At 43.2% G+C, this 144,179-nt stretch overlaps 2 protein-coding genes, 3 long non-coding RNA genes and 2 pseudogenes across 12 annotated transcripts in view; 4 read left to right on the forward strand and 3 right to left on the reverse strand.

Moving 5' to 3' along the window:
- Positions 1–6,189: 6,189 nt before the first annotated feature.
- On the reverse strand, positions 6,190–31,314 carry Gm39732. 2 transcript variants are annotated; one of them, XR_865837.1, is made up of 4 exons: positions 31,241–31,314; positions 10,495–10,622; positions 7,753–7,937; positions 6,190–6,452 (listed from the first exon to the last, which is right to left on the reverse strand). It is a non-coding gene; the product is annotated as a predicted gene, 39732 (long non-coding RNA). The 2 variants fall into 2 exon arrangements; XR_865836.1 differs by lacking the exon at positions 6,190–6,452 and having other exon boundaries at positions 6,998–7,937.
- On the forward strand, positions 15,640–19,269 carry 1700023G09Rik. Of its 4 annotated transcripts, none has more exons than XR_373818.4 (5): positions 15,640–16,297; positions 18,018–18,093; positions 18,233–18,327; positions 18,445–18,578; positions 18,875–19,096. It is a non-coding gene; the product is annotated as an RIKEN cDNA 1700023G09 gene (long non-coding RNA). The 4 variants fall into 4 exon arrangements; XR_373819.4 differs by having other exon boundaries at positions 15,640–16,099; XR_373821.4 differs by having other exon boundaries at positions 15,640–16,059.
- Gm39731 lies at positions 30,380–34,998 on the forward strand. Its single transcript, XR_865833.2, has 3 exons — positions 30,380–30,550; positions 32,708–32,891; positions 34,966–34,998. It is a non-coding gene; the product is annotated as a predicted gene, 39731 (long non-coding RNA).
- On the forward strand, positions 49,513–50,733 carry Gm3809 (predicted gene 3809; annotated as a pseudogene).
- D1Pas1 (DNA segment, Chr 1, Pasteur Institute 1) lies at positions 56,438–59,649 on the forward strand. Its single transcript, NM_033077.3, has one exon. It carries the CDS (start codon positions 56,898–56,900, stop codon positions 58,878–58,880), a length of 1,983 nt encoding a protein of 660 aa, NP_149068.1. The 5' UTR covers positions 56,438–56,897; the 3' UTR covers positions 58,881–59,649.
- On the reverse strand, positions 95,032–95,599 carry Gm19058 (predicted gene, 19058; annotated as a pseudogene).
- Positions 98,636–144,179, reverse strand: part of Spata17 (spermatogenesis associated 17) — a 205,898-nt gene continuing 160,354 nt past the window's right edge. For 2 of the 4 annotated variants that reach the window (NM_028848.3, XM_030243227.1), the window contains one exon: positions 137,429–137,511. In NM_028848.3, coding sequence (NP_083124.1) covers positions 137,431–137,511 — 81 coding nt within the window. In that variant the 3' untranslated portion in view covers positions 137,429–137,430. Of the gene's footprint in view, positions 99,156–102,812; positions 102,958–107,961; positions 108,993–125,106; positions 125,573–126,368; positions 126,643–126,932; positions 127,376–131,443; positions 133,900–137,428; positions 137,512–144,179 lie in introns of those variants that run through there. The other 2 variants (XM_006497207.3, XM_030243223.1) reach the window with 2 other exon arrangements.

The raw sequence follows: 144,179 nt of genomic DNA on the forward strand, positions 1-144,179 counted from the left end.
ACATATCTACCTATCTATCTATCTATCTAATCTATCATCTATCTGTCACCTATCTATTGTCTACCTACCATCATCTATCTACCTATCATCTATTATCTACCTACCTACCATCTATTATCTAACTATCTATCTATCTATCTATCTATCTATCTATCTATCCATCTATCTATCTGCCTACCTACCTAGTTATCATCAGCACCTATCTATCTAGTATTTATTTCATCTAAAATTTCAGACTTTCTTGTTAAGTAACCTTTTATTATATTATTTATTGTGTATAAGTGTGTGTGCCCCATCATAGCCCAGGTGTGAAGGAGGGGTCAGTTCTCTCCCTCCAGCATGTGAACCCCAGGGATCAAACTCAAGTTATCAGGTTTGATAGCAAGCACCTTTACCCACTGAGCCATTAGATGGGCCCTTAGGTAACATTATCTTATAACAAACTCAATTTGAAACAGCTGTTCTGTTGCTGTGGTTCCTGTAGGAATTGGGCTCAGTCACCTTACTCTTCAGCAATCTGAATATTTAAATAAGTACCACCAGACACAAAAACAGCTGATCTCAATGGCTCTAACCTTCCTGAAGAATTTTCTCAAGTTTTATTGCAATATTGATTTTAGAATCCATAGTATAGAGTTTTATATATTGATGCTGTCTCTTAGCTATTTTTATTGACCCTTCATTAGTATTGAACTGTATTAAGAATAAACAAACAAAAATGTCAATCTTTTAACATTGGCTATTGGAGAAAAATTGGGGTGTGGTGGAGCTGGAGCCCTGACTTTGCAAATAACAAATACTGCTCCTTCAAAGAACCCAAATTTGGTTCCCAGCACCCATGTCAGGCAGCTCTCAAGGGTCTCTAACTCTAGCTCCACATGATCTGATGGCCTCTTCTGACCAGGGCGCCTGTACTCACCCACACGCAGTCACACACGCCTGCACATAATTAAGAATAAAATCTTCTTAGAATCTTATTTCTAAGTAGGTTTATCTCTTACTGATGTGAATGAAGGCACCCCAGTTTATTGGGGAGTTAATAAATCCCAGTTGATTAAGATAAGAGTTTAATGTTGCATGGGAAGACTAGAGCTGCTCAAAATCTAATGACAAAAATAAAATGAAGTCATTTCCCAATCAAAAGGGCAGTGGTAAAATAATCATTCGGTTTTCAGCCTTGAAAGTGTGTGTCCACACCATCAGCAATGCAGAGGATTACAGGAACTGAATTCAGTGCATAGCCTTCTAGTCACCAAAACAACAAAGGATAAAAAGATCGTTCTTGTCAAAAGTCATGGAAGATCACTCAGAAAGGGCTCTCTACTAGATACTGTAAGATACAAAAGACTTTCTCCCCATTTTATTGGGGTGAGGAGTGAAGCAAGCCCCCACGGAGGTGGGAGGACAATTTGCAGTCATCTATTCCTTCTTTCCACCTTGGGGGTAGTTCTTCAAGCTTACTAACCAAGTGGGCCTTTACCCTGGGAGCCATCTTGCTGGCTCTCAGGAAGCCTTTTAGATCGGAAACATAATGGACTCTGATGATCAGAACGATTTCCAAAATCTGTGAAGACGGTCTGTTCCCTTCAGCTTCCCGTTCTCTCGATCACGATTGAAATTTAGCACTGTTACAATCAAAGACCAGTCAGATCGAGTCTTAGGATCCTTCTAGAAAGTTCTCCTGGGGGCAGCAACATGTGCTGCCTGATTTCAACTTGACACAACCTAGAAACACTTGGGAAGAGAATATTAATAAAAGCTCGTCAGTTTGGCTTGTTGGCATGTCTATGGGCGATTATCTTGATTTTTAATCAATGGAGGAAAACCCAGCATACCATAGGCATCAGCACTACTAGGGCTGGATTGTTGATGAGTGGAGGAATCAAAAAGACAGGGGTTGCATGTCTATTTTCTCTTTACTCTTAGTTGTGGGTATATTGCCTCGGGCTCCGGTCCTGACTTCCCCTCAATGACAGACTGCAGAATGGAATGCCAATGAACCTTTCTCCTCCAGTTTGCTTGGTGTAAGGGCGTTTGAACAGAGCAACACAATGGAACCCAGAGTGCTCACCCTTTCTCCTGTCCCTGATGCACGGCGGCCTCCTTCACACACTACATGAGTCCTCCGCACCAGCGTTCATTTCCCTATGCAACTTGCTACTTACTGAGTGCAGAAGCCAATTCGTGACGTTTGCCTCTTATTTACATACTTAGATTTTACTGCCTTGGAATATATTTTCAATCACTCTCTAGACATATTTGCATTTTATCTCCCAGTCGTTGCAAGTTGCCTGTAGGAAGATCGAATGATAAAACATTTACTAAGTGTTCACTTACGTGTCATACAAACTGTTCTGTTTTCACAACTATCACATGGGTGTTATAGAGAAACTGAGGCCAAAAGGAGGCGGGGGGTTAACTTAGTTGTCCACAGTCCCAAAGACTTTTAGGGCAAGTCACTAGAATTTTTTCTGCCTCTCAAATCTGAATGTAAGAAAGCTATCCAGTTTTCAGAGCTGGGCTTCCTCTAGTATCCGGGCATCAAAGGAAAACTTCCTGAGTTCCCTTGTATTAAGACAGAGATACAGAGGGCTGGAGTTTGGACTTCCAGTCCCCGCTAAAACATCCGGTTAATGTGACTGCCTACCTGCAGTTCCACTTGCTCAGATTAACAGTGTCCGCACATCCATGCACACATGCATCGTCATAGCCACATGGATACACATGAGAGAAAGAAAGGAAAGGTGTTCATTGGGCATCCCATGCATCACAGGTCAAGTTCTTCTTCACCCAGAAGTTGTAGCAATAAACACCAGAGCCTTCTGGGAGCAGACAGACCTCCACTGTGGAGGACGCATGCCAAATACAACTGCCTGTAAAAGGCGTTCATTGATGCACCAACTCGCAGTGAGACAGTCCCCTGTTGTTTCTAAAGTGTCCTCGCTGCTCCATGTAGCTCCAGGACTTCCTTGTTTTTTAAAAACACATTCAACTGATATGAGTTATATGAAAAGCTCTAAAGAGATCTGAAAAACTAGTCTGGATTTAAGAGTAAAATCGGGTCTCAGCGTCACCAAAGAGAAGAAAGAAAACTTATGGTGAAATAGGAAACCCAAGAGGATGCTGGGAGTTTGCACACACCATCCTTAGCCGCTGAGTTAATGGTTGCATCAAATATTGCTTAAGTTTTCAGGCCAGGGATTCGATCAGAGAAGTCAGGGTCATCCTTCAAAGTGGTTATAGAGGCAACTTTCCTAACCAAGTACAGTTGCTTTAACAAACAGAAAGACTTCCCTCTCGGCTGCCCCCAGCCAAATGAAACAGCCTCTCTACTTGAGATATTCACTTATTTAGAAAAATAAAAAAGGAAGCAATTAGTTAAATGTGCAGGTTTTTCTTCCTAGGATTTGAGTTTAAGTTACTGGCAAGGAATGGAGTCTTCTTGCGATATATCTAGAAAAGAAAAGATTTAACAATTATATAAAGAATTTTTATTACTGAAGAATGGAGCTTTTCACTTGAAGTCACAGCCTCTTCTTGGACATGTTTAATCCTGTGGTATTCCAAGATTGCCTTGGGCACACTTTTCCTCTGTCCTGATTCCTTTATTTAACCTCTGAGTTTAGTAGAGAGTTGTCTCTGTCCTACCGTGGTTGTAAAGGCTGAAGCTGACCTTCACAGCTTGCTTTGTTAATTCAAAACTTGAATCCTTTTATTCTTTTTACTATGAGTTGGTTTTATAAAATTCATCCACCTTCAAATGATGTTGGAACTTGAGGGTCTCATTGAGGTCCCCATTAATTAATTATAAGCTGCATTAATTACTCATTAATGATAATTATCCTATCTCCTCAGCTTTTGCTGGATTTCTCATTGGCTTTCTGAAGATTACTTAAGCTAGAAACTGTTTGAAAGATAGTTTGGCCAATCAATTTTCCTAAATTCCTCAGAAGTTTGGAAAGTACATTATAAGTTGATAAATATTAAATTACAAAAGGTTATGAAGCAATAAGGTCATGATAGTGTTTGGGGTTTCTTAGACAAAAATACCATAAAACCAACGGCTTATAAACAACAGAAAAATTGTTCCAAATGGCCCTGGCTAGGAAGCACCAGGGTAATTATGCCACCAGAATTCATTCTCTCTTCCTTGTTGCAAGCACGGTGGTCAGCCCGCAAAGGATAGCTCTGAAATCTGCTTTATGAGGCCTAATTCCCATTCATGAGGGTCCCCTCTCATGATCTAGCTATCTATTTATGATTCAAAATGTTTTAAGTTACCATGAGTGTAGGTAGACCCCAAATTTACATTCCAGAGTCCTGACATTCCCAAGTCCTGACCTCTCCTCACACTCTGACACACCTGGGGAGCCGAGCAGTCACCCTCACTGTTTCACAGTCACCTGAACCTCTCCTTTCTCATGCTCTCATGTAGCCACAGGTGGGGTTTTTATTTTTCCCTTTCCTCATACTCTAGATCCAGCCAGTCTAGTATTCTCTTGCTTACTACTATCACAAAAGAACGAAGAGACAGAGGGGTACTCAACTCAGGGCGTTGAGTCTGTAAGTTCCAGCCTTGTATGGTGCTATTGTTTCTGGTGAGAGCAACCCTGGCTGGATCCGGCATGGTGGATAGCATCGAGGCTGGAGTATGTGCAGGAGGGACAGAGATCACAGTGAGCCGGAGAGACAGCTGTGCTTTCTTGCTCCCTTCCAGGTAGCATTCTAAAGGACCCAATTATTACCTGCAAGGCCCCACCTTTTGAAGATTCTATACCATGTAGACATAACATCATCACCCCAAGGACCAATGCTCTGATACATTAACCCTTCTCAGGATAAACAATACCCTTACATTTTGTCTAGAAAGTACTCCTTAATGCTTGTTTGGACTTGTAAGAGTGATTAACATATTTATTAGAAAACCCACATTTCTTCAATAGGGATTATAGTCCTGTTCTACCTTCAATTTCTTCCCAAGATACTTTTCCTACTGATGTCTATAGTACAGCTAAACATTGTAATTCACCTTTTCTTGAACTGTCTCAAGCTCTGTGTCTCTGCTTTTCCTTTTGTCTTTCATAATCTTGTTTGCTTCATTAACTTCCTGAAATCACATCCCTTTCCAGTTAAGTACCACCAACTCCAAAGAGGTACAGTTTCCCCTGTGAATTCTCACAAAACTTGCTCCTCCGTCTTCCTATGTTATACCCTGTGTGTGCACATTCATGTGGGTATGTCTGTGTGCATACGTGTGGAAGCCAGAGGATAACTATCTTGCTCTTTGATACAGTGTCAGTGGCCTGGAGCTTGCTGAGCAGGACAGTCTGACTGGCCAGTGAATCTAGGGATTAATCTCTATCAGCCTTTGCAACGCTATTGCCATGGTGACAAACATGCTTACTTTCTATGGATTCTCGGATCCAACTTATGCTTATGCAGCCAGAACTTAACCAGCTCCTCTCTCTCTCTCTCTCTCTCTCTCTCTCTCTCTCTCTCTCTCTCTCTCCATTTTTAAAGTTGTTTATTGCCCTTACCCCTTGAGGGCTGAGTCTTATGAATTCGTATGGAACTGTTTTGTGAATTCCAGGCAACGAGACAGGCTTGGATGAGTTACACTTTGTCACTAGCATTTGGAACTATTGGGAAGAGAAGGAATCTAACAGGCATTCAGATTGCTGGGAGGCAGGTCAACTGGGATGTGACTTCAGTGGAGACATTGGGACACTGGTCCCTACTCTCTGCTCTGCTACAGTCATGACAAGAGAAGACTTGCCACGGTATTCAGCAGCCCATAGGCCTCAAAACAACAGAACCAAGCAGTCACAGACAGAAACCTCAGAAACCCTGAGCCAAAATATCAAAGTTGATCATCTCACATCTTTATTCTAGGGCTTTGAAGCTTGGTATACTTGACCACATCACTGAGTCTTCATGTGGCTCATGTAAAGGTTGGCGAGCAAGCGAACTTCAGTGAGTCTTCACAGAGGGCTTTCTAGACGTTCTCTTCCTAAAGATGAAGGAGCAAACAGAACCCAGCTCGATATTTTTCTTAGATCAGACACATTGAAGAGAGAAAAAGGAACAGCTCACTGGGGAATTTTGAAATGCCCTTGAAGAGTGTGAAATTAATAAATGTATCTCCAGGCTTTTTAAAAGTGTCTTCTGATGTATGAAAAATGCCTGTGCGGATTACAAATCCATCATGCGGTGGGCGCTAATGGGAGCAAGACCTGGGAAGGTAAAGCCACTCAGACAGAACGATGTAAGGCAGCCAGAGCCTCTGTGGCACATGCTCAGCCACCTTAGGACCCGAAGCAAATAAACTTCAGCAAGAACACTTACCCACAGACACCGCTGCCCATTAGCTCTCCTCTCCACACAGACAAGAAATGCAGCTCAGGGTCTCTCTTTGAGCTCTGAGGTTGTACTTATCCTGAAGGGATCGCATACTTAGTTGTTAAACATTGCTCCGTTTTAGAATATTATTTCCGACTTTCAGAGGGATGCTGTAGTGGTATTGTACTACAGAAGAGAGTGGCTGTTGATTTAAGAATTTTAAAGGAAAGGTAGATCTGGGCTGAATTGTGGGAACTGGAGAAGACCACACGGGAAACCAAAGCTGACAAAGCCAACTTAGATAGGAAAGGGGACAGGGTTCTGACACTCAAGTGACAGCAACTCAGATTACTGGCATGCTAATCCTGTTGAGATTTTAGGGCTGAAGAGATCAGGTTACTCCTCCTGCTTGTGTGGGAGGAGCAAAGATTAAACTGACCTAGACTTTTTGCATAAAATAAACGTTGATTTCCCTATTTCTTCAAAGGTCTGCTGCCAACTGCTTTAACTCTTACTCCAGTTAGATTCTTAACTTTAATTCTGATGGTAATAAATTCTTTATATTGCATATTTATTATTGGGAATGGCTCCCTGTACCCAAAAGGTAGTTAGAGAGTTCTAGCGTGCATGTCATAAACTATGCACTGCGTGATACAATTCAAATATTATACAACTCACTTACCTAAAGTGTTCAAATCAATAGATCCTATTTATAGATGTGTACACTAGCACCATGACCAGTGTAAGGCAATTTCATTTTACCCCAAACCCATAAACTATATCATTCATATGAAACTGATGATGACATGTGTGTCTCTTCACAATTAGCTTGGTTTGCCTGGTATAGTTGGAGCTAGTGTTTTGTTTGTCTCTACTGCATCAACACTGTCTGTGTGTGTGTGTGTGTGTGTGTGTGTGTGTGTGTGTGTGTGTAACACTCTGTTGTGTGAAAATCCTGTGTTTTCTTTATTTGCCTGCTGGTCCTTTAGATGTTTCCTTTTGTTGGTTATTATAAATAATGCTAATATAAACAAACACTCATACATAAGCTTTTATGTGGAAGTATGTTTCCATTCTCACGGATAGAGTAGAATTAGAGGCTTATACAGAAACTCAAGGTTTAGTCATGAGAAAAGCTAGATTCTTTTCCAAGTGACTGAAGCAGCATTGGAGGGGTGTAAATCTTCCCAGCTTCTGCCAACCTTTGTAATGATCTGACTTGTCTTTAGTCTTCAATGTGATGCACTCTGCTGGGGATTTACCAACCATTTGCATGTCTTAGAGGAGGTAATTTGATTTAACAGCTGGGTTGATTGGCATTTACCTGTAATCCTGGCACATGGGAGGCTGAGCCTTAGAGGGAGGGTACTGTGGCCTGGGCTGCTTAGTGAGCTCTAGGCTAGTCAAGGATACATAGCAAGATGCTGGGGGCAGACAGGTCTTGTCAACTTGACACACAGTAGGGTTCTGTGGGAGAGGCGGTACTCTTGGGCTGTAGAGTAACGGGAACACAGAAAGCAGCTTCCTCATGGTCTCTGCTTCCTCGAGGTTCCTGCCTTGAGGTTTTGCCTTGATCCCCTTCGGAGATGAAATGTTACCTTGAAATATACGATGAAATAAATCTTTTCTCCACAAGTTACTTTGGGTCATTGTATTTATTACAGTAACAGAAAGCAAACAAATAGATACATACCATCTCAAAATGTAATAAGTACATTAAAACATAAAATTAAATCAATGTATTTAATAATAAGTTTATTTAAGTGGTAATTTAAGTCGTAAAAGTCTCTGACCATCACAAGGGTGTGTCTGAGGGAGTCTCTGTAGCCACTTAATCTGAATACATGTCTCAAGCTCATTCCACAGGATCTTGACTGTTGTGCTGTAACCAAGTGTCAGTGCTCTAAAACACTTTTATCTTTTTCCCAGATCATCTTATCTCCTTTGGGCCCTTTGCTCCATATAAACTTTAGAATCAAACTGTTAATATCTACCAAAACAAACAAACAAACAAACAAACAGACAAAAGCAGCCAACAGTGTCACAGCAGTTGCAGAGAGCGTCTGTACAGGGAGGTGTTCCCTTACTAATATTTTGTCTAGAAATCCGTGACCATGTGACTTGTTCTCCATCTAGGCACTAAGTCCCTTAGTGGCCTTTCATAGTACTTTTGTTTGTTTGTGTTTCAGAGTCTGAGCTTAGATTTTTCTCATTCAATTTCTTACTAAGCATTTCATTTTTTTTTTCAAAACTGTCATAGATGGAATTGTTCTCTTCGTTTTTTCAAATTGTTCATTTGAAAGTATAAGGAAGTGTGATTGGCTTTACTGCATCGATCTTGCATCCTGCAACCCTGTGATTTCATTATTTGTTCTGATAACTTTTTAGTGGATTATTTAGACTTTTCTATAAAGAAGGTCATGTCCTTTGTGGATGGAGTGGCACTACAGCTCTCATTTCAATATGGATTGCTTTACTCATTCTTTACTGCTTAATTACCCACAGGCCTCTGCTACAAATGCCCAATAGAAGCAGCAAGATTAGGTATCTTTTCTTATTCCTGAGACAAAGAGAAGCATTCTATTTCACTATTATTTCATTATTATGCTCTTTGTGGCAGGGCTGGTTTTGTTATATATTTTCAGTTTTATTTTTCTTTCTGGATGGATTTCCTTGGTTTATTTGCATTTTAAATCACAGGGCACTGAGTTTCATCAAAATGACTTTTCCTTCTATATCTATTGAGATGATCATGTGGTTTGTGAGTTTTGTTTTTCATTTGGTTAACATGACTTTATATATACATATATATTTATATGTATATATCCGTGTACAATAGATAGATAGATAGATAGATAGATAGATAGATAGATAGATAGATAGATAGGTCAGAGGATGTTAAATCGTCCTTTCATTGCTGGGATGACTCCCATTTGGCTATCATGTACAATTCTTTTCTATGTAACTATAGACGTTTCAAAATTGTGTGTACTTTATCCAGTTATCCAGGGTGACCATGTCCCTGGCAGTACAATGGACACAAGAGAACGGTGAGCACTACATTGATGAGTCAGCATCTTGTATTCATTGCTATGTGTTGACACTGTTGGCTTGAACGCTAAGCATTACTGACAACACTTGATTTCCTTTAGCTTACTCCATCAAATGATAGTTGATTGCATCCTCATCAATCCATATTGCCAAAGCAAAAAGTCCAGCCAGCTCCTTGCTGTTGCATACCAGGTACTCTGTATACACACACACACACACACACACACACATATTACTTAACTGAGTGAGCTGTGGCTTTAGAACTAGGCTGTGAGATTGGGAAGCAATTGATCTATCAATCATGCCTGATATTCTGAGCACATAGATGTTCCATAGAGGTAGCTCAGGCTGGCCACAGATTGGCCAGTTGGAAAAGCCATTTCCAGAAGCTAGAAGATGAACAAAGACAGCATAAAGTATTCTGGACCACCCAGCCTTTTGAGAAGGAGTGTTATTGTGAAGAGGCAAGAAGAATGATGGGCAAGTTTGAAAGACAGCTTTACTTCAGCTATCAAGTGTGTGGGAGAATAGCTTTTCTGAGTCCTACATTCCTTGGGTGGGTCTCAACTGCTACAGTGATGTCACCTCATGCTCAAGTGACTGCCTCGTCTGTATCTCCTGGATGTACATAGATAGAAAATGCTTGGCACACAAAGCACATGGCTTACTTGCTTTCCCCCTTCTTAGGACAGGGTTTCATGGATCTGAGCATGGTCTCGAACTCACTATGAAGCTGCAGAAAACCCTGAACTTACGCTTCTCCTGACTCTGCCTCCTGTGCACAGGGATTGCAGGCAGGCATCAACAGCCCAGAGGTTTTAAGTCAGCTGGCGACAGAACCCAGGACTTCTTGCATTGGGACAGGCTCTCTACAGACAGAGCCGCAGTCACAGCCCAATAACTGGTTCTCAAATAAATGGATATAGCAAGGTGACTGATCCATTTGATGGATGACAATCTGAATCGTGATGGTTCTGACCAGACGAATCAAAGCAACATCCATGAAAACAGGCAAAGATTCCCATAAAATGTTTTTTTATTACATAACTATAGCTATCATGATGCTATTTTGAAGTATGTAGATTTAACAGAGCTATGACTTACCCAATCAGAATTTTTGGTCAGCACTGGCAGTATCATTTTCTACTTGATAGGCCAAGCTTGTCTTTCTTGTCTTCCACTCACCTTCTCGTTTTTACTGCTGGAAAACAATAACCGATTCCTATCCAATCCTTTAAAAAAAAAAAAAAGACTAGGAAAAAAACATTTTTTTCAAGGTTAAAACACAACACACACACATCAAGATCAAAGAAAGGACTTTTTTTTTTTTATCTCCAACTAGTTCATTGTGTTTTCCCAGTTCTAAGACACCTTCAATGATAATAGAGTCCCCAGGATTGTTAAAGGGCTATGACGAATAAAGGCAAAATGACTGCAATTTGGATTATGATTTTCAAAACATTAAAACATACATTCTAGAAGCAGGAAGTAGGGGCTGCTTGGTTTTCAGGCTTCAGTCCCTATCCCACTAGGAAATCAAATCGCATTTAAACCATCTGTTTAATGTGCTATGTGTTTCTGTGATGTCATGTCAAGATGACAATGAGGTACTTTCATGATAATACTGATGACAGGGGTACCCTTTAAATCTCTCTTGGATACTTATCCAATGAGGTTTCACTTGTGGGTAAATAGATGCCTGACTGTAACACGCAAACCAATAGCAATCATTCTCAGCCTTCAGAAACAAGGCTTCTTAGCTTTGTGGGGTTTCAGAGGAAATCACTTTAGTCTTTTAAACACTATAACTAAAAGGTGGAGCAGCAGTATTTCAGTTCCTGAGGAAAGGCGTGTGTGTGTGTGTGTGTGTGTGTGTGTTGTCTGGAAAGCCAGGGAAAGGTTAGCCTGAGGTTCCACTATAGTTTTCTCTGGTCTAAGTTCTTCTTGCTATGCTCTTGGCTGCATAGGGAAATGAATAGATGGAAAGATGCTTCTATTCTGGATTAATCCATCAGTTTAGAGAGCAGAACGAATCCATATTGGGTGTGCAGATACACATGTACAGTTTAGCAGAACAAACTAATTTGGTCTCATACACACACACACACACACACACACACACCTACTTCCCAACATATAGGAATATAAGTTTCTTTGACTTATATTCCTATATGTGACTATATAGCCTACATACTTATATTCCTATTTGTGACTATATAGCCTGTGACTATATAGCCTACATACACCCCAGAGTAGCAGCCACTTTTTGAGTTTAAGGCATCTAAAGTCGGGTGACATTTTGGAATGTCTGCCCCTCCCCCACTACCCAGTGTCAGAGATGGTCTAGTTAATCTTCTTTAAGGTCCTATTCACTTAATGGAAATGCTTAGCTGCATAATTGCTTTGAGTCCAGTGCTGTTCCAAATGGAAAATATAATAATCTAATGGTATTGTCTCTATAAGCGAATGAGAATTTCAGGAGTGGCTGTTGGTGCCACCCATGTGATCCAGAGAGGTTAATGCAGTTACAGTTATTTCACAGTCCATTAAGGAGCTTACGGTGACCTCACGACCTTTGAGCCAACAACACGGAATCCATTATCATCACAATGGAGGAGCTGTGGGTTCGGCTGACTTGACAATGGGCCGGGGGAAATCCCAAGTTAGTACTTAGTTTAAAAAAATGCACTTTTCTTTCTGCTTCTTGGGTATGGCTATTAATATGCCCTCCTGTAATTTGTAACATTAACATTGCTGAAGGTACGGAAAAGGACATTGAAATAAAGACGTCAGAACTGCTGACTTAGTTCGGTGAGCGCTGATCTTGGCGGTGTGTGGAGGTGGTAGATATCTAACGGGAAAATCAAGACGAAGAAAGTCAAGGAACTCAGTTAAATTAATGATACATTATCTCGGGTTGTGAAATTCATTTAGGCGAGTAATAGCTTTCCTCCATCACCGTTAAGGTTAGAATCCATCCTGGGATTTAAGATATGATTTAGAGAGAAACAAACACTTAGGAATACAATCAATCAAAACTACAATACGTGTTACCAAACTCTAAATTTTAAACACTATTCAGCTGGTATTTCCCCGTCAAGATTCACCATTCCACGAATGTGCTACATTTCAGACAGCTACCGTTCACCTTTCCTCTGTCTCGAGATGGAGTGACAGCCATATTTAAAGATGCATGGAGTGCACACAGTTAAAAAAAAATAAAGATTTTTATACAACTACTGATTGATTCACAAGTATTAATTAGTATTTTTGTCCTCTAAGATGAACTTGAGTGCAGAAGCCCTCTCTGGAGAAATAGCAAGTGTGGAAATTAAAATGAGATCTTGCCGTACTTTGCATCAAGAGAAGAGAGGAAGAAAGAAAGAAAGAAAGGAAGAAAGAAAGAAAGGAAGGAAGGAAGGAAGGAAGGAAGGAAGGAAGGAAGGAAGGAAGGAAGGAAGAAAGAAAGAAAGAAAGAAAGAAAGAAAGAAAGAAAGAAAGAAAGAAAGGAAGGAAGGAAGGAAGGAAGGAAGAAAGAAAGAAAGGAAGGAAGGAAAGAAGGAAGGAAGAAACCAGGTAGTTCTTATGCTAAAAATAAAGAAGATTGTTTATAATGTTTAAACTGTAAACACAGGCTATGAGAGAGTCATTTTATTCCCCAAACCCAAACGGAATCATTTTCAAATAATTCAAGGAAACCATTTACAGGTAATTAAAGAATGTAGCCGTACATTTCAGAGATAGTTCTCGCTGGGGGTCATTAGCACACGTCAGCTCATTTCAACATGCTAAGGAGCCGGTGCTTATTATAACCCCAATACTGTGCTCAGAACAGAAGCTGGGCTGGTTTTCCTGGCACACTGTGACTGGCTGGCATCCTTTCAGGACGCTGAGAAAACAGTAAGGAAGTTTCCCCTCATTCCAACAACGCAAAAGGAACCTCGCTCAAATGAGCAAACCTGGGCGCCGGCTGAGGGAGACCTAGGCTCTCTGAGGAAGATGATTTAAACAGAATGCTCCGTTTCATGCTTGCAGCTAGTACTAAATCTACCCCGGGAGGATATTTTAAAGCCGAAAGAATAGTATCACACTCACCATTAAGCCTGATACATATGCCTCACAAATATTTGTTTAATAAATAGTTACTTAATCGTATTTACTATCAGTGCCACCACTAAGCACTTATCTATCAGAATGTAACTCTGAGAAAAAAAGTATTATTTGGCATTTGAAGTTTAACACTAAAATTTTTTCGACTATTAGAACGAAACAGGTGCATATTTTAGGAAGTTACTTAATTTATTTCTGTAATTTGTTATATAATTCACAAAACACAAATGACACACTAAACTTGAGTTACTTGTGACAATTCACTAAAACTCGAGATATTCCAAAGATCTCTCTCTCTCTTTCTCTCCCTCCCTCCCTCCCTTCTTCCCTCCCTCCCTCAAATAGTTGCTTTAATAATCCACATAATTTTCTCCCTTGTGAGCATACTTTTCCTGATCAGGCAAAATTCCAGGCAAGAGCAGTGACTACAAAGGGTGAGAAATTGTCCAGTAAGAAAAACTAGCACAGTAAATGAATTAACGGGCTATGTGTTTTAAAGGGGAAAACATACAAGTAGTGACCATGGTCAGAGTGCTGTGAACCATCTGTGTTAAATGTTGACAAGGACCTGAACCACAATATGTAACTCTGTTACTTCTCAACATACAATATTAAAAAATCATTTAAAAAGACATTTAGACACTTAGATGCCAGACAGCAAAAGCCATGCGCCTCAATAGGGCTGGCTTCTTAACAGCATAAATGATATTTTATCACTGTCGTTGCTATTAGCTGATGTCACAAATTCTTGATACAATTGTTGCTTTTAAAAAACTTTCCTCAAATAATATTGCTACCCACCATGGCTTTTTCTTAGATCTATGTTTGAAAGGAATCCCTTTTCCTTGATAAAAATCTCTCTTTGTAAAAGAATTAATAATAGAAGAGGAAAAACTCTCAGAACTCTTAAAATATAAAACATGACTTATGGAAGATGTCTGGTTCCAGACTGGCACACAGGGGGCGAATTTGCTTTGCAAAGAGACGCCTCTGTTTGACTAAAGAGAAAGTTCCCAAGAAGCTGGCAGAAAGCGAGAACCTGTGAATGAAGCTTCCAAAGTGGGTCTCAGACTGCACTAGCCAAAAATAAACCGGTTCCTGGCTGAACGACGTAAGTGCAATTGTGAAATTGATATCCCTCCTTGGCCCGGTCCCAGACAATATGTTGCCTTTCGGGGGCTGATCAACGTGATGGATGTGATCTGGGAAAGCCAGGGAGGGTGCTTCTCCTTAATCAAACCCACTGTCCTACACACACACACACACACACACACACACACACACACTCAGGGTGGGGGGGGTGGGGGGAGAGAGAGAGAGGGGAATCATTGTGGATGAACTCACAAGATATTCAAAGCTCTCTTCTGGGTCTCTAGAAATCTGAGAGGCACAAACCAGAGGCCATGCACGGAGAAGTCTGAGACATAAGATGGCAGTAACTGAACAGCTTAGTTCCTGTCAACATGAAATTCAAAAGTCACTCTAATGTCATAGCAAACTTAGTAAACATATGCAGCTTGGCCTTTTGTTTTCTTCCAAAAAAAAAAAAAAAAAAAAAGAGGTTTTCAATATTCTCTCTGTTTAACAGTCATGACCAAGGTCTATTTCCCCCTTTTATTTTTCCTCATTGCTAGTGATGTTTCTAACATAGATTTTAGTGTTTTGATAATCTGTCATCAAAATAACATCCAAAGTCACAGAGGAAAAAAAAAAAAGTCAACTAAAAATCTCTTGGAAACCAACATTCAGCTTGTAGACCCTGGCTTAAGGAGAGCTGGGAATTCTAAACAGCAGCTTTCTGGGTCTAAAATCACTCAATTCAGACTCTTTTTCCCACTGCTACAAGTGAGAAGAGAAGAGCAGCATTCTCATTTCCTGAGGTAAAAATTCCTGACTCACAACGAAGTGGCTGGCCTTGCTGCTTTCTCCTGCTGCTATTGTAATGACTCAGACTAATTGTGTCTTAAAATTCAAAAGATTTCCAGATTGGCTAAGCCTCTTACACACACACACACACACACACACACACACACACACATTGTTGTCCTGTTCACACAAAATATGCAGGAGCCTGACCATCAGCTAATTACATCACAAGCAATCAGTGAACAAAGACTCTTCTTGCCTGTAGAACGAGCCCTGTTTCAAAGCCACTCCAAGAGGGGAAAGAAATTAGGCCCTTTCAGAGAAGGGATCTGGAGTTTGGGTTTTATTTAACTGTACATTCCATTTCAGCGCTGCTGTTGCCTTGATGTTGTGGGATGTTGGTGGCTGTTATTCCTCCAGCAGCTGTGTGGAAGGAACCCTGGGGCTTGAGGGGGTCCCGGAGCTCATCACGCGCACACTGCTGTGGGAGGACCCACAGCTCTTTGGTGAACTATTGTGATGTCAGTTTTACTCAAACCAGTGGAGCGCTTTGCTCTCCAAGAGGCTTTGATGATCTTAAATTTCTTTGAAGAGCGGACAACCTTAACCTGGAGGACGGACAGCAAACTTCCAGTGCTTTCTGCGCATGGAGATGAGATTATTAGACAGATGCAGATCAAAAGAATTCCCAAGGTGTTCGGCTGTAGCACAGAGAGAGACTTTGGGATTGGAGGTGTGAAGGCTGTGAGGATGATGTGAGGTGGTCTGTGAAGTGATGGGTAAATGCAGGAAGCCCAGCCTGGTGCTGGCAGTGACTGCATCTACCTGGTATGGGAGCAAATCCAACATTAGAGTTTTAAGTGAGCTCGATTTGAGAGGAGGAGAGTTCAACGACCGTTTAGATAAAGCATTCACTAAGAAGAAATGACTGGTACTGAAATTACTTCTGCCCCTTTCTTTAGGTTTTAATGATATTCCTGTTTATTTAATATAATAGTCATAATTTTGTGAGGAACTCATCTTAAAATCTTATTGGGGGGTATTACATAGGGAAAAAAATAACAGGACTACACCATTCCAGGAAACAGAGGTGGTTTTTGCATAAGACCAGATGGACTCAGATCAGGAAAGCTTGTGACTGGCTTATACGGCTGCCAGGCTATTTCTCTGGGGCAGAAGCTGAGAAGAGCCCTGGAGTCATTAGATCCTGGCAAGAAAAGAATAATCTCTGGAATGGTGGCTATTTTCTATGACTATACCTGGTTAGTTCTAACCAGGAATGCTGGTTAGTTAGTCTATTACTTTACTCTGATAACTAGCTTTGAAATTTTAAACTCTGCAAACTGATTATGACATCACATGCCTGGAATCCCAGCACCTAAGAGGGAGGCTGGTACCTGAGGACCTGGGTTTAAGGTTGTCCATAGCTACGTGACTAGTTGGAAACCAGCCTGGGCTACACAAAGCACTGTCTCAGAATAAGGAAAAAAAGAAAACGTTCGTGAAATTTCAAATTCCGGTTAATTAAGACTACAATTAAATTGGAATTTTAAGTATGTGGCTTCTATTGTCCACAGGACTGAAGATATGTTCCCTGTCTCTCCAATGGGTCACTCCAGAATCTGTTTGCTATTCTCAGAGATGCATTTAATTGCACTGAGTTAGGGAGAAAAATCTATTACTCTTTCTTCTTCCCTCTCTCCCTTTTGTTCTGGGACAGGTTTTCAACCTAGTCCAGTCTAACTTGTAACCCACTGAATAGCCCAGACTGGGTTTGAACTTGCAATGATCTTCCTGTCTCAGACTTAGTAAAATTATATATAATTATAACTCATAATCTATCCCACTGGAGGTTGGAAATCCAGAAATAAAAAAATTTCTAAATTATAATATTAATAACAATAAGATTTGTAATTATAATTTTAAGCATGTAATTTTAGTACATGCTTAACTATAAAGAGGGTAATCTATGATATATATATATGTATATATATATACACACACATACATATACACATACATACACACACACACACATGCATCCTAAACATTTGTTAAATACCATATTTATATAAGCATGAGTGCTTGTTTTTACCCCATAGACAGTGCTTGGTACACAACCTGACACAATCACCCTCAGCACCCTCAAGGACCCCGTTTTCCTTGCTTAGGTATCAGACTTTTCAAGAAAGCCCTTGTCTTTTGGGGCATCTTTCCTTCTAAAATACAGCATTGTCAAGGGTGGAAAGGGAAGAGTGTTTTTAGGAGGAAATTTGAAAAGCAATGACTTGTTGTGTCTGATGACAACTTGAAACACAAAACAAAGTCATTAGCTCCTTACAGTGACCCGGCTGACAATTTCAGGGGAAGGGAATGTCTACTTTTCTTTGTTAAAATGTAATCTATAATTCTTTGGGAATTTCATATATGTATACAATGAATTTTAATAACACATTTGCCCACATACCACCCCCTAACTCCTCCCAGATCCACCCTCTAACACCCTACTCCTTTCCAACCTCAAGACCTGTTTTTTAAGTGAACTGAAAACCTGTATTGCCCGTATACTCTTATCTGTGTAGCCGTGTCCTGGGGTATGTCTGACCTACCAGGAATCATCATATCCTTAAAGAAAACTCTTTTTCCTTCAGAAGCCATCAACTGTCAATAGCTGCTTGGTTAGGGGCCAGCACTTCTGGACCTCTGGCTGCGGCCTGGGACACAGAGGTAAGTCATATGCTGATTATCATGACAAATTTCACAGATTTGAAGCTTCAAACTATTTTATTTATTTTGGAAGAATGTTTTCACGGTAGCCTCGAAGTTAAGAACTAAGGAAATCTTACTCTGGTTTGTTTCTTTCCAGGTGTCTTTTTTTAATCTCATTTTTTTTAAAGTGCGCATTTAGAGCTACATTTAGAGGGTCTTGCTTCAGCTACTGTCAAGGAGGCTTGTTAGGAAGTGAGTAAATGTAATAAAAATGCAACTGCACTAAGTGTGTGTCAGCTAATTTGCATGTCTGTGGGTCCAAGTGTGGTGCTTGTAGGGAAACAGCTGTCTGCTCTCTGTTCACATAAGTATGAAGATGAGGTGCTTAGAAAGGTGAATCTCCATCAAAAAGAGCAAACCAGCGCTGGAAGGAGTTTCAGCATCAGCCTATGACTGTGCCAGGCACACAGCATTTACGTCAACACAGAAAGAGAATCTGCTTAGTAAGTTCATTAGATAAAAAGGGGTGCACAACATAGGGGGCACGGTACCTTTACTTTGTGTCTTTCAATTTCATAGACAATTATTTTATTCTAGAAAGGTCACAAATTTCTAAAACTAAATACAAATTTATTGACAAGAAAATGAACTCTGCAAGTCAATTAGCCCCCGCCTCTGTTGTAATGATAATAAATATTTGCACTGTGTACAATGTAAACTATAACACAAAGGATGTCCTAAATATTGAGGACAGCACAAATGACTTAGTCTTCTGTGTCATTCTATCTGATCCCCACAGCTTATATGAGTTTCCAAAACCAGATCTGATGGACTAGAGAGATGGCTCAGCCACTAAGAGAGATGACTGCCCTAGCAGAAGACCAGAGATATCTCTGTTTTCAGCACCCATGTTGGACATCTTAGAACCATCTCTAAATCCGGCTCTAGGTGATCCAATGTCTTCTTCCCAGACTCCAAGGGCACCTGTACTCAAGTGCACAAACCCACATTTTAAAAAAAAATATGTATATTAAAATATAATAAAAATAATCTCAAAAATAACAGATTTGAACATCTAAATTTTTAAATGTATCATTGAGTTCTATCTATTTTCTTCTATCTCTAAAATTTATGACAAAATGAAATTTAACCAACAATCTTTTTCTTAACATAAATAAATAATATGTAAATTTACTTGCTTTGGTTTTGTTTTTCGTTTTGTTTTGGTTTTGAGCCAAATCTTATCGAGAGCAAGTGACCCTTGAGCTCGCCATCTGGCATGACCTCCAGTTGCTGATCCCCATCCCCCACCTCCTGAACGCTGAGATTCCAGTTGCTGATCACCACATGCAGTTAGTTCTTGTCTTGATTCCATCTTTCATATAAGACATGTATTTCATATAAGAAAGAATGATTTAGCAGCAGCTCAGAATCCCTGCGTGGTGGCGAAACGGATCTTCCTATGATGTGTGCTTGCGTAAATGTAGTTATACTGTCGAATGTAAAGAGCCATTGTGATCGTGTCCCTGAGTCAAGCGTGTAAATACTTGTATAATGACCAAGTATTAATAGGAATGTCTGCAAGAACTTTGTACCTATGAGAACTGCTTTCTTTGTGACTGTCCCTCTTTATAAAGTTCCCGAGTCACACTCTAAGATTCTGACTCTGCTGGGGGTGGGGCATCTCTGGGTGTTCCAGCCACTATCTGACTCACATAGCTGAGCATGGCAAAGGTTGCCAAATTCTTATTTGTCCTTCACACGGAGTCCATATTGACTGCTTCAAAAACTCTTTGTATGAGCTATTATTTTCAAATTGTTTCCCAACTTATACTGAAATTGAAAATTGGACAGCTTTTCAATTGCTCTCGCATTCCAATTGATTACCAATACAGTTTTTCAGAATTAGGAATATCAGTCTGTTCTCTTCCTTGGCATCGTGTTGACTGTGTGGCTTTCATTTAAATATTGCAGCATGGTTTGTGGTAGACTCAGTGTTAAGATAACACACAGGCAATCAATTAGATTTATTATCTCTTCTCTGGGCTCTAGGGTGTGTATCACTGTCGGGGGTGGGAGGGACCAGGACATAATGCGGCCGTCACTTCAAGGTCCCCTAGGATTAGTACCAGGACCCAGCGTCCACTGAATTGGATGAGTCTCAAGGTTTGCAGCATGTTCTGTAGGTGGAGGTGGTTGTAATGAAGACATAGTTAATGTATCTCAGGAATAAATGCATTTTGATCAGGTTGGGTTATCAGATCAAGTCAATAAATATTTATTAAGAGATTGCTATGAAGACAACAGTAGGCTCAACTTTGAAGGGTGGGAAAGAAATGTATAGCACACCACAACTTAAATGCCCAGAAACTCCCCAAGGAATACTCAAAAAATGTCTCAGTGGAAAAGGAAAAGAAAATCCTTGAATGCATGGAAGGCATTTGTGAGTTCTTTACAACCAATCTGTGCTGTCCTCTGAGGTCATATGAGCATCAGCAATAGTCTTCGTTTCCTGATGAGACAAGAGAAGGGCAGGCTAGAGCTTTTCTCAAGCTCACACAGTGAGGCAGAGCTGAAATCTTCATTCTGAGTGGAATCTCAGGGCTTTGGGGTTAAACTGCCTGGGACCTGTTGGTGACATGCTAAGAGGAGCACAGTGCTCTGACAGGGCTCATCCTTGTAGCACAAGTACAGTTGCGATGTAATTAATTGGTATAAAGTTGCTAAAGTTTAAGTTGTCATAACACCCTGTCCTTCCTCTATCAGTTTGGGTTCTGTTGTGTTAGAATCGCATCTCACATCTGGACAGACCACACCAGGCCAATACAGTTCCATGTTCGAGAGGTTTATTGTGGGGAAAGTGGGCAAAGAGGATGACAGATAAGGGAGAAAAAAGAGGGGAAGGGGCAGAGGTCAGGAAGGGTCTGCCTTTTATTTGGGCAGTGATGTAACCACTCACAGGTAAGGGTGGGAGGTGAGCCAGGTGGATGCTGGGAATGTGGGAATGTAGGAATGTATGGCAATTGTCATGGCAACAGATGCAAGAGTCCCTGTGGCCTACAGGTGACGTCACGTCATCACTCGATTTGGACGGAGGTAACCTGTGACCGTAAAGCTGGTTCCTGATACCAACAGGTTCTTCCTGTGTATATGGGTCTAGAGTTCTGCTTTTATGTAACTGAAAGGAAACTACATATTCCTCTTTTGTCTGACAGCTCAATTAAAACTTAGTCAGACTTAAAAATATTTTTATTTTTAATGTGAATAGTTTATTTTACTTTATGTTTATGAATGTTTTGGCTGTTGAATCCTCTGGAACTAGGGTTGCAGAGGGTCAGGTCACCACCACATGATGCTAAGAATTGAAAGTAGGTCTTTTCAAGAGCAGCCAGTGTTTTTAGCCACTGAGCAATCTATTCAGGCCCTCTTATCAGATTTTAAAAGTCTCTAGAAGGTTGGGTTTTACAGTGAACATCCATGCACACACTCAGCACCTCAAGATTGTCTTTATGGTTATTTATATTTAAACTTTTCTTGCTTTGTCATAGATTCTACCTTCTAATGCATAAAATATTTTAAAGTAAATCAGAAGTGTAAGTGCTTAGGAACTCTATATTCTATAATATAAGGAGACTTTTAGCCAGTGTGACAACACAAGAGGAAAGGATTATGACATCAAACAAATAAGTTCAAGATTGTCTTAGGCATCAGCTAGCCGACACTCATGTAAGGCTGCGTTCTTCAGTTAGTCTGATTATGACAACAATCCCATACAGCATAAACACAGATGAAAGTGGCCCAGCTGAACAAAGTGGAGAGCCTGGAACCAGACACATGGCTCAGTGAAAAAGCTGTCTCCTAGAAATCCCAAAGTGCAGCCTGACCTTTGGCTCCTTTATTGGTTTTTTTTTTCCTATCATCCTTATCCACCCTTCCAACTCCCAACATTAGGTAGGAGAGAAGGAAGGTCAGAGAGAAATGGGGGTGTTGACCTTGTTAGACTATTTCCTGATAAGTAAGTAGTGGCATTAAGTTCCTTGGGGTCAAGTTTGATCTTCCTTGTCAGAATATCTCCAATGAGGAACAAGCAACCCAACAACCAGTGAACAGCAAAAAGCAATAGCAGCAACAGCAGCAACAGCAGCAACAGCCTCCTTTCTCAGTGCTCTGGAATTTATATACCCTCTAAAAAGTCCCCAGAATTCCAAACATAAGCTACCTTCACACCCCTGACAGAGCATGAGACAAGTCATAGCTGCTGTGGACTGAAGTGGAAATTCCTGGTTTCTTTGGAGACTCAGTTGTGTCACGTGGTATTTTTCTGGAAACTGTCTTATGAAAGGATATTTTTGCTGAAGCAGACACATGGGAAGATGTTTTGCTAAGAACAGATACGTGTTGTTTTTCTGGAGGCAGCCTGGAAAGGGGGCATGTAATGTTTTGCTAGAGCAGATGCCTGAGAGCACACATGATATTTGGAAGGACATAAATATAATAGCCCAAATGACTGTGGACAATGCTGAATGGTATTGGTACACCTTACCATTCTTTGTTGGTCATTGTTTGTTGTGACTTTAGAAAGAGAAACACACCAAAAAAACTTCTGATGGTGTTCAGACAGCTTCTTGCTCCTTCCACAGATTGACAGAGCCTTGAGGTTTCTTCTGGATCCACCTGCCCCATTGCTGATTTGTGAATGGTGTTTGTGAGTGACTGGAGCTGCTGTTGATTTGTGTGACCTGAACTGCTAATATCCTGGCAATACAAATTGGATTTGCTCCAAAGAAATATTTCTAAACAGGTCCACATCCTCCTTTGCTCTATTAACCGTTCTTTTCCACTAGCTCTGGGTAGTGGGCTACAGGGACATTAAAGTGTTTAAGAACCCTTATTAAATGTATGTTTTGAGAAATCTAAGCCTACAATGGGCAATCAGAAGCAGCCCCATATCCCACACTAGAGATTAAAACAAAAACATATTCCTATAACATAACTGGGTTTTTTTAAGAAGTCAAAACTCTCACTATAATGAAGGTCAAATCCAAGGTCATTTACAGGGTCATTTACAAGATGACCTACATAAGAGAAAATTATTTCCCCTGTTTTAATGTGCTTGTATTTTAGTGTGCTGTTCCTTTCCACCCCCTACCCCCTTCTTATCTCAGGATAGCCTTGGACTCACTATATAGTCAAAGATGAACTTGAACTTCTAATTCCCCAGCCTCTGCCCTCTGAGTGCTGAGGTGATAGGAATACACCTTCATGTTTCATTTCTATGGCACTGGAGAGAATAGCTGGAGCCTTGTGCATGCTAGACAAGCATGCTACCAACTGAACTACACCCCCGGCCTTAGCACAGTCTTTGTAGGATATATTTATTGTGGTTCTTAGTCACATGAAGTCAGGTGTGAAATTTTCTACTGATGGTATCATGTTGGCATTCAAAAAATTTAATTTCCTATTTTTGGATTAAGGCTGTTCAACCTGCAGATAAATAGCTGGGACAGTGTGGTAAATGCCTCATTAGGGTGCCTGTGACCTCAGCATTCTACACTCTGATGAAAACTCCATTCTCTCCATCTGATATTCTATTGCTTTGCAAGTTGCTCTTTACACTTAGCAATCAGGCTATTTCATGGTCTGTAAAGACTTCATAGTCTCTCATTCAATGACAGGCCATGATTACTTAATCTCTTAAGATGGATGTGTCTCTCATTTCTGTCTTTCTATTAAAGTGCTAGGTAGGCATTTCTTGTCTCCTTATTTCCTCTCATATGTTTGATATTTATGGAGGACAACCTCAAAAGTATGGGCTGGACAGATGGAGAAGGTGATCAGAGACATAGACTGATATTTTCTGACATGAGCACTATGGAGCACAAATCATGATCGTGAGTATGCTTTAGGCAGATTGAATTTGAGAAGCCTCTATAGACATAACTGAGATGTTTTGATGCCAGGGCCTGCGGGGAGAAGGCAGGAGTGTGAGGCTGACCTGGGGTAGTATTAAGGGTGATAAGAGTCTTCCCACAGTATAAGATTAAATTAACCAAGGGACTAAATGAGTGAAGAATGGGACCAAATTCCTCAAAATTTTAGAACATTCTAGAGGTGTTCCAACGTTCATAGCCTTGGCCACCAGGAAGACTGAGAAAGACACTACTATGGTCTGGATTGCCTTCCAAAGGCATCTACAAGGTTTGGTCATCCCTTGGTGGCATCATTTGAACATGGTAGAGTCTTTAAAAAGTGGGGTCTCATGAGAGGAAGGCCAATGATTGGGAGTAAGGTTTGAGAGGGGATCTGGAGACCTTTGCTTTTTCTCTTTGCCTCCTGGTAATCATGAAGTGAGCAGATATCTTCTGAAAGCCAAGGATTCACGACAAGGGCTGAACTCTCTAAGATGGTGAACGAAAATCCTTGCTGTAAGCTGATTTTCCTCTGGCATTTCATCATGACAGCAATTGTAACTAACATAGACCTTAAGAAGAAGAAAGGTCCAGGAGACTCTGATGTCTGAGAAGAGTTTAGAAGAAGCGTCTTCAAAACAGAGTCTCTGGCCCAAGTGGCCAATATTGCTGAGCTGCAAACTCAGATAAAGAGGATCGTTCATTTTTGAATTTGATATCAAAATCTTTACAAAGCTAAAAATATTTATTACATGTAGAAGTATCTACCTTATTATTATTTCAACTAATGTAAAAATTTGACCATCCCATTACCACAGGTGAAAAAAAGAAACAAATGTTTAATAATCAATGAAGATGAGGAACTCATGCTTTCCTATTTTTAGGCAGGCAATCTGCCAATATGAAACAAAATCGCCGTGCATACGACCATCAACCCAGACTTTATTCTAACAGGAAGTGCAAGTATAACTGGAAAATTCTTTCCAGCCGAGTAGTGCAGATTTCTCCTTTTAGTCTCTCTGCTTCCACTCAAAACTCCTTAAAGTCACTCCTCTTTCGTGGACTGGGATTTTAGTTTTATTTATTTATATTTTGTGTGCATGTGTGTATGACCTGAATGTATGTATATGCACTTTGTGTGTGCCTCATGCCAAAGAAGAAGGCATGGGATCCCTAGGAAGTAGAGTTGTACGAGGTTGTGGGCCATCCTGTGGGTGTTCGGACCTAACTTGGGTCTTCTGCAAGAGCAGCAAGTGCTCTTAACCTCCCAGCCATCCCTCCAATGCTCTGAACTGCTTTTTAAAAATTACTTATTTTTAATTAAATTATTTTATTTATTTACATTCTAAATGTTGCCTCCCCTTCCTGGTCTCCCCTCCCAAAGTTCTTCACCTCACTCCCCCACCTACTCTTTGCATCTGAGAGGACGCTCCCCAAAACTCCACCTCACCCCTTTCCCTGGAGTATCAAGTCTCTACAGGATTAAGAGCATCCTTTCCCACTGAGGCCAGACAAGAGAGTCCTCCACTACATATATGCAGGGCACCACAGTCGAGCCCGTGTATGCTCTTTGGTTTGTGGCTTAGTCTCTGGGAGCTCTGAGAAGTCTGAGGTAGTTAATACTGTTGGTCTTCCTATGTTGCCATCCCCTTCAGCTTCTTTAATCCTCCCCTAACTCTTCCATTGGGGTCCCCAACCCCAGTCCAATGGTTGGCTGTAAGTATCTACACCTGTCTCAGTCAGCTGCTGATAGAGCCTCTCAGAGGACAGCCATGCTAGGCTCCTGTCTGCAAGCACAACATGGCATCAGTAATAGCGTTAGAGTTTGATGCCTGCCCATGAATGGAGCCCTCTATCCACTCATTCACAGCCATTTATCACACAGGAAGAAGCATATTGTGTGTACTGTGCTATTCTGTGTGGTTTAAATAGTCTTTTTCTAGGTAATATCAGGAGCTTTAACTGTTATGACCCCAGAGCCTATTTTGACGGCTGGAGTTCCTTATTCTATATATAGAATGCTCAACATACCTTATTCCAGATAAACTTTGTAACAAAGCTAGTTTGGGTTTGTCAAATTCTAAAAGTAGTTTCTTGAGGTCCTTCATGAGATATCCTAATTTTTATGTGACAGTAAGGTGGAACGGTAACTTAGAATATTGAGCCTTTTGGTCCTCAAACTGATACTCATCTCTGCATTTATCCCCGTGTGAGCAATGTTCTCCAGTAAAATTCACAGTTGCCATGTCATTCACATTAGGGCTTGCAAGCCCTCTACTGCAGGCTCCATCACCATCTCCTGCCCTTGCTGGTCTTGAGATGCCGTCTCCTGTTATTTTTCCCTTGGTTGTCTTTCCTCTACTCACTTTGACTTCCTTGGTAATTCAGGAACCTGCAGCTCTTGTCCTGAGTCCCTATGTTGACATTTCCTGTTGCCTTTTGGAGAGCCTGCCAACACACACCTCACTTCCTCAAGTCTCTGCTTCGATGTCAACTTCCCAGGAGGCTTTGCTTGGCACTCCGATTTAAACAAACAAACACCAACCCTCCTCTTTTACTTCTCTTTTTCTTGTGTCCTGAACCATGGCTTTTCCCTGAGCATCTATTCCTACCTTTGTTATTACATATCAGGTTGCAAATTTATTTGCTTGCTGTATATCATCTCCAGATAGGATAAACACTTCTGAAATGTAGTGTTTTATCCACTTTTGGCAGAGCTCATACCACTGCGTGGCACTTGATATATATCTATTGAATGCCAAATGAGTGATTTTCTTAATATAACTATCTAAGTCTTGTTAACTTTTTATTAATTTCCAGCATTTTAATTACTTTATTCCTATTTTAAGTAGAACTATATTTTAATGTTATCAGACTTGTCATCAATGATATAAAAATATGACCTAGTTTTTTAACAAGCATTTCTTAATCAAATTCTAATTATCATAATAGATTTTGAGTTATTTTCCTGGAGTTACATAGAGACAATTACTTATTTTCTTTGCCCACATTTGTGGACTGTGCATCCTTTTAAACTCTTATTCCATTGTCTGGAACTTTCTCAAGAAAGCTAATAGACTACTTCAGAGTCACATCTGGGTACTTACACAACACATTTCCCAACAAAGAACCACTCAATTCAATCTCTTCCCACTGCAGTGTTGACTGTCAATCACACATCATGGATAGCCTTTGTCAGGTGCCTGCACTAGGTTGTCTTCTTTAGACATCCATGCTGTTACTGTCTCAAACAGTCTCACCATGATCCCACTGGAGATGGAAGGCATGTGGTCAGATATTAAAGTTTCTCTTTACGATGGCCACCATTACGTGTTTTCACATAACCAAATCACGTGGTTGCTGCTGCTGCCAGTAAGGTGGCATCTGCAGCTCTCTGGGAAGGGACTGCAAGTCACATAACTGAGCCTGCCACTCAGATGATGATTTCTATATCACCTGATATCACTATAAACATGCCTTTAATAAGTTAAAGCTATGTGTGAAATGGCTCTTCTATAACTGGCCTATCTCTATATCCCAGAGACGAAGCTGTGTGGGTGACTTTGTGGCTGATGGGCACTCTTGCATTTGTATATTCATTCACTGCCTGTGTCAGAGTTTCTTTTCCTATTACTGTGATAAACACTGACAACAGCAATTTAACAAGGGCTCACAGTGCCAGGGTATATAGTACGTCATGGTGGAGAAGCTACAGAAGCAGGAGCTTGAGGAAGTCAGGCACATTGTGTCCAAGGGCCAGAAGCAGAGAGTTCCTCCTCAGTTCACCTTCTCCACTTACAATGCTTAGGATCCCAGCCTCAGAAATGGTGCTGCCCATCATTAAAGTGGGGCTTTCCACATCAAATAGTGTAATCAAGGTCCTCACCCACAAGCGTGCTGTGGGGCTCTTCTTCCAGGTGATTCCAATTTGGCAAGTTCTCACCTGACACTAACCACCATAGGCTGTACTGTACTAGGGACCAAGAATCCACAGTACCTGCCTTTGTAGAGTTTATGGCCTTGTGTGTGAACCAGTCGTTTGAAGTGAATTATTCAGTTGTAACTGAAATAAGAAATAAGGTATCAGCATAATTAGAGAAATGAAGAGAAGGGGTCTGGGCAGCAGTGAAGGGATGTAGGAAACTCTAAACAATGCCCTGAGTAGAGTGGGGGAACAGTGCATTTCATAAATTAGACTAGTGTGGGTATGCAGAAAACAGCAAATCAAAGAGTAGTTAGCGATAATGATGGGGGGTCAAACAGAGCTAGGTAACCATAGAGATTTTTGCAAAAGTTTGAACACTTGGTCTGTTTTTAGAATCATAGAAGACTTCACATAAATAATTTTAATTATATGATCAGGAAAGATTGGAGTAGAGAAAATCTTTATGATGATCAGTGATCGAATGGATAGATTCATTTATGTATGTCAGTGCAAGACTGGGGGTACTGGCAGTGAAGTGGACTGAGAGAGCTAGATTTGGTCATCAGAAAGACAGGGATGAGGGAAAATGTATCAAGGAGAAAATATCTGTAAAGCTGGGTATTTGATGAAGCAATGGGTTAAAAATAATAGAGAGGGGGATTATGGGGGAGGCCATGTGTCTAATTCCAAACTGTTTATCCATGAAGTGACTGTAAGATAATCAGGTCAAAGCATCACATGACACATGTATGTAGAGCTCAGAGCGGGGCAGCTAGAGGAACCAGTTTGAGAGTCTTCAGAACATATGAAACTTGTTAATTCCTTTCATCAACATTTCAACCTTCTTGAGTCTTTCTCTATTAAGAGACTAGGTTTTTGTGTGCACACTTGGCATCTATTTTCTTCATTCTTTGCCTTCCAGCCAAACTTCCTAGAAATAGAGATCCCTGAAGAATTTTCTTCCTGCTTTACATTTTTGCAAGAAACTTCACAGTCAACATTGAGAAAGACTCTGTTCACTACTCTAAGATTTTTCTTGCTGGTAAATATTTTTCAAGGCTGCTAGAGAAATTGTAAATGTATCTCTTTTATTAACTTCAATGATGCCCTCAAGCTTTTGCTCCCATCTGGGCCTTCCTTTATTGATGTAAAACAGCACAGGGCCCTAATGGGCTTCTTTTCTTCTCAGATGAATTCTCTACCGAGGACATCTTATTGTTACAGATAGATAGATAGATAGATAGATAAATATTATTGTTCATAAACAAGCAAAAGGATAGTGGCAAACCAATATGCCATTCCTGTAGCTGGGAAAACGGAAGTAGCATCATGTGAGGAACTCAGAGGACAAAGAATCCCAAGGTACACCAATGGATGTCTGCTTTCAATGACAACTCATTTGTTCTTACTTGAAAACAGCCACTTGTAGAACTTTCATTTACTCTGGTATCAAACCACTCTAGTCTGACTTCCAACTGCCCCCATGCCACTCCTGCTCCTGCATGTTCTAGTTAACAGTAGTATCTCGACTTTGCAGCATCCCTAGGATGCACATGCTCAGATGCCCTGGGTACTAGAAACGAGCATGGCGGTCCTCTGGATAATAAAATGTAAGCAAGATCCTTCTAGATTAATATAAAAGGATACATTTTTATCTTTTCTTCCTGTCATAAATAAATATTAGCCTAATATCTGGAGGTACGGAAGTATCATGGTCAGAAGGCAACAAGAGTAAAAATTTAAGAAAGTCGAAATATAAATTTAGTTTTTCCAGTAGCTAAATCTACAATCAGATAGTAGCAATCTTATTATTATTTGAGATAACTGTATTCCTATTTTTGTAGCCAATGATCAAATATACCTTACTTGTGGCTAAACACATGTTTTAGCCACAATAGATTTGATACCAATGAATAGAATTCATCACTTTACACTTGCGATATAACATAGTCAGTAAATTGCTGCGCAAGCATTAGAATTGGGTTCAGTTACCATGACCTATGTCAAAAGGCTGGGCATGGTGGTGTGTGCGTATAATCCCATCTCTAGGAATCAGAAAGAAACAGGGGTGTGGGGCTGGTTTATCAGCTAGCCTAGACTAAGAGATAAGCTCCAGCCTTGTGAGAGAGCCTGTCTCGGCAATCAAGATGGACATTGCCTAAGGGAAACCACTGTTCTCTGTGCCCCCTTTCTCTCTCTCCTTCTCTCCCTCCTTTCCCTCCCCCCATCCCTCCTCCTTACCTCCTTCTCTCTCTTCTACACACACACACACACACACACACACAGGCAAAGCATGCATGCACAAATATATACACCTCAATACAAATGAACAAACACATACAAAATGAAACTTTTTGAACAAATGAGACACTTTTGCATGTTCCTATGTGTTATAAATGACATGTATGTGCCACATTCTCAAAACTTCATTCTATAAGCCCTGTTACTGACCCCTGCCAGGTCTCCTCTCTGATTATTTATTACCTCATGCTTGGTCTAGGTAACATGTTCCTTCTATAACTGCTAGTGCAGTCTTTGTGCCATCTTGTGTCTGCCATGACTCCGCCTCTCCTGCCTCTCATTCCGGAGCCCCTTGCATAGCTCGAGTTACCCAGGACACGAGAAACAGCTAAAGTCTCAGGTACGCAATGCCCCCCCCCCTGTAATCGTCTATCATTTCACAATCTTTTCTCCCAAACGCTTCGTTTTAATCAAATTGTCCCCTTGACCTAAATATATCTACCACATACACTTGCTCAGTATTAAATTCAACCTTATCCTCTCCCAGTCCTCAAATCCTTCTCATTTCCCAAGATTCAGCTCAAATCCCAGTTCCTCTGCTGTGGCTTGCCCATGCACCATGGCCTGGCCTTGTCTTTCTTTCCTCTCAAATCCAGCTTTTAATATTAGTGTGATTTTCATCTTCCATTACACCTACAGAGTGGAGTCCAGCCACCTTGAACTAATCAGCCATTCTCCAAACAAACTTTTATCGTAGTCCAGGCTATTTTTGCGGGCTAAAGCACTGCTGTCCCTTTCCCCTTCCTAGAAATGTTTCACATCGATGGATACACATTTCAAAGTCTTCTTCATTTTGTCTGTCTTTAATTTGAGCCCATGGCAAGCGCTTCTCCCTGCACAGTTTGTTGACTATGCTATTTATTTTGTCAAATTTTTACACTATTTTTTTTTTAGAAAGACCTACCACGATTCCAACTTTAGAGTGTGTGTATGGCATCCTCAATCATAATTCATCAGCGCAGAACTTTCTGATCATCTCAGCTAAACCTCTCGTTAATCAAAGAAATAATAAGCCTTCAGACAGACTTACACAGAGTCACAGCGTTCAGTCAGGGCCCAGTCCTGTGTCAGTGCTCAGAATAGAAAGATGAATGAGAGACAGCCTCATCCTACAGTGAGCTAGGAATTTAGTCAAGATGTCAGATATATTTAATGAATAAATCACAGGTCTATATTTGGGGAAGAAAGTCATCATGACAAGCACACTGTACCGTATATTTTCTAACACTGCCACAATGCAGAAGATGAATTCCACTTAGAGAGACAACTATAGAGAACGTTTAAATGCTAGCAAGTAAATTAATTTCTTACGAATTTAAAATAAAAAAGAGATGACCCCTAAATATGAGACATCAAGCAAGCTAACTTAAATCAAACTGCATGTATATTGGTCTGCTGCTGTTGTTTGATATTATGTATTGACCTTGGGTTTCTGAGCTTCTGAAATTCACTTCCCGAAGCCTGGGGCCTCAGGCTCACACCACTTCATCCCACTTAAGCAACGTTGGAGATCAAATCCAGGGCTTCCTGAAACCTCGGCAAAGACTCTCCCAACCCATGTACTTCCTGGCCTCTACAACAAAGTTTTGATTGTTACAAACATCCTCATTTTTATGTAAACACAAATTTAAGCAGATTAAGCAACTACATAGTATTTTATTTAATGTGAATAAATTTACTGTTGGTGTTTTGAGACCAGTAAGGAAATATTCCTTCTTCATTCCCAGATTGCCAGGTTTCAGTTCCTGTTGCTTTATTTTGCAAGAGAGGTCATAACAAAAATGCGTATGGATCCTTGAGTTATTTGGTGGAGCCAGTGTCAGATTGTTTTCCAGACTAGATTGGTAGATTGGTAGGATTGTTAATAAAGACACAGTTCTGGGGGAGGACCACTTCTTTCCTATTCAGATATAGAGAGTGGGCCACAGACATTCAAATCAAATTTCTATTTCAAGGACTTCTTTCTTTGATACCTTCTACTTAAAGGTCCACTATATTTCTTTGTAACAAAGCATACTATGTATATACAATATGTTATTTTTTCTTTTATTGAAAACAGATTCTTTAGTCACATCATATATTCTGATGACAGTTTTTCCTCCCTCTATTCCTCCCAGTTCCTCTCCACCTTCCCTCCCTTCTGACTCCACTCCCTTTATGTCTCTAAAAGAACTGGCTTCTAAGGATAATAATAAAATAAAACAAAAGCTATCACATCGAAGTTGGACAAGACAGAAAAACAAAAAGAGCCCAAGAGAAGGCACAAGAATCAGAGATCCACTGGCTTGCACACACATGGGGAATCCCATAAAAACATTAGATTAAAAGGCATAATATCATAATATATATGCAGAGGATCTGGTGTAGACCTGTGCTGGCCCTGTGCATGCTGCCTCAGTCTTTGTCAGTTTATATGAGCCTTGCTCCATTAATTTAGACAGCCTTGGTTTTTTGGTGTTCACTATTTCCTCTGCTTTCTTTTTTCCCTCTTCCACAGGATTCCCTGGCCCTGAGGAGAGGGATTGATGAAGACATGCCATTTAGGGCTAAGACAGCTCATTATTGTTAATTAAATAAGTTCTCCCAATCATCTTCCATAAGTATCATCATAATTTCATACATTTTAGTCTCAACAAAGTACAACTTATGACCACCGACGGAACAGAGGACTTCGTGACCAGGTGAGACCAGCTTGCTTGCGGCAAGGTGCTGATGACCTAGTCCTTCAAGAACTTCAAGAATGAAGGGAGTGCAGCGAGCATGTGTTTGCTTAGTCTGGCTGCATCAATTACTACTGGTGTCCCCCCCCCCCCAACCCCCCATGAAGCTAAGTCTGCAACTACCCATAAGTTATTTTCTCCAAAGAACAGAATCCTGAATTAAATGTTTGGAGGGAGTAATAGTTTCCCTTTTCATAATTTGTAAAGAAGACTCCTACAAAAACTAAATGCCTGATTTCTTTTGTTTTGAACTATTTTCAAATGAGCTTCAAAAACAGATTGGTGGTAGGCGCTGGGAGCTGGATTCTAATGGCCAGGATCATGCTGAACATTTCTCAATAAAATAGAAGCCGAGTTAGTTATCAAGAGTGGTGGAAAGTGGTGGAGTGGGGAAGGCTTCTCAGAGCTAACAGCTCTAGACTGGCTTCAGACTCGCTTTTACATTTGGCAACAGGACATGGGGCTTCTCCAAAGCAAACCTTAAAAATACTTGTAACAAAATCCACCAGTCAGCTTTCTGCTCACATCTGGCATCTGATAAACAGAATAATGAATCCAGCTCTAAGTGAAGTGGCCAAGTAAGAGCAGAGTGGGTGGGGCTTAAACAATTTAGGAACAGGTGAATTTCATTTTCCTAGTGGGTCTAGACAGATCATACAGCTGTTAATAAACCCAAAGTCTGGGTGTTTGAAAGGACAAATGTTTATTTCTCATGGCTGAGGAGAAGCTGAAAGACCAGGATCAGGGTGTCAGCATGAGCATGCCCACATGCACTCTTTTCCCTCTGAACACTAGATAAAGATAGCTCTGGAGTCTTCCTCCCCTGTGAAGCCGATCTGAACCCCAATCCTAATGATATCACACAGAGGGTTTAGGGTTTAGCATAATCATTTATTTATTTATTTATTTCCTGAGGAGTCTGTACTCACAGCCACATACAGAAACAAAGTAACAACTCAACCCAAGTTTAGCTTGTGGGACCTGAGTTTTCTGTGGTGACTGAGCAGGAGCAGGGATAAGGAGCTAGTCACGTGTGTTTGCTTTTTGACACATGACCTATCTCATGTAGTTCACTCTGGCCTCAAACTCAGGGTAATCTTTCAAAGTGCGTGTGCCCACCATGCCCACCAAAGGACCCTTAGCTGGAAACCACCCTCATGCCCTCCATGATTGACATAAAGTCACAAAGGAACTGGACAGCATCCCAGTTTGCTGCCGAGAAGTTGGTATTTGACCTTAAGTCAAGATCAAGGGTTAGATGACTGTCTCCTTGTCTTTTTATCCACATCTCGCAAAGCACCTGCCATATTTTTGTGCCCACAGGTGATGCTTAGTGACTTCTAATAAAGTTCCCAAATGGGTGGTAGCACTTCCCAGGTCTCCTTTCCTCTTGCATAAGGTAAAGTTCCTTTCTCTTTCCCAAGTACATAAAGAGGGCAAACATTTCACATGTCCGCTGCCAGGTGAGCTACTCTCCTCTCTGTAGTGTGTTTCTCTGGGGTTTCTTTGTTGCCTTGTTTGTCTGACTCTAAGAGATCTCTCCAGCAATCTGTTTTGCCCCGTAGCGGCTGACAGTATCTCGGGGGACCTGGCTTAGCAAGATTGATGGGAACCTAAATCTTACCCATTTGCAAGATGGCTACTTCCCCGGCTCCTCCTCCCCTTTCTTTTATCTCTTCCGTTCTCTCTCTTTTTTTTTTCTACCTCCTAATGATGGTACATTTGTCTTGCTGAAGATGTAACGTTCGCCGCCAAGGATGAACACCAGGGCTCAGATCTCTCGTTTCTTGGCAAGCTCACACACTTCACACCAGCCCTCCTCGGCACTATTAATATTATATATAGATGCCCTTGTCACAGATTTACATTCCAAGATCCGAAATCAGCGCGGGAGGGTGAAGCTTGCATGACGAGGAGGTGGAGGGAAAAAGGTTGATTTATCATGGGGAATGTTAGAGAGTAAAAAGGAGGTGATCAAATTTATATTAATGTCTTGACCTATATTCTTTTTAAAACTGCTTTTTGTCCATTTCAGCTCAGGATCATTTGCTGCCTAAACCCAGAAAAGAAACAGAAAGAAGAAAACCCAAATGCATGTTTGTCATGCTATTTATTCTTCTTATTTACTATGAAAATGTTCATTAGAATGAACTGTGTGGTGGTTTGAATAGGAATGTTCCCCCATAGACCACATTTGAAGCTTGTCCATAAGGAGTGGCATTACTAGCAGGTATGGCCTTGTTGGAGTGGGTGTGGCCTTGTTGGAGTGGGTGTGGCCTTGTTGGAGAAAGTGTGTCTCTGTGGAGGCAGGCATGGAAGTCATATATATATGCTCAAGCTATGCCTACTGTGAGACAGTCTCCTGCTGCCTGCAGATCAAGATGTGGAACTCTCTTCGTCTCCAGCACCACGACTGCCTGCATGCTGCCATATTTCACGCCATGATGATAATGGATTGAATCTCTGAAACTGTAAACCAGCCCCATGAAATGTTTTCCTTTAGAAGAGTCGCTGTGGTCAAGGTGTCTCTTCAGAGCGATGAAACCCTAAGACAACCTGTTTCCCCTCCACCCACTTCATTGAGGCAAGCATGAGTTGAACATTCAACAAGCAATATTCTGAACCAGTGAGGTTGAAGAGGAGGCTCAGGAGTTAAGAGCACTTGCTGCTCTTGCAGGGGACCAGGTTCAGTTCCCAGAACCCACGTGGTGGCTCAAAACCATCTGTAACTCCAATACATGGGATCTAACAACTTCTGTAGTCACTGCATGCACACAGTGCACCCTCACACACACACAGACAAGCACTCACATAAAGAAAATGTAAATCTAAAAAAAGAAATAGGCTATCCTGGTCTGACCTAATTTAACAAAATGCCAGAATGCCCTGCCATGGCCTGGATCGGTTTGCTATTTGGAATCCTGCTTTTCAGGCAGTGAGGAAGAAGCGCAACTCAAGATTCAAAGTTAACGTTTATGTGGTCTACTAATCGAAAGTGTCACACCCACTCCAGTGAAATCTGTGTGACAAGCCCAAAAGCTTGGTTACAGGTCTGAGGTAAAAAGTTTCACAGAAACTAGTCTCCTGGAAGTTCTTTGGCATCCCATAACACAGATGTGTTTCAGATTTGTCCCTGAGAGTTTTTTGTGCCTTCCTTCAGTATTGTTTTGTTATAAGTGCCTCCAAGGAGTGATTTGACAAATAGCTAAGTTAGATTGACCTCCACCAGTGTTCCAATATCTTAGGAAATCGTTGAGCCAACCTTGGGCTTTGAATTTAGTAAGAATGCTACTCATTCAGATGAAATGTCTCCAGTGTAGATAGTGAAAGAAATCAGGTATTACAATTTACTGGATAAAAGCTAGAAATCTCAGGTCTAGTTCTACAAAGTAAACTTAGAATAACAGCCAAATCACTCCTATATGCAGGAATTTACAATGGCCTAGGAAGAAGGTAGGTTGTGATCTAAAAAGGAACTAGAGTAAATACTTAGAATAACAGCTGAGTCACTCCCATACACAGGCATTTACAATGGCCTAGGGAGAAGGTGGATTATACAATAGACTAGAATTGGAACTATGGCAAGGGCATAAAGCCCTTGCCCCTGGCTTCTAAGAATAAGCTGATCTTAGATAGGGCTGATTTTTTATCCCAGTAGTAAACACTGCCTGGTTCCTGGTAGCTTTTATGTATACATTTCTCTGTTTTGTGTAGAGTCATTTTGCATCGGGTAATCTCAATGTACCTTGGATAGCCTTAACTTCCTTGTTTTCTTCTGTAATATAGGTCTGATGCTTGCTTTGAGACATTGCATTCACATCCAACACTCTCTCTGGTGTTCCTGTCTGTTTTTCATTTTTTTGCTGACTCTTTGCCCACCTGAGCACTGGGACTCTGATTGTCCCACACGTTGAGGGACCGACTGATTCCAGTCCGTGGTATGAAAGAAAGCCTACGTTTTGAGGATGGTCTTGATTTTTCAAACAATAAAATAATCTGCCTTTGGCTTATTTTGACTGTATAGCAAACCAGTAAGCAAAGATCTACAATCTCTCTTTGCCTTGTGTGTCTATGTGCTTGCTGTTTGTTCTGAAAGTTGTTTGTCAACTGTGACTCCCACTAGTAAGTCAATACAGACTCATGGGCTTCCCTGTGCCGTGCCTGTTGGAGGAAAGCCTGTTTGAATCTCTCGAGTTTTCATTTGCTCTTCAGGACATCCTGGTTGTTGTGGGGTTTGGAGGAAATGATCCCCCACAGCCTCAGCATTTGAACAGTTGGTCCCCGGGTAGACACGTGTTGGGGGCGGGCTTAGGAGATGCATCCTTGCTGGAGGAGGTACATCACTGGGGGTGGGCTTGATTGTAAAGCCTCCTCTCATTCTCAGTGTGCCATTTTCTTAGCTCTGTACTTGTGGTTCAAGGTGTGAGCTCTTAGCTTGTTGCTGCAGCTGCCAAGCCTGTTGCTTCCCCACAACAGTGATGGCCCCTTGAACCTAAAGGCCACATAACCCTGTCCTAAGCCTGGGTCACAGGGTTTTGTCACAACATTGGGAAAGTAACTGCTACCATTGTTGAGTGCAAAGAAAATTACACTTGAGAACCATTTTCTCAAAACGTTGGGTGTGCTAAGTAGGATATCCATCACTGGGATATTGATAGAACCCTAGGGGCATATAAATATAAGTACCCCTAGCCTACATGGCAGCTTTTTAAAAGTGCTTCAGTCTGCGTTCACTCCTTGTGTGGCTGGAATGTGTGATGTCCCTCCATAGACCTGTCTGTTTTTGCTTGGTCCGAAGCTGGTAGTGGTATTGTGAGAAGTTGTGGGACCTTTAGGATTGTGGGTTACTTGGTGGAGGAGAGCCTGTGGTGTGGCCCTTCAAGGCTCTGTTCTTTTTGTCTCTTTTACATGAAGAACTCTGCCACATGGACCTGATACTATGGATAACTTCACCACGCCTTCTCCATCACATGTCATGTGACTGAACACACTGAAGACACAAGTCAAAATAAATCTCTCTTCCCTGCTTCCATGAGGTATATTATCAGAGGTCAGAAAAGGAGCTAATACATGCCCTTTCTAACTGGAACCTTGTTACAGCCATTAGTACACTGTAGCAGGACGCACTGATGACATTTTGACAGCCATGAAGCCTGACAAGGTCATTGATCTTGCAATGATAGCATAGTCTTGATTTCACACTCCGTTTCTTCTCTTTCCTTCTCTTCCTCCTCCCTTTCTTCCTCCTCCACCCTGCCCTGGTCATATGCTCTCACTATAGAGCACCCCCCAGGCTCCCCTTAATCTCTGGAGCTCTGGGGTTGTAAGAATGTAGCACCATGTCTGGCTTCATCCCTTCTCCAGTCCCCCTGTTTGACATTTGACTTTTAGCCTCCTCTGCTCCCTATGATAAAGCATTGCTTACATCCTGCTGATGCAGACTGGACAAGCAGACCTGGAGTACGCGCTCAGAAAGACTGAGAGCCAGGGACCCAGCAGCCTTCCACAGACACTCTTGGAAGGATGGAAAAGGCAGGTGTGGTATCTAAGGAAGGAACAGGGTCCCTTCACCTCTGGAATCAAGGAGCTTGTCTCAGGCCACCCTGACACTCGCTGGGAGCTTGGGTGCTAAGTGGTGATGCTAAGTTAAGGGCACTATTAGATTAAGCTGTCCTGGTTTGGTGGCCGCTCAGTGGGAGATCCAATGGTGATTGTAAAAGGCCTGAGTTAATGTTGCCTGCATATTAATCAACTTTTTTTTCCTGTAGGAACAAAAGTTGTTCCTCTAAACCTGTCACAGAGGCAGAAATCTACTTACTTCCCCAAATCATTGCAAATTAAGTCAATAGGTTTTCAGGCAAAATGAATTCAGAGTCAGTGGGGAGCCAGAACTATTTTTCTTGTTTACCACTTTTTCCTCCCTGAATATGATCAGATCTGTTGTCTCCTGGATGAGTATAGAATCTTAAACCAAATTTTCTCGGTCTATTAACAACATTTGAACAAGTTTAAAATTTGTAAGAGAGTCAAGCGCAGAATCTCTGTGTACAGACCGAGCGTTCTCTGACAGATCAGAACTGCAAAGCTCTCATCCAGTGTCCTAAGTCTCCAGGGGCTGCAGCTAAGACAAAACAGACCAGCTCATGGGTTGCTCACCAAAGAAAGGCCTTCCAAAAAAGAAGGCCTCTTCTCTTTCTCTCACCCTGCTTTCCTCCCTCCCTCTCCTGCCCACGCCCCCTCAGCGTGTATATATGTGTTCATGTGTGTTTGCATGTGTGTTCATGTGTGTTTGCATGTATGTTCATGTGTGTGTGTGCATATATGTATGGGTATGCATGCATGTGGAAATCAGAGGATACCATCAAGTATTGCTCCTCAGGGGCCATCCATTTTCTTTTTTGGGACAAGGTCTCTTACTGACTGGAATTAGCCATGCAGACGAGAGGGGCTGACTGGAATCGAAGACAACTTTGGAGCAGGGACTTTTCCTTCATCCTGTAGGGCCCAGGGATCACACTGACGTGGTCAAGCTTTGTGCCTGCAAGGTAAGTACTTGATTGACTGAGCCATCTCCTAGCCCCAAGGAAACTATCTCATGACCGTGGGGGAGCTTTGCCTTCCCCACGGGTGCATCATTCTGCCTTTTTGGTATCTGCTGCTCTGTGTGAAGTGTCCACTAGCCATTCTCGCTCACCTGGTGTTTACCACAATGGCATATTATTTCGGGGGAGGCAGGACTATTGTGGATAGATCTTGTTGTGTAACTCAGCTTCTTGTTCTCTAGATATGAGAATTTGGTCAAGCAACTGACCCTAGAGTCTCAGTTTCTTCATTTCTAAGCTTAAGAACTTTTGAAAACACAGAGGGGATTAAATGCTGTTCAGAACAGTGACTGGTACACTAAAGGCACTTTAGCTCACTAAAGTCAGGGAACCGTGAGGAACTGAACAGCACAGCAGCCCAAGGGTAACAAAGGTGTGCTCTACACCCCATTGCTGGGGCTGAAGTTTCTTCAGTTCGATTCAGCAGTGGGGCAACATCAGTATTCCACATTATGTGTAATTAAAGTAGACCTTACAAGTTGGCCATCCGGGGATCTTACTGAGACCATAGGAATACAGTACATGAGTGCTGTCTTTGTGAGCATGGCATGAACCCCTCAATCTCTTCTTAAGATTCAGCATACAGCACAGTATCAGGAACAGAAAAGAAAGCCTGTGGGTACTGGAACAAATCATAGAGAAAACATTATTAAAGTGGCAGAACAGATTACCAAAACAGGTCACCAAAGTGAGGGGTTTCCATGCTAGTATAATCCCCTTGGTTAAGACTCATGAGTACAGCTTGCTTAAAAAGGAATCTCACCAGAAACAAAAGCCAAGAGACAAAGAATGTATGAGCAAGCCCCTTTAAGACTAAAAAGAAGTGACTATGAATACATTTTAGGAGGGTGGTCCTCTTTATATCAATGTATTCTTGGTGTTTAATTTGTTAAACTTATCTCTTCAATAAATTAAGGAGATTTTTCATAATGTATAGGAAGCTTTAAATGCATGTTTCATCTTTCGAAGAGAATAAGGATGCTGGGGACACCTATCCGTGGTAGAGCGCTTGCTTAGCATGTATAACTTAGTTTAACTCCTAGCTCCACCAAAGATAAAATGTAAAGCAGACAGGGCAGGGGAGTCACCGCATTTCATTAATAGGACATGCATTTGGTTGTGCTTGGAACATCAAGTGATTATTGCTAATGTAATTACAGGTAAATTAATTTCCTTCAAGTTTTGTTCATAATTTTTATAAATGCCTTTTAATGTTTTAAATGTTAATTTTGTTAGGAAGTTGGTATGTTCAGGTTAGGGAATTAAACTGAATTACTTCCAGTGCCCAGGATTCTTAATTGCCAATCACAGAAGTCTCCTCTTGCCCACTCTATAATTTACCATAATTACATGTTTATTTAGTTACTCGATGCTTCTTGTGCCTTGAAAGAGGCAACAGTGCAAGCAGCATTGAAATGTGCAGCAAATGAAAAGGAGTTCCCCGGGACACAGACACAACTCAGAGAAATATCTACAACTCTGTTGAGCATCCAGCGAAAAATGGAGATGTTTTAAAGCAGTCCCTCAGACTAAAGGCTCTGTTAATACCAAAAGGTAAATGTTTACATTCTAGAAGAAGAATTTGACACCAAAGAAAATAATCACCCATTAACCTGCTTACCACTAATGGCTATGACTTTGTAGTAACTGTACTTTTGAAAAATGTAGGGCAACCCTCTCTTGGTTATTCCTCTGTATCCTACATGTTTGGGTTCAAGGTTCGGAAAGAAAAGGAGAACTGAGAGACAGGAAACTGGAATCCTTGGTAGGATCGCTTCCTAGGAGAGAGGTGGACGGAACACAAGAGAGGGCTCCTTTAAGGATCCAGCAGTTAGTTAGAGAACTTGAACTGCAGAGTGTGATTAATCTTGACATGAAGATGAGTAGACTGAGTCGGGTAACTCCATGTGCTGTCATCATAAAGCTAGAATCTGAAGTGCTGGGGAATGGAGGAGTTGAAATGGTGACTAATAACCACAGTAGGGCTAAAAATAAAGACTGGATAGAACTGGAGAAGGAAAAACCAGAGCATGCTCAATGGGAACCTGATAAGAGATCAGGCAAAGCAACCAAGGTTAAGTAAATATAGTGAAATTCAGACTTTGTGACCTTAGAGGTGGGAAGCCAACCTTGGTGGACAGTATTGAGGCATGAAAATCTTACTATCTGTTTCTTCACTGGGAAAAGATGGCTGGAGTAGGCAGGAAGTCAGGAACGTTAGACTTATCAGGTACCGTGTCCTCGCACAAGTTCAAGGATTTGACCTTACTAGGGAATGAAGGAAAGGCAAACAGCCACAAGGACACAGAGAAAGGCTGAGATCAAGTAAACTGGGCTCCCCGATGGAGAAACTGTAGCACCCTCTAAGCTCAGTGTAGCTGAGCAGACAGAAGGGGTCATTTCACACAGCTGGACAAGGAGCTGGGGCTTATGGTGCACAATGGATCAATGAATGAGACAGCCTTAACTAGTCTCTGTAGCGAAGCAATCATCAGGCTGTAAATATCCAAAGGAAGGAAGCTATGGTGGAACTTGCTGCACACAAACCCTGAGGAAGACATTGCCATCCCTCTGAGACCCATGGACCAGGGGATCAGGGCATTGCCATTTTCCCATGTGTCTGAGCTAGCATTCTTGACATGGTCACACTCACGAGAATAACACACATCACTCAGGATTTCACACTCCAGGGCTTCCACCACTCTACACAATTAGGCATGTATCGTTCCTACCTCTTGTTTAAAGCGTAACACAAATGTATAGTTGTATATAGAAAGAGCTATCATACCACAGGATGCTATGCATTGTGGTACTTTTTCCTGCTTGTATAACAGGATAAGATGATGAAATGCAACAGCATCATATGTTGACATATTATCCTCATATACCACTGTAATATGAGGTGCACATCATATGGTAGGCAGAGTGTCTGTCCATTCACAAACTAGCCACATCCCTGTGTTATCCACATCACCAACAACATAAGTATTCTTTGCTTTCTGAAAACAAAATCTTTGCCTTACCTTTGTACTCCAGTGTGTGTGTGTGTGTGTGTGTGTGTGTGTGTGTGTGTGTGTTTGTGTTTGTGTGTGTAGTGTATGCCAGGCATGTGTGGGAACCAGAGGAGAAGGAAATGCCATATTTTTGACTAGATGCAAGGTATGATTGTGTACCATGTCTCCTGAGTTACACTTGTGGAGGTCTCAGTGGAAAATGAGAACTGAGCCTTTTTCTTTGGAATGGCACGGGGTGAGGACATGAAGAGTCACTAGGAGAAGTGATGCAGGCTTTGCATCCTGGAATGTCGTCCAGAGTGCTACATCTCCTTCATGAAGAAGTAGCTCACCATCGCACGCACACACTCCTGTCCTCCTTGGTGCTTGGCAGAGCACACTTTACAGAGTGCACTTGAGAGTGGCTATGATCTTTCATGAAGTCTGGGAAAAGATTAATGCTTATTTGCTAAATATTTCTTATAGAATTAATTTTTCAATCTTGTTCTTTATATTGCCACAGTCTGCATAACATGATTTAAAATTCCGGTCTCATGTGGCTAGTTCCAAAGTACAGTTTTGATTAATCAGAGAATTGGTTTAATCATTTGTTGCGAGGAATAATAAATTAGCACAGCCGAGGACTCCCCAGCTCTCTGCAACTAGGTCTGTTTTGACCCGCTTCTAAATATTTGACATACCGTGCCATGTTAGCACGTTCAAATAGGGTTGAATTATGTATAAGGCCTGGAATGGAAACACAATGGTATGGAGATTAAGAAGCAGGGAAATATACAATCTGCATTAGGTTGCTATTGTTTTCCTTAATGAAAGAGTAGCCGAATGCAGCATAGTTATAACATGCCCAGAAGACTGCCTCCTGAATTCTCCTGCATTGTTATGCTGAAACTAAGTATCTCAAAGTGACTTGTATCAAGTTCATGAATCTTTGGGCTATGACCCCTGGGGTCAGTGTTTACTTACAAATATCTATCAAGGAGGACGAACCAAGGCAATATAAATATGACTGTGCCTTTAAAGTGTGTGTGTGTGTGTGTGTGTGTGTGTGTGTGTGTGTGTAGTGTAAGCATACTTCCAGGAAGCAGGTGTAAATGTACCCACTCATGCACACACCTGGCATCCAGAGAAAGATGGCAGCTCTTCCTTATTTTTCTGAGACGGTCTAGGCTAGCAGCCGTCAGGCCCTGTGGCCCCTCCTAACTTCACCCTTTACAGCAGCAGGGGTTATAGGGGTCATGCATCGTTGTCCCCAGCTTCTTTTAACATGAATGCTAGGGATTTGAATTCAGGTCTTTGTGCTTCTGGAACACACTTTTAACCACTGAACCATCTCTCCAGTCCCCAGATTACAGCTCATTGTCCTCAGAATTACCAAACTAAAGGCACAGGTGGCGTGCTTTATAAAGCAAGCCAAGACAAAGGAGCTGCAGTCCTACCTCATGAAGTATTTAGTAGATAGCTGATGTTCTAAATAACAACGCTGGCAGAAACAAACAAAAAAGTGGTTCATAATCCATCTCCCAATTGTGGGGGAATTAAGGCAAATAATTGGGGTTCCTTGGGAAGTGAGGACAAGAAACTTCTACGTCAAAAAATTTCAATGGCCAGACTCTGGTGGCTTGCAGCAAAAATGAATACCAATGTGGCATTAAAAATCATGGATCAAGCTTAGCATGGTGGTACATGCCTCTTTAATCCCAGCGCTTGGGAGGCAGAGGCAGGCAGATCTCTGAGTTCGAGGCCAGCCTGGTCTAAAGAATGAGTTCCATGACAGCCAGGGCTACACAGAGATACCCTGTCTCATAAGCCAAACCAAACAACAACAAAAATCATAGATCGTTTTGCAGAGACTTTTATTAGTTGTGACGGGTGGAGTTTGAAGGAAGAGAGAGCAGGAAATGGGTACCTAGCGTTAGGAATCCATAATCGCTAGTTATAGCCCAGTCCTGAAAGAGCATTCAAGCAATGCCTCTGACTCGCCTCTCCCTAGCACATTCCCAGAAAAATATAAAGCCCCGCTGAATGGGATCAAAAACAGAGCTGCTGGTTCTGAGCTGGCCTGGGTTCAGTTCTGCCCTTTGAAGGGTATTTGGGTTGAGTTTTTTGTTTTGCTTTTGTTGTTGACAATGAATATAGTCAAGGAAATAATTACCTTAGAAAACTTAAGAGGCTCTTGAGTCCTTCCTTTTAATTTGTCTTTTGTTGATTGCTAGACATCAGAATTTCTTCTACATCCCCAGACAGAAATATGTTCAGAACCTTCAAAGCCACTCGAGAGGAATCCTGTTTGGAAACTCATTCCCCGAGTGTGGTTGTGTCCTTTTAGACACCGCAGCTGTTCCCCAGCACGAGGCTAAATTAAGTTTAAGTGCTGGTAAATATAAGGTAACTATTAGAATTTTTTTTTAAATACGACTGGCATCCAATGTTTTAATCAGACAATTTGCCAATCACTCTTCATTGTGTAGCCAGCCATCTCAGGATGGCTGACTCTGTTGTCCTGACTGCTGTCTTCCCCTCCTCCCACCCCTCTCCTCCACCTATTCCTCCTCTCTAGTGACCCAGGCTCTTATTTCTCTTTGGACCCTTCCTCAGAGCCCAATAAGAAGAGCTTTAATCCAAGGAGATCTAGATGATCAAGAAAAATTAAGCTTCTGCTAACAGCAAAATCATAAGAAATGTGGACAAAATGACTCTTCGCATCACAGACTTTGTTTACTAGTGGGTAATTAATTCTGTACATATGCTGGGAACATCTGTCGCAGTGACCTGCCATCGGATCTGCGAAATGACTGCTGTGCAGTTTCCCCCCAGGTCATTAGAGGCGCTCAGAGAGGAAGGGAGGCTCCTTAGTTTTTTGTTTCTTGCTGCTTCTCCCAGCCTAGGTAACTCTCTTGAGCTCAGACTCCCTTGATGTGAGCTTCTTACTGTGAGATGCCCCTCCTGGCTGCTCACTGTGTCACTAGCAGGCCTGTCTGGCCACCTCCTGGTCTCTCCCAGTCAAGTGTGAATGCAGAATTCATAAGCAGCTACCAAGGTTTGAAGAAGCAAAAGTTCCCAGTGAATGTGAACGAGCTGAAGCCCAGCTAAATGGGATTTAATACAAACCTGAGGGTTTCCCACTCTGAGACACCCCATGTAACATGGGGCAGGGGAGCCGCCTCAGATGTGTGAGGTGTCACCCCCAAGAGAACTGGTCTTGACAGCAAGCAATGGCATAGAAGGCCAGGGAAGAGCTTTTGATGGCAACAAGAAGCTCCATTGTCTGGTACCTTGGAGGTTCAAGTGCAGGGATCGAGAGGTTTATGAAAAGGCCATCCCATCTCCTTGTCTCTGCCCCTTAAAGAAAAAATGACAGTGAGTGACCATTGGCTTAGCACCTCCAAAGAGTACCACACTCCTATGACCCTTCCTTCTGACTGCTGTGTCCCTAACCCCCCACCCAGTGGTTAATTTCCAGGGCTCATGAGCAAACAGAAACAAGACTGCAAGCTCGGGGGTGGGGGGTGTGTGGGGTGGGCAGGGAGAGCAGTGATTTGCCATGCACTGGGTTTTCTTTATAACTTTGACAATCTGACAAATTATTTCCATTTATTCGACTATGTCTCCACTCAGCACTCCCTGAGCTCTCACTGTGATCCGGCAAGTGCCTCTGTGATCTGTGGTCTCATCCCTGCCATTGGCAGGGTTGCATGGCACAGGAGGGACATGCTCAGGTGTTTCTTGGATGGGTGGAGTGGGAGCCTGGTGCTGTCACTGTGGTGACCCTGAGATAGTCCATAAGAACCGACACTTGAGTCTGGAGGAATGCATGTGACTTGGCTGAGAAACAATGTGATTGAGAGCATGGACTCACATTTCCTAGGTTTACGTTCATAGCTCTGAGATCTGCTCATAGCACCTGCCTCATAAGCTTGCCACAAGGCTTCCAAAAGTTTATGTTAGTCAAAATCTTAGAGTGTTTCCTAGTGTGTTGTCATGCTACACAGTTTTCAGGACAAATATAAAATAAATAAATAAATAGTTCTAACGTGAACCATGCCTTCCACCGCCTAGACCAATAGCCACTCTACACCCTGGGCATGGTTTGGGGGAAGCTTTGAATGACAGACTAGAGAACTATGAATGACTTTGTGTAAGAGGGTAAGGAGATCACTCAGAAAAATTAAAGATTAGAAAAATCAGGATGAGTAAGTAAAAAAGAAAAACGCAAAGGACAGAACAAGAATTGATAAGGCATCAAGGACAGATAAGGGGACATTTCAAGAATAAGAATGTGGTACCCAACACCAAAACTATTCTGAGATCATGCTTGAGGGTCCGAATTATGTGATAAGATGTTCTATGATGGCCGTCCTTTCAAAGAGCAGTGGAAGAGGGAGGCAACATCACAATGGCTAAGAAATGAGCAGCTGCTCAGGAGGAGGTGGAACTGAAGCTGCCGATCATTCTGGAAGCCCCAGAGTGACTGAAAGAGATGCTCACTACTGTGTGGCAGATCCGTGCCATCAGCCATTCAGGGATTTGAATTTCCATCAGAGAGATGGGCTGAGCAGGGACTTCCTTCAGAAAAGAACCAAGGAAGGAAGGAAGGAAGGAAGGAAGGAAGGAAGGAAGGAAGGAAGGAAGGAAAGGAAGAAAGAAGAGGCACAACCCAGGAGAAGAAAGGGTTGGGCTAGCTCTGCCACGATGGGAGGTCCTAAATTAAGCAAGTATTTTCAAGACCAAAATAGTGGTGTATCAAGAAGAAAGAGAAGGCTTTGGTCATTTACTGCTAAGTTAGTGTTTTGAATCCTCGGGGTACATCTACAAAGCAATATCAGAGAGATCTGTGGAGAACCTTTTACAATCCTGTCACTTTCTGCTGTATGTTTTGTGCTACTGTCTAAGATGGATACTCACATTCTTTGATGAAGGAGAAAACGTCACATCATTGTAATAAAGTGAAAATTGCAATAAGTGTTCTCTCTCCCTCTCCTCTGTGTCCATGTTCATGTTCAGTTTAGCATTAAACCTTAATTTAAAAACACTGCACTGATGCCCAGAAAAATATAAAGCATATAAAGGCCCCCCAAGCCTGCGGACTGGAGCTCCTTCCCTGGGATCCACGTGGTACAAGGGGAGAACTGATTCCAGTCATGTAGCAAAAATCTGTGACCTAAAGCGTGTGTGTGTGTGTGTGTGTGTGTGTGTGTGTGTGTGTGTTCTCAAGGAAACAAATAAGCAAATATAATGCAAAATTTAAGAATTAGCAGTACTTCACTAGCACGAGTGTGCTACCAATTGTGTGAGCCTTCAGGAACTGCCTCTGTTTGCTGGTGGAAGGCCAATGCCGAAATGGTAACAGTCACAGAAAGTTGTGGTGACTATGGAGATCTTGCTTAATTGGTTGCTGTATCAATGAACTCCCCCCACACCCTGAAAACATTTTCTGAGGTATATACTGTGATTTGATGGCACTTAAAGCTACTAACAACCATACCTGGGTTATGACAAACATCAGAAAACAATTTAGGTATGAGGTATTTGTGCATGCTAAAGAATCAGCTTGTGTTTAAAAGGTTCACTTCTGTATGAAATACATATTTAATCTTTACCTAAATCTGTATGTGGTAAACCATTCAATGGATAAGGAACCCAGGGCTAAGAGTTATGAAGTAACAGAATTGAAATCACAGGGCTGGGGTTATAAAATGATGAAAGCTGATTATGTGTAGACTTCCACATATTCTCCTCAGATTGTGGTAGGCAGCAATGGCTTGGGCTGTTCTGTTGCCTGTGCTGCGGACCACCTGCTGCGTGATCCTACTTGCCCTTGGGGATTGGAGGTGAGGTGGCCTGGAAACAATGATATAGACTCCAGGAGCAGGTAAGAAACACCACAAACTCGTCAGGATGCTGCTGCACGCTCTTTAATACCCTCCACCTGTGCCCCATTGGTCCCAAGAAAGCATCTCTTCTAAACAGCAGGTCCTGATTGGCTGGCATTGTCTGTGTCACCAATCCTTGGTCTCTCAGGCAGTCCTCATTCAGGTCCTCCAGCAGGAGATGCCTTTGCAGATGTGCCGCCCTCTGGTGTTTATGCAGAGGCAGGCAGCTGCTTAAAATCTTGAAGGATCAATCTGTTAAGCTATAGGACAGAGACAGTCTCCCTGCAGCCTTTCTCACTAGCTTGCTTACACAAGAAACTTTAGCAAGTCCTGCTGATCGTTAGAAAATTCTGAGTATACTGATTATGTTTTAAGCAATATACCCAGTAAGGCACCAGCAGCTACTACTTCCTGGATTAAAATTGCTATGACATATTTGTAGGCTTAGATTTTCTTTTTCACAAGCTAGTTTAATCTCTAGCCCACAACCCACCAGAGGTAGTAGAAAGGAAAGGTTAATAGGTCAAAGGAGGATGTGGGCCTGTTTAGAAATAGTTCTTTTGGGTGATTCCAATCTTTGTTATCAGGATATCTGCAGTCCAGGTCACATGAATCAGCAGTGGTAACTCGATCCAAATGGAAGACACAATTCATGAATCAACAACAGCAGTTCCATCTGGAAGAAGCAGGAGGCTCTGCCAATCAGTCCAAGAAGTTCTTTGGTGAGTTTCTATGTAGTCACTTCAAGCAATGGTGCAAAGAAGGCAAGGCAAACCAATGCCACAGCATCTTTAGTGAAGACCAGCATAGCAAAGCCCAATGAAGACCTGCAGAGTGGCAAGGCAAATCAATGCCGGAGTGTTGTCTACTGTTTGTTGGGTTAGACTTACACCCTCTCCAAACAGCATGTCTCCTCCTCTTAAGTGTCTGCTCCAGCAAAAAATCGCATGTCTTTTTTTCAGGCAGCTTCCAAAAAATACCACATGTCTGTTCTCAGCAAAACATCCTCTTATAAGACAGTTTCTAGAAAAATATCACGTGGCTCTCGTCTCCTCCCTGTTCCAGAGACAGCCGCATCTTCTTGTGCAGTGCCAGACTCGTCCTGTAGACAAAATGGTGAAGGTCGGTGTGGATGGATTTGGCCGTATTGGGTGCCTGGTCACCAGGGCTGCCATCTGCTCTCCACATGGCAAAGTGGAGGTTGTTGCCATCAACGACCCCTTCATTGACCTCAACTACATGGTCTACATGTTCCAGTATGACTCCACCCATGGCAAATTCAACGGCACAGTCAAGGCCAAGAATGGAAAGCTTGTCATCAATGGGAAGCCCATCACCATCTTCCAGGAGCGAGACCCCGCTAACATCAAATGGGGTGAGGCCAGTGCTGAGTATGTCGTGGAGTCTACTGGTATCTTCACCACCATGGAGAAGGCCAGGGCCCACTTGAAGGATGGAGCCAAAAGGGTCATCATCTCTGCCCCTTCTGCCGATGCCCCCATGTTTGTGATGGGTGTGAACCACGAGAAATATGACAACTCACTCAAGATTGTCAGCAATGCATCTTGCACCACCAACTACTTAGCCCCCTGGCCAAGGTCATCCATGACAACTTTGGCATCGTGGAAGGGCTCATGACTACGATCCATGCCATCATTGCCACTCAGAAGACTGTGGATGGCCCCTCTGGAAAGCTGTGGCATGATGGCTGTGGGGCTGCCCAGAACATCATCCCTGCATCCACTGGTGCTGCCAAGGCTGTGGGCAAGGTCATCCCAGAGCTGAATAGAAGCTCACTGGCATGGACTTTCGTGTTCCTACCCCCAATGTGTCCGTCGTGGATCTGACGTGCCACCTGGAGAAACCTGCCAAGTATGATGACATCAAGAAGGTGGTGAAGCAGGCATCTGAGGGCCCACTGAAGGGCATCTTGGGCTACACTGAGGACCAGGTTGTCTCCTGCGACTTCAACAGCAACTCCCACTCTTTCACCATCGATGCCGGGGCTGGCATTGCTCTCAATGACAACTTTGTTAAGCTCATTTCCTGGTATGACAATGAATACGGCTACAGCAACAGGGTGGTGGACCTTATGGCCTCCATGGCCTCCAAGGAGTAAGAAACCCTGGACCACCCACCCCAGCAAGGACACTGAGAGCAAGAGAGAGAGGCCCTCAGTTGCTGAGGAGTCCCTATCCCAACTCAGCCTCCAACACTGAGCATCTCCCTCACAATTTCCACCCCAGATCCCCATAACAGGAGGGGCCTAGGGAGCCCTCCCTACTCTCTTGAATACCATCAATAAAGTTCGATGCACACCCCCCCCCCAAAAAAAGCATCACGTGACATACCTGAGTCTTCAAAGAAACCAGAAATTTCCACTTCGCATATTCCTACTAAAATTTTCCCTTACATGATTCAGATGAGCATAGAATGTAATGTATGTATGTAATGAGTATTGCAAGCCCCATTAGCACACTTTGCTGTTGTTTCAGAGCAGGAGACAATGTTGTATGTGTCTGTCCCATTTCTATACTAACGTCTTAAGCAGTTCCTGGCATGCAGAGTGAGATGTTCATGGAATAAGTTATTATGGAGTCATGAGATGGCTTTATCTTTAAACAAGTCACTCATGTCCCTTTTATAAGATGAATCACAGAGACCAATAGTTCTTAATGTAAACTAAACTTGTATTATTTTACATAAACCCCACTTAGCAAATGACCTGATATATTGACCTATGCAACCCATACAATCAAGCTTTATCAGAGATTCAAGAATACAAATCATCAAAAACAACAGCAGCAACAACAATAGCAGCAACAACAATAAAAACCAGAGCTTGCCAAAGCCTGCGACTCACTGGACTCCCAACTACTCCCTTCCTGCACCAGACATATATTTCTGGTTGAGAATTCCCACTTAGGTCCTTGTCACTGAATCTCATGAACTACAGCACTATCTACTTGTGGGATTTTGTTTAGTTCTTTAGGTATTTGTACAGCACAGGCAATAGTCTTCAGGGACCTACATATTAAATGTCTTTATATTTTTTATATGTGTATAATCTATATATAATATAGAATTTTATATTATCTTATATATGATGAAATATCTTAATGTTATATGTATAACCTTATATACATTATCCTAATATTATGTGTATATACATACACACACACACACACACACACACACACATATATATATATATATATATATATATATAAAATCTAAATATAATCCTATATTACATTTAGGATTCTCTCTCTCTCTCTCTCTCTCTCTCTCTCTCTCTATATATATATATATATATATATATATATATATATATATATACTAAATCATCATGGACATCCACAAAGGACATTTCATATATAAGTGCTCTGCTGGCTGTGTGTGTGTACACAATACTCATATCAGGACATCTTACATATAATTAGTCTATCAAGAATTTGATCCATTAACAGAATAAAAGGGGATCATATGGGGCTACATAAATTCTTTATTGTTATTTATGCAAACTGTCAGTTGGCTCACCTAAGAACAATTTTTAATCTTCATTTATTTATTCTTTGTTGCTTTTTCTCTTAGATATGAAGTATTTTTAAAGATTCCCTTACTTTATATGTACATATGTGTGCCATGTGTGCCACCAGAAGACCTCAGAAACCCTCAACTGGAGTTACAGGAGGTTGTGAGCCCCCATGTGGGTGCTAAGAATTGTACCTAGGTCCTGTGCCAGAGAAGCTCTCAACCCTTGAGCTACCTCGCCAGCTCTTAGATCTAAATTTGTGACATGTTAATTTTCTCTTAAAGAATTCTTTCACAAGTTCCCTCAATTTTTGTCTGAATAGTCTCTTATTTTTCCTTTACATTTGAAGGATCACTTCATGTGGCTGCTTCTCTTAATATTTTAAGTCTCAGTTAAAGATGAAGGTTGGCACAGTTTTAGCATCTTTACCTAGCATGTTTAAAGCCCTTGGATTCACACCCCAGCATTGAAAAACAAAATATTTCCACTACATATTTAGTATTCCATTCTCTTCTCATTTGAATTATTTCTGAGAAGTCAGTTATTTAATAAAATAAAAATAAAAATTTCTGTTACTCTGTATGATAGATGTATTATTCCTCTGCTCTCTTCAGATATTTTTCTAGAGTATGAAAATGATACAGCTATAGACAGGGCTTTAAAAAGTTTTGTTTTTCCTTAATAGAAGCAGAATACATTATACAGCTTGACTTCCTCTAGGTTCTCATATCTTTCTAAATCTTTTAGTGGTGCTTTTTCACCCAGTGTGTGGTGTCCACTTCCAGCATGTCACACAGCAGACAGCAAGGCTCAGAAGAATGGAGTCCTAGGAAGACTATGTTGTTTTCCCTCCTGAAGGCAGCAGGGCATCCTAACAATAAACAGTTGCTGGATGCTACAATCATGACTTCCACAATTCTTTTCCTGTGTTTCATGGTCCTGAATTCAGTAAATATTGTGTTCTCCACTTTGTGTGGAAACAAGGGGAGAAAAGCTGGAGAGAACTGGACTACAAAGGGAGAGAATTGTTCTCAGAATCCTGCTGTGCTGTCCAAACTCTGGGTACAGTCACACACACACACACACACACACACACACACACACCCTCCCTATGCAGATGTAGTTCTCATGATAAATCACTTTTTAATCAGTCATAATTTTGCATTAAGTGCTGAATAAGTGCCCTTTGTTTCATACTTAAGCTGTCAGTGGTGAACATCAGGAGGGCAGACTAGTGCCTATCATTAAGCAGAGAAAAATCAATACCATTTTTAATTAAAGGAAGGCACAGCCGGGCTTGGAGACAAGCAAATCTCCTTGTGAGAGCATCTCCCCTTTAAACTTTTAGAAGTTCAGTTCAGAAGTTGAGAGACAGCCAAATGTAGGGAGTGGCTGAAGTTCTTCAGGGCTGGAGGTTGGGGTGGAGCCAGACAGAGAAGCAAATGAAGCAGAGGAGAAACACAGGCCAGGTGCTTGCTTTTTACTTTGTCCTAGAGAAGATCTTAAGGCATGGTCAAAGATAGGTCCTGGTTTACACTATATATGTAATTTGTTTTCATTTGTAGATTAAGAATGAGTTGAAGAAAAGCCAAATATATAGTCTTATCATTCACATTTTATTATGGTTTAGAATCCAGAACATGACATGTTTTTATGATTCCTTTCAGATTATATTTTACAGCTTGAGTTTTTCTTATTTATAGTGCAAGAGTCCAACAAGATGAACTCGGATGTTTTACAACCTAATGACAGAAATTCCACCCTATCACTTCTATAGTCAAAGGGAGGGGAATAGTAAAACATGGAACTGCTGAGAAAGAGAGCTATTCTGGAAAGCTACCGACCTGAAATTCAACACCAATAATTTATTTGGAGGAAGAATTTTTAAAACTTAAGAGTTGGAGCAATATAAAGCTAAACATTTAACCAACCCCCTGACCACGACATAATCATAAGCCTAGGAATATCAGAAAAGCTATCAAGGAAGCTCTTGAAGTATTGAAGGTTCATAGCACTAAACTTGGTAAAGACTCGACATTCAGAATAAAGTTACTCATCTCACCTAGTTACCTCAAAGACCCTCTCCCGCCTTTCCCTAATTTTCAAAGTTCTTTTAAGCAGCATTCCCGAGTTCTAGTTGATACTATTTCTTTCTTGTAACAGCTCTGCTCCAGCTGCCCAGAAAGGTTTCCCCAATGCAAGTGTAACATTTTTGCTCTGGCAGGAGCAGGTTTCCCAACCAAAACTAGGCTGGGGCAGAAGTGTTACATCTCTGCTGCCAGAGATATCCTGGCGATCAGAAATCAAGGAAGGAAGACCACAGTCACACCACAGAACAAACCTCAGAGATCTATTGGAAGTAAAACTAGATCTCAGGAGGGTGGATAGCTCTGCTTGGTAGAGCAGCACCAGGGACCTGAGCAGGGCAGTGGCGTCTCTTGGGGGAAGCGGGGAGCTTTCAAGAAGGATGGTTCCAAGGTGAGGATTGGTAGGATTTCAATTCTTTACTTTAAGAGAGCTCAGGGATTGGTGGGTTTTCCCATTCAGGGATGTGTGTGTGTGTGTGTGTGTGTGTGTGTGTGTGTGTGTGTGTGTGTATGTGTACTGTGAGTGCGTGCGCTCAAGGATTGGTGGGATTCTGTTTCTTGGCCCTGGTCTCCAGCTTGAGGTTAAGTCAGGGTCAGGGTGTTTTTCCCTTTGGTCCTTTATTCTATACTTCTTATGGTGAAAAAATTTGACTAATTATGGTTTAGTAGCCTATACTGGTGTCAGTTGGGGACTCTATGTTCTCAGTAACTTTAAAAATGCATTTTAAAGCCGGGCGTGGTGGTGCACGCCTTTAATCCCAGCACTCGGGAGGCAGAGGCAGTTGGATTTCTGAGTTAGAGGCCAGCCTGGTCTACAAAATGAGTTCTAGGACACAGAGAAACCCTGTCTTGAAAAAAAAAAAATCCATTTTAAAATGGCATAAAGATACAAAGGACCTAACAGTTCATATAATTCAGAGTTTCAAAGGTTAGACAGACCTCAGACTTAATGGGATCAAGGAATCACCTTTTTGTCTAAGTTTCTGATCTCTGCTCTCCTGGGTATACTGACTTCGTTTTTCAGCTGTCCATTGTGGGGTTAAAGATCCTAAAAGAACCCATGAAAACAAACATCCTTCATCCACTCTCTTCTGTACTCCATACATCATATTCAATATATAGTGTCATATTGGTCAGTCATTTTTGCCTAGATTCTAAAGCTTCTGAGAGAGAGAGAGAGACAAGCCCTATTTTCAATTAACATTTATATATGGCAGAAGCAGGATGTACAACATCTATTATGAAATAAACCAGTAAAGATCTTTTCTGTTGCAGTTATTAAACCCCTTTAAAATTTTATGTGTCTATGTATGTGCTTGCGGTTTTATATGTGACTGCTGGGGTGCCAGAAGGGGGCATCAAATTCCCCTGGAACTAACGTTAACAGCAGTTGTGAGCCACCAGATATGGGTGCTGGGAAACCAAGTCCCCTCCTCTGCAAGAGCAGCCAGTGCTCTTAAGTGCCGAGTCATCTTTCCAGATTACAAATATCTTGCACAAAAACGAGTAGCACACATTTCGCACCATCCCTTAGACTTCCAAGGGAACCCACGGTCAAAGCCACATCTTTAAACACTATTTGGCCCAAATCACCCAAGCCCTCTCTCCTTGCCCATACTAAGCAAGATGGCCAAGGTGTTTATGCAGAGCAGGAGCCCCTCCAGCAGCCCTCAACCTGCACACCAGGGAGAAGAAGAGCTGGCTACAGGAGCAGGGTCCATGTCAAGTCGCGGATCTGGGGTGAATTCCACTCAGGTTTGATCTGTGGAGTTAAGGGCTCTGAATACCCGGCACTAGGAGATGCAAGGCAGCTGGTTTCCGTGTGTCGTTTACTCTGTGAAACCAGTGCTACCACCAGTCATCAGTGCCCTTTCCATGGCCTCCAAGCGGGGTCTGGGCAATTGTGGGGTGGCCCCCTCCACCTGGTCAACAGGTTCGAGCTTTCTGTCCTTACTTGGTCTTAAGGGAAACACATTCTCCACTCCCCTTTACCTCCCCGACCCCACCCTGGCCACCAACCGCCCCTTCCCCCTACCCCGCCCCCCATTCCGAACACTGTATTCAAGCAACCGTTTCCTACTGCACAAAATGGCCACTCCACGGGACACCTGTGGCCACGTGACCCGCTGCCCTCTTGGTTTTGGGCCTCTTTCCGCCTAACTCCGGTTCCAGAAAGGCTGCCCTCGGAGAAAGCAAGAGCTAATTAAACCGGAGAACCCCCACAGCTTGGAAACGACAGGAAAAGGTGGAGCGCGGGAGAGGACAGAAGGACAAACCCCAAAACACAACAAAAAACAAACGCCATAGTGAGCAGCGGAGAGCCAAGAGGCCTGCAGGAACTTTCAAGGCCTCACTGCTAGAGGGCAGAGTTCTCGCGAGATCTTGAGGACTTCCAAGGCACGCACGGAGGAAATCGCGGATTAGAGGGAAGGTGAAGTTCAAGCCAAACAGGACAGCGGTCGGGTTGATCGACGTTCCGGGGGCTCCGGGCTGCCGTGTACATCTAACTCCATTATGAACTCAACCGAGTGCTGTTCCGCCGCTGTAAGTCTGACAGGGCGGCGGGCCCTGTGACCGCATCGCGGGCGATGGCGCGCTAGGCCTGACCAGGAAGTCTCGCGAGATTAGAAATCGGCGCGCAGGAGCTGCGGCGGGCAGAAGCCATAGCGTTAGCTTGGAGAGAGGCCGTGAGAGGGACGGGAGGCCCGCGGCGCTGGCAGAGCGGGCTTTGGGGGAATCAGGTCGGCCACTGGACGGACAGACGGACGGACGGACGCGCCGTTCACCCCACAGAGGACCTCTGAGGTGAAACCATAGCTCAGCAGAGGCAAGCCCCAGAGTTCTCCGTACTCTTCAGGGATGAGTCATGTGGCAGAGGAAGATGAGCTCGGGCTGGACCAGCAGTTGGCTGGCCTAGACCTGACGTCTCGGGACAGCCAGAGCGGGGGCAGCACAGCCAGCAAAGGGCGCTACATCCCCCCTCACCTGCGGAACCGGGAGGCCGCGAAGGCGTTCTACGACAAAGACGGCTCACGGTGGAGTAAAGACAAGGATGCCTACAGCAGCTTCGGGTCCCGCAGCGACACGAGAGCCAAGTCCAGTTTCTTCAGTGACCGCGGCGGAAGCGGCTCCAGGGGAAGGTTTGACGAGCGCGGGCGGAGTGACTACGAGAGTGTTGGCAGCCGGGGAGGTAGAAGTGGCTTTGGCAAATTTGAGCGGGGCGGGAACAGTCGCTGGTGTGACAAAGCAGACGAGGATGACTGGTCGAAACCGCTCCCACCAAGCGAACGCTTGGAACAGGAACTCTTTTCCGGAGGCAACACTGGGATTAACTTTGAGAAATATGATGACATCCCGGTTGAGGCGACAGGGAATAACTGCCCTCCACATATTGAAAGTTTCAGCGATGTCGAGATGGGAGAGATTATTATGGGAAACATCGAGCTCACTCGTTACACACGCCCAACTCCTGTGCAAAAGCATGCTATTCCTATTATCAAGGAGAAAAGAGACTTGATGGCTTGTGCCCAAACGGGGTCTGGAAAAACAGCAGCTTTTCTTCTACCTATCTTGAGTCAGATCTATACGGATGGTCCAGGTGAGGCTTTGAGGGCCATGAAGGAGAATGGAAAGTATGGGCGTCGCAAACAGTATCCAATCTCCTTGGTCTTGGCTCCGACCAGAGAATTGGCCGTGCAGATCTATGAGGAGGCCAGGAAATTCTCATACCGCTCTCGAGTTCGTCCTTGTGTGGTTTATGGTGGAGCTGATATTGGGCAGCAGATTCGAGACTTGGAACGTGGCTGTCACTTGTTAGTAGCTACTCCAGGACGGCTAGTAGATATGATGGAGAGAGGAAAGATTGGACTGGACTTCTGCAAATACTTGGTGTTAGATGAAGCAGATCGAATGTTGGACATGGGCTTTGAGCCTCAGATACGAAGAATAGTTGAGCAAGACACCATGCCTCCAAAAGGTGTCCGCCACACTATGATGTTTAGTGCTACCTTTCCTAAGGAAATACAGATGCTGGCTCGGGATTTCTTGGATGAATATATCTTTCTGGCCGTAGGAAGAGTTGGGTCTACTTCTGAGAACATCACACAGAAAGTCGTGTGGGTGGAAGAAGCAGACAAGCGGTCATTTCTGCTTGACCTCCTGAATGCAACGGGCAAGGATTCCCTGATATTGGTGTTTGTGGAAACCAAAAAGGGTGCAGATTCTCTGGAGGACTTCTTATACCACGAAGGATATGCTTGTACCAGTATCCATGGAGACCGATCTCAGCGAGATAGGGAAGAGGCCCTTCACCAATTCCGATCAGGAAAAAGCCCAATTCTCGTGGCTACAGCAGTAGCTGCAAGAGGACTGGATATTTCCAATGTGAAACATGTCATCAATTTCGACTTGCCTAGTGACATCGAAGAATATGTGCATCGCATTGGCCGTACAGGTCGTGTTGGAAACCTTGGCCTTGCCACCTCATTCTTCAACGAGAGGAACATAAATATTACCAAAGATTTATTGGATCTTCTTGTTGAAGCAAAACAAGAAGTGCCATCTTGGCTAGAAAACATGGCTTTTGAACACCATTACAAGGGTGGCAGTCGTGGACGGTCCAAGAGCAGATTTAGTGGAGGATTTGGTGCTAGAGACTATCGACAAAGTAGCGGTGCCAGCAGTTCCAGCTTCAGCAGTGGCCGTGCTAGCAACAGTCGCAGCGGTGGAGGCAGCCATGGCAGCAGCAGAGGGTTTGGTGGAGGTAGCTATGGAGGCTTTTACAACAGTGATGGATATGGAGGAAATTATAGCTCCCAGGGGGTTGACTGGTGGGGTAACTGAGCCTGCTTTGCCATAGGCCACTCTACCAAACAAATACAGAAAACACTACATGTAATGTAGCCAGACTATACCTGATATAGCTTCAAGAAACCACAGAACAGTGCCTCCTGTGATTCCCCATTGAATACTTTTTAAGGGAGCTTAAAGTGACAAGAAGAAAGGAACAATCCAGAAGACCCATTCAGAAGGTGGTTTAAAGACTTGATTGTTGTAGTTTGGATTAACTCTCCTCTTACCCCCATCCTACTCTGCATTTATAACTTCATGACTAAGGATCATTTGTTTGTTAATGTGCTGTACCTTTACTTTAGACAACTTTTATTCTGATGTCCCGTTGGCTCAGTAATGCTTAAGATATCAAATTGTTTTAGCAAAATAAATTTTCTGAACTTGGGCTAAGAAAACAAAGGGACAGGTATTTGTTATGGGAATGGGACTGTCCTTAAGTACACCTTAGGTACTCTAAGGAAGGCAGGGGTGAAGCCCAGGATGAAGGATGGCATTTGGGAATACATAAATAACAGCCCAGGGGTTCAAGAGTAGTTATGGTTGAAATATCTGTTTAAGTGTACAGTTCTAGTTGCTAAACTTAGCACGGCCAGGAAATGCAATGGCATTTTTATTTTCCTGTGTACTTTAAATAATCCTTTGTTAGTAGTCATCCTCAATGAAATGTAGTGGCAGCCTTGGGAGTCACTAGTCAGTATTCATGCTTAGTACTGTGATGTAGAGGATCTGAATGGCTCCAAATAAATGGTATCAGGAAACCATAGAAGAAATGGTCTATATTCTTTAATGCAAGCAGGTTTTGAAAAACCATGGATAGTGAGTAGAGAATTACTTTTTCTTATGATGGGGAGTGTGAAGATAGCCACGGATGTGATATTTGAAACTAAAGAGTACAGAGAAATAGTTCCTCAACGAGTAGGCATTGATGGAATTTCCATGTATAATGACGGAACAGTAAACTAATGTGTACTTGTTCTCATTCTCTACCCATTTGTTGTAGAATGTCATCAATAAACCACTACATCTCACACGGGATTATGGTTTTTTGTTTTGTTTGGTTTAAGACAGGTCCTCATGTTACCCAAGGGTAGTCTTTAACTAATTATGTATCTGAGACTGGCCCTGAAGTCCACCACACTTGATGAGATCATGAATTTTTAAAATCACATTGTTTATGTTTATATAGACAGCTCCCCCAGTATTTTTCTCAGGTCCTGTATGTCCTAGTGCTTCCTGTCTATCAAATTACTGTCTCTGGAATACTTAGATAATAATTAGTTGAATGTTATGGAATAGATTTCTACCATCATTGGCCAATGAGTGGGTTACGTAGTTTATATAAGGTCAAGACATGTATATGTATGCATATATGCATGTATATATAGGTTAAATTCAGATAGGTAGATACACTGTAGTTTGACTCTCAAAAGTTTGTCCTGTAAGAAAAATTACTGTCGCAGCCAATCCATTATTTTATTAGTGTTGCAGCCCAATGATTCTAAATAGATTGCCCATAAAATTAACAGAAATTCTCGGTGGCCTCCATCAGTACTAGCTCCAGCCCCTCATGTCCCCCTACGTTTGTTTACTCCTTTCCAGATATCTCTGCTATAAATTCCTGAGTTCTACTTTGTGACCCAATTCATACACCACTCTCTTAGTAAGACCTGGTCAGACTTCATTTTTCTCCATGAAACTAGCATTAAAAGTTGTAGTCCCAACAACCGAGATAAACAATGTGTTGTTTATGCTTGTTATTTTGAAATTAATCATGCAAATGTTGCAATTCTTATTTTGTTTTTAAGGTTTTGGTTTTTTAAAATTCTATATTCACTTTCCAAATGTCCTTTGCAACTGCATATAGTTCATGGTCAGTCTGTGTGGATTGGATGGCATTCCAGAGAGGCCTTTCTTCACACGTTTTATCCCTACAGTTATCTTGGAGAGTGTGGTAAAACACTTGGACCTAAAGTCTTGTATGTGTAAAACAAAGTGAGTGAGAGATGTGTAGGTGACCACAGGAGAAGAAAGATTGCACTCTACTGCTTTGCTGGGTGTTAGGAGTACTCAGTAATAACACATTTAAATACAACCTGCCTGTACATCAAATTGATTAGGCTTCATATACTAGTCATTTCAGATGATGCCAGTAATGTTTCCCTAATATTTTAAATCTTTAGGTTCATTTTGACAGTACTCTAGAAGCTTGAGAAGCACGGGAAAAGATCCAAAGACCTCTCTGACTCCTTTCTGACCTGATGGGAAGTTCTTTGAGACCAAGAGCCAGGCTATCTAGGGCAATTTGTGATGTATTGAAAACAAAAACCAAAAAGACAGTGTCCCGTCTATATTCTTTAAAGCAGGTTTTGAAAAAACCATGGATAGTGAGTAGAGAATTACTTTTTCTTATGATGAGGAGTGTGAAGATAGCCAAGGATGTGATATTTGAAACTAAAGAGTACAGAAAAATAGTTCCTCAACGAGTAGGCATTGATGGAATTTCCATGTATAATGACGGAACAGTAAACTAATGTGTACTTGTTCTCATTCTCTACCCATTTGTTGTAGAACATCATCAATAAGCCACTACATCTCACACGGGATGATGGATACCCAAGCATCCCTTTCCTTTCCCCATTATCAGTATATTACCATGATTTGCTAAGTTCATACATGAGCCACTGGTCATACTTTATTGTTAATGTCTACACTGGCTAATGTCCCATTGGCTTTATCTAGTGTCTTATTCTGGTCCAGTCTAGGACATTATATTTATTCATCAAACCACCTGAGGTTTCTCCTATGACAGTCTCTCAGACATTTCTCATTTCTGCTGACCTTGACAGGTTTTTTTTTTTTTTTTTTTTTTGAGTGCTGGTTAGGTACTTTGCCCTACAATTAAAAATAGTTGGATTTTTTTTTTCCCCTTTATAATTAGACTGGGGCTGTGGGTCTTTAGGAGCGTGTTCACAGAGGTAAAATGTCATTTTTATCATGCCAAGGACACACCAAAATTCTGAAGTATCAGAGTTGATAAGGACCTAGATCCACTGGCCGAGGTTGTAGGATCTGGCAGGTTTACCCACTCCACTGTGAGTGTACTTGAATTTATTTATTTATTTATTTATTTATTGAGGCCGGATCTTACCAGACTGATTTTGAACTCTGAGTCAGACTCCGAGAACTAGGAGTACTGGTGTGTTTCATCACATCTGCTTTCTTTTCATATTGCCTTTCTAGAAAGATGTCACCATGTGCAGCCCAGGTTTAAGGCATGGAGAGTTTATGCTTCGTTCCTAGTCTTCCTTTGCCACTTAAATTTCATCTAAGTATGGAACTATGGATGTGTAGGGGTTTCATGTATGTTCTAAGTTACAGCTTTCTTGCTCAAAAGTTGTAAGAAATCTATGAAAGGACTTTTTAAATGTTGAGAAGGGTCATTTTTAAATGTATAATTGTTAAATCTCTCTCCTGTGGCTGCCTGCATGCCTTTCTCTTACTCATTTTCTTTCCATACACAGAACTTCTTTTCTCCCATTTGTTTCACCCCCACTCTACCAAGATAACTGTGTTTGATTCAAGTTCCTGCTGGCCCCAAGGCCTATCTGGAATTCCATGCAAGCCGTTCACTTACAAATCAACCCATAGAAACCGCCATTTACTATGTGCAGTTGCTAAGGACAGCAAAAAGAGAACATAACTTTAAGCACTTAAAGATAGGAAGGCAAAGCTTTGGTCACTAGAACTGTTTTAGCTGGCTCCTATGTCCCTTTGTTTATATCTACATCCTGTTGCTTCCTGGGACTCAGATGAGTGCCTCTTCATTTTCTGCTGTGTGTTATTTCAACTTCAATTGTATTTTGTAGGCTTTTGGTTGCAGTGACAGATAACCAAGAGAAAGCATTTATAAAGAGGAAAAGTTGATTTTGGCTCATAGCTTGACTTTACTCTGATCACTTGAGAGTTTTGCTTTGGGTCTGTGGCAGTATACTACATTATGTCAGGAGCCTGTGAGGGAGGGGGAGGCCTGTTCACCTCAAGATGGCTAAGAAGTAAAGAGAGGAAGGGGGCTGTGTTCCCAATATCCCCTCTGTTCTAGTTTTGTTTCTATTGCTGTGACAAAATATCCAAAGCAACTGAGTAAAGAAAGGGTTCTTTCAGTTTACATCATGGTAGGGAAGTGAAGGCAGGACTTTGGCCAGTCACATCACATCCACAGTCAACCACACCACATCCACAGTCAGCCACATAACATCCAGTCAGCTACATCATCACATCCACAGTCTAGCAGACATAAATGAAAGCTCACTTGCTTGTTCTCAAGTCCATTTCTCCACAGAGACAGTTCAGAGTTCCTGCCAGGGAATGGTGTTAAAGTGGGCTGGGTACTTTCATATCAGTTAACTTAGAGCATTCCCACAGCAGACATGCCCTAGGACCAATTTAAAGGGGACAACCCCTCATTGACCATTTTCACATGATCTAGGTTGGGTCAAGATGCCAAAGCTAACCATCACACCCTTACTGGGCCCTATCACTTCCCAGTAGTGCAACAGGCTAAGTAGTGCAACCAACACATCAATAGACTCAAGATGGAAATAATAGCACCTAGTACCTCCCTCAGCTCTTGCTAGATACGGTGTGTGTCGAGTTCTATCACAGCTCATCTTGCTATCACGCTTTTCTGTAGTTTAATTCTCAGAACACATCACTTGTGATTGTAGTTTTCTTTTCTCATGTAAAAAAACAAAACAAACAAACAAACAAAAAAACCAAAAAACCCCCAAAACTTAGACCACTTATTTAATGTTTACATTTCCCCTTCTAAATGTTTGTTTCTGTCTATAAAAAGTATTGGCATGAAGTCCAGAATTCTTCCAGCAAAGTGTGTGTGTGTGTGCGTGTGTGTGTGTGTGTGTGTGTGTGTGTGTGTGTGTATTAGACAATTCTAAGGGCTTCGTGAATTTTAGACATTGTTAAGAAGCAAGGCTCTAAAAGTCAAGTGAGTCTCCATAGCCCGCTAGTGCTAGTGTTATTTTCCTTCCTCCCAGACCTGTGTGTACAGCTAACATAAAACAAGACATTGACCTGGGAGCTGAAAAGCAAAAGGCCTAACATGAATGTGGATAGATGTCATAAATTTATGCCTTGGGTCAACACAATTTACTCCTTCCTCCTCCTCTGGGACTCCCTTGCCCCCTAGTCTGGCTTTAGACAATGAATTTCCAGGGAGTTTTTGCCTTTTGATCGCCCCAGTGATCTAATGCAATTGTCCACTGGCAGAAGCGCTGCGAGGTGCAGAATAAAGTAATGAAGGTAATTTGATTTGCGCTCCTCACCCACCCTTAAGATCTGCATGTCTTTATTGTATTAGTTTTCTAATGAGATTCCACTGCCCGCTCTCCGTAGGGAGACTGGAGCACCCGGCCTGTGGGAGGGGTTCATCTCAGGAGGGTCCTCCCCATTTACACCCCATCTTTAATGGGAATGGACCTGCCTGCCCTTGACTCATAGAGTGATCATACTTCCCTTCCTAGCTGTGATGGACAGGAAGTCAGGGAGTAGCTTCAGCAGCAGGGAAGGGGAAGGAAGGCTTCTGCCACTTCCAGGGGAAGGAAAGTGGGTTCAAAGGTCAGTGCTTGGCTGAAAGGTTCACAGCACACCAAGCGGATTCCCCACTCTCTTCATCCTAGGATAATGGCAGCTTCCTGGGTAAGTGCCTCAATCTCAAGTCTGGGCTCACATATGCTCACGTTCACCAGAATGACCCATAGCATCGAGGCATCGAGAGGGAAGAGTCCACAGGGCTGTCCAAAACCCAAATACTCTGTCCCACTGATGTAGTGCTCTGGATTTGAAATACTCTGTCCCACTGATGTAGTGCTCTGGATTTGAAATACTCTGTCCCACTGATGTAGTGCTCTGGATTTGAAATACTCTGTCCCACTGATGTAGTGCTCTGGATTTGAAATACTCTGTCCCACTGATGTAGTGCTCTGGATTTGAAATACTCTGTCCCACTGATGTAGTGCTCTGGATTTGAAATACTCTGTCCCACTGATGTAGTGCTCTGGATTTGAAAAGCCTGGCTGGCCAGGTGCCACCTGAGCAGGGTGTAAGTGTGCTTTGTTTTGGAGAAGCCTACCTACCTCTTCTTGCCCAGTGTTCTTGACTTCCACCATACACCTACTCCCCATCTTGAGTCCTTTAAGCCTTTCCCCAAAGGTCCAGTCCTCTGTGCCCTGCCCCTGTGTGTGTCTATAAGGCTTTTTGCCACCTCACTTACTTTATGTCTTACCTATTTTTCACACTGAAATATTTATGTCTCCCAAATGACATTGTACACATAGAATGCAGTGTGAAGTTATTATTTTCACTTCGAAAGCTGCTTTTGCTTTCCAAGGTGTCTGTGGCAACACATGCCTTTGATCTAAGCACTTGGGAGGTAGAGGCAGGCAGATGTCTTTAAGTTCAAGGCCCTCCAGTGAGTTCCAGGACAGCCAGGGAGGGTTCTAGGGCTCTGTAGAGGGACCCTGTCTCAAAGCACAAACAAAACAAACAAAAGGCTGCTTTAAAAACTGGTCAAACATTGTTGCTAAAAACGAGTCAATACGATGCATTTATTTATGCAGTTGAAGAATTATCTTAAAATCTATGTTGATGGGCACAAGTGCAGGAACTTTAAATTAAATTAATTAATTAAAGGGGGCTTGGAAGTCTTTTGGGCAATGGAAGAAGAAGCCTGAGCACTGACTTGAGAACCTGTCTGTTTTCAGCAAAGCTCAAGTCCCCGAAATCACAGAGGCAGGGGTAGGCCAAGTGATTGGCATCCTTGACGACTTTTCTAGGGGGAAAAAGGTAGTTTATATCTAATCTAAGGTCTTTAAGAGGAATCTATCAGCTTTGGTTTGGCTCTCAGTGGACAGGTGTCTGCATCACGGAAGCACCATACATAATTCACCACCAGAGAGCCCCAGAACTTAGCAAGAAAGCTAAATTACCTGTCACTGGTAGAAAAGGTGCTCCCTGTAGGTCAAGGTTGAAAGCTCTGGAGGACCCCACTAAGGAAGAGCTCATCCATTCGTATTTAAATGGCAGGCCTGCTTCTGGGAAGCCTGGCAGGCCTGCTGTTTACACCTTGAATTTGCCTACCTATTTTGCAGGGGCCAATTAACACTCTCCCATTCTGACACTAGACTGGAAAGAGAGCAGAGTTGATTGAATAATCTGAGGCCATTTGGTGGATGTCACACCACTGAGGACTGGAAGAACAGGGATGTCTTCCTGGAGGGGTAGGCCAGGACTGCCTGTGAGGAGGGTGAGCCACCATAGCTTACACAGAATACAAAAGCATTCAATCACAATTAGGGCTAGAACCCTGAATCCAGTCCCTGGCAGACCCCGACTGAGGAGCACAGTTCATGAGAGGCAGGTGCCACCTGGATGTCAGCAAGCTATAGTTTGCCCTTCTACTTGAGAGACTAACTAACTGCTAATTGGCAGGTAGGAAGTGAAAGTGGCTGGAGTCGGGGTGGGGGGATGGGGGAGACACAAAGGAAGGGGGGGTAGAATTAGAATATTGCTTTCAAAAGTATTTTCTATTTTTTTTTAAAGCGTTGGCTATTTTGGTTTTGGTTTTCACTACTTTATAATAGCCTATATTTTGGAAGCAATTTTTTGCTAAAAAAATTGCATTGTATACATTTGCCATTTTTATGTATTTATTTTATTGATTTACTGGTTGATTGATCCACCACCACCACCTTGATATCCCCAGTGTTTAAGTTCAGATGACCTGACCTCTGCAAAGAGTTCAATCGCCTTGATTGAATCTTGATGTTCTCTGCTCTCTGGTGTACACACACACACACACACACACACACACACACACACACACACATACACACACACCACCACCACCACCACCACCTTGATGTTCTCCGATCTCTGCTGTACACACACACACAGGCCACCACCTTGATGTTCTCTAGTCACACAAGATAGTATGATTCTGTCAGTGACAGCAAGAGTGTCCTACTGCCCACTGCCTAAATGTTGACACCAAGGGTAGTTCTTACTATGAGCAGGATCCTCAGCAGACATCGCTGGTTCTTACCCCTCTTGGCTTCTCCTCTTCCTCAACCCCTTCACCCCACTTTCAGTGTCTGAGAGACTTTTATTAGGTTGCCACAAGCAGCCAGTGTCACCCTGTCTCATTCAATATTTTACTCAAATGGGAGTTTCTCTGGGAGGTCCTCCCTCCATTCTTCCTTTCTGCTCTCCTCTCTGCCAGGGCCTAATATGTCAGTCTCCTACCTTACTGACTCCACCCCCAACCCCCAGAATGCAAGATGACTGGCAGTGTGGTCAGGGAGGGGGCCGCCTGGGATACATAGAATTCCCATTCCATAGCTGCTGACAGAATAAATGCATATTCCTGAGACAATGTAAAGCTGAGACTTGATAACTCTTGAACTTATAGTAAATTAGAAATATACTTTACAATAGGTTAAATGTACATAAGATGTATTTTTTGGTGTGCAGTTTCATGGATTTTATAAATTCAACTTCTTCAATTGAGATAGACAAAATCCCAACACCAACAACCTTTAAGAAGTCCCTCCCCCAACTCCCTCATCAACCCCTTCGCTGACCTCTGACCACTAGTGGCCATTGATCTGTTCTTCACTCTGCAGGCTCGCCTTGTCCAGAACAAACCAGAGCCCCGTTCATTGTTTTCTGTGGCTTTTGCTATGTAGCAGAGCACATTTTAGATGCCTCTCTGTTGTTGTATATATTAAGATTCTGTTTTGCTCAGTGCTGGGTATTGTTACTTTAAGTGGCTATAGGAGTTTAAAATGTTGGTATTTCTAGGAAGTCATGAATAAAAGAAATATATCATCAGTTTGTGTATCACAAAACAAATATCCAGGCAAATGAGCACACATGCACATGCACACACACACATACACACACATAAACACAGCACATTTTCTTTTAAAGGACATACGTCTTTGTCCCTGTGTGAGTATGTGAACATATACAGGTACCTACAGAGACAAAACACTAGATTCCCTGGAGCTGGAGGTAAATACAGTTGTGAGGCTTCTGATATGAGTGTTGGGAATTGAACCCTGTTTCATGGTAAGAGTAATACATGCTCTTAACCACTGAACCATCAATCCAATCCAAACACCCGATTTGCAGGGCATTCAAAAGAGGGGGAGCATCTTAAAATTAAACTAAGCATACCAAAACACACACAAGAGAGATACCAAAAGAATTGAAACGTGACTGGTTTTGGATGAGAGATTTTTTTTTCCTCTACTGTAATTTGTTTTGTCTTTTAAAAACATAAGATGCCATGTACCTCATTAATAGACTTTATTTTAGAAAAGATGAAGAAGATGAAATTTCCAGAGGACATGGTTTTAGGAAGTATAAAGTGTATTTATTTACCTTTTAATTACAGTCAGAGCAATCTACCTTAGACCAGTCTACTCTGACGGGGAATCATGGCTGCACTGGGTTCAATAAGAAGCTTATGTAACTCAGTGGAAGAAAATAGATGCTAATCTTAAGATGATAATTGACAAGTTTTCTTTTTTGGCAACAATTTAATCCTTGCAATCAAGACGGCTGCTGCTTTAAGAAATGAGGGCCTTCATACAGCTTATGAAGTAATAGATCATATATAAATAGGCTGTTTGCTCTCTGTGCAGATGCCATCATTACTAACTACTTTCGGGCTCTTTGAGAGCTAAATAATTCTGTAATGCATCATTGAGCATTTAGTTGCTTCATAGCAGATGGTTTCAGGGGCCCATCTGCTCACAGCCATGTTTTCAACAAGCCCCTTCACCTTCAGCGAAGAGGTTTGGAAGCAGCAGGACATCCTTTCTCCACTCCAGGTGCTTAGTCTTCGCCCTGTGTCGAGGGAAGAAGACCGCAGTCTTTTTCTGGCCTTGGGAGGTAGATACCGCATTGTGGAGGAGCGCTGACATATAAGCAAACTCAGGAAATGAGCTCCTGGGTTCCAAGAAATTGTAAATATACCGGAAGGGTGTGTGTGTGTGTGTGTGTGTGTGTGTGTGTGTGTGTGTGTGTGTGAATCTCTCTGTGTGTATCTGTGTATGTGAAAGTCTTTGTGTGTGTATCTGTGTTTCTGTGTATGTATATGAGTATCTCTGTGTGTATCTGTGAGTGTGTGTATATGTGTTTGTGTGTGTGTGTGAATGTGTGTGTGTGTGAATATCTGTGTGCGTCTCTGTGTCTGCATGTATGTATGTAACTGACTGCTTTGCCTTCCTAAGCTGCATTTAAATATTAACTATATTCTACAGTCCACTCTATCAGTTATCCCTGCCCTGTTGTTTTCAGAAGCATAGCCCATTCCTAGCTGGTTTTCTGGGATAAAGAATATATTCTCCTTGCCTTTGAGGACACGGGGGAGTCCCTGAGGCAAGGTCAGAGTGAACACAGGACATACACGAAGGCATTTCAGCTAAAGCCATATGGATAAGAGCAGACTGAATGCAGCATCCGAATGCTGAGGGGCACTGGAGGAAGTGTTTTGAGAACAGGGCTAGTTCTCTTCCACAAATCCCAAATGCCCCATTACCTATGTGATCATGGAAATCTGCAGTCACTGCAGGGGAGCAGAACAGGGCTCCTGATGAATAAGACATGCTCGGCAGCTGCCTGGGAGATATGGAGAATTTTCTCTGCCACACAGGAAGACAGCACGAAAGACAAAGTTGGTGAAGAGGAAGCAGAGAACTGAGAAGAGGGCGCTCCCAAAGGATCGCAAGGAAACGGGCAATTTATCGGGATCAAGCCAACGGCCACCCTGAGCACAGATTCAGCACTGCACAGTGCAAATATCTTCCCAGTAAGCATTGCTCCTTAGGGAGCTGCTCACCTCGTGAGGGGAGGAAAGAATGAGGAGCCTGCTGGTCAGAGGCCACAGCTCCTCCCTCTGATGTGGTGCTTAAAGACGCATGGTCCCAGACTCAAATATTTTAATTTACTTTTCTAAAAGGCACGCATGGATTCAGACTAAGACACTGATGGCAAATTGTGATACTGTCACGTGTCAGAGAGTTGTGTTGAGGGATTTTTATATATGTATGTATGTGTGTATACATGTATGTTGGGGTGTGTGTGTTGAGTTCACAGGTCAATATCAAGAGCTTTCCTTAGTCTCCATGTTACTCTTTGAGAAAGGCTCTCTCTCTGAACCTTGAGACCACTGATTATTCCAGATGGGCCACCCAGCAAGCTCTGAGGCTCTGCCTGTCTCTGTCCTCTCATCTAGCCTCACGGGGCATTGACATAAGCGCTGGAGTATCCACTTCTCAGGTCCTCGTGCACGTACATCAAACTATCAATTGAGCCACTTCCCAGCCATCTCCCAAGTCCTCTTTAAAGAAGTTTAATCATCCATTATCTTCTTTTTATAAGATTACAAAAACGCAGTTCTGAGGCCCTGGCTGAATCAACTGTGCCACTCACACCGTGTGCTCAGCATTGGCATTCTTAGCATCTCTTACGACCTCATTTCTTTGTTGCAGGCATTTATGAAGTTCCTACCCATTACCCAGAACTGGTCAGGTTAGTGATAGTTATCCTTTCGTTAGGTTCTCCCTGGTGTTTAGCTGAATGTTCTTTGTTAAGTGAGTTATCTTCCATCAACCCCCAGTGTGAAGGATCGGCCTGCCTCAGAAGCCCCAGAGCACACCTTACTGCTGATGGCATCAATATCATCTTGACTCTCCTGTCAGGAACAGCCACTGGCATTGACCGAATCATCACCTCTGCTGCTGTCCAAGTAGAAATGCTATTTCTGTGTTCGCTCTGCTCTAGAACACTTTAGGATCCATGTAAGAGATTCTGACTTTCTCTCCTGGGAATGAACTGCATAGCTAAGTCCAGCCAGCAGCACCAGCTCTGTGAGGAACCCAAGTTAAACCCTGTTCTTGGTCTCCAGGTCTCTATTCTAACGAGGAAAGAGAGAGAATCATGGGACCCAAACTAGGAGTGTCAGCAAATGTAACACTCAGGACGGAGAACATTCCTGTCTAGGACCAGGTAACAGCGAAGGGGCTCAGAGAAGCAGTCATCTTCCTGTCAAGGACTCAACTCAAGGTTCTTTAAATCAGGGGGAAAACGGAGAGGCAGTGAGGATTGAGGATCGGAGTGACTTTAAGGGATTTGAGGTGAATTTTCTGTACCGGAATCACACTTGGGGACTTGCTCACACTAGCTGAGCTGTCTACCACAGAGCTCCAACTTATATCAGCAGCTAATGACAGATGTCCTCTTGAAAGATCTATCTATCTATCTATCTATCTATCTATCTATCTATCTATCTATCTATCTATCTATCTATTTATCTATCCATCCATCCACCCATCCATCTACCCATTTAGTTACTTGATGTCTATGGATGTTGGCCTGTATATATGTATGTTTCCCACATCAGTGCAGGTACACCTGGAGGCCAGAAGTGGGTGACAGATTTCGTTAGAGCTGAAGTCACATGCACTTGTGAGCCACACTACATGCCCAGCCTTGATGGATCCAATGCCATCTCCCTCCTCACAGCTGCCCAGCAGTCTGGGCCTCACACAGTTGCTTGCCAGTTTCCTCACCCCTGCTTTTTTTTTAAGTCTGTTTTCCTTTTCTTAACTTTAAATTTGTGTGTGTTCTTATGTGTGGTGTGGGTCTGGATTCATGGACACCAGTCATGCATATGGAGGCCTGACAGCAACCTTTTAGAATCCATGGAGGCTTCCAGGACACGAATTAAGGCCATCACGCCTGCATGGCAAACACTTCTACCTGCCAATCAATCTCGCTAGCTAGCCTCTTTTTTTATTTTGGATATCACATCAAAAAATATCTTATCTACAAAATTAATTTATTCTATACAATGTGTTTTAAATGTGTATGCAGCACGCACGGTTTAAAACCAAGCTACTTATTACATATTACTTCATATACCTTATATATTACTTCATATACTTTAAACATTTCTTTTTCTGTCTTTCTCTTTTCTTTTCTTTTCTTTCCTTTCCTTTTCTCTTCTTTCTTTCTTTCTTTCTTTCTTTCTTTCTTTCTTTCTTTTTTTCTTTTTTGAGACAATTTCTCTGTGTAGCCCTGGCTGTCCTAGAACTCACTCTGTAGACCAGGCTACTCTTGAACTCAGAATCTTCCTGCCTCTGCCTCTCGAGAGCTGGGATCAAATACATGCACCACCACCACCTTGCTTACTTTAAACATTTTAATATACTATTCTCTCTTTAACGTCCATACATATATCTCGTAGGCTGAGCACGCCCCTCTCTCCCCTCCAGCATATCCTCTCTATGCCACAGACATTGCATTTCTACAGCATATCATCTCTATGCCACAGACATTGCATTTCTACTTCCATTCTATGCACGTGGCATGAGTTAATTTAACTATGTCCATTCTAGGACACACGGATAAGAGAAAATGTGTATATTCCAAAACTGGATTAGTCTCCCAATATACACATCTTTGCGTGCATATAGCTTACCACAAGCAACATAATGTCACTCCTCTTTATGGCTAAAAATCTCACTTTGACATGTGTGTGTGTTTGTGATGAGAACACTTAAAATCTACTCTGTTAGCATTTCCTAATATATAACAGACTGTTAAGGCGTCATGCTGGATTCTAAACTCTTTCAAACTTTTTCCTCTTTGGTTGTTGTTTGTTATTTTGTTTGAGACAGGGCCTCTTTACATTGCTTGCCTGTCCTGGAACTCACTCTGTAGACCAGGCTGGCCTCAAACTCACAGAGAAACCTGCCTCTGCCTCCTGAGTGCTAGGATTAAAGGCAAGCTCTTTCAAGCTTACCCTTCCTGTTTGAGATTCTGTGACCTTCACCACCATCTCACCAATAAGCCCCATTTCTGCTTCACTGGAGTCACTACAGAGAGCTGAGGTCATATGTCACAAGGCATTTGTCTCTGTGCCACACTAAGTTATATTTCCTTGGTACCATACCTGGAACAAAATGGCATAGATGATGTCAAATTTTGGGAATGATCATGCTCTGTTTTTCTATGTCAGCTTTTATGTTTTATTTGTGTATACAATAAAAGACTTTGTCTTACAAGTATCTCCAACAGTCTGTCACGAGTTACCACTTTCACACAGTTAATTTGCATAACTTAAAAGATGTGTCAAAACCACTGTGAGCATGCTAAAACAAATACACTTTCTACCAAGTTTGTGCAAAATCATCTACATATTTGTATTTTCAGACTGTGGGTATCAAAAAAGGAGGCATGAGAAACATCCTTTTCCTTATAACTAGAAAGAAGCTAGTTAATAAAAGGCCATAGTCCCCAAACCTCAGTGTGAAGCAAGTGTGCTAGCCCCATGTGCTGCTTAAGTAACAAAAACAACAGAAATGCACTGTGTCCCGTTGTGAGGCTGGCTGTGGAAATCAGTTGTCTTCAGGTCGACTCCCCTGAGCACCAGGATGGAGGATCTACTCTGAGCCTCTCCATGCTTCCGATAAAGGGTTGTCTTCCTCTGACTCGTATGCTTAGGACAGGCAGGGTCTCTCCCTGAACCTGGAGATCAGCATTTGCGATAGACTGGGTGGCCAACAAGGTTTCTTCAGCCTGACCTCTTAAATCTTATATTCCAAAAATCTGTGAACTATGAAGACGGTAAACTCCACGGGAACTCTTTTAAATGACTCAGAACAGGATTGAGTTGCAAGGCAGAGCCCGCAGTCTCACTGCCAGTCACATTGTGACTGCTCTCTGACCCCAGGGGCAGACACATTTGAAAGACACCATAACCTCCAGCCCAGGAGAGGAGAGGGTCACTCACTGTCTTTGCAAAGCTTCGGACTACCTGTGGAGAGCTGTTCAAATATTCCATCCCCAAACCCTGGGTAAAGGACGCAGGAGAGGTGAGGGCTCCATTCCTGTCTGCGCCAAGAGGCATTGGTTTCAGGGTGTCTGGAAGTCTCCATGCACTTGTGGCTTTGAGTATCTCCCTTACAGACAGAGGAAATGAGCAGTTTTTAAAATAACCAGGTAGTTAACCCAACATAGATTTACTTGAATTGTTCAAATGATTCTCATACCCCACCCCTCGATCCTTTAGTTGGGTGAAGATAGATAACTTATTGTATGGTGGGAAGACAACATGGAACACGAATTATGGAGTAAAGAAAACCATTTTTCAAGGTCACTGCACATGATTTCTCTGTTAAAAACTGTCACTTTGTGGAGAGCGTCCTAAAAACACTCATGCTTCTAGAAAACCCAAGTTGGATTCCTTGCACGCATACTGGGTGAATCACAACCAGCTCTAACAGCAGCTCTCGGCAGATCGGCTCCCTTTTCTGGCTCTCAGGGGTGCCTGAATATACTTAGCATACACACATACCGACATGCATAAATAAAAATAAAACCTAAAACATAGAAACAAACCTGCGACGTGGGCCAGTGAGATGGCCCAGCAGGCAAGGGCATTTGTAACCAGACTTACGGTGATTTGATCTGAAGAACCCACATAGAGAGAGGGGTAGAGAAAGAACCGGCTCCTGCACGTTGTCCTCTGACCCACACACACACACACACACACACACACACACACACGCACATGCACTGGCACACAGACAGTATATTAATACATATATTTTGCAAAAAAAAAAAAACAAAAACAAAAAAAAACACTATCACTCCAGTCTCCAGTTACTAAAGTGAAAACGAGGCTTCGACAGCCCTTTACAGAGAGATTTCCCAGTGATCTACAGAAAGAAACCTAATTATATTTATGCCTCATTGATAATTATGTACTTTCTTAGAACACATCGACTAGATATTTGAAGGTTACTAGTGAGAAAATATGCCCTTTGAACGAAAAGCCGCGCTATCGGCAAATGACTGACTACATTCATAAAATGACTAAATTATAGTGATTTAATCGGCAGCAATTGAAGCGTCTGCTTACAGTATCCCGGAAACTGAGCTTTCTCTCGTGGATGGTTGGTGATACTAGCTGCTCATTTTAGCACCGGGCTCAGCATTTGACTGGCTAAAAATTAGCATCATGTTGTTGCCTTCCAATAACACTCGCGAAAAATACACACAGCTGGGTTAAAACAACATGTTCTTCATTGAAAACAGAATTTGACTGTCGCGTGCGTGAGCGTCCCAAGGCAGGAAAAGCCAGTTGCCCCGCAAGACAGCACTGCCAGATGGCAGTGGTAGCTGAGAGCTTGAATCCCTTCCGGGGAGATGTGAAGACACTTGCTTTGGTAGTCCAGCTGTTGGCTCACCCTGTCTCTTTGTTCAGAGGCACAGTCTGAGGAACCTAAAGGTAGAATCTCTCCCCGCACCTCCTGCCTCGTCCCTGTAGCATTCTCTTTATCCACACCACAGAGCCAACAAGCTCTGACATCGCCGCTTTCCTTCCTAACATACCCAGTCTCTCGACATTAGCGAGAAGGAGTCAGAGTCATTTTCAGTCTACAGTGCCCCTGGTCCAGAGCAGCTGGAGAGGGTGACACGATTGAGGAGCCTGCTAATCCTAATGGCCCTTGGGTCTTTCCTCTAAAAGATACAGCAAGCAAACATGCCAAGTGCTATCTATAGACAGGTAGTGTCATTGTCCTGAAAGAGCACTTAAAGCACACTGTGTCCACACTGTGAATTCTGAGCGCGCAAACAAGTTGAAAAAGCACCCGTGGCAAGAGCAGTTGCCACTCCGGATCACTGTCCATTCTGAGCTCCTTGCAGGGGAGGGGTGGCCCGGCTCATCCTCTGCAAATGTGTGCAGACAGGGTTTAAGATGGAACAATACAAGACACATCATCTCAATTATTGTGCACCGAGAGACATGAGACAGGCACAGGGCAGGAACAGAAGAGAGTCACTTTGCAGTTCTCTGCACCCCCTTCCAAATGCGGAGACAAAAACACCTTCCCAATGATAAATACAATCCTTAGGTGAGATATACAGAAAACTGCACTCCATAGCGCATAATTAAATGCACCAATAAAAAATTCTATTTCAATGAAATTATGTATTTTCATTATTAAAAGTATGAACTCTGTTCTTAAATGTTGATTAAATAGCTATTGTCGGAACTGTTGTATTTTTCAACACATGTCTCAAATAAAACATAAGACAGATGAATTCTGACTTCTTTGCCAAATGGAGTATGTGTGACTGACTCTCTAATTGCCACTTGACATCATTTAAAATCTTGCACTGATGTGGCCTCCTTAAAAAGTACAGTTTTCTTTTATTCCTTCCTAGTTTATTCACAAATTATTGAAAATGAAACACTTAAGATTAAAAATGTGCTGATTTGTAAAGATCATAAATTAAATGTGGTTTGGGAGTATAAGCCCTCAAGAGCTAATATACTAGTAAGATCTTGGTTTTATTTTTTTTAAAAAAATATAATTATCACCAAATATTTTAATTATTCAAAAATCACAATATTCCTTTCTTAGAAAATAGTTTTATCTTTACTGTATGGTAGTAGGAATTTTTATCATTGTTTTATAGTTATTAAAGTATATTGATCATTAAATGTGATTACAGGAGAGACTTACCAATGTCAAAAGCCATGTCTGTATCGAGGTAACATTATTTTTTTAGAACCCAGTTTGAAACATATTTTATCACTTGTTTTTTTTTTTCCTGTGCCTTGGAACCTTCTTTGTACAGAAAAGAAATTTGAAAGGGCTGGACTGTCACCCAACCCGTTATTTCAGTTGCTTAAACTAGCAACTGCATCTATTTGAGAGAACAAAAGTCTAGGATTGTGTAAGATTTTTAAAAATGAAAAGCGTGTGGTCACTCTTTTTCCTCAGAGGAAGGAATACATTTTACGTTTGGAGTCTTCGTAGAAGCAGGATTTCCCCCCTATGGCTTTGAGGGCTAGAGACCACCGCGTGGGCGGCGAGGGGAGTCGGCGGGCCTGCGAGCTCTTTCCACTTATTCTTGTTACCTGTGAAACGCTGCTCACCTCTGCTAACCATCACTCCGGAGCTTAAATAGGTTGGCCCTCAGCCCTGGAAACCCTATAACCTCAATTTTTAAACGGTGTGCTTCTTGGACCTGCTTGGGCTGTGACATTATTCCTTCTGCCTTCCAAGTTAAGAAAATTACTTTTAGCAGGTCATAGTAAAGGCGGGATTATTACATAATTGGAAGAAGCGCGTCCCATTTTTCAGGAGGCAGACAGCATCACGGAGGTGCACAGGATGTGTTTTTCTTTCTTCTCCCGGCATTTACACCAGGGCCCTGTGTTCCTTTTGGATAAAGACAAGACTTCTCGGCACCTATTTCGCCTCCAATTTAATGAAGTTGTTAAAGTAGCAAGACTGACAGGTTAATTATCCTTTATAAAAGGGGGACAAATTGAACTGTGTCTTTCCATCATTTTTTGATCTATCCGGAAGCTCCGGAGGTGCCCAGACGCGGCTCTGGTGAATAGCACGGCTAATCCACTCTGCAGTTCTTCCCTGACCCTGCTCTCCCCACCGGGGCCTTGCTATATTGCGGTTGGTTTTTGTTTCACATTCAACAGATCCCACTTTATTATAAATTCAGGAGGATTTTTTTTTCCCTCCCTCTCTCCATATGTTGGCTGACAGCTCTGCTGAAATAACTGATGGCTAAATTTAAACTCTGATGAAAATTAACCCAAGTGTTAAATGCAAACAGGAGCTGCCTGGAAGAGAAAAGAGTTATCATGGTAGACGCCAAACAGTGGAAAATGTGTGTAAATTAATGGAGCCTCGCTGGTGACAAGCCGTCAGGCAGTTTGATGGCTCTTGCTAGCATTTTAGTCCCACTGAAGTTGGCCAGAGGGCAGAATGGACAAGTCCTGCTTTTCAAAAAGACCGCGGGAAGCTTGACAGTAGCGCTAACTAGATCATCAAAAGTTCATGGTCAAATAAGAGGGTTTTCTTTTTTTTTTTTCTTTTTTTTTCTTTTTGCAAAGCTTTGCACTAAACAGAGTTTGCAGACAGGAGAGCAATGGATGAGACATCAAACCACAAAATGATCAAGAGAAGACATGGAAATGATTTCCTAAGCCAAACTGGCTGATTCTAAAGTTCATCTCGAGAATTGGCTTTGTTACTCATCGTAGGCATCTGGCTGAGAACATTTCTCCTCAGGAACGGGCTTCCCATGCTGCAGGCATCTTCCACAGAAACAACACTTGTACTTCTCAACTTTTTCAGATTAAAGTCTGTAAAATATGCACTTTTACCATAGCTCATCGAAAAGAAACAGGAGTCTAATCAAGTGTGGCTTTGTTTCCTGCCATGACATAACTATGACAGTGAGAATAAGTTAAGGAGGAAGAGTTCTTCGCTATTCCTTCCTTCCCCTCTGGGGAAAGCACTGTTTTCCTTGATGAAAACATATCATTTAATGATGTGCAATTATGATGTAACATTAGTCAGATGTACCGGGCAGAACATGGGCTGGGGAGGCAGCAGCCCTGCCTTCAGTCTGGTCTCAGTCTGTCAACAGCACTGTGACCTTGAACAAGTGAGCCAGGCTCAGTTTGCCCATCTGTTAAACAGGAGGGATAGTAATGAGACCCAGAGGTACAAGAAACTCCCATGGGCTAGAGTTTACCTTGGACACACCAGAGGTGGACCCTTAGCACAGAGGGTGAGATCTAGGGTCATGAAGGTTCCATGTGTCCATCCTGCGATGCTGGCATGTGGTATGAGCTCTGCAAAGGATGAGTCAGCTGGTTCCCTCCCAGGTGACTGTGAAAAGTCACACAAGGTAGTGAATGGTAGATGCGCTCCTTACAAGCTGTGATATCCTATGAAGCTATTAATTTTTATCCCGTGGTTTCTCACATTACCAGCAGCCCACTCGTGTCCCCTCCAGCTTCCTCCATTTGGTAGGCCTTCCCTCTGCAGCCTTCAGTAGTCTGCGATTAGAAGCAGAGACTTGAGAAGATTGGGGCTTCAAAGGGTGAGCATATCAGAAAAACACTCAAATGTGCTAAGTCCCTAAAGCTGGGGGATGACATGGTGTGGGCTTTGTCCTATGACTGGGTGACACTTATTTTGAGCCTCCCTATTCTTCTGTATGGCTGAGTGTTGAAAGACATGGCTGCAGGTTCACTCATTAGATAGGCTGCCTCCAGATTCAACAGATGTCATAGTTGTCTGGGGCATCCTCTCTCTTGCTCCGGTGGGTGCAGGAAGGTATTCCCAGAGTCAAGCAAAGCCCAGATCTGGCCAAAAGTTGCAGTCTTCATACCAAGGTTATTTACACTGATGCCCAACCTCTTCCTGTCTCCAAGTGTCATCTCCAAGTGACTTCTACTGAAAAATGAGACTTTTGATACCCAAGCAACTTCTTTTTATAAAGATTTATTTTTATGTATATGTGTACATTCTGTGTATGCTCAGGTCATAGAAAAGGCCAGAAGAGGGTGCCAAGACCTCTGGAACCGGGGTTACAGGAGGTTGTGAGCCACGATACTTGGGTAGTGGGAACTGCACACGGGTCTTCTGGAAGAGCATCGGGTGCTCTTAACTGTGGACCTGTCTCTCCAGCCTCTGAGGTACTATTTTCGTCTGTGGCTGCTGCTCTCCCTGGTTGCATGAATCCATGTGAGTCTACCAGCCGCTCAGAGAAAGATTGCTGCTCCTCTGAGGCCTGGCAGAGGTAATGGGAAGGTCACACGCTCTTTGTTCTTCTAGAACAGAAAGACAGTGTGCCCAAACCCCGTAAGGAAAAAAATAAAGCCACCGCTAGCCATTGTATTGGCTTGGTTATCTGCCTGTCAGGATATATTGGAGAGAGACTCGGTATGAAAAAGGGCTCTGCAAAACTATTTTTTTTTACGTATTTAATCATGGTGAAATGTTTGCTATGTCTTTGTTCTACCCTACAAATAATTCTGCATGATCCCACCACCTGTTCACCCCAGCAGAACTCTAAGGCAATCTCTTTTCGGATTTGTAAAGAATTGGTATCCGAACACTCTCCTAGACATGTGTATGTGTTCTTTTATTCAAATGCTCTCACAACATGAAGCTCCTGGTTGTATCCAGGGAACACAGTCTTCCCTGTTTTCTTTCCACAAAGTGGCCTGAAATATTTCTTTGGGGTTTGTTTATTTTATTTCTTACAAGGTCTCATCATAGCCCGGGACAGCCTCTGAGTCACCCTGCAGTCAAGACTCACTTTGGAACCCCTCTATTGTCCTGCCTCAAGTTCTCTCAACGCAGCTACCAAACCCCGTGCTTCTAGTTTATTTTCTTTTTCTCTCTTTCTTCCTTTCTCTTTCTTTCTTTCTTTCTTTCTTTCTTTCTTTTTTTTTTTTTTTTTTTTTTTTTTGAGACAGGGTTTCTCTGTATAGCCCTGGCTGTCCTGGAACTCACTCTATAGACCAGGCTGGCCTCGAACTCAGAAATCCACCTGCCTCTGCCTCCTGAGTGCTGGGATTAAAGGCGTGCACCACCACTGCCCTGCTCTGGTTTATTTTCTTAGAGTTTCCCTTAGGTCCTGCTGTACTTGAAGAGACTCGCTTGCCATTGTCCGGCATGTCCCACACTCAGGGACGGATGAGGACCTCTGCAGCCAGACAGAGACAGGACCAGGTGCAGGGAAGCCCTGGAGCGATGGCTCGGGAGTGACTGAAAGCTGTTGACATCTGACAGCCCTTCAGTGGCCTCTGCCAGCAGGGCAGAAAGGGGTTTTCATCCACAGCAGATGATCCCTACATAGCAGCTTGCATTAATTGGTCCTCTCTCTGGTTCTCACGGCAGGGGAGGATGGAGATTGGCAAGGCTACCTTTGCTGCCTGCTTGGCTGGAGTCGGGGGTCCCAGGCTTCTGGGGTACAGAAGGGCCCTGAGCTCTGTGAAGCTAGCTGACTCAGCAGTCGCAGGCAGGGTGACATCAGAGCCTGGGACCTTCTGTGAGCTGAAACTCAGCACCAGCAAAGAGGTCTTTTTTAAAATCACAGCAGTGATTCATTGGCAAGCAGGGAAGGGGAGCATTTAAGAATCAAAATAACTTTGCATAACTGACATTGCTTTGCTTTGAGGGATTTTTTTTCCTTCTTGGTTGCTCTTTAAAGGCATATTTTGCTTGTAACAAACTTAAGAGCTGGCTGGCATTCTTCCTATCCCCAACTTTCAGCCACCCTATTGGCTCAAATACTCCCCCTTTACTCAACTACATTATGTAGAATGCTTAATGGAAGAGCTGTGTCCATTTCTTTGTACTTGCTTATTGTCTGCAATATAAATGTCCAGTCTACATTCACGTCAGCTCCAAAGGTTTCTATACACAGGTGTGATAAATTTAGTTTCCCTCTACAGACCTCTGCTGCCTGACAGATTCCCAGTCATCCAGTGCTAACCATAAGTCATGGGCTTTAAAAGTACACAGGTCCGATAATGTTGTGTGGTCAAGTGATGGGAAGGCTGCCTGCCGAGGGGCTGTAACCACCTCAGGTGGAGGGACTTGCTGATAGTCTGGCATCATATAAATATGTGTTTATCACTTCATAGGCTTAAATACATCTGCACATACACACCACCCTAGACCACAGATTGGAGATGTAGACTCCCTTCTAACCAATCAGGATTGCTTTTTACTCTGAAACAAGAAGTAGTTAACTAAGTAAGTAGTTAAATAAAATATGAACACCTAGTGTCTTTCAATGCTTACTTAATTGTCCACAGCACCATTTTCTGTATGACCTGTGTTAAAAGCAGGTGCATCTGATGGGTGATATGTGCAGACATATATCTGCATTTAGGAAGAGAAAACTGAGAGGCAGAGACACTGAGCACACACTGCAGTGTCTTAGGCCATGTCCCCTTACCCCGAGGATCAGGGAAACACACATTAGACCTTGGCCTTGGCAGAGAATTCAGACAAGTTAGTGCTGGGAGCCTCCCGGCCTGGGCCAGGGTGGTGGTGGAGTCACAGAGTAGGACTCTGGTGATAACTTTAAAGTCTGAGGGTCTCGGGGCTTTCAAACTCTCTAATTATACTGAAATGCTGACCATAACTTCTTAAACTTAACACCTGTAGCCTAAAGGAGGATTAAACATTGCAGCCTTTGTTCTATCTCCGCAGGAACTGCTGGGCTCTAACTTTTGGCCTGCTAGTTGAAGTCCCAGGAAGAGAAGACACTTAGAGAAGTGATTATAGAGCTTATTACTAAGTTGTAAAAAGTTTCATAGGAAACTTTTCCTTTTTACTAAGGGGAAAAAACTAAGGGGAAAAGCACAAAGATCCTAAGTGGGGAAAGGGAAAAGATTCTAGTCTAAGTGGGGAAAGGCGAAAAGGTCTCCTCTATTGATCTTAGTTCTGTGATCTCTTTGTCCTCAGTACTTATACATCTTTCAGAATGATCACATGTTACAAAGTTCATCACAAGTTCACACTAAAAATCAAATCATAATTGAGATAGAAGTTTACAACAAAGAATGTTTACATGCATATCCATTAGGAGTAATTATCTGGCTAAACATCCATCACCTGTCTCAGCTCCACAAATGAGTTGAAGGTTTAAAACCATAACTAAGTGATTAGTGAAGTTTTGTATCGATCAACCGAGTTGATACTTTATCTTCTCTCCTAACACTTATAATAAATCATTAGTTCCCTTTTAATGACCTTTGGTTAATTGTTTCACAACCTTTTGGAATGTGCTCTGAGTAGGAGAAAGTCTGGTTACCATCTAAGAGCAATTAACTGGTGACACTTGGGGGACTGACAGAGTTCTCATTGCGGCCTTGACTATCAGAAAAGGACCTAGTAGCAGTCCCATTATAAAAGAGCTTAATAATCACAGATATAATTTTAGAAATTCTTATAGGATCATCATTAAGACTTAAGTCGTCTATTTGTCTATACAGCATCACTACAAGACAGTACATCTTCATGGATCTGCAGAGATCTGCTCCAAAGGGGGTGTGTTCCTACTTAGTGATTGTTATATATGTTTAATAATAACAGGAAAAGCGTATTAATAGCAGGAATCTTTCCTAAAATGAGTTCTTTGCAGCTTTGCTTAATGAGGGCTCACCTGTCGCAGATTATATAATAATCCGAGGCAGGCCACTTCAGGATGATCACCTGCTAGTTATTAGCTTGTCCCATTATGGCTCCTGACAAGTTTGGAATTCAGACCCAAGATGGGATTTTTAGAATTATTTGGCATATTTTGGACAGATATTAAGAGAAGAAGCCCAGTCCTCACTGGGACTGTTTGGCGGGCAATATGCCCATCTGGTAGCCACCATGTCCCTTGTGACAACCCAGCTAGTGAGGGATTACAAAGCAGAATTGGTTTAACTGGCTTTGACTACATCCAACCTCGCCAAGAGCAAAAAAAAAAAAAAAAAAAAAAATCCAGCTGCTGATTTGAGTTGCATAGGCTCAAATATTCCCTTTTAATTCAGCTACTAAAGTACATAGATGACTTACTGAATGAACTATCCATTTCTCTATACTACCTCATTTTTTCACTTAGCAAACAAAGTACTACATTTAAAACAAACAGGGGAGCTTTTCCTTGAGCTACTGGAGAGATCTATCATCTACTTGAGGTTTACTACACTGTAAACCGTGAGCCCATTCGCTTCTCTCAGCAACCCTTTGGGGTAAATATTAGTGTTCATATTCATTATCTCCTTTAGTCTTTGCTTGGTGACACACTGGCAACATATGTGCACAGATATACATGTATCACAATATATCCTTACACACACACACATACACGCACACACACATACACACACACACACGCACACACACTCACACACACTCACACTCACACACACATACACACACACAGACTCACACACACAGACTCACACACACATACACACACACACACATACACACACACATACACTCACACACACATACACACTCACACATACACTCACACACTCAAGCACACTTGAGTTGAATGTGAAAACAAATAGGTCTAAACCAGACTAATAAGAGGACCATACATTCTTCTTTGAGCAGTAGGCAGTTCTGCTCAAGAATAGAGTAGTGTTTAACCTTCGGGACACTCTCTCCAATCTCCCATCTTATGATGTTCTTTCCCTACACCACACAGCCTCTGGCTATTTCCTAATGGCCCCTGGCAGCCCCAGAATTGCTCTCTTCTCAATCTTTACTCCCTCTCTCTCTTCCCCTTCCCTCTCTCTCTCCCTCTCCTTCCCCTTCCCTTCCCTTCCCTTCCCTCTCCCCCTTCTCTCTCTGTGTTTGTGTGCTTGTGTGTGTGTGTGTGTGTGTGTGTGTGTAACCAAGATTCTAAGTTCAACTCTACCACACTCTTTGCCTCTCGGCCCTAGCACAGTCCCTCATACATGAATGCTGGCATGTGGCTTGCTCATGTCTGTGCTGGTCTAGTCACCTCTGAAAAGAAGAATTTGCTGAGTAGAGAGTTGTACCCCAGAGCCTGCCATGGAGTAGCAGGCTCTCAATTAACATGTATTTAAAATGCCATTTGAATGAAATCTTTTAAATTAAAAATAAAACTGTGAACACACCGAGAATGATGGCACAGGCTCCTGGCCTGGCAGCTGAAGTAGGAAGCTGCTGGTCATATGTTCATCACACACAGGAAGCAGAAAGAAGGAACAGGAAGTGGGAGGGTGCCTCGTGCCTCAAAGCCGACCCCCAAAGGGACAAGCTTCCTTCAGTAAGGTTCCACAGTCCAAAGGGTCCATAATTTCCCCCAAACAACATCTCCAACCGGGGCACCAAATGTTGAGATACTAGAACTTGTGGGGCGACTTTTCTCATTCAAACTACAATAGTTTTATGTTCTTCATTGCTAAAAAGATTTTGAAGAAAACCTTGGTTTCTGTGTATTGAATCTGTTCTGTGGACTTTGTGGTGAGTATAGTTCTACATCCCGCTTCATCAGCCACAGAATAAGCACTGAGCTTAGAACACATCACCTTCTGAGAAGCCTGGTCCTGGCTGGTCACACTCGGGAGGTGTTCCCTGTTCTGCACGTGATGTGTCCAACTTGCTCTGTCATGTGTGCACATCCCATGGCAGCTGGCCAGCTCCACTCATACCTTTGTTTCCAATGGGGAAGGACCAAGGTCCTTCAGCTAAAGCCCACGAGGATGCCTACAGTCTACCTCCCAGAGGGCTACGGGGTCTCCGCTCCCCACTGGCTCTGACCACACCTTGCCACTTCTCTGTGACCGTTGTGTGAGATATGTCTTCCTTGACATCCCTGCAACTATACAGAAGGTGACAGTTTAGGATGCTTGCTCCCGGTGGTGAGTATCGTTGTACTGAGGACCGTAATATTTACACATCTGTACCATTACTGCACCTGCCAACCACAGGTGTAAACTACACTGTACGGAAGAGAAAGGGTGTCCCAGGACGGTGACCGGGTGGTGGTCTTTCAAATCCTCACTGTCTTAAGGATTATGATGTTTATTTTTAATTGTTTGAAGCATCCTGAAGTCTCAGTGAGGGATTCTTTGTTTTGGGCTGGTCTGTGGAAATGCCTAGTATAAGGGACTGTCTTAGTTAATAGACCTGTGAAGTCCCAGCACAGTGAGAGCCTTATGGATGACACTTTCCCTGAGGTGCCTGTGGGGAGAGGTGATGTCCTCAATTACGATGAAGTGGAGAACCCTAGCTGAGCAGGAGGATGCAAGGGAATGGGCACGCGTGCGTGCGTTTGTCTCTGCTCCCGATTGGAGGTATGATGTGAATGTTGGCTTCAAGCTCTTGCCGCTGTGACCTTCCTGTGAGGGACTGGCACCTGGAACTGTGAGCTGTAGTCAATCACTTAACTGGTTGTTTTTGGTCAGTTTTGTTAATCTCAGCGATAAAAACAAAGCTAGGGCAGGAACTCCGTACCGGCTGAGCAAATACACCTCAGCTGAAACCCTCCTCTCAAACCCTCTGCCTTTAGTCCCAAGAGGAAGGCTGGCATTTTCTCTTTCAAGACTTCGTAGGACTTAGCACAGGCAAGAGGCAGGAGGCCTCCCCTCTGTACCCATCACTAGACCCCGGACCGGCAGCAGCTCCTGCTGTTCAGGACTCTCTAGAGTCCTCTGAGTAGGGAGAACAGGGAAATGTGATCTGGCCACAATATCCCAGGGCTGACAAGACCTGCAACTGCAAATGAACTGCAGTGTGCTGCCCCCAGCTCTGGATTCGGAAAACGGAGGTCACAGGGCCATCCATCCTGTAAACCTTCCTGGTGCTATGACCCTCTAATGCAGTCCTTATGCTGTGATGACGCCCAAACATAAAGCTGTTTTTTGTTCCTTCTTCATAACAGTACTGTTATGAATTGCCATGTTCATATCTGATATGTGACCCCTATGAAAGGGTCATTCAAGCCCCAAGGGGTTGAGGCCCACAGGTTGAGAACCGCTGCTTGAAGGGCTCTAGAAGACCTTCTGGCATTGTGAAGTCTCTTGGCTTGGAAAATCGGAACAGCAGTTTTCTCCCGGTGCTCAACATCCGTCCCTTCCCACTTTCAGATTTCCCTTTACTGTAAAGACATGAGAAATGCTGGAGTTAGGGTACATCCCATTCCTATAGGATCACATTTTAGTCAAATCTGCTGTGGACCCATCAACAAATCTGGGCACCCAGTCTGAAGAACCAGGAATTGGGATTTCCAGGACGGGTTTGGAACCTCTGCCAGTCTTCCCATAATCAGACCAGGCCAGAGCCAGCAGCTCATCCCCTGCCTCCATCTCTGCCTGGACACAGCCACAATGGGGGCAAAAAGATCTCCTTGGTAACCAGGCCTGAGTAAAGCCATCTTTTACATCAGTGGCTTGAACGTGCAGATTTGACTGCTCCTTAAACCAAGCACTCCACTCCCTGGGCCAGCTGCGGGAGAGGAAGCGTAGCAATAACTAAACTTCAAAACCTACCCAGGGAGGCAGCGGGGGAGAAGCAAAGAAATAAATGGCCCAGCTGCCCTGCTATTCACCGAACGCACTGTCCTCGCAGGCTTCACGGTAACTTCAGCGCCGGGAAGTGAATTAAATGAAAACCGGAGCCCGCTAACATGCTGTTAGCTCTCTGTTACAATGCACTGTGACATTTGCTTTAAAATCATGTAGAAGTGGTTCACAAATTCTATTACAGCAATTACAGAACTTCACCGCAGATGCTGTTCCCTGAAAGGGAGGCAGGGAGCCATTGAGTGGAGAGACTGGCTACTGGCTGCAGGGTCCCGGAACACCCTGCAATCTGGGCCTGTGTGATGGGAACTTCCGGGGTGTCGATGCCAGTACCTGGGAAAACGGAATGAGGACCCTGCATCGTCACAGGCCATGTGTCCCATAAAAGGCACGGGAGAAAGACGAAATTACTTGAAAGAAATATAGACGCTAATTGCATTTAGAAGCTCTGCCTTTTTTTTTTTTTTTTTTTTTTCCTATGAGGATTCATAACTTTGGGCCAAAGCATCCATTTTATCTCCATTTCTTCCTCCCTTTGAGTTTTATTAAGATCAAAGAGATCGGAGGCTTTGGTATTTTTGAAAGGAGATATGTTTTGGAAGAAATACTTGTAAAGATATTGGGGAGGGGGCTGGGAAGATGGTTCAGGTAGTACAGTGCTTTCCTTGAGAGCGTGAGTACCTGAGTTCCATCCCACAGAACCCAGGTAAAACGGTAAAGTCAGGCACAGCAGCATGTGCTGGTGACCCAGTGACCCAGTTTTAGGAGGCAGAGGCAGGCTGATCTCTGGTGCTCACTGGTCATCCAGTGTAGCTCCCCGGGAGAACTCCAGACCAATAAGTAATCTCTGAAAACAAGGTGGACAGCCACAGAGGAATGACAGCTGAGACTGTCCTTTGGTTTTCACATACATCTGCATACACAGGTACACACATGCACACTCACATGCAGATGCAAACGGGCACACACATACATAGCCCTCTGCACATGCACATGAACACACAGACAGAGATATTCAGTGAGCATCTAATTTCTGCCTACATTCCAACGTAATTAAATACATTGGTTGTTTCTGTATCATTCCTACAAAAGGTCAGAATATCACTGACATTCAGGGCCAGGGCCAGTCTCTCAAAAGGCAAAAAATCTGTCTGTTGTAGGTGACTTTCTTTCTTTCTTTCTTTCTTTCTTTCTTTCTTTCTTTCTTTTTTTTTTTTTTTTTTTTTTGAGACAGGGTTTCTCTGTGTAGCCCTGGCTGTCCTGGAACTCTCTCTGTAGACCAGGCTGGCCTTGAACTCAGAAATCCACTTGCCTCTGCCTCCCAAGTGCTGGGATTAAAGACTTGCACCACCACTGCCTGGCTCTAGGTGACTTTCTACTGCTGTAGAAAACACTGACAAATCACAGCTCAGTAGAAGGGTTTATTTTATCTTATACTTGCAGGTTACAGTCCATCATGGAGTGAGGTCAGCCAGAAACTAAAGAAGAAACTGTAGAAAAGCTCTGCTTGCTGGCTCCATCTCAGGTTCATGTCTAGCAGGCTTTCTTATACTGCCCAAGACCTCCTGTCTAGTGAAAGGTGCTGCCCACAGTGGGCTAGGCACTCTCACATCAATTAATAATTGAGATAATCTTCCACAGAAACATCCACAGGGCAACCCGATATAGGCAAACCCTTGGTTGAAACTCTTCTCAGGTGACTCTAGCCTGTGTCAAGTTAACAGGTCCAGCTAACCGGGGCACCATGGAAGCACACTGAGAACTGAGGTCAACCCATAACTTACAGTGTCACATGCATAACTTAGGAACCAAAAAGGACTTGGTTCTAGGGCGGATATGGTTACAAAGTGGGAGAGGAATCTGCTGAAATGGTTAGGTACAGACTTAGACAACAATGCCTGCTGAGACTCATGGGATAAGCAGAAGGGAGGAAGGCAGAAGCAAACCTCGAAGGAAATTGAGCAACTCCATTGAGCCAGTGACACCGCTGGCCCTGGCTTTCTGTCTCTGCCTCCTTCCTCAACTTTGAAGTGATGTTATTTCACAGAGATATGGGGGGAGGGCGGGGGGAGGCAAAGAAACACAATCAGAGCTGGATTGTAACAAAATGTAAAAGGTCCCCTGCAATAGCCAGGCCTGATTACCTGTACCTGGCAGCCCTCTCCAGGATTTCTGTAATCAGTGGGACAAGCTGACCCCTCCATGATTAACCTGAGCATCAAGTACCTTATTCCACCTCTGTCTCTCCCTTCTCAACCCTGGCAATCATGTTGTCCCCGCAGCTTGGGCAGCATCCGATGCTTGTGGAATTGCCTGTGTCCATCCGGAACAAGTCAGATCACAGAGACCAGAGTGTAGCATACCCTCTGCCCCAAGTCACTGCACAGTGCCTCTGAGACAGCACACAGTACCAGTAACTGTTACCAGACTATATGAGGAAGACACACAGGTCCCATGTCCACACAGCTGGCCATTCACTGGGGCCTCCACTCTTTGTGCCCATCTTCTCTTCAGAGTCACACGACTTTTAAACATTTTGAAATGATAACCTGGTTCTGTTTCTTTGCTTTCCTCCTTGTTTTAGTGAGATCCTCAGATGAAAGCATGGCAAACACTTGCCTCAAGTAGATGAAAGCCCTGTGGTGACGTGGCGGCATAGTGACAAGTGCAGTGTCTTGGCGACACAGAGAGGAAATGACTATGAAAGAACCTGAGATCAAATGCTGTGCCTGCCTGACACAACACCAGGTTCTGGACTGAGCTGTGGGTACCATGGAAACAGGAAGTAAGGAGAAGAAATAAAGTTTCTGCAGTATCCGTCCACACAGACACATGACCAAGAGATGAGGGGATGATGGGTGTCCAGTACAAAGCAATGTAGACAGATGATATGGAGTTCATGCCTTCTCTTGGAACTATCCAAGTCTCCTGGTATTTGTAGGATTCCAGCAGAAAGAGAGAGCATCAGGCTGGAATTATTCCCACAGTTCCAGAAAGGTACTTGTCCTAGCTAAGGTTATTGTCGTGAGGAAGAACCATGACCAAAGCAACTCTGGGGAAGGAAGGGTTTATTTGGACTATGCTTTCAGATCACTGTTCATCAATGAAGGAAGTCAGGGCAGGAACTCAAACATAAAAGGAACCTGGAGGCAGGAGCTGATGCAGAGGCCATGGAGGGGTGCTGCTGACTGGCTCAATGTCCCAGTAAACCAAAATTTTTACTTTAATGGTTCTGGTGTCTTAATAACAGCTGATTCTTCAGCCCCTGATAACCAGAATGGCACATTCCTAACTCAAAATAACAATGGTCCTGAGAGTCAGTAAGTGACTTTTCTCTGAAGCCTCTCAAGCCAGACCACCAAGCTGCCACAGACAGCTCACCAAAGTCTGAACATTCATTGGTTTTTCTAGATCAAAGTTCTAAAGTCCTTCCACAGTTCTTCCAAAAAAAAAAAAAAAAAAAAAAAAAAAAACACAGTGCATGACACAGACCAATGCCCCACTCCTGGTACCAAGTCTGTCCTAGTTATGGCTACCACTGCTGCGCTCAAACTGCATGATCATAAGCAACTTGGGGGCAGGGCTATTTAGTATATTCTCTGAAGAGGAAGAGAGTTAGGAAAACAATTGCTTTATGCATGAGCATCCTTCCTTGAAGCATCTACTGATGACCAAATAGTGAGGTTAGCCAGCATCCGAGGAGATGGATAAAATAATCAGGAATTCTGGGTGGATGTTTGGATTTAGGAACCATTTTAAGCAGAAAAGTTTAGAGAAACAGCCCAGACTGTCCCCGGCAGACAGAGTGAAAGGACACGTGGTCAGAGGAGGCACCAACACTAAATCAAATCAAGCATGCAGAGAAGCCAGCAGCACTGGTGCACACCTTTAACCCTGTAATCAGGGGGCGGAGGTGGACATGTCTGTGAGCTCAGGCCAGGTCTACATAGTTAGTTCCAGGCCAGCCAGTCCTGCCTACTCAGTGAGACTCTGTCTCAGCAAACCAACCAACAAAACAAAGCAAAACACACACACAGAAAATAGAGCAAAAACCTCTTAGAAGAGGAACACAGAAGAATAGAGTGAGATCTAGGTTCTAGGAGAAGTTAGAGGACCATGGTTGGCAGTGTCACTGTGCTTCAGAAGTCAGGTGAGATGAAGGCAAAACCCTACAGCAGTCAGCAGCACAGCCTTCCTGGAAGCTGCCTTTCACTGTACAGAGCCACAATAGCATGACTTCAAGTTCTCTCTCTCTCTCTTTCTCTCTCACTCTCTCTCTCTTCCTCCCTCCCTCCCTCCCTCCCTCCCTCCCTCCCTTCCTTCCTTCCTCCCTTTCTTTTTTGTTTTTTGAGAAAGAGTTTTCTGTGTAAAAAGTCCTGGATGTCCTGGATTCATTTTTGTAGACAGGTTGGCCTTAAACTCTCGGCCTGCCTCTGCCTCCTGAGAACTGGGATTAAAGGCTTGTACCAACATGCCTGACTCTAAGTTATAGTTTCTATCACTATGACGAAACAGCATAATCAGAAAAGAAATTGGGGAGGATAGAGTTAATTCAGCTTACACTTCCACATCACAGTTCACCATCAAAGGAAGTCAGGACAAGAATCCAAATGGGGCAGGAACCTGGAGGCAGGAGCTGATGCAGAGGCTGTGGAGGGTGCTGCTTACTGCCTTGTTTACCATAGCTTGCTCAGCCTGCTTTCTTATAGAACCCAGGACTATCAGCCTAGGGGATGGCACCGCCCACAACGGGTTGGGCCCTACCATATCAATTATTAAGAAAATGCTCTACAGCCTGATCTTATGGAGACATTTTCTCGATTAAAGTTCTCTCTTCATGACTTTAGCATGTGTCAAGTTGGCACAAAGCTCTCCAGCACAGTATTTAATAAAATTACACTAAGTTTAGCTGCAGTAAAATAAAGTTAGATGTTTTGCATAACTTGTCTTAGCAGACTGGAATCCATTTGGGGCAAAAAGCAAAGGGTTCTCCTTTTCCCTTTGTCTTGGTGCATGCGTGCATACATGTGTGTGTGTGTGTGTGTGTGTGTGTGTGTGTGTGTATGTGTGTGTCTGTGCATGCATACGTGTGTGCGTGCGTGTGTGTGTGTGCATACGTGTGTGTGTGCATGCATGCGCGCGTGTGTGAGTGCATGTGCAGTCACATGCATACACCCAGTGTGGTTAGGCCAAAGGAAAACCTCATGTACTATTTTTAAGAAACCTCGAGCAGGGTCTCTCCTTTGCCTGGAGTTCACCAAGGCTTCACTGGCTGCCAGCTCACGGCAGGGACCCCCTTGTCTGTTTCCTCAGCAATAGGACTACAGTCACATATTACCATACTTGGTGTTTTTATTTGGATTCTGGGAATTGAACCCAGGTCCTCCTGTTTGCAAAGTAAGGGCTATCCTGAACCATTCCCCCTTGCCTTCCTGTAATCATCTCTATTGCGTGCCTCTATGTTTGGGTGAGATGAAGGTATTAAGTGCACAGCAATGGAAGTGAGGAGTACGAGTTGATGCTGACAGACTATGCCAGGAAGCTGGGTACCAGAGCCCCGAGGGTGAGCGACAGTGCTGTTGAAGGCTACCACATGTCCATTCTGTCCCATGCACCGTGTCTGACTGTCCAGCAGCTGACACTCCACCTTTCCCCAGCCTCTCCAGCAAGCCGGACTCCTCCATCTTTCCCCTCCTGGCCATCTGTTCCTGCTGCTCCTGCAGCCTCCTGCTTCCCGCCCTCCATGGCCTGTCTGAGCAGGCGAGTGTGCAGGCCTCTGATGAGGTGGGGCTCGGCCCCTCCATCACTCTTAGCCTTAAGGAGAGCACCAGCTGTCTGGCTTGATTTGCATTTTTCTCTTGCAAATAATGAAATTAGCCATGAGTTTCCTGAGGTGATGCAATACGCAAATTTGGGCTAGAGGTGTCAGTGTGTGATGGAGAGGGAGGGGAGGTCAGGGAAGCGAGAGGAGAGCCAGTTTACTGCTCTAACACAGAAGGGAAGCACAATCAATGTCACTAGAGATGTGTGCTGGCTCAGGAGAAAGTTAGATGAGGCTTATAAGAGGGTATTCTTCTTCCAGTCTTGGAAAAAAAGGGCAAAAAAATGTTTTCTGAACACAGAGGAAGCACTGTCCACTGAGGTGACGCCGTTCTCAGTCACTGAGCCTCTGTAGCCAGCCAGAGTTGTCCTAGATCGCTGACGTGCACAGGTCACAGACTCTGACATCCATGCTTAGTTGCAAGTGCTGATTGACTTTTTCTGGACTATTACTGGGACTCCTCAGGTTCAGATACAGTAATTGTCTTCACAAGGTTTGTTGTAAGGGCTTGGTTACCAGGCCTGTGAGTGGTTCTCTCTTTTTCACAGTTCTTAAACTAATTCATTAGTTGTCATACCTGAGGAAAACACAAGAGACATGGTTCTATTTCGAGGCACACGTACACATGAAGATTCGTAAGCACACTGATGGTATCAATAAGTTCATAGACTTCTTCAAATAGCCATCTTCCTGAGCAAAGAAAACTGGACCATGGGCTAAAAAGGAATTAAATGCCTCACACCTAGGTGCTGCCTCTCCTCCCACTCAGAAAGAGATTTCATTTCCTTCCTGTAATTCAGCAACTCCTCCATAGTCTGTACTCTGACCCCATGTAAGCCTGCACCCTACTGTCTTCCCCTTATCATTTTATTGTATATTTTTGAGCCATTTCTAGATTAATGAGCAACCTACCAAACCTGTACAGCAATACAAGGGTCCCAAATAGAATTTCCTGGAGCTGTAGTGATGTTAGTACAATGCTGTACATCCTTGAGGACTGGAATTCCATCTCTAGGACCCACACAGAAGTCAAGCATGGTGGCACATGTCTATAAACTCAGTGCTGGGGAGGGAGATGGACAATCAGGGACATTTCTGGCTAGTCTAGCCCAAGCAGTGAGCTTCAGGTTCAACAAGAGACCGCATCTTAAAAAATAAGATAGAGAGTGACTGAAGAAGACACCCAGCACTGACCTCTAACCTAAACACACACACACACTAATGGAGCTTGCTTCATCTTGGGTGTGAGGGAAGGCAAACAGTCCTTATAGTAAGTAGTAATCTTTGCAATATGGAAAGCAATAAAGCAGAACAAGGGTATGAAGTGCCTGCAGGGAATGGGGACGTCATCTGAGAGAGGGCCCTCAAGTGAGTTGCACGAAAAGCGACCTTCTCGACAAACTCCTGGCAGGTTGGAGAATTGTCTTAGTCAGGGTTTCTATTCCTGAACAAACGTCATGACCAAGAAGCAAGTTAGGGAAGAAAGGGTTTATTCAGCTTACACTTCCACATTTGCTGTTCATCACTCAAGGAAGTCAGGACTGGAACTCAAGCAGGTCAGGAAGCAGGAGCTGATGCAGAGGCCATGGAGGGATGTTCCTTACTGGCTGGCTTCCCCTGGCTTGCTCAGCCTGCTGTCTTATAGAACCAAGACTACCAGCCCAGAGATGGTCCCACCCACAAGGGTCCCTCCCCCCTTGATCACTAATTGGGAAAATGCCTTACCGTCGGATCTCATGGAGGCATTTTCCCAACTGAAGCTCCTTTCTCTGTGATAACTCCAGCCTGTGTCAAGTTGACACACAAAACCAGCCAGTACAAGGAGTGAGGACATCAAGTAACTGTGTGGTCCAGCTAAAGGAGGCAGCCCATGGAGAGGCTGGAAGGCAGGATTACACCTGCCTTGTTGGAGGAGAGAATTGAGGCCCAGGGCAATGAGAGAAAGGGAAAAGAGCAGCAGAAGAGACCCGAGTCTCTAGGGAGTCAGATGTCAAGGAGACACCTGCCAATGTGAGGACTTTGGCTTTTAATCCGGGACACAGGGAAGCCACTGCAGAGCAATGATCCTCGAGATCAGGAGCTCTGGCTCATCTTATCAGGGGACCACTCTGCTCAGTGGTATGTGAACAGGCGATGGAGAGAGAAGGGTAGAGAAGAATGGGCAGTTAGGGTCTACTACAATTCTCCCCCCTCCCCCTCCGTCTCTCCCTCTCTCCCTCTCCCTCTTACTTTGAAAAACTGATTAATTTTACAAAAGCCTGCCCCTGAGCTAGCCAAGTTCAAATTTAGAAGGGAATAGCTTCAACTCTGGAGAGTGTATCTGCAGTTTATTTAAAACTACTAATCACATGGGCAATATCCCACTTGGTCTCTGCTCACAGTGGTCCTCCTGTTTCAACCGTCCTTTCAGTCACAGTGGTGATCTGAAACCGGTGATAGGAACCGGCACCCCAGCAGCACAGCATTGGCGTGCAGCGTTCTCCAAGCTCCCAGGCCTCTGGTTGCTTCTATAGAGGCAGAGCTAAGAATGCACCATGACCAGTGGCCAGTGAAGGAACTTCAGACGTGACACCAAGCATGTCACTTAACCAAGGATGCCTTTTCCATTATCCTATCTCTGATGACCGTTGCTCCATTGAGGGTCCGTTTTGGAGCTGCTGCTCCATGCGGCCCGTGTCAACCATGAATGAATAGCTGTCGAGCTACAGCTGGTCCATCTCCCGGCAGCTCTTCATCAATCGCCATCTGGTGGAGAACTTGCTTCAAATCCTGGAAGCCATGGAAGTCTTCTGAGTGCCACCACTGATTAGCATAATGGAAATGAGCCAGAGAACCACAGGAGCCCAGAATGTAGGTAGCAACTCCCAGTCCACCATGGCGCTTCAGAGGGAGCTGGGATGGAGGTGGGGGAGTGGTCTGGACAGGACGAAACTACTCCTGAACTAGCCCACCGGGGAAGTATCTGTCTGTAACTCCCCAAAGGACTCTCATCCCAAATGCAGTGTATTTCACAGTCACCATGATACGAGTGGAAGGCAGTTCGGGGATTTTCGTTTGTTTGCTTTTGAGTTCTGGTCTCCCACTTGGCCCATGCTGGCAGCAGCACTCACTATGGACCAGGCTGGTGTTGAACTCAAGTTCATGTTCCTACTTTAAACCCAAATGCTGAGTTGATAGCTGTGGGCCACCATGCCCTGGCCATCTTGATGTACTTTGAAATGACAGTGTTAGTGTTCTATGTCTGCCTTCACAAAGAGCTGAATTAAAATGAAAGAAATATTTCCTCTCACAGTCCAGGGTTATGGGCCCTAAGTCAAGACTCTAGGGGTTGTTTCCTTCTGGAAACCCTGAGAAACTATCACATGTCCTATGCCCCTATTTGACTCCTAATGACTTCTGTCTGCCCTTGGCCTTCCATATTTGTCTCCATGTGACTATGAACTCATTCACCTTCCACATATTGTCCTTCTTGCCTCTGACTCCTATCCTCTTCACATGACTGACTTTTGGGACACCTGAACCTAGCATAATCTCTTCCTTATCTTTAATTATATGCACAAGATCCTTGCTTCCAAAAGACATTACACTGTAAGTCTGTGTGGACCTGCACTAGGAAGAGGTCAGTCATCAATCCAGCACAGATAGCTGATAAGGTTCCCATCTGTCCAACCATCCATCCATCCATCCATCCATCCATCCATGGGGTTCCCAGTCAGAATTAACAGGAATTATCGAATCAAGACCCATGATGGTTTCTATACAGACCTGCTTGTTATAAATTTAAAGATATTTTGAACTAAATTTAGACATATTTTTGGAATATGGTAGTAACTTGCTGGGTTGGAGCCAGCTTAATGCAAGATGCTAGTAGTGAGACCTAATCAATAATAAACTATATTTGTATACTTAAAAAAAATACACTTAGCTAAGGATTTTTTCCAGGTAGTGAAAGCCTTGAGCAGGGACTCCCACTGTGCCTCACCTCTTCAAGACTAGGAGTTGCCTAGCTTTTGTTTCCCTGCACAGTATAATCTTGGGTGTCCTTAAGAAAGATAAGAAATAGGATAATGAAGAACTAAAAACTTATGCATGTAGGAGCAGGCTCCTCCAAATGGCCCCACCCTACCATGTCTGTCTGTGCTGTCTCTCGCGATACAGTGGTCTCTTGGCGGCACCTCAGCCTTGACTTTGCAGACTCTTCTATTATGTTAAAAAGTGAGCGCACTGGTAACCTGGAGCTGGCTCCTTCACCTCAGTTTCCTCAGCTATAAATGTGGTGGCGATACCGACCTTGACAAAGTGTGGGGGAGCTTGACAGGTGGTGCAAAGGCTCCTTAGGACAGCGCCTCTCCAGGAACAGGCATCTGTGTGCATACCTTGGACTTCGACTCAACAACTGAGTCCTGCTGCTTGTCAGGCTATGTTATCTCAACTCAGAACTAGACTACTGAAATGTAAAAATGTAAAAAATCACAGCTTTTCACCTAAGAAGAAAGAACTCAAAAGAAGTGACCTTCAGAGTGTTGGATTAGTGTATGGAATAAATGATATGGCAAAAATAGTATACAACCTGCCATGGAGGTCATGATCAGATGCTAAATGGAAATGGTGAGGCTGACCTAGAATAGACCAGCCACTCCGCTTACCTACTGGGACGAGGCAAGTGGAGGCGAAGCTGCTTTGCCCAGAGTCAGTTCAGAGTAAGCCGGCTTGAGCTAAGTTGACCCAAAATCCTTGCACAAAATAAAAAGCACAAGCCCAGGGGATGTACGCCTGCCAAGTATTCCGCAGGCCCTGGGTTTAATCCCTATCAACAAAATAAATAAATAGGTCAATTAAGTTAGTCAGGAGTGACAGAGGTTGATAGACAGGGATCCTACTACCACTCCGGTGCATAGTTCTCTTCAAGACTACAAACTCAGGCTGTGGAAATGACTCAGTGTATCAAGCACTCACCAAACAACCGTGAGGGCTTAACATGGGAGCTCCAGTGCCCACTTAAATGCTGGGTGGGCACAATGGCCCTGCTGAAATCCTTCCTCGGGAAGAAAAGACGGGGGTGGGGGTGGGGCGGAAATGTTTCCTGGAGCAGCTAGCTCAATAAGCTCTGGCATCAAGGGAGAGAATCAGTCTCAATATACAAGGTGGAGTCCAATCCAAGAAGACATCCAGCCAGGAAGGTACACTGACCTCTGGCTTTCATATAAACGTGCAGACGCCAGCTCCTACATATGTGTGAACATGCATACATACAAGCACACATAAAAGCAACAAACGAGGCTGTTGCCGGGAATGGTGGTGCATGCCTTAAATCCCAGTATTTGTAGACAGAAGTGTGAGTGTCTCTGTGAATTGAAGTCTGGCTTGGTCTATGTATTAAGATCTAGGCCAGTTAGGGTTTCCTAGTATATAGTGAGACCCAGCCTCAAAACAACAATACCGACAACCACACGGCAATCTTTCTATATAACATGGGCCAATTCTGCCTTGCATTTAGCATTGTTTTCTATAATCACTTTGCAATGGTACTAGACGGGTATCAGTAACAGTGTTTTGATTAAGGCAAGTTGTAGCTCCCCGCCACCCCCCCCCTAGTCCCATTCCCAGACCTCTGGACTTCAGTGTCCTGCTCTGTTCTTCATCCAGCCCAGGTGTGGACCACCATTATGAAAGATGATGTTGCCTGGAGTTGGTCTGAGGGGGCAGTAATGGGTTCACCAGGGAGTGAGAGTCTTCCCTGGGTTTCTCGTCCCTCTTTCTCCTCTTCCACCCGACTCACTGTCATCACCACGCAGGAAGGTTACTTCCTGACAGCTCTTCACGTCAGTCAAAAGTCTAGGTCAGACACTTATCAATTGACCCACTGTTAAAAGTAGACTCTCATTTCAGCATCTGTCAATGGCCTCTTTTGATCCATTTAGACCGGAGCCTACATCCCTGCAGTGATTTATTTGCAAGCGTGCACTGACTTTTAAAGACAGGGACACATGTCTAGAACTCTGAAAGTCAGCCAGCCTGCGTGTGCTTGTTGCTTCTGCAGCTGCCTATCCAAGGACTCCAGAGATCAGGCTGTGCCTGGGGATGGTCCCCTGCAACCCTCGCCACAGAGTCTGACCCCAGCACTCTGTGTTCTCCCACCAACAGAAGGGCCAAGTTGATTCCAAACATCTTCCTTGTGTAGTCCATGGTCTCTCCCTCTGACTGTAGAGCTGTGTTTCCAGTGGCTGCAGGCCACGGCTCACCTGCACACATCCTGGGTAAGTGATCGGTGATGGCTGGTGGGGCCAGTGTGTGACATCCCTCTGGACCCAGTCAGGCCTCCTTTTCCCCTCCAATCTGGCCAAGCATCAGGAGGGACTTCCCACTCCAGGGCAGGTGTCTTTCTCTTCTGCCAGGGATAATGTGCATTTGTCTTTCCCAGGTGTTTGTCATAGTGCTGTCAGTACCTCCGAACCTGGGAGACAGGAAAAGAAATGTGAACATGTACGAAGTTCAGGGGAGCCGAGGAAATTTTCCTGACGTGCCCCTGCTGCGCCACTGCGGCAGTTGAAGAAGGCCTGTCATTGGGCTGTCAACCTTTAACCTCCCACAGACGTATTTTGAAATGATGTGTAAAGAATTGCTGTGCCGTACCACTGGCTCCTTTCAGCTCTGCGCGTCTGTCCTTGATGTCAGTCAAAAGTAGTTAACTGGCACCCATGGAGCCTTAAAAACACCTCAACCAAGTGTCGGCAATGACTTTAGCTAGGAAGACTTGCTCTTGTCAAGGAGTGACTTTCTGACATAAGGTATTGTTTACCTAGGCAATGTTCTCTTACTTGCATTTTAATGAGCCTAATTAATAATAAGTTAGGAGTCCGCAGCTATTTCTTCACAGCTGGACCATATGCACTAATTACACTAAATGGGAAAACCTAAAATAATCTACTTAGTGAGGAGAAGTTCTTTAAGAATAGAGAAGCCCCCCCATTATTTCCTACATTTCTTCTCCGTCTCCATCACAGTATCTACTGTGATACTGGAGTGGTTTGCAAATCATTATGGTGTCAACATCGCTTTCGAAACGGTAGTGTGCTTTGGGGGTTGGCAAGTTTTCACTTGTAAAATTTTCAGGAACTTTCCAGAGAAACTGACATAGGGAAGTGTTTGATGCATCCTTTGGGTTGAAGGATGAACACCAGGGGTCGTGAGACGTAGTCCCATAACGGAACTACATCACTTACAACAAATAAATACCCTCCAAAGGGCCATTGGAGCTTATGGAAGTCTTGTGTGTATCTTAAAGTATGGTACTATCGGTCCCCCTATGATTACAGTCCTCATAAGCAGTTGGGTATCCTCAGAGTTACTTAGGAATCCAGGTAAGTATTTGGGACCAGAGCAAAACAACGTCAAAGGAAACAGGCTATCCATGGTTAGGCAGAATTGGATAGTAACAGAACTTTTGCCTGCCACCCCCAAGCATGCAAAAGCACTGGAAAGGGGCAAGGAGCCTGATGCCCTAGACTGTTGGCGTGATCGGCAGCAGACACAGAGCTGTTGAACTTTCCTCTGATTATGTGACTCTGGGAACACGGGTATGGGACCTGTCACAGAGATAGGATAAGCTGAGGTGCAGCTGTTAAAGGAGAGATAATCTCTCACAGAATATATCATTGATCCCTTGGGCAGTCGTTATTTATCCCCTCCCCCAAAAATGAATCGTGGGGTTTAGGTTGTAGGTTGTGGAACGATCCTGAGAAAAATGCCTTGAGGAAAGTTAGTAATGAATCCAGTCCCCAGACTCTGTTCCAGGATTCTTCCAGAACTCGTGTTGAAAACTTAAGCCCCAAGATCACTAACTATTAAATGCAAGACAGAGGTGATGCCACTGTCTGGGGGATCCGAAGCTTGGATCTCAGAGTGACTTTTGGACTTTACCAGGTCCCCATCCGCCCATGTTTTAACAAGACACAGTTCAAAGCAGTCAGAGATGATTTGAGCTAATTGGTTGATTCAGCAAGAAACCTGGGAAAAGGTGGTGCTGAGGTTGGCGGCATCAGGCTGGCAGGGTTAGCAGATGCTCTCCAGAAAGGGCCTTGGAGTGGAGGTGCACCCTGCCAGGCACCATATGTGTGATGGACATGACAGAGAGCACAGGATGTCTGAGCGAAGGTGACAGCTCGGTCCTCTTTCACAGAGAAACTTCCCTTGGAGTAGACACAAGTGATATAATGTCCACAAAGTGGGCACATTTGGGAGCTTCTGGCACCTGGCAGAATTCTCTGTTGCAGCTACCTACTGCTTTGTGTGTGTACAGTAGGGGAGGGGGTAGCACAATTTTCTACGGTAGCATGACTGAACTCATTGTTCTCCGTGCATCTCCAGGGCAGCAAAGGAAGAATTACAGACCGAAGAAACAGGGTCCGCATGGCCACATTAGCTCACTGAGAGGGCACTCATGGCCATTGTCTCCTTATCCACAGATTACATGGTCGAAGTTGACATACACATTTTCAACAAGAGAGGCAGAACTCACTTGTATCTTCCAGGCTCCATTGTGAGGACTGGTTCTATCTCCCTCCTTGAGTTTAAGCTAGAAAATGTCAGGAAATTGTCATCTAAGGGGACAGGTGTCACCATCTAAGAACATTTTCTAGTCCCCAAATAAACTTCCCATGTTTTCCTCCTGCATCTGTCAGGGTGTGCGTGTTTGCAGCCCCACGCTTCTTGCCAGGTCTCTGCGTCGAAAACCGACAGTTTGACTCTACCTCCCGTATAATAGGTGTTCCCTGGTATTGCACAGAAATATGCTGTTTAAAGGCAGGGAGGTAAGTGGAAGTCAGACCCATGTTTTTGAAGACTGAATTCAATAAAGACCCTGCTTTTCTGCTGGATGTAGCTTCTAAACAGAAATCCTAATGTGCTGTCTGTCTTTGACACAGTCAGAAACCCCATAGAGTGCTGTTGTGGTATGGAGGGAGGAGCGTCTCTGAGGCAAGCTCAGGGGCTTTCCCAGTGATGATGAAGCAGGCCTCTGTGGGAGTTAGAAGTCTGCCTTCTCCACCAGGGAGTTGCTGCTGCCATCATAGCAGATGATTGTAGGACACCACAAATACTTCCTTCCCCGAGTCATTATTTGCACGGCTCAGCATTGACCTATATCACTGAAGCCACCTATCCCTTCTAGACTTCTAAATTGTCATTCACTCAAAGATCCACTTTGTCTACACAAATAGAGAATAATCATTTCACTAATATTATTCCCTAGTGTTCTTTAAAGAATTATTCCATATTTATTTACATCCCTTCTCTCTCTCCCAGTTTGTGTGTCTGTGTGTGTGTGCGTGTGTGTTTGTGAGTGTGAGCACACATGCATACATTCATGCACATGTGTCATAGTGTAGTATGTGGAGGTCAGAGGATAACATCTAAAGTCCGTTTTCTCCTTCTACTGTATTGGTCCAGGGATCAGGTTGTCAGGTTTGGAGGCAGGTGCCTTCACCTGCTGAGCCATCTAGTTCTCTCTGATGCACTTTTAAGATAAGATAACTAGTAATTACGAATAGATGGGATGGATATTATTTATTGGGATGAGAAGATGGCAGCCAGTTCCCCGGCCTGCCCCTCCCCCTTCCTTCTACACTTGCCTGCCCCTCCTCCAGTTGCCTATGGGGACCTTAGAGAGTCCTGGGATAAATGTTAACTTTGGTTAGTCCTAAGATCTGCTCATGCAGAAAACAATGTTAACTGTAGATTGAGGCTGCTTTGGAATTTAGCTTCTTTAATGTTAGTGCAAGGTCTTAGACTAAAGAGAATTCTTATCCGACTTCTCACTCGTGGGCCGAACTGCACTAGTATAATTCTTATTCCCTGAGAAATTTGAACTGACCTCTGACACATACTGGGTGCATTCTTTGCAACTGTTGTAAACATTAAGCAAGACCAACCCTTTGACCTTAAAGGAAATGCAAGGTTAGTTCCCAAGAGCTTCATGATCATCAACTGATTAATACATAATCATTTCTACTGGTGGTTTCTGGTTTAAGAGCGCTGTATATATAATATATGGTCACACACACACACACAATTTGCTTCACTGAAATGGAAATCATAGTTAATAGCACTATACCAAATGTCTGAACAGTCGATCTCACTCATTGATTTGTAGGGTACATGTCCATCTTCTCGAGCTTAGACGTAGAGGTAGGGCTTCAACATCACAATCTCAAACAGTAATGCCACCAACCAAACCACGTAAATGTCAAAGGATCCACCTGGAATAGAGTGTATAAAGAACACTGGTTGGGTGTGCATGAAAATCCCTTCTGACCTCAGCGACGGGGGTACAGGTGAATGCTGAAGTTTGCCCATCCTGTGTGTGTCCTCACGTGGCCAGGAAGCACAGGGATGATTTGAAGCTTAAGTAATTTTTGGTGAGCAGGCAAATTCACAAATATGGAATCCACGAATGATGATAATAGACTATACCTTATTTAAAAGGTTATGCCTGAAAAATCAATTAAAACTAGTAACCTCAAGAAATGATTAATGAGTCTCATTTGGCTTGGCATGGTGCTGTACAGCTCTAATTCCAACAGGCAGGAGGCTGAGGATAGAGGATTATTGAGTAAGAAGCCAACCTGGGCTACAGTGTGGAACCCAGTCTCAATAAATAAATAAGCAGATCAATAAATGACGGAAGCATCATTTGTGCCAAGCTTTTCCTCCAGCAATGGGGCTCTTTGTTCGGCTGTATCCATCTGGGCTTCAGCAGGTCATTGGTCACCTGTGTGGTTCATACTTTCTCTTGGGCCCTTTTGTCACACTGAGTTACTACTTTGCCATTCCATAGCTCCTCAGTGGCAACCACAAATTGTAAATAAAACTAAGTTTATTTCAACACAGGGAACCCTTTGCTTGTCTTTCTCCTCATCTCTCTGTCTTAAGAATTTTGCAAATACGAAAATAGTAAAAAAAAAAAAAATACTAGTAACCCTGTAAAACCATTGGGGAATGTTGTAGCAAAGTGGAAGTAAACACGCATAAACTTTCTGGTTTCTAAAGTACAAGTTCTCTCTTCTTGTGCCCATAAATGATAAATAGTCTCTAGGTCTTGATTTATTTGTTTTTCTTTATCACAAACCAAGCCTTTAGGTATTGCAAGTTTAAGGGGGTTTTCTTTTGACAGCCATATTTCAGAAAAGGATAATTTAAAGGAAATGTTGTCAGCAATAATCAACCGTTAAGCACTTACAGTGTCTCGCTGCAGCAGATGGAGGGGCAGAGCTACTGCCCACAATGCTTGCAGATGCCATGAGAACTCACTGGGTGCAACCTCTTGGAGGTTTAGCTTCCTCCTGTCAAGTGGAGGCAACCGCTTCTCCTGGGCTTTGTGAGGACTGAATTCAGCCTTATATGGAAAAGCTTCAATCCTAGGGTCCAGATACATGGGAGAAGACCAGGGCAATGATGGGTCCCTCCTCTGAATTCCCAGTGGGAAGGTTCCCAGTGAATTCACTCCTAAACATTTGTGTGGTTGTTTTTAATTTTGGGTATTTTGTTTTGTTTTGTTTTGTTTTGTTTTGTTTGTAACATGGTATTTTCTGCCTTCTGACTTTCGTGTATGCCATACAAATTCTTCCCACAATAGTGAAGCCATAATTGATATTAACACTCAACTGGAAGTTCACTATTTAATACAATTATGTAATTTCTGTAAGTTAAGGTAAAATTTGTAATTATATACTTTTCATAATATTTTATTATTTGGGAGTGTCATATCATGAACTCCAAGCACCCTCACTTTCCAGTGCTCCAAAGTCCCCACCCCATCCTTGTGATTCCCTTCCTGCAGGGGAAAAAAAAAAAAACAACCAACCAACCAAACAAAAAACAAATTTAAAAAACCAAATCCAATTTGTGTTGCCCATACACTCACTGGAGCATAGTCAAACTCTCGGTAGCCAGACTCTTAAAGAAAAGTTAGTGAGACCTTCTCCCTTTCCTCATATGATTGGTTTTTGTCACCTTGACACAGCTAGAGTCACTTGGGAAGAGGGACAGTTGATGATTGCCTCCATCAGATTGGCCTGTGGCCCTGTCTGACAGACTGTCTTGCTGGATGACTGATGTAAGAGGATCTGAACCACTGTGGGTAGCACTGTGCCTAGATCAGATTGCCCTGGGCTGTCTACAAAAGCCAGCTGAACAAACTCAGTGAGGGAGGCAGGAAGCAGCCTTCTGCATACCTCCAAGTTCCTGCTTGACTTCCTGCCCATACTTCCCTCAGTGGCAGACTGTAACTTGGGGGGCATAAACTGACCCCAACCCTTTTTTTTTCCACCAGCTGCTTTTTGTCTTGGTTTTTACCACAGCACAAATAGCAGACGGGAATACCTTTCCAGGTGTGGGTCTTCACTGAGTAAGGAAAAGGTAAAATGGTGCAGGTTGTCTTGGTTACTTTTCTCACTGCTGTGATCCAATGCGTGGTTAAGGCAGCTTAAGGAAGGGAGGGCTTATTTTGTCTTCCTGCTTAGGGGAGGTGGAGCAGCGGGAGCCTGGGCAGCTGGTCACATCACAGCAGCAGTCAGGGGTTGACGATGCTTGCTGGGACTTAGCTTGCTTTTTCCCTTTATTCTGTCCAGGACCACAATCCAATGACTCACTCTCATTCAGGGTGTGTCTTCCAATCTCAGTTACATCAGTCCAGAAGTTCCCTCATGAACACAATCAGAGTTGTGTTTCTGTTGTGATTCAAAAATCTCATCAAGTTGGCAATCAAAACTAATCGCCATTGCACATCTTTTCTACCCTAAGGGAGCTTCTGGCCTTGCAGATGTCACCAGAGAGGAGGCTTCTGTCATTGCAAATGGAGTGCGGTTTTATTCACCAAGGACTAGTCTTCACAAAGCCAATTCCAGAACACCTCATCTCAGCCCTGTCCGCAGAGATTGCGCCATGACACCTGAAGCTCTGCGTGCATTTGTTTTCCAAGAGAGTTTTTTTCTTTCCTTTTGAAAAAAAAAAATCTACTGAGTTCTGCCAGAAGAAACTCGGGACATGTTCTAAGTTTAATTATGTTCAATTCATTAACACAATTAGAGCTGCAAACACATTTATTGACACAGCCAGAATCACTTAATAGCAGGCATTAAGTCATAGATTAAAAAACTCACTCCTGCAGGGCCTCCAAACTCTGGAAAGGAGAGCTGGGAACTGTGTCTTTGGCTTATGGCACACAGATGTGAGGGAGATGACCAGAGGTTGCCCCTCATCACTCGCTGGTTGTTGTGTTCGTGTTTCAGCAATGATGGTTTTGTCCTTTGGAGGACAAACCGAATCCTCTTGAAATACCACTTTTCCTTTTAACATGGAGATTTGATGCATATGGATCTGATTTTAGCTTTAGCTAAGCCAGACAATCTCACATAGAGGAGACAATAGAGAAGACAGAGGCTCTTGCTTTCCTAGCAAAGACAAAGGGGCAATGGCAGATTGAGAGCCTAGGGCCAGCTGCCCTTCTCTGTAAATTCCTCCTTCCAGAGGGAAGCCCTTGAGCCCATCTTGTGTGCCTGGGGAGTTGTTTTGCCTGAACAATCGTGAGGAAAGCTGGGGTCCAGACCCGAGTGAGCTGCTCCCGAGGTCGACTTGCAGGCTCTTGTACTTCTTCCTTTCCAGAGAAGCAAATCTTCAGGAGCGATGGTCCCTGTAATCCCAGCTCTCGGGCGGTGGAGGCAGGGAGAGCAGGAGTTCACAGCCAGCCTCTGGCTACATAGTAAGTTGGAACGTGAGACCCTGCCTCCAAAAAAGCAAACACAAAAACCAACGGAATCTTTCTCTAGGCACAGAATTTAAGTATTTGCTTGTGTATTCATTTTTATGTATCACGCATCTGTGTTGGTGTGTGTGTGTGTGTGTGTGTGTGTGTGTGTGTGTGTGGATACACACACTTACATATACTCCTGAATGCTAGAGTGTGTCAGGTCTTCTCTATTACTCTCTACATATTTCTTTGTGTCAGGGTCTCTCCCTGAGTCCTGGGCTCAAGGGCTTTCAGACAGGCCAGCAAGCCCTAGCTAGAGTTATAGGATGTGCAGGGTGGGACATCTGGTTGTTACATGGGTGCTCTTATCCAAACCTCTTCCTTCCTCATAACTGTCCAGCAAGTTCCCTTAACTGCTGAGCCATCTCTCCAGAACCTACAAGCACAGATTTTAAAAAGAGGCTTCAATAAAGTTTCAAGTTACTGATTTTGTTAACAAGTTAATTAAAAAAAAAAAGTTTAACATTACATAGTTGGCCAATCCCCCACCCCCACCCCACCCCAGGATTGCGTACTTCTCTGAACAGTTGATTGAAATGCTGCCGTGGGAGACCTGACTCACGGGAAGTTCCATACATGTGTTCTCGATACCACCATCTATCTGAATGCACCCATACCTCCCAAACTCGGGATTCTTTATGACACTAAGAAGTGTCCTAGTGTGCAAGTTCTTAGGCAGTGTGCCTGAGTTTACACCCTGCACTCCGACCTGTTAGTTTACTGATGGTTCTGACCTGGGATATACTTTCAGTGTTTCCTTGCCTTTGATGTAGCTCTTTTTGAAACAGTCTCTTTAGGAGGGAGGTGAAAGCTCATAAAAGTTACGAGATCCTCCGGGTCCCACCCCAAGATTACATAAGGAGTAAACATTGCTGGGAGACTTCAGCCCAGCTGTTTGCAAGTTGGGTAGAGAGTTCTGGAGTCTTGAGTCTTGGTGAACCATCACCCCAGCTGGGATGGGCATTCCAGCTGCAGCAGATATCGGCGCTCCTGAAAGTGGCCCCAGTAGACTGGGTTCATTGAACAAGACTCGGATAGAATCTTCAATTTGATCTGCCATGTTCCCTGTCCAAGATGAACGTTTTGCTGTTGTTGTTGTTGTTGATGGCTCCCCAGGGAAAGTCACAGGCTCACTTTTTATATCTACAAAAATGGCTAACATAGGTTTAAGTCAGGGTAGAGAACCTGCCTAGCATGCATGAAGATCTAGGATCAATCCTCTTTATGCAAAACAATATGTAAATAAATACCAAAACAATAAATACCAAAACAATTGTGTCTCTCATGGATACTTAAGTTTAAAAAAACAAACACACACACAAACAAACAAACAAACAAACAATAGTAAAAACCTTTGGACCATCAGGTGGTGCTCACAGAAAAGAAAGAGTCACCATAGACACAGCCAATCATCAACCTCCTTTCTCCTGGGGAATAATTTGTCTTTTCCACTCACCTACTGAGAATCCTGTGTTTCCTGTGATTCTCCAAATAGTCTCTGTTTTAGTCACACAAGTTATCCCCAACAAGCTTGCCACCTTTGCAAAGTAAGAGATTTTTTAAGTGGAACATAATCTGTTCTTCATTTATCTTTTGACACAGTCTTACAACTCTCATCCGACATGCAGCGGGGTTCGGTGAGAAGCAGAGAAGTAGGATGCTGGATGGAAAGTAGATATGCAGTCTGGGAAATTTACAGACATGGCAGGAAAGTGGACCTGTACACTTAATAATGTTGATGCTTTGTCTATAATGGAATCTGATACAGAATCGGCACATGATGCCCAAATGGTTAAGGCGCAGGTTGCTGGGTAGGGCCTCACAAATTGTCGGGGACAGCTATTTTTTGAGACAGAGGTCAGCTGGCATGCTCTGTGCTGTGTATTTGTGGAGTCTGGTTGAACCTCAGTGGAGATGGTGACAGTAAGTGAGGCAGACAACACCTGTGCTTCAGGAGCAGGCAGGTGCCATCATCCTAGAGAAAATTCAAGCAAGATCAATAAAAATGATTAAGGGACTCACGGAATTGATTTCTGAGAAAAGATTAAGAAAAATAAATGTGCAGCTTGACACATAGCCCAGGAGGAATATGATAACTGGGTGGTCCATTGATGTATAAGATGCTGACGAAAAGACATTTGCCAGGCATGCGGAGACAAATTCCCTAACAAGGCATCTGGGGACACAGTTTCCCCAAGAAGTGGTGGGAAGCCCTGTCCCAGAAGCAGCAGGGACTCAGGTGCACAGATGTTTTCTGAACTTTGCTGGCAGGGCAGAAAAATGAACAAGACCACCACATATTTTTAGTGCAATTTTCTTAGTTCCTAGGAGCACGGGAATGAATGAGAGCAGAGTTACAACTTCAGCCAAGGTCCTGTTTTGAGACTGGTGACACTGTAGGACTTGATTAACATCGTTTAGGCCGCATCATTAAAATCAAGGAATGAAGAAGAGTCATGTGGTCCAAGTAGACATCAGATCTGTGCCCTAAGAATAAATGGATAAATTATACATATGCATACACATATTATAAATGTCTATGTGCATAATAGAGTTCTACACGGCAAAACATTTCTTTAAAATGTCAGTTAATGTGTATATATTTAGCGACTGTTTCCAAAGTGACTTGTGTGATGACAGAGCTTTTTGGTGAGTTACCTTTGCCCTTTGTTCTTGGCAGTTTTCAGAGATAGCTCCTGAGCCAAGTGTGAGTCATCTTTTGCTGGCACTGCAACAGCCATTTCAGTTAAGCCACATTTCAGGGTCGTTACTCTTCGGGCTTCATTATGAGGCTTCAGAGGAAGTGCCATAATCCACCTCAATTCACAAGGAATGGCAAGTGGGGGAGGCCTCCGGGATCATCACACCATGTGCATATTCTTTAGAAGTCACAAAACTTTGCAATACGGTCCCTTCGGAAGAAAATTTCTCTCTGACGAATGGGGGCAAATGGCTGGAATTACGCACCCTTCTGGTCTGAAACATCCTTCACATATTTATTGCAATAATGAATGTATAGAGAACACTATACATTTATTTCTATACCACACATTTATTTATATTACAAAGATGATGAATGTTTAGTGCCCATTCCTCATCCTTTCCTTATGGTGCAGGGGACCTTTTCATAGACACCATAATACTAAAATGTGGGAAGGAGAAGATGATGTGGAAAAGTGCCAGGTCGCATTGACCTATGTATTTTCCATAGCAGAACCTCATAGCCATTGGACGGTGTGACTTAGATTTACTTTCTACATTGTTGGAAGGATGCAGCGGGGTAATGTGCCACCTTTTTGGTGCTTGAGGACTGAAGAGAAGCCGGATTTTCCTGTGAACTGTGAGTTGGATACTTGTCTTCCCAGCAGCCTGCCGCCTCCTGCTTCCCCATGACAAGGGCAGAGCTCCACTCCACATAGAAGTCTGGACAAAGTTGCCTTGAATGTCTGGTGCCAAGTTAGCACTGTCTGCAGATTTTTCCTTTGCTTTTCTTTCTTTTTTGCATGTAATGTATGACTGCTTTCCTCTGCCCTGAAAAGGCTCATATTTGCTGTTATTGTTATTTTTGTGAATAATCCTGGAGCAGGTACAATGTAAGGGAAGCAGGATTTTTGGGAGCTCATGGTTGGAAGGGATACGGCCGCCATGTCCAGGAACATGTGGGAGTGGGCACCCCTGTGGCAGCGGGAGCTGGCGGCTCATCCTCTCACGTCAGCAAGGATGTGAGAGGATGAGCATACTTGCTCCAAAGCTACGTAGTTTGCCTTCTTCTTCCAGCCATACACTTTTGATATACTTAAATATAGTCTTTATTCTATCCTGATGACATCAACAACTTGACTTGAGAAGTCAAGAAAGGTCTCCTTTTTATAATGTCATTTTGTGAGTGCTGACAATTTCATGGTATGCCCTTCAAAGCAGAACCCACAGAAGAGGGCCCTGTTCTCAAAGTCCCTCTCCTAAGCTCCCTCATCCCCTGGCAATCTCTAGTCTTTTTTTTTTTAAATCTTAAAGTTTTCCCCTTCTTGTGATATAAGATGGCATCAGTAATACACTCCAATACCTATTCATTCATCCTTCATCTGCTTAGACAAATAAAGTTGAGATTTCTGCTATTTCCTGAATCAATTATCTCTTCTTTCTTATGAATATTAATTTCATTACACCAATGTAACATCTTTTAAATTTAAGGCGACATTTTAGTTATGTTAATTTTTAATTGGTAACAGGGAAACATTCATTTCATTTGGGTGGATTTCTAAGAGTGGATGTCTGGGTTAGCTCTGTAAAAAGACACTGCCAAGCTGTCTGCCAGTGTGACCATACCGTGTCAGCATCTCCACCAACAGGGAAGGAAGATTCGTATTGCTGGTTTCCTGGACAGCATTGGGTCTTGTCAGTCTTTGTGATTTTAAGAATGCTGGGGGTCATGTTGCATCCTTGTGGTGTGAATGTGCATATATTTGATGATCTTTGCCTTTATGGTAAATGTGTTGTCAGGAGTCCATTTGCCATCATGACATCATTGGGAAAAATTCTCTATGAATATGAGTGTATCGGCATTCTTACATCGTATTATTTTTATTCTTATTATTTTTTCCATTTTTTCTTATTAATTTCCATTTTTCTTGCTCAGCAGCTTCTTCTGATTTCATTATAAATGTTTGCATATCCACTCACAGTTGGGAGAGATAGGAAAGTTTATTCTCCTTCATAGTAGTTAAGATCTAAGAAAAGCTTGCTACTCTGTTTTTACCAACCAAAATGCTTAAAAAAGAACTGATGTGGTTTCTTTCTCCACTTGTGATCTTCAAGCTCAGATTCACCGGAGTGAACACCATGAGTAGTAGGTCACTGATCGGGCTGCAGATACATTTTAGTGGGCACTGAGCTTGCAAATCTTTATGTCAAACTTTGCTGCAACGGCTTGCGAATACAATTTAAGAAGCAGCTATGAACTAGTTCTGAGAGCCTTACCTCAAATTAAGAGGTTAAGGGTATGTATACTTTAAGTTCTAGCTAGAGCAATTAGACAAACAAAAGGAGATCAAGGGGGTACAAATTAGAAAGGAAGAAATTAACGTATCACTATTTGCAGATGATGTGATGGTATACATAAGCGACCCCAAAGATTCTGCTCCTACGGCTGATAAACAACTTCAGCAAACTGAAAGGATATAAAATTAACTCAAACAAATCAGTAGCCTTCCTTTATACAAATGATAAACAGGCTGAGAAATTAGGGAAACAACACCCTTCACAAGAATATAAAATATCTTGGTGTTATTCTTACCAAGCAGGTGAAAGATGTGTATGACAAGAACTTCAAGTCTCTCAACAAAGAAATCAAAGAAGACCTCAGAAAAATGGAGAGTTCTCCCATGCTCATAGTAAAAATGGCCATCTTATGAAAAGCTATCTACAGATTCAATGCAAATCCCCATAAAAATTTCAGCAAAATTCTTCACAGACATGGAAAGAGCAATTCTCAACTTCTTATGAAAAAGTTAAAAACCCAGTATAGCCAAAACAATTCTCAACAATAAAGAAACTGGAGGGGAATCACCATCCTTGACTGTACTACAAAGCAATAGTGATAAAAACCTTGAGGTGTTGGTACAAAGACAGACAGGTCTACCAATGGAATAGAAATGAAGACCCAGAGGTAAACTCACACACCTATGGACACTTGATCTTTGACAAAGAAGCCAAAACCATAGAGTCGAAAAAAGAAAGCATCTTCAATAAACGGTGCTGGTCTAACTATAGGTCTGTTTGTAGAAGAATGCAAATAAATCCATATTTATCACCTTGCACAAAGCTCAAGTCCAAGTGGATCAAGGATCTCTTTCTAAGCAGTTCCTGTCCACTTTCATACTCTGTGTGTGTGTGTGTGTGTGTGTGTGTGTGTGTGTGATGTGGTGTGGGGAGGTTGTGGGAGAGTGGGGCAGGGGGCTTGAGTGGGGGGGGAGTGGGGAAGTAGGCATGATTGGGAGTATGGGGTGGGGGTATGTCAGTAGCATGTGTAGTTACATGCTCTTTCCTCTTATCGTCCACCCAGGTCCCAGTGTACAGGATGTTGCTGCTCATATTCATAGTGGGACTTATTTTACCTATACAACAGGATAGAAGTCTTGTTTTTCAAGCCATTTTCTATTTGAAAGCTACCAACCATAACGTGTAATTATAAGACTAGACTATATTCTTATCTTGATACCCCTAGCATCTCTCCCAAGGATATGCCTAGAGTTTTGTTCTTCTTCCCTAGACATGTTTCCATCCAGTGAGGTTTTCAATCACCACCATCATCCACGATGCCTCCCCATCATCCTGTGTCAGGGTCAAGGCATCTACACTTTCCTGTTCCCTCTCTGACTCCCTACGCCCAACTCCAGCCCTTCCCTAGTGCCTGCCCACCACTGGGTCTTCACACTGACTTGATATGAATTACCCAGTATCTGGGCACACGGTGTTGTTTAGCTCTAGTAGAACAAAAGCTCTGGCTTTCAGATTCAGTTGCTTTCATCCCCTCTATGTCCACAGCTTATAGAGTAGTTCCTGGCCTAGAGGAGATGCAGTAACTAACTTTTTTCTGTTTACAATAAGCCATCTTTACTATACCAATTTCATAAAGTTGAGGAATGTGTCTATTTAGTTCATATTATAAAGTCTCTTGACTTACGACATTTATTTTTTTACGACATTTATTAAAATGTCTTAAAGGTCAAATGTCAGGATTTCACATTTATTTGGTGAAATTAAATATTTAGAATAGTAAGCCAGATTTAGATTCAGATTTCAGCAGCAGCAAGAACAGCCTCTGTGTTCTGTTCTTTAGTCCTGCCTCTCTGTACATGGGCATCTTCTACAAAGCTCTCTACTGACTGGTAGACAAAGGGATACATGGAAATCAAAGTCCATCTTTTTTTCCTCAGCCTGCACATGAGGCTACCATCTGGCTGTCCAAGGCTTTCAGTGTCCAGATCACTTGTGAGCCTTAGTTGATGTCAACAGTGTTTGGAACAAACTTTTTTAAATGCAACAAACAATGCATATTCATAAATGCTGATGAGGGGTGGGAGTGACATGGCTTCCAAGCAGGACTCACGACTGGAAAACAGACAGTTGAAAGTGGGTTACGTCAACCCATCAGAAAGGAGCCCTGGTGTGCCTTGTTTTCTTTGTGAAGGCCACATCTCTAACAGGAATTTGCAGGGACATTTTGAGCCTTTTGGGTTTTGTTGGATGGTGATCCATATAATTTAAGCACACACACACACACACACACACACACACACACACGTGTGTGTGTGTGTGTGTGTGTGTGTGTGTAAAACAAGTCTGTAAATGGCAGTATGTTACTGACCAGAAACATAGCCAAACATGGTGTTGTGCAGTCAGCCAAGAATCCCATACTGAACTTTATTTGAGGCTATATTTTATTATAAAAATGACTAGAGTGAGGTTAAAGAACATTTGCAATATGCCTTGGAGGAGGTGGTTACCGGGGCATGGAAATTAACTTTAATTCAGAAAAACTGATGAGAACAATATGAGAGCAGTGAACAGCGATTGCTGCGTTTGGGGAAGAGAGATGAGTTATGCATGGCAAAGTGGGTACCTCCCACCTCAGGGAACTACAGAGAGGAAGCTGTGGTATACTCCAAACTTTTGGCCTCAAATCTAGAAATCGAGATAAACAAAATAAGTTATTTTATGTAGCACATAATATGAAAATGTTCAACTCACCCTGTCCCAATGTGAGAACTTAATTGGACTCAAATGTCAGCTCAATGTCAGGATTGGCAAGCAGTAACACTTTGCCCTATAGCCTGGATACCTAGGGCAAGAGGTCAGGGCAGATCTATCCAGCAACAGGAACCCCACAAAGCTACACTCTACTTATGGTTATTATATAGTTGGGAGTCTGGGCTTGTCCACAGACCCCTGAAAAGGTCAAATATTTTATAAACATCAACGAAGAGATAAAGGCAACCCTAACACATCCTCACACATAGAGCACTCTAGGGTGAAGGTGGGGTATCCAGATGCTGGCATCCCCACTAGTCAGAGGCCTGGATGGGAAACAAATGGGGCCAGAGTTCCTCAGCATGGGAGTAGGCTTATGCTGGGGCAATGGACGGCACTGGGGTGCTGTGCATCTATAAGACCAGCAATGGTGGGAATCTACCCATGCATTTATGTCAAGCTATTCATTCTGGAATGAGTCGTCGGGGGGTCCTTCCATAGTATTCTGTGACTGGTGGTCCTGGAAGTGGGAGACTTTGTAGAGAGGATAAGGGTGATGATGAGATCATGGTGATGGAGCACTTCTATGAAGATGAGGGTCACAACTGTGTTCATGAACAGACAGGGCTGCTGGGCAGCGTCACACAGTGCCAATGACAAAGCAGCACTCTAGGCTTCTCAGCATCACCCACAGATCCATGCCCAGCTAGAGGAAAGCCCCTGGGAGAGAAGAGAGCAACTGTGGCAGCTTTCCCAGATGCAGGAAGAAGGTACATTTATCTTCAGAGAGTGATGCTGCCAGCCAGGGAGTTGGTGATGAGGACTGTCACAAGTTAGTGATGCCAGCCATATCCGCTGAGATGATGGACTTCACCAGCAGCTCTGGCTGGATGGCCAACATGGCAGCAATGCTGGTACCACTGTGGCTGTGCCGTATCATGGGCAGCACCCAGGGAGTGAAGATAACAACAGAAGAGTTGTTTATGATGGTGAAAAGTGAAGCATGGTCTTGGACTGGGTCATGTCTGCCAAGAGGGCGTGGTCAAGGGTGGTGGGATGGCGGGTGAGCAAGAGCAGCGAGAGGTGCTGATGGGTCCAAGGCTCGGTCTCTTTGTTACCATTTATCTGAAATCTACTCTTTTAATGAGGAGGAAAGGCAGAGTTCTCTTCAGAATAACACCAGACCCTCTCAAGGGTGAGATCAAGCAATTATTAAAAGGATCATCTCAGAAGGAAATCTTCTCAAGGTGGGAGAATGGACAGTGGAGAGCACAATACAGAAAATACTCTTGAGGGATAAAGGTGGGTAAGGGCCAGAGAAACCACTGTGCCAAGCTGGATGTCAAAACAGGCTTTATATATACATTACATAAAATGTATTTTCATTAAATTCATTTATTCATTACATGAGCAGTGGTTCTCAACTTTCCTAATGTGGAGACCTTTTAATACAGTCCCTTATATTGTTGTGACCCCCAAGCATAATTTTTTTTTGTTGATATGTCATAACTGTAATTTTGCTACTGTTATGAACAATAATGCAAATATCTGATATGCAGGATATCTGATGTGCGGCCACTGTTAAAGGATTGATTGGGCCCTGGGGAGTCAAGACCCAAAGGTTGAGAACCACTGTTTCACAGTCTCTGGACAGACAGCTTTCCCTAGGGGCAGTTTATTATTCATGTCATTGGTAAACCCAATTAAGTCTCAAGGAAGGAGATGATATGGCATCTTTGTTGTTTACCAGAAATCCATGTCTCCACCCAGGGCTAGAGTTTCAATTAAGAGCCAGTTCACTGGACAAATGCCATGCAACAGAGAAGAAAACAAGTAAATAGAGACTATATGAGTAAATCTATAAGATAGGCATGTTTTACAAGAGGACATGGCCTTAATGAACCTCAACAAAGTCCTGTACACTGTCACCTTCTCCAGTGTAAAATCTAACAGGGTTGTGTGTGTGCGTGTGTGTGGTGGGAGTCACTTCTCCTTCATGTCATTTGATATTTTAGATTCTGAAAGGCACTGTGACAGTTTCCCTCCTTTGCCCAGTACTGATTTCTACTTGTAGATGGGTGGTACCCAAGGGTGAAACACAAGGTAAACAATGTTTGTGATTTCCCTCTGATGTCAGGAGCTGATCAGATAAAGATACTGTCCTGCAGAGGGATTCTGCCTTCAAAGGTGGCTGGGGGGTGGGGTGGGGTCGGGGGGGAACCTGTGAGGGTAAACTTCTGCATGTTCTCCTTAAGGTTCTCTGTAACAGGCAGACTACCTTTCAGTAGGCACCTGGGCAATGGCTGTCCAGTCACTGGCCACATCTCACTAACATCTGATTGAAATTGTCTCCTAACATTTTATAATGGTAAGGTTTTTTGTTTGTTTGCTTTTTGTTTGTTTTAGAACAGGGGATTCCATTTGTCATAACTATGAAGGATGCTGAGAGGTGAATTAATAGTAATGAGAGAGTGAGCTTTCTAGAAGAGAGAGTGGAAACATCAGGGAATGATGGCAGCCTCCTCATTTGGCTTGAGCACCTGGGAATTGGGAGTAGCACGCCCTATCCAATTCCAGAGTTACATTGTTTGATGGGAACCAAGGTCCCTGGCCAGCAGTGACCTTGAACTTTGACCCACCAGTTTCCACTTCCCAAAAACTGGAATTAGAGGCCATGTGCCACTATGTCTGGCTTCCATGAATCTTTAATGGCCTGGTTCAGTGTCCTGAACTTCGTTACTTAGTAAAACTCATGCTAATTTTGCTTATACTAAAAACATTTCTTGGCAGGATTCTGTCATTGTTTTGTTTGGTAATAAATGAGCCCTTCAATTAAATTAATGACTGAATGGACATCACAACTTACTTTGCATGATTGTTTTTAATAAGACGTCATCCTGTTCATGCAAGAGCAATGATTTCCTCTTGTTGGCTTTCTGTGCCATTCCCTATAGATGCAGTGAACCAAACCCAGAAGAGAAAGCAGGTAGACAGATGACTGGCAGTGGAGCTCAGAAAACAAACCTCAAAGTCTAACTTCTTGCTGTGCTGAGTTTTGGAAGTAAGGGGCTCCAGGAGGGTGCCCTGACCTCCTTCACCCGCTAAGGATGGCCATAAAGATTACAACTCTTTTCTACAGAAACTAGCCACACTACTTAGGAATACAGGGTAACATTCCCACCTTTCTGCCTAAGAGCCAACCAAAAGGAATTGTTGTACGACGCGGGATGAGTCTTGGTGCTAGAGTGCTTGCTCAGCATACACAAGGCCCTGGCATCTAAATAAAAGGTGCCTGTCTGGGGAGCTGGGGGAGTGAGGGGGTGCAGAGAGACAGAGGCAGAGAGAAAACGAGACAGAGACAGACAGATAGACAGAGAGACTCAAGGAAATTTGTCATGGTCTCAGGGAGGCCAAGAAAAGTCTGAGCCAATGTTCTTGTTGGATCTCATCTGTGTCTGTCTGTCAGTCACACCTGCTGTCGCTTAAGGCTGGCTATTTGTTGTCTTGAGTCAGCTTTCTCTAGGTCTTTGGAGTCTCCTTACGAAAGTTCTGAAGGTTCTGAGGACACACACAACTTGAACGAAGTAAAACTGATCTTCTCTCTGGCTAAATGTCTTGTCAAAAGCTGATCCAACCCCATGACCCATGGGAAAGTGTGTCTCCTCTTAGCTCGGGCTTCATCAGGCTTCCGGCTCTCAGGGTAGCTGGCTGGCTTTTCTGAGTAGAGCGCCTCTTCCTCTGGAGGCGTGTGACTTTCAGATTTATTTTCTGTAGCAGATGCTTTCTTCTATAGAGTGCTGGAGCTCATAACTCTAACACATAAGTGTGTCTCTGTACTCCAGCAACTCATCTCAAATACCAGCAGCAGCCTATTCCAAAAATAATCCTACTGCGCAGAAGTCTAACCTGGGATGCAGTGTGGCATAAACCTCCATCTTCTGCTCTAGAGCTGCTGAGTGAACTGCGGGTCCTGCCTAGCTTCTCAGGTAGGGCTAAAAAGAGAAACAGGGCTTTGCTGCCCAGATTGAGGGATGGCTTCTATGCATTTTTTCATTTCTTTCTTCTATTTAAGATAAAAAGAGTTCATAGCCCTTGGCAGTTGTTTCAGGCTTTCAAGTTCTTAGTTAGCAAATTGTCCTTAAGTTGAACCTGGATTCTTCTTGATGTAACAGAAGCACATCCTCTCCCACAGCCCCTGCTTCTTATTTTACACAGCTGCTAAACTCTACTTATCTAGCAGCAATTAGCCTGAACTAATTTTCACAATCTCCTGAGAGGCACCCATTTTCCTTAGATTTGGGTAGGTTTCTAAGGAGGATGGAAGGGACAGAAGCGGCTGGGAGTATGGCTTAAAAAACACCATTTGTCCCTTCAAGCTGAATACGAAGATAAAAAGAACTATTACCTGATAGAAGAAATATACAAAAAATGTGTCCTTTCTTTAGATTCTGCTGTTTCCTTAACTATCGTTGAATTGAAATTGCCTTTACAGCCTACTCAACGTCTGTGTTGCTTAATTAAAAATTGCAATCACTGCAGCGTGACTTTAAAACTTGGCATTATCTTGGTCCATCTTGACTTCACTGTGACTTATACATGGAAACAGCCACGCAATGTTAAAATGTCACCTGTGGTGAGGACCATAGGCCTGGCCAGACCGCCACAGAGTCTGTGCTGAAAACTCCATTATAATAAATCACCTTCATCTCTAGTGGAGCTGAAAACTTGGGCCAGGCTCCTGGGCCGTCACCAATCTACCTACCTGTGAACCACAATGACCAGCATGACATGGTATCAATAAGGTGCAATAGTGGCACTTGGATCTTGATGGTAGCCAACAGCTGTCTGGTTGGACTTATGGCCGCCTTTCCTCGGGGGAAAATCATGCCTACCTAGTACTGTAAACCTGACCCTACTACCCACGGTTAGTCGTGAGATCATGGATCTTAGATGAGAAGCTACTGCCCCCACTAGTAGATCAGCACAATTCCTAACTGCATTCTACACGCTTAATCTTATACCCACAAACAAAGGTCGCTCTTACCACTCATAAGAAAATATAAAAACAAACAAACAATCAAAACAAAACAAGACCTTCTCTTTGCAACATGGAAACCATCCCTGAAAACCACACTGGTCAAACTATAGAGAATAACTGCCTGTGGGGGTGCAAGACCCAACAATACATCTGCAACACAACTCCTGCACCTAGGGCTCAGGGAATATTGTGAAGGGGGGGGGGGTGATTGTAAGGTACCACAGGCATGCGCACGCAGGAGTGGTGGAGGGCTGTCAAGGGGCTACTCTAGTAACGAGGCAGTGGTAGGTTCTCTGTCTTTCTATGTGGCTGGTCTCAATCTGGACCTTTCAGCTTTAATGACTAGGAAAACATTACAGCTTTGCTGAGTCTTGTCAACCCTTCTAACAAACTGCTGACCATGTAGGTAGTCTTAGGGACCCAGAGACACAAATGACGTTTCTGGGTTTACAGCCACTCAGTGGGAGATTTGTCACTACTCCACACAGATAATAAGCAGTTATGTGTTGACTGGTTTGTGCAAATAGGCCTGTTTTCCAAAGTTGCTGGGCACTATATATGACAGATGGACCATGAAATGAATAGAATAAAGAACTCTTGAACTTTAATACCAAATAGAACATGCTTCCCTATATACAAAGCATTTGTGTCAATGAAACAGATTTTCATACACCTAACTTTCCCAAATATAATGTGACATTTTGAAACCACAGTCTTCATCTTTCAGAGTGACGTTTCAACTATCCTCCACATCACAGCATCTTTGAGAAACACGGCTACCCTTGGGGCAAAGAAGATAAAGGCAGTTGATTATGCTCTTCTGAGACTCGGTCCCTCTCCAGGAGGTCAGCTGGGGCAAGCATAACGCTACCCATGTGTCCTGCTTCTTCTAACTCCGTAGTGTTTAGAGTTATCTGCAAGGAGAAGGGAGCTGCAAGCAGCATAGAGTCAGTCTCATTCAGAGACAGGAAGGCGTGGGGATTTGAATGAGGAGAGATAGGTAGATTCACCAGCAGAAAATATCACGTGACCCATCAGATGTTAAATATTTCCGGAGGTGGAGCAAGTCAAGTGTACATGCCTGAGAGAATTGCAGAGAATTAAATTCAACTGAGTTACATTGACTGCCTTTCTCGTTACTATGAATAAATACCGGACAAACAAGCAACGTGAAGGAGAAGGGGCTTATTCAGGCTCGTGCTACAGTTCACAGTGGCAGAACCAGGAGCCCGACGGGGCTGCTCACACCACAGCCATGCTCAGGATGAGTGCTCACACCTCCACTGGCTTTTCCTTCGGATTCAGCATAGCACTGCAGCGCATGGGTTGGGACTGCCTATATTCAGGGTGGATTGTCACTCAGTTAAACCTCTCTGGGATTACCTTCAAGGACACATCCCAAGTTATGTCTCCTAGGTGACTCCGAATCCAGTTCTGAGTCCAGTTGCTAATGAAGATTAACCACCACACAAGTGTGCAGGCTACATGAAAATGTTCTGCCAGTCACCAGTTTATCTGGTCTTCTCTGTTTGAGCTCCAACTTCCCTTCAAGACCTGTTATCTGGGGTCAACGCTTTAAGTCCCCTTTGCATTTGCCCCATTGCTTCCTGGGGTCAAAGCTTTAATTAAAAGCATTTGCTTCATTGTCAGCAGTCATGGTTTTAATTCTGGTCACTAGAGGGCAGTAGAGAGACACCACGGAGAGCATGGGCACTTCCTGGGCTCAAGCGTGTGCCCGGGCAGGCTCTTAAAGCACAACCACAGCCAGTTTTCTCTATGTTCCTCTACATTCCCGTGATGCAGAGTGTCTGTGCTAGGACTCCATTCATGCATGGCTTCTCCTAGGACATGGCGTTACAGCAGATTCTGACAATGCAGCATCACCCAGTGAGCCAGGGCATGCTCTCTGGTTCTCCTATGAGTTGGGAAGTCTTCCTCAGATGTTCTACCTGAGTGCTGTTCCTTCTGCCTGCTGCTCTGGTGTTCTGCCCCTCTAGACTTACTGGCCAGTCTCAGTACACCAATTTTATTTATACTTCCGTATTTGAATTGGTGTGGGGTGTGTCTCGCTTGTGGTCTGGCATCTTTGAGCCCTTGCAAAAATAATTTACCAGTGAATTAGAACTCCAAGTGTTACCTTTGTTCTCTCTCATGAAAAGTAAAGCTTCATGTAACCAAGATTTTTCTTTCTCTTTACCCAAGTCTAGGTAGGACCTAGAAAAATTCCTTCTCTGTCTTTGGAGGCTTGCTGAAATGAACCTACAGCAGACACAATAACAAAGAAAGATAGAAAAGTCAATGTGTCCAGGATACCACCTGAACACATCCAGACCCTGGAAGACTCAGAGTTTTACACAACTTCCTGATAGTGGCTTGGCAAAGGGGAAACAGATGATTGTAAGAGGGAGGGGAATGGGCCCAAAGATTAATGGTTTCTAATTTTCTCTGGAAATCGAATGGACCAAAGGACAGAAGACGGCTGGGACAAAGTCTGTCTGGGGTGAGGCCAGCCTTTAGTCTTCCTTGCTGATAGGATTTGGTCTTTCCCCATCAGTGGAACCTCAGGGTGGGATCAAAGTTAACTGTTCTGTGGATCCAGTTTTCAGGTAGATGAGAGAGTTCAGAGGAAAGTCCCCTCCTGTCTCAGAAGGAGAACTGGGAGGAGGCTGGGGAGGCTTTGATTCCCAGGCCTTTCAGTTTTCCCTGCCTCAAAGAACTGGGCATGTCAAAGCTGAGCCTGACACCCACTGCGTAGAATGCTAAGTCCGATGATGGAGCAGATTCATCGGAAGCTTTACTACAGCGTTTTGTTCCAAAGCTCCTCAGGCCCATGGCTTTCCAGAGCAAAAACACCAAAGCCAAGGGCTTGAGTGGGCAAGCGTGTTTGGAGAGTGCGACGTGAGAAAGCACAGAGCAGCTTTGGGAAGTGAGCTCTTCCCTCCTTTGCCCGTGCAGTCACTCTCATCTCACCAGATGGGATGAGGCCTCTGGGAGGACTTCTCATTGTCCTCTTCTGGAGAGAGTGGCACCCAGCTGTGTTGAGGAACTCTGGGATAGGATTCCGGAGTCTACATCCAACATCTCCAAGTCCAATCATAACAGGAAGATTCGTGATGTGAAAGCCACCTTCCTCAGCATTAGCAGTGATGGTCCAAAAACAGAACGAGCAAATGAGTCCCACCACAGTTCCCTAAACTGGAGGTGGCTGGGGCTAGTCTCAGACTCATGATCTCCCTGCCTTGACTTTCCAAGTGCTGAGATTATAGGCATGTGTATCCACATGCATCCCAAGACATTCCCTTCGAGCTTTAGCAGGAGAGACTCTCCAGAATTTCTTCCAGTTCTAGCAACACTAACACTATCTCCAGATTTATTCAGTAAAGTAAAATTAGATGACAAAAGTCAAGTAGACATTGGGGACAAGACCTAGAAGAAGTGAGAAAAGTTGAATTGTTGCCCAGGATTCTGTCTCAGAGTAAATGATGTTTTTGGACTATTTCACAGTCTTGGAGACCTGATACACTATATCCTTTTGTAATGTTTTTAATTATGTGTAAGTCCCAGTGGTAACACATTGGCAAATGCACATGATTATGAGTGCCCATGGAAGTCAGAGGTGTGGGATTCCCTGGTGCTAGACTTAGACGTCACTGTGGGCTGCCCAGTGAGGGGCCCTTTGCAAGAGAAGTGTGAGCTCTTAACCACTGGGTCCTCTCCCAGCCCCATCATCCACTCCTAAAAGTTATAGATCTACAGTCAGACTTAGATTTCTAGAAGACCGCTGCAAATCGGGAGCAAGTAATGGTTATCTGGTCATTTACTTTAAAATGCATTCTTGTTTAAGCTTTTTCCTTCCCTGAGAGTACTAAACAGAAATGTGTGGCTAATGCTCAGAGCAGTTCCACTGTCAGCCTTCCATGATGCTGCCTCTGCTTACCCTCTCTGATCAGTCATCCCAGAGGGGTGCTCCAGCCTCTGAAGTCCACATTCAGGAAATATCTGCTTACTTACTAGAATTTTGTAAACATTTAAATTTAGGATGCTAATCCATCTGTGTGTCAGTCCAGGCCTAGAAGGACAGGCAGGTCAGCAGTAACAGGAAGATAGCTGTTTCTTGACCACTGTACAATGAGGAAGAAGCCCACCCCAAGCAAATGTGATGTGTCAAGTCAGTGCACTAGGATGACCTGCACAGAAGCAAGGGGTAGACTGGGTAGTCTTTCATCCACAGCACAACCAATCAGCAAGGTTTGCGTTGTTAGCTAGGAATGTAAAATAAATTACTTCCTATATTTGCAGACCCCCATCCACTTTTGTAGCAACAAGTTATTAAAAAGAAATGGAGTAATGAAATAATTGGTAAAACACTGTCTCCTGACCCTGCCTCTTCTTTAATAACTGCTGGAAGACATTTTGCTGTAAGTGGCAAGCATCCATTTCAGAGTGAATGCAAATCAGGGCAATCACCTTCCTTTCAGCTCCAGGAAAGCTAAGACTTACTCTGAACCTATGCTTGGTCACCCAGCACTGCTGGCTCTGAGGTGCTCTCTCAGTTTGCTCCAAAACTTTCTTGTATTTACCAAGAGTCTTCCTACACTTGTTTTGTAAAGAAGTATTAAAACCAAGGAAAATCACTGAAATATGTTTTCTCATTTTTAGAAAGATTTTATCTTTGTGTGTGTGTAATAGAAAGAGATAGAGATAGAGAGATAGAGAGAAAGGGAGAGAGAGAGAGTATGTGTGCATAAATGCATAATTTGCAATATGGTGTAAATTAACCAGACCTCTGGCTTAGGATCCCCTGCAGTACTGCTCCTACCTTCTCAGCCCTCTCTTTGAGTAAAGTAATGCAGCTCCCTAAGCCATCTTGCAGGACTTTTCCACTTTTTTCAAATAAAAGAATTTAGACCAACTTTCATGGTTCTTAACAGAGAAACTGCTACTGTAATAAATTCCAGCCATAAGAGGTGTCTGGTGCTTACTCCATGCTACTACACAGACACAGTCCTTGTCACTACATAGACACAGTCCATGTCATTATATAGGCATAGTCCATGCCACTATATAGACAAGGTCCATGTCACTATATAGACAAGGTCCATGTCACTATATAGACACAGTCCATGTCATTATATAGACATAGTCCATGTCACTATACAGACACAGGTCCATGTCACTATATAGACACAGTCCATGCCACTCATAGACACAGTCCATGCCACTATATAGACACAGTCCATGTCACTATATAGACAAGGTCCATGTCACTATATAGACACAGGTCCACGACACTATATAGACACAGTCCATGTCAAAATACAGACACAGTCCATGTCACTATATAGACACAGTCCATGTCACTATAGAGACTCACTATATAGACACAGTCCATGTCACTATATAGACAGTCCATGTCACTATATATAAAATGCACTGGTCAAATGGGGTGTGGAGGGATGTAGGTACTATAAGTGTTTGAAAACAGCTTATGATTTAAAAATATCTGTGAGACTTCATATTTACCTCAATCATTGTATTTTTCTAGCTAGTAGTTTCACAGAAAGTTACCCCGAAAGGAAGAGTCACAAAGTTACATGAGTGGTGACGCCTCTCTAAATTTCAGGATTGCTGGTGCTGACAGACAGAAGTGACATCCCCACTGGCCTTCCCAAGGTCTGGCAGTAGCTGTGCATGATCTCATCCTATGGAGACAGAATGTTCTGCTGGTCTCTTGCCACAAGACAAGGAAGAATGAGGGGGGAAGTCAGGATTCTTAGCAACGTATTCTTCAAGAAATGTTCTACAAAGTCAGAATGAGTCTAATGAAAACCTGATGTGAACTTTAATTGCGTACTGTTGTCAGATAAGAATGTTCTAGATTCAAGGTACTTGAAGTAGCTGTGAAATATAAGGACTCAAGTACAGAGCTAATCAGTCACTTCTTGAGCTAAATGACACACAAATTCACACAATGCTCCCACGGGCCTCCACGTTTCAGCTCTGTCTTCCCTTAGCAGTCCAACACTAAGGCTTCAGCCAAGCACCTCGCTTCCATGTCCAGCTCAGACGGCTCAGAGCAGTTCTTTGTAATGGACTCTGAGTTATCAAGGACACAGTTGGTATCCAGACATCCTATTATAATTCTGTATCTTGCTTTGAAGCAGAGGAAGCGCTGACGTCAACCTTGGGCCAGCAGCAAGACAGGGCTTGTTCAGAGTATTAAAAAGGCTCAAACTGGCGTCTCCATCACCACTGGGCTCTGCTTTATTGAACCTAGAATCTGAAAGGTAGAAAATAGCTTTGAACCCAGCTTCCAACTCAGACGGCAATGGGTGCTTAGACTGTCACAGAACGGCTTCTGAGCATGGGTGAGTGGACTCAAGGGTTAGGATAAGCACTGTCTGTCATGGCAACCAGAGGGAGACTTGAGGAGCCCAAAGGTATAAACACAGAAGGGGTGAAGAACCTGTGGGTACCTTTCCAACCATATGAAGGACAGTCATGTCGAGTAGAGCACCAACCAGTTCTAAAGCACCTGGTTAGAACCAGCAAGTGAGACCACAGGCTTCCTGTGACAAAGGCCGGATGACTACTCACAGAAACCTAACATGGAAAACCAAGAGATTCTGCAATTTCCAAGACTTGGGGGAGTCAGCAGCGGCAATGCCGTTGCTAGGAAGGATTCTGACCAGTGTGGAGGATGAGGGTGAGCACTGTGTTAGGGATTCCCCTACGTCCTCAGATCTTTAACACTGGGCAACTTTACCTTCTCTGTGGTAAGGCCACGTGCAATAAAATCAAATGTACAATGATACACGGTTGTTAGATACATATATAGTGCTTCTCCTAAAGTTCCTTCCCAGGGTAAAGGCAGTATCTGAACTCTGCCGTGTATTTTAGGGAGTACTTTGATTCATAAGTGCTCTTAGATGTGCATTTGAATTTAAACATTACATTAGTTATTTTTTTGCTAAGACAAACTATCTGGCAATGGCAATGTAAGGAAGGGAGGGAGGGAAGGGGAGGGGAGGTGGGGAGGAGGGAGAAAGGGAGGAAGGAAAGGTAGAAGGGCTTACTTTGACTTATACTTCCAGGGACTATGGTTTGTCGTGGCCAAGGCAGCATGGTGACAAGAGCAGGAGGAGCTAGTCTTACCATGTCCACAGTAAGAGGAGACAAGGATGAGTGCTGGTTCCTCCTGGGTGTTCAGTCGAGGCCTTGAATGGTAGGGCTTGCCTTCAGGTCACTCTCCCCACCTCAATTAACCTAGTTTAGATGGTATCTTGCAGGTGTGCCCACATAGTTGCTTCCACTGTGACTCTGGTTGGCCAGATTAATCATCACAAATATCTTCAAGAAACAGAATTTGGGGGTGGAGTGATGGCTCAGTGGTTAAGATCACTGATTGCTTTTACAAAGGACCTGAGTTCAATTCCTAGTGCCCACATGGTGGCTCCCAACATCTGTAACTTCAGTTTCAGGATCCAATGCCCTCTTCTGGCTCCAGTGGGCACAGGCTAAATATTCATACACATAAAAAAAATAACATGACTCTGAAAAAAAAAACAGAATTTGGGATTCTAGTGTGTGAATTTGGTATGTCTGAATTAGGAGAAATGAAATGCCAAAATGAAACATACCAGACTCACTTGGGCTCTAGATTTTAAGCCAGTTGGTTGCTCTGGAAGGTTAGGCATGCAGTCAGTTATTGTCCACCAGCAATCATCATCTTTGCCGCAGAGTGGACGAGGTGGGACAAGCCCCAGGTGACCAACGCCATGTGTCCAGAAGAAAAAGGCCTCTGGATTCTGCTGTGGACTCGGGACATCTTTAATTCTCCCTGCAGCGTCTTCAGGCTGGCATGTGCGGCAGATGGACGGTGAGGATCATCACGAACAGCACACACATATATCTTGTGAGCTGATTTTTTTATTTGCCACTCAAGGAGAGCAGAGAGATTGATTTGGAAGCACAGTAATGAAGGTGGGAGGCACCAGTTAGCCTGCAGCTCGTCTTCCAACATGTTCTCGCCAGTTTCCTCTCTCTCATGCTGACCCGCTCTCTTCATCTCTACACAGTTTTCCTGAAAGGGAGAATGAATATTCTTAAACAAACAAACAAACAAACAAACAAACAAACAAACCCGGTAGCTGAAATGCTGAAACACAGAGCTTCTGTGGGTGATGTCTAGAGAGATGTTTCAAATGTCTTAAGTATATTTCAATGTTTGCCATGTGCCCATAGGCACACAAACATATATTATATATATATATATATATATATATATATATATATATATATATATATATATGTGCACAATTACACATTTAAAAATAACTGTGATCTTAATATGGTAATGTGATTTCAGGTTTTCTCTTGTTCCCTTCCTTGTACTCTGTCTCATGACAACAAAATGATTTGCTACAAGGAAGACAGAAGAGTAAGCAAGTGTCACTCTTCCTTCACATTACAAGAAACATCTCTGCTCCTAACGTACGGCAAGAGAAGTGGCTGTCATCACATCCACCATAGCCGAAGAATGGACCATTCCTCAAGGGAACAGCGATGCTGAGGACATAGGCAGGACCTCTGAGGACTGCTCTCAAGGATGTGAAACCAACAGGCAGAGCTGAAACTTCAGGTTAGAGCTAGGTCTCAAATCTGCCATTGTTCTGTCTGAATTTAATTCTTGAATATGGGAATGATATCCCTAAATTCACATGGTTTTGGAAACATTAATCAAAATAACTGTGAATTCATTATGATACAGATATTTAATTATTAAATATTTGTGTTTATTTCCAAATGTTTAAATTTACAATGTGAATATTTAAAAGATGGGTATGTATACGTACATGCACTTGAAAGCATTAGTTTTTGTGAATGTATGTGTATATATCTTAGCCTGTGAGGGTACATGCATACCACGTGGTGTGTGTGTGTGCGGTGGTCAGAGGACAACCTCAGGTGACATTCCTCACCTTAAAGTTTGCTGAAGACAGGCTCGCTCTCTCTCTCACTGTTTATCACTGTGCTGTGTACCTCAGTCTAGCTGGCCTGTGAGCCTCAAGGCTTTCTCCTGTTTCTTCAGAATGCTGTGCCTGCAGATACATGCTTTGCCTCTACCTTTTGCATAGTTTCTGGGGACCTGAACTCAGGATGTCAGGTCGAGCCATCTTCCAGCCCTGCCCCGATTTCCTGACTGAGATAGTGTACTGATACGGAGCTCTGCCTGGCCTCCAGTTCTTTAGGAGCTTAGGCTGGCTTTGAGCTTGCAGGGCTCCTCTGGCTCAGCCTCCTGAATGTAGGGCTACAGACAGAGGCTACTGTGCCCAGAGTTGAATGTGTTTTAAGTGGTTAAAAATAAAGGTGGACAAAGGTGTAGCATGGTCCCTAATTATGAGGCTGTTATTCACTGTCCAATTTATAGTTCAGATTTGCTTTTTTTTCTGCCAAGTCTTGTGTGTGTGTTTCTTTTAATGTTTTATTTTTCCAGTAAGAATTTCCAAAAACATAAGATCATGGATTTTGAAATAGAAAAAGTTACTATTTATAATTTTTGTAAAATTTGAGTCACAAGAGCTAATGTGAACACAGTTATCAGAGGGTTTTCACTTCATGGGGGAGTCCTTACCATTTAGTGTGTATGTAAAACTGAAGGTCTCAATCTGGTATAAACGTTTCATGCAAAAAGAGAGGTGTGACCCAAACTTCCCTTTTTAGTCAGTTTGAAATTACGAATGCTGTGCCTCAGAAAACAACGCTACAGGGCTACCAACCATCACTGACTCCACAGAGACTTCTGCAATTCATATCAACTGTCCAGTAAAAGAGGAATACAATCTCAGAAGGTGAGTGCTGCAGTGTTTTGAGATACAATGTCCCATAAGCTCCCGTGTGAATCCTTGGCCCCCAATGCTGGCACCATTCTGTGAGGTTCTGGAAACTTTGGGAAGTGGGGCTTGCCTGGAAGAAGCAGGCTACTGTGGCCGTGTCCGTAGGAGCTGTGTGTCATCATGCCCAGCTCCAGAGCCTCAGTATCCCGTTTCCTATCTGCCATATGCTCAAGAAAGTTCTCCAGCACACATCCCACTTCTATGGGGTTCTGTTCAACCAAGGGACCAAACCACCATGGACTAAACCTTCTGAAAGTGTGAGCCAAAACAAAGGCCCCTTTAGTCTATTGCATCAGGTGTTCGTTACGCTGACTGGAAGTCTAACGCAAGGCCAAGCAAGAGTCGTCCGAAGTCTATGAGGTTGGAGGAAGTTGGAGATGGCCATGGGCTGACAGGTCTGATTGTCCAACTGCCAAGTGCTCACCATCATTTTTGGTGCTAAAGAAAAGGTGAGTTAGGTCAGGAAAGCAGTTAGTGAGGAAGAGTAAGGTGATGACATCAGGAAAACATGGCTGTGGGAATCTACAGGTGCTTGCCTTTGCTTAAAGAGGCCACTGTTTATGTCACCACATCTCCCTGTTTGCTTTTCTCAGCCCTAGACAGTGCTCCAGCAAGCTAAGCGATATTAACTATTATTTATTGAGAACATGCTGCATCAGAAGAGCCATGCTAAGTGACTTCGACCCTTTAGTAGTCTTGAAAGAACGATTAATTCAAATTTTAGGTGACGAAATTAAGGCTAGGCAAACTTAAGAAACATTTCCATGATAGGAGGCGTAGTGTCACTGGCATTTGAAATTTGAAATTATGTTGACCAGAGTATGAGCTTAGAGAAGGAATCAGCTCTGCTGGACCTTTGTGTGAAGTTTACACCTGCTATCTGTGGTGGAGTGCTGTTTGGATTTTGTTGCCAATTCTCCTCCCTCGAGAGGGGTTCTCCGACAAGGAGTAGATCGAGTTCTCAGGTGATTTCACGTGAAATCTTAGCTGGTCAAATACAGGCTAGAGCCTGCGATTTGGGCAGTAGAAAGAAAAGCTTGGGCTGGAAGTTTTGAGAGGGAGGGATGGAGGAAGATAGGACAGAGGGAGAGGAAGATGGAGGAAGAAGAGGTGGAAGATGGAGCAGGCACACCTAGCCTGGAGCTGCCACAAGTAGCTAGGAAATTCATCGCTGGGCAACAGAGTAGTCTAGTGGTATATCTGCCCAATCCAGGCATGCATCTTGTAAATATATTACAAGATGTGTATTCTTCGCATGGGCATATTGGGGTTGGAGATTTACCGATATATACCTGGCTGGTATAAATGTAAGTCTCTAGTGTTCTCCTTTCATGGGGCTAGAGGGAGCTGAGTGGGACCACAGTGGTTGTTAGCATTCTGCAGACTGGCCACGGGACCCAGGGCCAGACGGCTGCTTGGAGACTGCCAGCAACTAGCCGGAGAAAGTGTGGATTATTTTTAAAATTACATGTGACAGCTATCTTTGTCAGTGTCTGATAGGGAATTCCATGTGTTATTAGTGTCTCTTAGAAAGCAGACAGTATTATTTGGGCCCTTTTTGCGCACATAACCAGAGGAGGATGGTGCAGACCACCACCTTTAGAGAGCATGTGCACTAGGTGTGTCATATTTGCTTTACCTCTTGCAATCTTGCTTCCTTTCAGGAAAGTATGTAATTCATGAATGATACATGGACAACCGAGAAGGACAGAGTAATACACACAGACTAGGAAGACCCAGTGCTCCGTGACAGTGACTGCAAGGGTAACTCAAGCAGCCAGAGAGAAGCTATGTAATTTTAGCTCGAAATTGTTGAAATAATTATCTGTATATTTTGTATCTAGTGACTTTGACTCCACATTCACGAGGTTATCATGTATTGGTGAACCTGGTTTAAGTGGTGACTATTTTCTGTTGTGTTCTATATTTCATTGAATGACTCCACCTCTTCCATCTGTGAATTCAGTATCTATCTCGCTTTGTAGCTTCCTCTCTGTCACTGTCTGCCTGAATTTTAGTTCCCCACTTCTGCAGTGTTGAAGAAACCAGAAATGTGTTCAGGGGCACAGCAATGTTGCAGGGAAGGCTGTACTCTCTGATGGCTTGGCCTTATTGATGTCCTCCTAGCATCATCAAGCATGTGGACTTGCATTTTGGTTCTTTACTGGTTGACAACTCTTCTAACAAAAATCTGCGCTTGTGATGGGAGCAGAGGAGAATACCTGACACTGTACTTGGGCCTCCACATTTCTTACCTGTTGTCTCTTGAGGCTTCTGGCCATGGGCCATCTACACATGTGCAAATGGATTTTCACTTGTCTCCTTCCTTCCCTTCTGTACTCCATGTAGGGATGGTTACTGATCTTAGTGAGAAGCAACTGGAGAAGGCTGGAGCTGGGCTTCCATTTTGGGTTCCACTGCTTTTATCACTACTCAAAGTCTGTAAAGTGTGGTCTGGCCTACCTACTTGATAAGAGGAAATGTTTTAAGCAGAATTTATTCCATTTATTCATGGAAGTATTTTTTTTTTTTTTTTTTTTTTGCTTAGGATGTGTTTGTGCATCCACAATGACAAACATATAAATGGAATAGTTTAGGCATAAATATTTCAAAAATATCTGTGTATTTTCAGGCTATTAGTATGAGTGTGTGAAAAACTAATGGTTTATTACAATAAATTTACAAATGATGCTTTAGTTTATAGTTTTAAATATGAGTAAAAGAATATTCTTCAGGGGGAGCATCCTCTCAGAGGCAAAGGGGAGGCGGGCTGGGAAGAGAGGCAGGCAACATTTGGAATATAAATACATAAAACAGTTTGATAAAATCAGTTCATTCATCTAATGCTGCATGTTTATAGTGTTTGTTGTATGTTGCATGTGTGTGGTACAGACCTGTGAGTGAGCATGGCCCTGTGCAAGCATGCAGGGGCCTGAGCAGAATCTTGGGTATCTTCCTTCTTTCTTCTCTACCTTATTCCCTTGAGATAGGATCTCTCACTAAACATGAAGTTCAGCCAGGTTGACAGAATAAACCTGACTCTACCCAAGCACTGTGTTTATATGAATACACAGTCCTGTTCTGCTTTTTATCTGAGTGCAACCTCACACTACCTCAAGTAGAAAATTTCACTGTGACGATGAATTTCGGAATGGGATCAAGGGACACGAGAACACCAGTTGTTTATTTTTAACATAACTATCCCAGGAAAACTCAAGCCTTTAGGACAAAGTAGGACACTTACCTGGCTTTTAGCAAATCACAATTCAGAGTCACCAGAATAGCCGCAGCCACAAGACCAGGCGCTCTTGTTACTGCTCCATTCTAAGCAGCCTGCAAATGCATTTCTCATCTCCAAACATATCTGCTTGGCTCACATACCCACTACTCTGGGTCTGTTGTATGTCAAGTTCCAGGACGTTGTTATGCAGCAATTTCTTCTGAAATGAAACACTACATTCTGCAGGGAGCTGTTAAGAGTCAGAACTAAAAAAACTCATAAGTTTCAGGAAGTCCCTGAAACTGACCAGATGCACTATGCCCCTCCCTCTTCTAAGCTTTTAAAAGTAGTAGTAAGGACTGCTAAGAGACACTCTCAGACAAGCTGAGGTAGGTGCCTGGAAGAGGCTCAGGCCAATAGGAGCTGCCTATAGAAGACACTCTTTAACTTGTAAAGCTGCTTGCAAGTTGTTCAGTGGGCTCTAGGTTTCCAGATTTTATGAACTCTTGCCCTTGATGAAATGGGCTTTTGGTGATGCAGTTGTCTTTCTTTGAGCCATTTCTACTGCTATAAGTAACCTCAATAAAACACATTGGTTCAAGTTGAATTGTGGTGGTAGCCCTACTTTGATCTCTTGTTGGCTCTCTGCTTTGGATAAAAGAGGTTTGTTAATGCCTGTCAAGGAATAGTCTCATACAACAGACATGGAGGTATTATTTCCCAGTAATGTGTCATCATTTCTCTTGTGGAAGAACGTTTATACTAACAACTTCCCTACCATCCACACTTCATATTAGCTGTTAATAATTGTTGTCCAGTAACACAGGGACCAGGATCAAGGTTTCTCATTACTGAGTAGAGTGACAGGGGTCAGAATATTGTCACTTCAATAGAACCTTCACTAGAACCATTCATGGCACTTTGGGTGAAAAAGGCTATAGTTGTCAACAGATGTTCTCAAAGGCATTTGTCCCCAAATAGATGAGAAAATCTGAAATACCTCCACCACCAACCCCCATGGCTTTACACCACAAACTCACATTTACCTCCCTCACACAAACACTGCACATGACACATACACCTCCCCGCCCCCACAACACACATGAGCTGTAAAATGAATGTTACAATTTATTGAATCCCAGTGAGTCTGGCTCACTGGTAAATCTGAATAGTTCTTATAAAAGCCTCTTTTGTGTTTTCCTTTCAAACTATAAAGGTTTATAATGAACCAGAAACGGTTTTAACTTTTTTTTCTGACAGATGAGAAAGTGAGTACAGGAGAATGAGTCGGGATTGGGAGGGGGAGAGGAGGAGGGAGGGGAGGACAGAGAAAGAGATGGAGCTCGCTCGTAGGAGTGCACCAAGGTCAAAGGACAGAGGTCAAGATTGTTCCTCGGCTGTGGAGGTAGAGTCTGGAACTCTGAGCAGTGGCATCTTCCATTTCATGCTCACTTCATCTTATCCTCATTTCCACATTTCGTCTTCTGTTCTCTAAAACCAAGCAGCACAGTGTGAGGGAGGAGGCACTGTGTTAAAACACGTTTTCACACTCTCAATACAAAGTGTTATCTTAGTCTAGGAAGCAAGGGCCCTGCCACAGATCCCTGACATTTGTGTGCATTCTCCCTGCTCTCGGATGCCTCTGACTACACATCCAGATTAGCAATCTTGAAGTCAGATGTCAGTAATAATCCTTCTAAGTTACTGAAAGCAGAGGACATCCCTCCCATGAGCAAGTGGGTGAGTGTCAAACAGAATCTTCAGTATGAGGACAGTTTAAGAGAAGTGTCTTCATTTTTTTTTTCCTTGCCAGATCACTGTGAGTAGCCTTAAGGTTACAAATGTGTATAATTCCAGTGTGAATAGCCACGTTTCATAGTTTTTCTTAGTATCTTAAAACTTTAATCCCCAGCAGGTTAAAGTGTAGCTTAACTGTTTGCTTACCACTCTCAACTTATACAGCTCATTTTCCTTACCCAGTGGCTAGAATACTGTTTCCTCTCTACAAAGGTAATGGAAGTTTCCATTTTTCCAACCCATGTGTCAAGTATACTTACTTTTTATTTTCAAGTTTTGAGTCATTCATATGCTGGATTCCCACAGAATGGAGGAAAATGAACACTGCTTTTCATGTCTAAACAATGATTTAATTAAAACTCATCTCATCTGGTTTCCAAATAGAAACACATTTTAGCAGAAAGATATTCTGGACCAAAGCCCATTCCAAAGAAGAGTGGGAATATTCATCAGAGCACAATGCAGGAAAACTCCCACGATGCTACATGAACTCTGATGGGGCCCCACTCAACATAAACAACCATGTCGGCTTCTTGTGGCAATGCCTTTCTATCCTGCTCACTAGAGACTTCCTGTCTGGTGGCGTGAACGGGGCTGCAAGGAAAGCCCAACAGTGACAAGGCCCAGGGTCTGATTTAGGTCAAATTGATTTGGGAACCTATCAAAAAATGACCAGTTACAAAGACAAATGAAAGAAATGAATAGCACTGCTAATACACAAAATATGTAAAACATGAGATGAGTCAGCAGACATATCTTTAATGTCTGACATACACATGTCATACATGACACACACATGTCTTTTTGTATGTTTGCCATACATGTGTACCTTTGCATGTCTCTGCTCTTTAATTAGACCAATGTGAAACTCTTGTTGTTCTTGCTCTTATCATTCACTATAAATCATCTAGCAAGTACTTTATCGTCACAAAAAAGTAACCACTGTGCCTTCTATCATCATGGTTAAGAAGAACTTTAATGTTCACATTTGTAATCGCAGAGGAGAACTATTAAGCTTTATTGGAGAATTTGGTTTAACATTGACTTTGTCTGATCAAATGAAAATCTAAAAATAAGTTGAGATATAAAGCAGAATCTGGGAAAAATAAGGTTAATAAAAATCTAACCAGTCAGAGATTATTACCATTACCATTTCTGCAATATATTAATGTATATATACATATTTTACATATACATGGGTATATAGAAATACGCATCAACAGATATGCAGCTATATATGTACATATGTACATAATACATTGTTATGCAATCAAATTGAACAGTGGTTTTAAACAAAGCCTTCTTAAGAATACAAGGTAGGCATTTTGTCAGATGAGTGGGTAAAACATTGTATTCACTTTCACTGAATTTGCTATATATTAATCAGCATTTGGGTCGATTCCAATATTGTTGTGCAGTACTTTCCCCTGAATTAAGGCATTTCATCCTGGAGGGAAACTTCTTAAGACTCAGGAAGTTCTTACAGTGGCCCCTTAAGAGTCAAGGGGTAAACAACTAACAAGTCTCACAAAGACTCTGAAACCAACCAGATTCATAAAGCCCTCCTCCCCAAGGTCATAAGAGCAGTAAGAACTGCTGACGAGGGCAGACTCTGTCCTCTGAGCTGCTCTGTCCACTCCAAGGCATGCAGTGATTCAGGGTTGTAACTTCCATGAGCTGTCATCCATGTCATCCATGTTGGAATGGGCTTTCAGGGATGCAGCTGTTTTCGAGGTGTCCACATCCCTGTAAGTAAATCCCTACTGGCACTCCACTAAGTAATCTAATCCACTCACTTAGTTACCAAGTTGAACCTTGATGGTTGGTGACTTTTTTCTATCATCAGCCCTTAATCTGGCAAGAATAGATTATTGATCATGTGTCCCAGAAACATTGTCACACAAGAAATACTTCTTTATAAAACCATTATAAACAGAATTACTACAACTTTCCATTAAAAGTTGCATATATATGTGTGTATATATATATATATATGACATACTATGGGCCACAGATTCATACATATTCAATGGCAGTAATACTTTAAACCTTTGAAACAGTGTTCTTACTTGGTGACACAAATATAAAATTTTTCTATTAACTAGGAATACTTTCCATTTCCTCTCAGGTATTCTTTTGGAACAGGTAAGTGGTTAGTATTGGTATCTGTCTTTAATACATTAACACCCAAATCAAAGCCTTCAGAGATCCCTGTGAAGCAGAGGAAACACAGCACACCCAACGCTAGGAGGCTTTAGGCACTCCATGCTCTTCCCAGCAGGCTGGCCAGTGAGTGCCCATCACCTTTGGCCTGGAGGACTCCGGACACTTCTAACACATGTGATTTCTTATTTGTGACCTTTCCCTTCAAATGTCTTTTATCGCATACCTGATGAAATTGTGCAAAACAAAACAAAACAAAACAAAAATCCACACACACATACACACACACACACACACACACACACACACCACAATACTGTCTATGATCTTAGTTCAACTGCATTTTTAATCTAAAATACATTAGCAATAAAAATAAAATTATTGAAACCTTATTTGACTCTTGAATTTTAGTAGTTATCTTTTTTCTTTTTCTTTTTCTTTTTCTTTTTTTTGTTTTTGTTTGTTTGTTTATTTGTTTCAAGACAGGGTTTCTCTGTGTAGCCCTGGCTGTCCTGGAACTTACTTTGTAGACCAGGCTGACCTTGAACTCCGAAATCTTCCTGCCTCTGCCTCCCAAGTGCTGGGATTAAAAGGCGTGCGCCACTACCGCCTGGCAGTTATCTTTTTTCTTGTCTATCCTGCAAACTTTGGTAATTATCAGAGACCCTAGACTCTTCCCATCACTCTAAATTAAGTAAAGAATCTTTAACTGTACTATTTAAAAAGTCCTGAGAAACATTTTAGCTTTTGGGATAGCACTGATATATTTTTCAGGCACTATGTAAATCTTTTCTGTGTCGTTTAATTAAAAGATAAAGAACACCTCAGACATTTGTTAGTTCTGTTAATGCATTTCACTCCATTTTAGAGAAGATATTTGAAAAATAAAACCAATTGTTGAAACCATCAGATTAGAATTAAAGACATTTATAGAATTTTACCTCACATGAATATTGTCACAGCATTTTAAAAGTACCTAACAGTTAAGTCAGTCTCATTTGATTGGTAATTTATTTAGTATATATTTGGACGTACTCAGAAAAAAACAAACAATGCATACCTTTATACAATTTCTCCAGCTTTCGAATATAACTTTCCATACTTCGAGAAGAGTTGAAATGAAGGCAGAACAGTCTGGAAATCCTAGGGGAAAGAGCTCAGGTTACCACAGAGACCGTTGGCTTCTACTGCTATCGCTATAGCTATCATTTGGATTAAGTTGAACTCTAAGGTAGGTTTCAACAACCACCCTTCATGTTTCCCCATCACCCCCCCCACACACACACACACACACATATTTTGGATATTTTATCAGTTTAAAGCGTTCATTAAATTTGCATTCGTTTTGTTTGCTTGCCTTTTTGTTGTTTGTTTCTGTTTTTTGTTTAGTTGTTGTTGTTGTTGACAAGGTCTCATTGTGTCACCCTGGCAGGCCTGGACATCATTATGTGAACCAGGCTGGCCCCACACATGCGTCAGTCTTCCTGTATCTGTCTCCCGAGCACACCTAGCAAGCACACAGGTCTGATGTCCATGGCTAGCACATGTGAGCAGCTCTGGGCGGCGCCAACATGAGATTGAATCACATGCTTTCAAGGAGCCTGCAGCCTTTGCCTTGGTTTTAGGGCATTCTGTACTGAGTTTTTGGCAAAGTAAACATTTGTTAACAGAGTCACACAAAGAGGAGCGCGATGTGTCCAAGTGCCTTTACTAGAGGGTGAGGCAGGCTCCTCACACCTGACGTGCTCTCTAGGAGATCCTTGCAGAAGGAGGTTTTGCAAGTAGCCAGATTTGAAGCACTTGATTAAGAAATGGGTGTTTCCACAGCCAAGCGTTAACAAGGCAGCTCCTATACCAACTCTGAATACTGTGAATAAACTGAAGAGGTTTGGGTTTTTTTTTCTTAAGAGTCTATTAGTGAAGGAGATTTTGTCTGAAATTTCCTGGCTGAGCGAAGCCAGGAGAAAAGCGCCATCCTTGGCCCGGGTCTTCAGAAGGTCCACACTTTACAAGATTCTCAAAAGAGCCCGCGGTGTGTCTGGGTCTCTGTTGCCACTCATCTGACTCTGCTCTGGAACAGTAGACTCCTAACCCTAAATATCTGTTTTGATAACTAACCTCAGGTCCCAGGAAAATGCCTGCATGTGTCTGGGTTTGTCTGCCTAAGTGGCCGTGGTGGGCCCTACTTCTAAGTGTAGAGACAATGTGTGCCACAGAGACTCAGATAAGAAACTAATGAGATAGTCTGAATGAAATGCTTCCCTGTAAACGGCACGTGGATGAGTGTGTATAATGACGTTTGCTTTTCCTGTGCGGCTCAGCAGCGTTCCTTCTCTTCCAGACACGGAGCAGAGGGAATCCAAACCCATCTCACTGTTAGAAGTATCTCAGGCATGTTTACTAACAGCTACTATCTCAAACAGCTCTTCACCTTGAATCTATAATGCTCTGTTGTCTGTATCACGTGGTAACTTGACAGACACCATATCCACTTGTATGTGTATAGCAATATCTTACTTAACTTTCAGAACAAAGAGACCTGACCCACATGAAAGGCTCAAGAGGAACGAAATGTGATACACACCGGAAATTTAGTTCTAGATACAGGGAAGATGAAATCGTTAGTTTTTCTTATTTTTAATCTGTTAGATAACAGTCTTTGTTATGAATTTATAGTAACAGTGATATGATTGGTGTGTACAGCAAAAGGTATTGATATGATATGGAAGGGTCTGGAGAGAGAAACGAAGGAAATCTGTTGAAGTCTTATAAGCACAGGTGAGGCGGCGGTACTTGGATTCATGTGCTGTAAATCTATACTCACACTCTAGAGCAACCATGAGAACATTTTTAGGGACTGCAGCTGAGTCTGCGAGTGAGGAGACATGGAACATTATAAAACATTCAATTAATAGCAGATGTGTTGGAGAAAGATGAAAACAAACTCAGACTAAATAAAGGGCAAGCATAGCAAAGAAAAAGTAGTTAGCATGGTGGTCGATAGTAATCCAGATGCATTAGTAATCATTTTATACAGACAATGGAATGCTGAATAATATATTGCCTAAAATCCTGATTTAAATAAAAGGCATGAATGGTGAAAACTAGGTGGGCAGAGAACGGCCCTGTGTATTCCCATTAGCCAAGGAAGAGATGAAAATGCTATACTAATTTTGGATAGAAGAGATTTCAGAGTAAGGAAAGTGATCAGGGATAATGGGAGTGGCTGTAGAATGCTAAAGGGGTCAAGTCTCCTAGAAGACCTGTCAGTCAGTAATGTCTATGTGCCTGGAGTCAGAGGGTCAGCGTACAGGAGGCGAAGACTGATAGAGCTGGCAGGAAGTGGATGGACTCACTATTGTACTTGGCAAATTCCACACCTCTTTATCAGTGACTGACAGATCCAGCAGGTAGAAAATCAACAAGGGTGTAATTGAACTGAACAGCACTGTCAATCAACTGGATGTAATTGACATCTATAGACTTTTTTATCCACCAGCAGCAGAGTGTACACTTTTCTCAGATTCATACAGAAATACCACCAAGATAAACTATGTACTGGACCATAAAACACTTTAACAAATTTAAAACAAACCACACAAGTACCATTTCATAAAACAGCAGATTTACCATGGGTATCAATGACAGATCCATGGAAACCTCCAAATATTTGAACATTAGATAGTGTACCCCTGAAAAGAACACAAGTGGAAGAAACCTCAGGAGGAGACAAACCTAACTGAGAGGAAATAACACTTATGCAGACGGCAGAAGCACCAAAGGCTGCAGCAGCAACAGGAGACACATGGACAGAGAGGAAGACAAGGCCTTGCCCAGTGACCAGAACATCTGCTTCAGGAAACTAGGAAAAGAAGAACACAGCCACGCAGAAGAAAACGATCTGGGTAGAAGTCATGAAATCAAATCTAGAACCCTGACTAGGGAGGCGACGCAGTGGGTAAAGTGCCTGCCGCTCAAGCACCGAGGCCGACTCTGGACCCCAGGACACACTGATCTCTGTACTCCAGAGATGGGGAGCCCCTGGGTGGATACCAGCTTCCTCAGTGACAAATCCTGTGACAAGAACAGGAGGCAGGAACATGCCAGGCATTTCTGGTGTGGGGACTTTAAAGCTGAGGGGTTCTGCTTCCTCCACTGCACTCGAGTGCTCTTGGCTTTGCCCCAATACCATTTGCCTCAGTGAACAAAGTGCAAAGTAATGAGGACGATGGCCTGTGTCAGCTTTAGGCCTTCACAAGCAAGTGCACATGTGTGTATATGCACCTGCACACATGTATACACACATGTAAACAAACGTATGCATGTGCGCACATAAATAAATATACATGCATGCATGAAGTAGGGAAACAGAAACATCAAAAACATCATTCACTTTCTTGTCAACATCAATAAAACCAGGAAACTGTTAACCAAGCTGAGTAAGAAAAGAAAGTGAATACATCAAAAGCTAATGCCAGAAGGACAGACAGACCTCAGGCTCTGGGAGGACATACAGGGATACAACGAGGAAGTTTAAGGTTGGAAACTGGATAGAAATGGCCAAGACTCTGAGAGAGACTGCTGAGACTCTACTAGGAAGAGCAGATGATCAGAACAGCCTGTATCTTTTTCGAATGGAAACAAAGCATCTTTGATCACAACTCCCCGTAAAGCGATTTTAAGCAAGTCCCTGAACACACATAAACACATGCATTGACGTGTACAGAGAAGGTTAAGAATGATTACAGTTAGAAGCTCTGGGCTTCCTTCCTTCAGCCCTGCTACGCTCTTGTGTTCTTACTTTCCAACTTCTGTGGGTTATAGTGTTCCCCATGCACTGCGCTAGCATTTGGGCCTGTGTGCACAGAGTACTGCCTTCTGTCCAGGCACCAATACCAGGACTCAGTCCTGCCTAGGGCCTGACAATAGACATAAGTCTACAGTTATGTGGATGAGCAGGGATTGGTCCACTCTATACAAGAGAAATCTTTCAGAAAGCCGTCACCACCTTTGCATCTGTCATCTTCTGATTTTCAGGCCCTCACAGCCTTAGCTAGTAACGAACCACAGCTTTTGTCTGAGGAAACCTCTGGTCCTGATTCAGAGTTCCAGACAAGTTGCTTCTGACACAATAACACAGTCATTCTGCCATGAGAAGCCATTTACTCATGAGTTCAAGAAGCCACTTGCACGATGCTCTTATGGGGTCAGGTTAAACAGGGATGGGGGGTTGCTTTTCTGAAAAAAACATCCTCATCAAGAAAAACACTGGGGGTAGCGATCCTACATCCTGCCGTAGCTGCTGCTTGCCAAAGCAGACAGCTTTTGCTATTAGGATGCCCAGCCAAACACAAATCATCCACTGCCACAATGAGCTCCTTGGGACAGCAGGAGTGTTTGGAAGTGAATGGCTCTTTCAGCTGGAAATCAGCCCAGGTTCATTTCCAACCCAAGTCAAAATGACAAAGAGTGAATTTCCTGGGCCACTCACCCCAAGGTGTAGGAACACTAGGTCGGCAGCTGTTATGTTTAGCTAGTTATTTAAGGCTTTCCAGCAGACGGTTACAGTTGAGCATGTAACCAAGTCGTGCCCATGCCCCTCGGTGAAACAATGCTTCTGTATCATGGACAGAGCCTCAAGAGACAAAGGGTGGGGCGAGGGAGCAAGGAGGAAAATCACAGGTCAGGCACATACTTATCAGCTGAAATGATTTTAATGTAGTCAGCTTTAAAATATTGCAGAGACTTTTCTCTTAGAACTAAAAAAAAAAAAAAAAAAACAAAAAACAAAAAACAAAAAACAAAACAAAAAAAAAAAACACAAAAGAAAAAACCCAAGGTAGATGGTGAAAACTGAATATTAAATGCTCTTGCCAGCTAGTCCTCTGGATCTTCTCTGCCTTTCAAGTGGGAGTTCATGGGGGTTTCAAAGAGTCCCTGATATTTTTCATGAAAACTCAATCTAAATAAACCTTCTAAGAGTGTTCTGAGATACTTTCAGTTAACTTTAAAAACCACTCATTTTGAAAGCCAATCTAAATAAACCTCACTTCCCTAGTGGTTTGGTGTACATGACATTGCTGCTATATGACTCATGATGACAATGGTGGCCCACTCTGCAAGGACTACTCTGTCAGAAGTCTGTCTGTCATGTCTGGTCCCTACACATATACAGAAGTCATCTGTATATGTGTAGGGACCAGAGCCTCTCTCAGCAGCTCACTCCTCTTGCTGAGCATGAATGCTGAGGAGTTGGAAGGTTCAAGTGCGCATGTGCAGAGCGTCCATGATGTCTTTACACTGACATGTGCTCCTCTCCTCGTCTTCCATAAGTTGCCATCCATGAGCCTTGTCTGTCTGGAACTCTGCTACCCAGTGGCCTCACACTCCAGATCCTGTTGCCGGCTTTACAAATGCTGGGGTTGTGGCTGTGCTCCAGGCTAGGTCACCCTGTTCCTCTACCCCACACATATCCAAACACAAAGGGCCTACACTCCTGAGAGACAGATGGGTGTCCAGTCTCCTCACAGTTGGCCATCTAAAACACTTGTTCAGTGAGTGGCATTTGGCACCTCTAGCAAAACTGCTCAGTCAGACAGGTTCTGTCACACTCCTGTTACATGAGGAAGCTCTGGGATGACAACAGCATCTCCACAGTTTTATTCAACACACTGAGCAGCTGCCTGGGCTGAGAACACTCCAAGGTTTCTAGAAAAGAGCTTCAAGTGTTCTGTTCTTTGTAGTCTAAGTCACAAGACCTAGGCGTTACATGAAACCACTTGTACATGAGGTGAAAGGGTCAATGTTTAGCTGTGAGAAATGATGACAAACTGTCAATCTGAACCTAAACAAAAGCAGAATCCATCCGCATATTAACTCACAGCCTGGAAGCTGCACGTGTCTCCAGGCATTGCCCATAGGTGTCCTAGGCCTTAGATTCTGAGCTATCGGTGCCCTGGAGCCCAGGGTCTCTAGAAAAGTTTTGTGATCTCAGACAAGCACCAGAGTCTCTATCATGCTTGCTATCTCCTAAAATGTGGGAAGCTGAGTCAGGGGGATCACACGTTTGAAGTCAGCCTGGGTTTCTTGTCACTGTGTACCAAACAGAGAGACATTACCTCAACCAACAATGCCACTAGAGCCAGTATCCAGCAGGTAAGTACTTATTTTAGAGAAATACTCAAGTGCTCTTATTTTTAAAGTAAATATAGTGAGTAGTCTCATATGCTTTCAGGGTTCACTGTATTTAGGTCAGGGAGAGCATAGCCAAACTGTAGAGTTCTGAATTTGAGTTGCTTCTTTCTCTGCTTTCTGGAGGCATCTTTCCCCCGAGCTCCACTCTCTCATTGTCACTCACTGAGCACACCTGTTTATTTCTCATAGTTGGCTCCCCATCTTGTGCATTGTCTTGGCTATAAATGCACACATAGGCACTGGCAGGCCAGAAATATGAATCGGCACATAAGCGGTGGGGAGTCTTGTTGACTAATCTATTGTACTATGGGGTACATATGTCATAATAAAAGGAGTACACAGCAGAACAATATGTCAGAAGAAATAGATGCACATATAGAAATAGACGTATATACAGAAGTATAGGTATAGATATTAATTTCATTGCAAATAAAACAAAGTAAGACATCCAACTAGATATTATGCTATAGTTAGGAAGGTCTGTGGCCTGCTCATTGATTTTTATCACACAGCTAATGACATCATGGCAGGAGGTACTGGTAACATCACCTGTGTGTACAAGGGTGGCACAAGGTAAGCAGGAGGGATGTTGAATGAGACTGGTACTTAGGGAGCAT

This window comes from Mus musculus, chromosome 1 (genome assembly GCF_000001635.26).
Source record: "Mus musculus strain C57BL/6J chromosome 1, GRCm38.p6 C57BL/6J".
NCBI classification, from domain to species: Eukaryota; Metazoa; Chordata; class Mammalia; order Rodentia; family Muridae; genus Mus; species Mus musculus.

Excerpts from the sequence above, each read along its gene's own strand:
- D1Pas1 (NM_033077.3), top strand. The coding sequence starts at position 56,898 with ATGAGTCATGTGGCAGAGGAAGATGAGCTCGGGCTGGACCAGCAGTTG.